At 39.1% G+C, this 139,588-nt stretch overlaps 7 protein-coding genes, 2 long non-coding RNA genes, 1 other non-coding gene and 2 pseudogenes across 18 annotated transcripts; 4 read left to right on the forward strand and 8 right to left on the reverse strand.

The window, feature by feature from the left end:
• Positions 1–1,122: 1,122 nt before the first annotated feature.
• LOC131331338 (uncharacterized) lies at positions 1,123–8,358 on the reverse strand. Of its 7 annotated transcripts, XR_009201360.1 has the most exons (6): positions 7,068–8,348; positions 6,718–6,983; positions 6,536–6,617; positions 5,143–5,229; positions 3,966–4,125; positions 1,669–2,066 (listed from the first exon to the last, which is right to left on the reverse strand). It is a non-coding gene; the product is annotated as an uncharacterized LOC131331338 (long non-coding RNA). The 7 variants fall into 7 exon arrangements; XR_009201355.1 differs by lacking the exons at positions 3,966–4,125; positions 5,143–5,229 and adding an exon at positions 1,123–1,542 and having other exon boundaries at positions 1,969–2,066; XR_009201357.1 differs by lacking the exons at positions 3,966–4,125; positions 5,143–5,229 and having other exon boundaries at positions 7,068–7,564; positions 8,250–8,358.
• Positions 8,359–33,225: 24,867 nt separating this feature from the next.
• Positions 33,226–33,878, reverse strand: LOC131331337 (protein transport protein Sec61 subunit beta-like). The gene has a single exon (XM_058365226.1). The coding sequence runs from the start codon at positions 33,782–33,784 to the stop codon at positions 33,455–33,457; it is 330 nt and encodes a 109-aa protein (XP_058221209.1). The 5' UTR covers positions 33,785–33,878; the 3' UTR covers positions 33,226–33,454.
• Positions 33,879–48,060: 14,182 nt separating this feature from the next.
• Positions 48,061–51,338, reverse strand: LOC131331334 (uncharacterized; annotated as a pseudogene).
• A 1,676-nt stretch (positions 51,339–53,014) lies between these two features.
• On the forward strand, positions 53,015–53,461 carry LOC131331336 (uncharacterized). Its single transcript, XM_058365225.1, has 2 exons — positions 53,015–53,268; positions 53,348–53,461. The coding sequence occupies exons 1-2, from the start codon at positions 53,017–53,019 to the stop codon at positions 53,444–53,446; spliced, it is 351 nt and encodes a 116-aa protein (XP_058221208.1). The 5' UTR covers positions 53,015–53,016; the 3' UTR covers positions 53,447–53,461.
• Positions 53,462–57,765: 4,304 nt separating this feature from the next.
• Positions 57,766–58,913, reverse strand: LOC131328362 (uncharacterized). The gene is made up of 2 exons (XM_058361313.1): positions 58,563–58,913; positions 57,766–58,491 (listed from the first exon to the last, which is right to left on the reverse strand). The coding sequence occupies exons 1-2, from the start codon at positions 58,911–58,913 to the stop codon at positions 57,766–57,768; spliced, it is 1,077 nt and encodes a 358-aa protein (XP_058217296.1).
• A 10,104-nt stretch (positions 58,914–69,017) lies between these two features.
• Positions 69,018–75,505, reverse strand: LOC131331335 (proteasome subunit beta type-6). Of its 2 annotated transcripts, none has more exons than XM_058365223.1 (8): positions 75,258–75,505; positions 75,083–75,159; positions 74,624–74,679; positions 72,965–73,037; positions 72,700–72,811; positions 72,038–72,111; positions 70,871–70,945; positions 69,018–69,460 (listed from the first exon to the last, which is right to left on the reverse strand). In XM_058365223.1, the coding sequence occupies exons 1-8, from the start codon at positions 75,394–75,396 to the stop codon at positions 69,329–69,331; spliced, it is 738 nt and encodes a 245-aa protein (XP_058221206.1). In that variant the 5' UTR covers positions 75,397–75,505; the 3' UTR covers positions 69,018–69,328. The 2 variants fall into 2 exon arrangements, with proteins under 2 accessions (XP_058221206.1, XP_058221207.1); XM_058365224.1 differs by lacking the exon at positions 69,018–69,460 and adding an exon at positions 69,979–70,779 and having other exon boundaries at positions 75,258–75,495.
• A 364-nt stretch (positions 75,506–75,869) lies between these two features.
• LOC131331339 (uncharacterized) lies at positions 75,870–77,439 on the forward strand. Its single transcript, XR_009201361.1, has 2 exons — positions 75,870–77,143; positions 77,182–77,439. It is a non-coding gene; the product is annotated as an uncharacterized LOC131331339 (long non-coding RNA).
• A 646-nt stretch (positions 77,440–78,085) lies between these two features.
• Positions 78,086–85,438, forward strand: LOC131328363 (DExH-box ATP-dependent RNA helicase DExH10-like; annotated as a pseudogene).
• On the reverse strand, positions 83,808–83,914 carry LOC131331647 (small nucleolar RNA snoR100). The gene has a single exon (XR_009201454.1). It is a non-coding gene; the product is annotated as a small nucleolar RNA snoR100 (small nucleolar RNA).
• Positions 85,439–94,544: 9,106 nt separating the features above from the next.
• Positions 94,545–98,063, forward strand: LOC131328364 (proteasome subunit beta type-6-like). The gene is made up of 5 exons (XM_058361314.1): positions 94,545–94,656; positions 94,743–94,819; positions 95,223–95,278; positions 96,677–96,795; positions 97,915–98,063. The coding sequence occupies exons 1-5, from the start codon at positions 94,545–94,547 to the stop codon at positions 98,061–98,063; spliced, it is 513 nt and encodes a 170-aa protein (XP_058217297.1).
• A 149-nt stretch (positions 98,064–98,212) lies between these two features.
• LOC131328365 (U-box domain-containing protein 35-like) lies at positions 98,213–99,348 on the reverse strand. The gene is made up of 4 exons (XM_058361315.1): positions 99,270–99,348; positions 98,624–99,180; positions 98,445–98,519; positions 98,213–98,224 (listed from the first exon to the last, which is right to left on the reverse strand). The coding sequence occupies exons 1-4, from the start codon at positions 99,346–99,348 to the stop codon at positions 98,213–98,215; spliced, it is 723 nt and encodes a 240-aa protein (XP_058217298.1).
• Positions 99,349–110,877: 11,529 nt separating this feature from the next.
• Positions 110,878–120,809, reverse strand: LOC131329858 (MLO-like protein 6). 2 transcript variants are annotated; one of them, XM_058363259.1, is made up of 15 exons: positions 120,436–120,809; positions 120,289–120,346; positions 119,494–119,744; positions 117,106–117,225; positions 116,972–117,032; positions 116,466–116,554; positions 114,676–114,750; positions 114,005–114,099; positions 113,835–113,884; positions 113,301–113,341; positions 113,042–113,215; positions 112,641–112,676; positions 112,442–112,509; positions 112,250–112,310; positions 110,878–111,876 (listed from the first exon to the last, which is right to left on the reverse strand). In XM_058363259.1, the coding sequence occupies exons 1-15, from the start codon at positions 120,556–120,558 to the stop codon at positions 111,376–111,378; spliced, it is 1,803 nt and encodes a 600-aa protein (XP_058219242.1). In that variant the 5' UTR covers positions 120,559–120,809; the 3' UTR covers positions 110,878–111,375. The 2 variants fall into 2 exon arrangements, with proteins under 2 accessions (XP_058219242.1, XP_058219241.1); XM_058363258.1 differs by having other exon boundaries at positions 117,106–117,222; positions 119,491–119,744.
• Positions 120,810–139,588: the final 18,779 nt, after the last annotated feature.

A 139,588-nucleotide genomic window follows, 5' to 3' on the forward strand; every position in this document is an offset into this window, starting at 1 on the left:
GCAAATGTGGACCATCACTGGAAGCACAGGACACGACACCTTTTGGTGACTTTTTGGCTCACCTTAGTGGGGCATGCATGGTTACCACTTAAAGGGTGCAACGGTTGTCTTTTGTAGGACATGAGGAGTGAGATTTAGAGCAATGGGGATTTGACAAATTCAGGGTAATTCTTGTCTCTATAGAGGATGTAAGCTTTTAGTTTCTCCAAATTGAGAACCGACCTCCAATTTGGAATGTCTCAACAAGAAGAAAACTCAAACCGACCCATTGTTGGTCCCAGTTCGTGTTTTCTCTCTAATCCAATACGTGTTTTTTCCTAATAGGTTTGCACACAAAGTCAATTCTTCAGAGCTACGACAAGAACTGGGTCATGATAAGATGATTAGCCACACCACCTTTCGGCACTGCTGTAGAGAGAGAGAGAGAGAGAGAGAGAGAGAGAGAGAGAGAGAGAGAGAGAGAGAGAGAGAGAGAACATCCTTTTGTTTATTAAGCACAGGTCGAGCCATATGATTTATACAAAACACGTGGAGGATTAGCTTAAAAAGGATCACTAATCTAAGTTTAAAACAATAACCGGATATCTTTGCTCCAAAGTGGAAGGAAAACAATTGAAAATTGGAACTCCTCTAGCTTAGTGGGTTTTGACATTTTTGTTTCTGCACTAATAGTGTGTTGACTCATCGTTTGACTATCCGGATCAGTCGGTTATCAACTTGTTTTCCTCATAATGGGAAAGTTAACAATGTGCGTGCATGAGTGGGAAAAGAGGAAGGGAAAAGGAGTCCAACAAGCTATGAATACAATTGACGAATTTTTCCAGTAAAGATACAAAACTTATCTGGTATAAAATTCTTCCTTTTTTTCTGGGTGGAGGTTTGCAAATGTCAAACTTCACGACCAATAGGGAATTTCGATCGGCAAGATGATGATGATGATGACGACCCACCAGGAATTGAGTCAAAAGACAGACAGATATTCGTAATACGCAAACAAAAATACTCGTAACGATAACGACAAATTTAATTCTGGACCATCATTGCTCCTAGAACTTTGAATACCAAGAATGATCATCTATCTTAATCAAACCCTCATTGGCGTTTAACGAAGTTTCTAAGTGACTGGTCCAAAGTTTCTATCTTAGAAGCCAAGAATATCAGTATACAAGACTAATAAGATGCAGTGCTAGAGAGAAGCAACAAATAGATCTCGACAAAATTATGGTCTCATTGTTTCCCCCTAGAAACAATTGAGACATCCCTATCGATAAGTAATCACCACAAATGAAACTGGTGACCATATACAGTCAACAAGGTTTTTCTAGAAAGATTGAATTGTGTACAACTCTTGCTAGGATTACAATGCATACAACCCAGCTCTACTAAGATGGGCTGAAAATGATAACATGCATAATGAATGGATGATGTCACGCATACAACACACATTGCATAACATAACTTGGACCCCATAACAAATATTACGGCCAGGTACGGGGTCAAGTGGATGAAAAGCCAGAACGTACTTCCTTTGGCATGACTACCCTGTAAGCAACAAGATATATTATCAAGTTTGTTGTATTCCAGTGTTTCCACAAATTCAAGGGAAAACTTCAAAGTACTGATCAATAAAACTATGGTCCAATCAAATGATTTTTTTTTTTTTGCAAATGATAGAGGTAATAGACAGTCACACAGTTCAAAGTTTGTTAATCATCTGACCAAGGCTGGCTCAAATCGAGCCTTAATGGTTACGCAGTTTCCAGTTTCTTTGCCCATTTTCCAAATGCCCGGGCCAATACAAAGGTAACTCAACTTTGCTACCAAGGTGGAAAATTTTGAATATCAGAAGGAATCATGCCTCTGCATTAATTAGTTAACATTCTTTATAAACTATGATCAGTTCCTTTCCAGCTCTGAAACACGAAGAGTTCACCCCCAAAATTAAGGAACTGAGCTGAAAAATGTTACCCCGATGCTCTGCATAATTTCCTCCTGCTCTTGCACATCATCAACTTCAGAAAGTCCTATTTTATCCACATCAATGTCATGATCAAAGGAAACAACACCTGCACCAATAACAAGTTTAAATGTTGTTTGTGGAAGGAGGAGAAGGTGGAGTTAGATAGTACAACAAACTCCAGATGAAAGTTCCAAACAAAACTTTCAAGATTGCTTGAACTACAAAATCTTCAATCATAGAGCTTGTGGGGCATTGACCGCATTGTGTTATGGCTCAAGCTAACCATGGGAACTCCATGAAGCCGGTCGTTTGGCAACCATGCCCAACCCAGTTTTTAAATAGAAACAATTTTGGTTTCATAAAGACTATCTGAAAAATGATGAGTTGTCAAATTTTTCATACAAAATGACCACGGTTTGATTGGTATTTGGGAGCCCCATTACCCAATTAACTGTTTCATATTGAACAAGTAGGCCAGCAGTGAAGTTCGACTTTGGGCCCCCAATGCGCTGACTGAACTCTCCTAAAAATTTCAACCATAAAATGCACATTACACGAATATGCAAGGTCCTTAGCAAATTGCAAGACCTTCCATCGATAGGGAACAGTTTAGAAGACACGAGGGCAGAGGGTACAAGGCTTGGTTGAGTTCATCAATAGCTGTAAAACTGTAAAAAGTTAGGAAATGTATACAAATAAAGGATGCCGGATTCAGGTTCGCTCCCTTGATTCTCTGTGTTATCAAGACGATAAGGGCTAGAAACTGCAAGAAAGCTTATGATTTTGGATTTCTACAATATCTTGCAAAATGGGATATGAGTTGGAACAAACTAAGCCACAGCATTGTTTCTTAAGATACTCTGGCGGTAAGCGGGAAAAAACAAATGTCACACTATTACCCCACTGTGTTCATGAAAACTTCACTCACAAGCCTCAAAATGGCATTTGAAGCTTATGGTGCACATAGATATTAGGGTGTGATAAAATAGCTTCTTGCATAAAGAACCATTTTCACTTGACAGATATAAAGCTTTTTTTACACTTGAAGTGGAGTGCAAGTGGCAAAGTTCAAGTTGAACTCCAAACAAAATTGAGGGGCAGCACAGTAAGCAAGTTTCAAGGCTTAAGCACAATTCTTCCATGCTCTAGGGAGTGTATAGGGCCTTTTTTGTCTTGTGGCCTTTCTTTTTGTGTAATTGGGTGGCATTCCCTTAATGCCTTCTTTCTAATATATTTATTTACTTATAAATAAAAAAAAAAGGGTTAAGCACGATTCCAGAAAGCATGCAGCACCTGAGGAAACAACTGAGAGCCAGATCAGGCACTGAAGTTCATTAGCACCAAATCGGACGCTGGTGGTGCAGTGCCCAAAGTTTATTTATAATATTTCTTTTTCGCCAATCGGCAACATACTTTTATTCATCACTGCATCGAATTAACATCAAGGGACGCTTCCCTATAAACCCAGCTTGGGAAATCCCTTTGCAAGGTTATAGAGTCACCCAGAGATAAGGCATACTTGGCTATAGCATTAGCCAACCTATTACAGTTACGAGAAATGAACTGAAAAGAACATGATGCTTCTCCATAAATTGCAAACTGAAAAGAACATGATGCTTCTCCATGAAGTGCCCAAAGTTTAGCTTTAGCACTAAAACATCATTCCCAGATTTCAAAATTTTGGGTAAATGTGATTCCCTAATGCTTCTCCATGAATTGCATCCTGGACTCGTCCCATGAAAAACGACAATAAAATCATGGCTTCTTAAGAAAAATCACTTCCTTAATGGGATCGCCAAGCCTTTTCAAAACACCCATACTTGTCCTATTTACTTTATTATCCCTGTGAAGGCCTGCACAGCTGCACCCCTTCTGTCTATCCATCAATCAGTATTGATTGAGGAACGAAACCTTTTACATTCCCTTTCCGACCAAGAGGATGTTTTACCCCTCCCTTTTTCTTCTTAACCTAGCACTAATCTATTATATCATCAATCTTCTTTACCTTACAAGTATGTCAACACTTTGTTTGACTTCCTCAGCTTTCTTGGTCCTAATGAAGGGATAGTAACAAGAACTCTCGAGCTGTGTATATCCATTGGTTCGAGCAGAAGCAAGGCACGAAGAGGACTAAGCATTTTTTTCTCTTTTGTTTTGTTCTGAAGCTGGAAATTTTTCACCAAGAAACCACTCTATCATCAATGCTTTGTCCATGGCCAAATGAAATCAGAGCCAATTTTGCAATAAATAATTTCACAAGCGAAACCAAACCAAACCTATTCTTAATCTGTAAGAACTCTGATACAGGGAAGCTAACCAGCCACAAGTTTCAATCTCAAGTTTGGCAAGCTTGTGAAGACCTTAAAATCTTTTTAACATGAATTTTATAAAAGCAATCCATGTACTAACTATGTTGAGATAAATTGAGCAAGCAGTCCTTGGAGAGTAAAGGTCAGATTTTGTAAAGGGCAAATTTAACAACGTTTTAGTATACACCAAAAGTTGGAGGGGCTAATGAGAATCTAACTATTTTGCAGCCATACACAAAGAAAGACCCATAAAGGAACAAAAACTAGTTGAATATGTAATGAAAAAATGTAGGCTTGAGCCTAAGGGCAGCCATTTTGGGCACATAACATCAAAAGGTAAGCCTCTTTCCAGTAGGGCTGTAAACGAGCCAAGCTAAGCAAGTCTTACAACGTTTAGGTTTGTTTATTAAATTTTAAGCAAACTTGAGCTCGAACTCAAGCCCTACGAAAATTTGATGAGCCGAGTTTGAATTGAGCTCGAGATTGTTCACGAGCCTTAATGAGTAAAAAATATCACATATCGATATTGCTCACATACTGGTCTACAGCTGGAAATAAAAAAAAAAGCATAACTAAGTTCATACATAGGGAAAATCACAAAAAATATAGATACATAACTGTATACTACATGTAACAGTCAATACACATACAATTTCTACAATTTGATTATGAGTAAAAGTTTATGCATAGACAAGTTATATAAGTGTATCCATATTTAAGTTTACATATGAAATTATAATATTGTATATATATTCCCGGTTCACGAGCCGAATATGTCAAGTTCGAGCTCGCTCATTTATTAACGAGCCTAAAATTAAGGCTCCGGTTCTGTTCATTTAATAGACAACAAATCAAACTTGAATGAGCATATACCGAGTTGAGCCTCGAACAATTCACAAACGGCTCGGTTCATTTGTAGCCCCAGTCACCTGTGTCACCCCTCCCAACGTCGTTGATTAACTAGGATCAATACTAGGGAATGTCATTTACCTAAAGAATATATAACTAACCAAATTAAGTACTTCCAAACTCAAACTTGTAGCTTTTAAGAACATAAAAGGTTTTCACAAAAAAATAACAGGTAAATTTCAAAAAGCTCCTAAAAAAGGGAAAACCCAGTGCATGAGGCTCCCGCCATTACGGGGTCTAGGGAAGGGTTAATGTACCTCCATGTTCGAAATATCTCTGCCCACCTTTACTCTATTTCACAATGTACAAATATCCCCTTTGTTACGATGTCGTAAAAATCATAACAGAATTATCTAATTTTAAGCAGTTCAATCATTAAAATATTAAAATGTCAAAATTGCCCTGAATTGGAGTAGATTCGGACATGAGGGTTGAATTGGAGTTAGTGTGGTTGTAGATTACAGAAGAGAGGGTTGTTGGAGTGGTGGTGGTTTAGAGAACATGGGCAAATACGAGTGGTGACACATTGTGGGATTTGAATCGGTTTCACAAGAGAGAGAGAGAGAGAGAGAGAGAGAGAGAGAGAGAGAGAGAGAGAGACCTTGCTTGGAGTGAATTGGAGTGGTGGTTGAAAAATTGGGTATATGATCCTGGCATGGCGACATTCTTGTGTCTTAAGCTGTACACCCTATAGCCAAAGGGCAGAATAATAACATAGGATTTACTGTAAACGAAATACAAATAGTGAACACGCGAAAAATATAGAACCCAAAATTTGCCCATCTAGTGGTTAGAGCAAGGACAGAGTCAAACTTCCTAGTTATTGCCATCCATTCTTCGGCATACTGGATCTCAAAAGGTCCTGGCTCGGATTCAATTTCAAAATTCAGAACCTCAGTTAAACCCACAGTCAACATTCAAATCAAGGAATATTACAATGACGGCCATATAGACAAGCAAGAATAATAGACAATACCTGCAAAAATTTGAAGCCCATGAGGCACTTATGAAGTTTTAAAAAATTTGTGACTAAGCCTTGCTCTCCAAGTTGAACTAACATGAATAACATACTAGATGCTTAGGCAAAAAAAAACTTACGGCTATTCATAAGCATAGGAACAGGAAAAAGAGGAGGTCAAGAAATCTCTACAGTAGATTGGGTCAATATGTGCTGTACCAATAAACGAAAAGCCAAGTTCTCTGCAACACACTCCATTGCTACTATAAAAGTTCTCTCTAATCTAATTATTCAAACAATGGCCAAGCCATTTCTCAACGATTCTTGTGGAATGTTACAGCTCCCATAAGAAAAAGTTAACCTGTAAAGATCTATTTCAGTGTAGTCGGTAAAACTCACCATAAAATACGTGTTCAGCTTTGACGACATAAAGTGTACGAGCAGACTATGATCCTATCACAAGTCCACCAAACCTCCAAACCTAAAGAAAGTAGAAAAATGTTGAAATGCAGGTAACAAACATTTCATTTACATACATACTTTTCACCAAATTAAACGCAGATGCTAAGACATTTCATTACCTCTTCCTTGAAAAACGGTTTACATTGAACAAGCACCTTCCAATCTCCATGGTCGGTGATACCAGTAGGCCAGTCATACCAAACGAAATATATCAATTGGTTTGTCACTTTGCATGAGCTTGTGAACATCATATCCTGTCCATAATGTATAGATCGATATCTCTATCGTTACAAGGCAAACCCTCATAAAACACCTATTTGGCTTTTTTCACTTTAATACCTAGGGGCTGGTTACACCAAGTAACAAAATCTATACCTTCAAGACCCTGAGAGAAAGCAACAACACTATGACACAGCATGAGATGTAGAACATAATGACAGGAATACGTTATCTCAGATAATTGACCAACCTAATGATAATTGTGTGCCTTAAAGATCCCTGATAGTCCTCCAATACGAATGTTATCAGGAGCTGCCCATCCTCCATAGTATCCACAGAAATAGCATATATCCATGTTTTGCATTAGACAATTCAATTACTTATTTTAAGGTCTAACCAGCACAAGTTGGTCACCAAGATAGATTATGCACCTTACAGAAACTATTCCATGGAGAACTCTTGCAAGAGACTTGTATAATGGTTGAACATCTTCAAGTTAGATGAACACAAAATACTAAATAATGGTAGATTTCTCAGTAGGGGATTCGGGTGTTGAAAAACTTACAAAGGTATTTTGAGCGCACGCTTGTTGCTTTAATATGGAAAATGCGGAGAGAAGCCATGAGCAGGTACAGGAATTTAGGTAATGTGGTACTTAGGGCCCCTTCGCCCCTATATTTTCCAGACTTTGTGGTACGGTCTTTTGGGTTGTTTTCTCTTAATTTTTAGTCCGCCTCAAAACCTTTGCTGGGTTTGTAAAATGAAATAAAAATAATACAATTTTCATAAGGAAAATTCAAAAAAAATTACGACATTTAATAGGTATCAATGAGTTCGATCGATTTATGGAATTATTTTGGAATTTTTGGTTGAAAAAATATGATGTTTCGAAGTCCTCCTTTTGCGGACCGTGTAGACAATTCGGGGTAGACAATTCGGGACAGAAGGAGTACTTAGATTTGGGTCAAATCTTTACAACATATTGTTCGTCTCGATCGATGAGAGGAATCAAAAAAGTAAAAAAAATAGAGACCCTTGTTGCCTCTCCTTACACTAACCTTCCCTCAATTTTCTAGTGAGCAACGTGTGCGAGTTCCACACATAGCGAAATTAGCTCTGTGGTGCTTAGGGCCCCTTTGGCCTTATATTTTCTTGACTTTTTGGCATGGTCTTTTAGGTTGTTTTCTCTTAATTTTTTCTAATATTTAGGTCGAATATTTATATCACATCATTCGTCTGGATGAGAGAAATCGAAAAAGTATAGAAATAAGGATTCTTTCGCCTCTCCTTACACTAACCTTCCTCAATTTCCAGTGAGCAATGCATGCGAGTTCTAGACATAGCGGAATTAGAAATGGCAATAAGCGGTAATGATGTTTGAATTTAATAAACCGATCAGAAGGAAACACAAAATCAGAGCTGTGTGGCATACCTGAAAATCGCCGCAGCAAATGCAGAGGTCGATTTTCGTCTTCTCTACCTCCGGCCGTGCTGGCGCCGCATCATCAGTCGTGCATGGGGCCAGCATCGTGGAGATATTAATGGCCTGTTTGGAACCGACGAAAAATAAAGCAAAGGAAAGAGTGATGGGAAATTACTCTTTTGTTTTTGGGGGTTATTTCCTTCTTGTTTCCTCTCGAACCACAAAGGGGAAATTTTTTTTTCCTCCGGTACTTTTTCTTCTTCAAAGGTTCCAAACAAACCCTAACTCGGAAAGAACAATAACTTGGCCTGTTTTATAATAATGTGTAGATAAAAACATCAAACATACGTGGGAGTTTATAAATGCAACTGCGAATTTACCGCATACGATCCGTTTTTAAGTAAAAAATATTTGGACAAAAATGCCCTCAATAGAATTGACAAAAATGCCCTTAAATCTACTACATATAATCACATCCATACAACCACACCATTACAACACAACCCTCCAATTCCATCCGATCTTCTTCCCTTCCTCCCTCCCACCATAGCTAAAACTTTGAAAAACCAAGAGCTCCCACTTTGACCTCCCACCATTGACCCTGTCCACCTTTCACCTTCTAAATCTCACCTCCCAACTCTCCATGAAAATCTCAATTTCTTCCTCTCCCTCCATTGCTAGAGAAGAAGTATTTTGACCCAACAAATGAAAGCAATATGCATTTCGAACTTGGTCTTTGGGGATTAGATTCATTTGCAACCAACATGGTGGTTGACAAGGAAAAGGTAGCCACGGATGTTGTAAGCTTTGGAACCAAAACCGCAGCAAGAGAAAAACTCTTCCAATTTCTGTTTCTCTGTCTCGACATTATCAGATTCTAGAGCTTGATTACATTCAAAAATTTCAAACTCTAGAATCCAAATTTGTTAGAATATATCATATTCTAGAATCCGAAATTTATAGTGAATATCAAATTGTAGAATCCGAAAAATATATCATATATCGTACATAAAAATCCAAACTAATATACGTCCTAGAGGTTTTAAATGGTTCAGATATATAAGTACGAAACTAGTAAACAGTATCAGATTCTAGTAATCGAATGTTGGTCAATGTAGTGTTTATTTTTTGTGGATATAATACATAGAGAAAATTTTAATACCTGAAATTTATGTAATGTTTCGACTTCTATAATCCAAAATTTTTGTAACATTTCGAGTTTTGGAATTCGAAAATTTTGTATCATTTTGAGTTCTTGTGTTCGAAATATTTATGAAATTTCATATTCTAGTAATTAATGGTGGGTCTACCGTGGTGCTGTTATTCCCGGTTCCTCCCACCTGGTCTTGTTCGGATTATAGAAGTCGAAACATTACATAAATTTCAGGTATTATAATATGAATTTTCTCCATGTGTTATATCCACAAAAAATAAACACTACATTGACCAACATTTGATTACTAGAATCTGAAACTGTTTACTAGTTTCGTACTTATATATCTGAACTATTTAAAACCTCTAGGACGTATATTAGTGCGGATTTTTATGTACGATATATGATATATTTTTCGGATTCTACAATTTGAAATTTTTTAGATGCCCGAGGCCTCTTAGGCATGGGCCGGCCCTGAATAACCCCCCTCCCATTTTCATCTTCTTTTTTTTCCAAGTACCATTCGGCAGAGAGAGAGAGAGAGAGAAAGAGAAAGAGAGAGAGAGTTTCAGGAATTTCAGATGTTGAGTGTCTACTAGTAGTAGGAACACTAACTCTATAAGGTAATTGTGTTGCAGAAAAGCTATTCCTAGAACTTCTGCTTCTAAGAAATCTTTCCGATTGAGAATTTCTAAAATTCAGAGAGACAGTTCCATCACTATCTTGTACTATTTGTTCAATTTGATTAACAATAGGCCTAGGTAGAACCGCATTATTTATCACCCAGTTTTCTGTAATTTCCTCCCAATTTATCAACCTATTGGTTGCAATATTTGATTTTAACATATTAGTTTCTACCAGGACAGTCTGGCCTGCCGGTTGTAATTGACGAACCCTTGGGTTTACGGTATTCATAATTTTATAATAAATTCTATAAACTACTGCTATTACTTCAGATCCAGGTAAGAAATCATAACCCCTAGTTTGGATCCTACAATTTAAAACTCCACCTATGTTTCTGTCAGTGATAGAGTCAGATTTGGATAAGCATTAAAATAAACAGGACCATGACATAAACTGGTCTCTATTGCTCCCATTATTGAGGATCTCCAATCATTACACTTGCCATCTCTAAGTGTTACCTGAAGGCAAGTATTCATTCCTAACAAAGTTAATGGTTTAAGAGCTATTTGCACTAAACCAATATGAACATATTTATAATTTCGCATGTGAGCAATTAGATCACTACGATCCATAAGATTTATAATCTTATCATTAAGCTCTAAGCTTTCAGTTCTTTCCATGGTTTTTATTGCCATGCTACTTCGAAATTCAAACATACCATGCCCATATATAGTAGAAGGGCGTACCGGAGGTATAGTCCAGTGATTTAATTGTTTTTGCACATTGGCACATTCCACTAATTCAATGTTTTTAATTCTATCATTATCAGATCTAAATAATCTTCTCATTGAGATATAATTGTGTTAGTGCTCATATAGATTATTCTTTCATGAATTTGCCTCTCTTTTTTTTTAAAATGAAAGACAACATTTTGGATAGCACGTCTATCAACGATTTACCGGAGCAAGGCCAAATTACCCTTCCCGGGTCCTCATGGCCGGAAAAATCCGAACACGACTTGGATGACGTCCCACTACCTAAAATGTTTTCTTACATTTAAATTTTATTTGAAAAGCATCTTCATGCAAGAATAATTTATACTTGCACTAACAGATTAGATTAAGCCATCACTGGCTCTGATACCAAATATTGTACACAAAATGTACAAAAGGATCGAAAGAAACTGACCTTATTATTATTAAGGCCGAAGCCAATTTACAACGGAGGAGAAGAGAAATTCAGAGTGCTAGGATTTTAGAGAGAGAGAGAGAGGGCAATCCAAAACCTGATTTTACAAACACAGACGCGTCCTTTATATAGAGGACACTACAAGAAATACAAATAAAATTAAACTCAAATTACATCCAAATTTATCAAAATGTCGGGTACACATGTGGGCCCCATCGTCACATCTAATAATTGGATGCTTTAAAAACACCCATAATTGGTGTCATGTTATTCTCCATAATTTGGTGGAGTCGGTAACCGAAAGTTGATTGGTAGTATTATTCCATTATTGATTTTTCTCTTTTCCTTTTTGAGAGGACAGTTGCTTTGCCATAATTTCCGTCATGCTGTCCCAAAAATCACCTAAAGTTGGTGTCGGTGCTGGTGTAGTACCATCATCTTCATATGGGTCTTGGGATTCCTCTGCTAAGCATGTGAAGGGATTATTGTCTTCTTCATTGCTTTTTGCTGATGTCATGGATTCATCATCAACCATATGAGTAGCTTGAACTGATTGTAAGAATTGGTCCTTCATATAATCCATGGTCTTTATTACCAATTCATCATCTGTCATAGATGGATTTTTTGCCCTAATTTGAGCTGAAATTTCCCGGAAAGGATTCTTTTTGGAGTTTTGCTCCTTTCTCTTCAATTGTAATTTCAATTCCTGGGTGGTGGTCTTTATTTCTGAAAGAGTCTTGTCAAGATCAATTCCTCTCCACCACCTATATTGGAAAGTTCTCTAAAGAACTAGAAGCCCAAAATTATTACTTCCAAATTGAACATCCCATTTCCAAATCCATGGGATACCAAAAGTTATCATTATGAAGAGGAATGATTTTCCTTCTGAAGTATCGGTCCCATGCATTTGAGGATGATAGTGAGAAAAGAATTCCAATTCCTTCTGTACTTCAGGCAAAAGATAGTCTGATCTTGGTCCAAATTTAGACCACCACATATGAAACCAGTTTGGTAATTCATGTTGTCCAACAAGATTTGGACATAATTTAAGAAACCATGAGTGTTTCCGTCGTTGATTTTGGTAGTAAAAAGCCTTTGTCCAAGCTTCAATGTAAAAGCCTTTGTCCAAGCTTCAATATAATCCCAGTAATTGTAATGAACTGGAGCTCCATTTTCTGTTTTTATTGACAAAGTTTTAGATTTTTGTGGGTGTATTCCCCACTTGTGAATTGGTATGACCATCTTAATTATGGTCTTACTATAACTTATTGGACTTTTTTGTCCAATCTTACTGTCATAAGTGTGGTGGAAGTCCACCGATCTAGATTCTGAAAGCATTGCTTCATAGATATATCTATATTTTTCTTTTGGAACTAAATAACTCATTGTATCCAAATAGTGGGACTTTATTTCCCATAGATCATTCTTGAATTGTTCATCCTGAGATTCCAGGATCATAATTGTTTCTGTGGTTTCTAGTGATTTGAAAATCTCTTCAGATTGCACCACTTCCTTAATTGAGAGTGATGCTGATGCAGCATCCTGCAGTGATGGAAATTGAAGTTTATGAGCCTTCAAGTAGGCTTCAATATCAGCTTGAGTGACCTTAGATTTTCCCCTGGCCACGAGAAGTATTACCTCTTCCTCGTCCACGATCAGGAGGTCTATTCATTCTGCAATATTAGCTAGCTAAAACTTTTAGCCTTGCCTGAAGTTGCTGAAGTTGTTGATTAAAATAGTTGTCAACAATATCATCCACTTCATCAGATTCTCAACCATATTCCTCATAAAATTGTAATAATGCTTGTTTAGCATTAGCCCATCTTTTTAAGTAAAAACGGGTTGGAGTAAGTTGTAGAAAATTCTGTTCCCCGATTGGTTTAGGATAAATGTCTCATGACAAGTTTAAATTTTCTGTCTTTAATGATAAGATATTTTAATCGTTCCTCTGAAATTGAGGGACAAGCCTTTCTAAGAAAAGTTTCTAAATTCATATTCCATATATGAGCCATTAATTATCCCTGCAGAAATTCACAAGTAAGAAAATCAGGTAGAGAATTTTTTTCTTCTTTAATATATTTTATATCAAAATCAAATGCAGATAATTCAGACTGCCAGCGAGCAAAAATTTTCTTTGAAGCAACATTTTTAATATCTTGTTTTAAAACTTGTTTTACTGCACTGCAGTCAACTCTTAACAAAAGTTGTTGATTTAGCAAGTCATCTTGAAACTTTTTTATACATTTAATAATAGAAAGAATTTCTTTCTTTCTTTATTGTGCTATAATTAGCTTGTGCATTTTTGAAGAGTCCAGAAGTGAACCTTACCAATTCTTCCTTGCACGAATTTGGATTATATTATTTTAAGATGCCTCCATACCCAATATTAGATGCATCTGTTTCTACACTTTTCTTCCATTCTGGATTAGCAACAGCTAGACATGGCAGTTGCTTAGCCTTTAATTTAATTTTTTGGATAGCCTTCGTATGATTTTCTGTCCAATGAGGAGGATTCTTTTTAAGCCTTTCATATAAGAGAGCCGAATCCTGGGCTAACTCTTTATAGTAGTCTCCTATATAATTGAGACTTCCAAGAAACCTTTGCAATTGGGTTTTGTCCTTAATTTCATTTGAAAATTTAGAAGCAAATTCTATACTTCTATCAATTGGGATAATTTTCCCCTAGTGAATATTATGTCCCAAAAACCGGACCTTGGTTTGAGATAATTTCATTGTTGGTGCAGACACCACCAAGCCATTCTTCTAATAACATCTTTAAAAATTCTAAGATGTTTTATATGCTGATCGATGTTTTGTGAGAAAATCAAAACATCATCAATATAGCAAATTGCAAATTCTGCATAAGGGTAAAATATGCCATTCATAATATTTTGAAATTCTGAGGGTGCATTCTTCAATCCAAACGGCATTACGTTCCATTCATAATGACCAAACGGAACAGTAAAAGCTTTTTTTATATCTATCAGATTCCTTGATTTGAATCTGCCAATATCCATATTTTAAATCAAATTTAGAAAAAATGACCACCTTATTCAGTCTATCTAATAAATCTTTTTTATTGGGGATTGGATATCTTATCCACATTAAGACCTCATTGAGAGGTTTATAATTAATGACTAGTCTATGAACACCTCTTTCTTTTTCAGCATTTTTATTAACATAAAAAGCTGTACAACTCCATGGAGAATAACTTTTCCTGATTAATTGTTTTTTAAGTAAACTGTCAATTTCATTTTGACACATTATTAAATATTCCTGTTTCATTTGAGAAAGTCTTGCTTTTGTGGGAATTTTTCGCTCATCAAAATTCTTCTCATAGGGAAGTGAAACTATATGTTTCTTCTTATCCCAAAAAGCATTAGGGATATCACTACATATTTCTTTATTAAAGTTATCTTCAATTTGAGAAATTTTCTCTTTTATTACAGGTTTTTGAAATGCTTCTTCGATACTCATAATTCGAATTTCTTTTTGAAGAAAACTTATTTGTTTGTCTTTATTAGAAATTTTTCTCATGATATCATTAATTTCCTTGTAAATAGGGGGAGAAACAAATTCAAAAAATATTTCATGACCATCAATATGGACAGTTATTCCAGCACTACTGGTTTGCATTGGCATTAACATCACCAAGAAAGGAGTTCCCAGTATTAACTCCTATTGGAGATTTCTTATGCAAAGAAATGTTGTCTCAAGACAAATTCCTTTATTACAAATGTATACATTATTAAGTTTATATCTGATTATCATTTTAGATCCACTTGCATTAGTAAGACTTTGAGAAGTTTTCTCCAAATATTGGGTTGGAACGATTCCTTCTTGGATACAATTCATAGCCTCTCCACTATCCACCAGTGCAATAATATTATTAATTATATATTCTTTTTGTATTGCCAAGTTTACCCTAACATGCCATTTTTGGTAGACTACATTATTAATTAAATTTAAATAATTTGAGTCATCAGTATGACTAATCTCTTTTTTTTTCTAGAGAAATTAATTTTTTATTCATGTCATAAAGCTCCTGGGTGGCCTTATTTTGAAAGGATTTTAACAGTTTTATCTCTGTTTTTAAAATATTTATTTCTTCCTTAAGATCAAGAACTGTAACAGATTTATAATTATCAATTTGCTCTAATTTGTCTAAAATATTTTTTAGACTATATGTTTCATTAGGAATTTGGGGTTTTTCTTCCTCTTCTTCTTTAGTAGAAGAGATACATGTTTCTATAATTTTCATTTTTAATTGAGGATCATCAATTTGATCAATTATATCTAAAAAAACCTTGTTATTTATCAGTAAGAACATTAATGCTAAGACCATTCATCTCAACAATTGCCTTCCAATAATTATCGGAAGTTAAACATTCAAGATTATTACATTTACAATTATTAAAAACTTCTTCTTCTTCAGAACTAGAAGAAGTATCTTCTTGATCAGATATCTCATTAACCTGATCTTCTGATTCTTCCTGTGATTCAGAATCACTAGAATTAAGCATTAGTTTAAAGAGTTGTTATTTTAACCCTTCATCTATTTGAAGCTCATTAAGCTTTTTCTTAATCTTACACTTATTAGTATAGTGTTCTATCTTCCCACACTTAAAATATTTGGCTGTGGCTTTCTTTTTATTATTATGTTTTTTATTAACTGAAGTAGACTCTTTTGAACCAGATTGTTCAACAGCCTTTCTTTTCTTGTGAGATTTCTTCTTGGAATATTGTTTTGTAGTCTTATTACTACTTTTCTTCTTAGAAGGTTTTGGATATTTGGTTATATTATAACCAAATTGGTCACAAAATTGTCATAATTATTGTTTACCAGTCAAATGTTGTTTTCTCAATTGATTGAGTAATTTGATATCGTTACACAAAGTTAATCCCTCCTGGATTATGATTGAGATTAATTGTCCATAAGTATATATCATAGTTGATAGTTAGACCATTATTTTGGTCTCTCAATTTTTTTCAAATTATCTCTGCAAATAAATAAGGTAATCCATCAACAAATTTTGATTTCCAATGCTCATTATTAGCATCAGTTCTTTGCATTACTTTAGCCAAAAACATATCTTTATACCAACGAAAGTGAGTTAACGTTGGACATTTTAGATTTTGAAGCAATTCTCTACTTCTTTCACGTTGGTTATCCTAGTGACCAACAAAATGTAATATTATTGATTGAACTAGAGTGTAAACAACATCCTATATCTGTTCACCCTTTTCATTGATTTTTACTGCATTTAAAATTTCTGATCGTTGGTTTGCAGTTAGGACATTATCCCACCAACCTTTAATCATGCCAGTAAAACCAACTGTTATCCAACCAGCAACATGCCTATCTTCGTTCTGATTACTCACACAAATAGTGCTATACATCATCATTTGATGTACTACTCCAAAAATTTGATATTCCGTCATACCATTTATGTTCCATTCATAGATAGTTCGACCACTATAAGACATCGGTTTTGAAAACCAGATTCTTCATATAGCATATCTTGAGGAGTTGGCCTTGGATAGTAATACCTATCTGCCCCTCAATAAGGAAAATCCTTATTCCTAGAATATTGGATCTTATTAATAGTATCCATTTGAGATTGAATGAAAGAATTTTCCAATTCTAAGATTTCTTGATTATTCATCTCTTCCAAATCTATTTCATCGGATATAAAATTTAGTGAAAGACCCCCTAATAGTTTTTGCAATTCTTTCGCCAATTCAACATTCTTGTTTGGATCACTCAAATTAAATCCAGTAATTGGGATTGGTGGTCGAATATTTGAAGGAGAAATTTCATCCTCTTTATCTTTTTGCCTAATATTAAGGTTCACAATCTGTTCGCCTATTTGAGCTATTTGTTCTTCTATTCGAACTAATTGATCTCCAACTGTGTTAAGATATAAGTTGGTATAATTATTCTGCTTATGGATTTTACCATTTATATCAGCATTTGTAGGTTTAACAAACGCTACAGTCTCCAAAGAAGGCTCAGATTCTGAACTTCCTTCCAAAGATAGAGGAATTGTCGGAGGATGAACTGCTGTAATCATAGTTCCAGTCATGGATCTCCAATTTCTATGATAATCCTAGATTACATTACTGGATTTATCCAATTTTGTATAATATTTCCCATAAAACCATTGGGTGAAAGGGATAATATTTTTTGTATATTCTATCCAATCATAAAATTCTTTTTTAAAATTCTGTAATTGATTCTCATTATATTTTGAGAAATACCATACCCTAAATTCTTTATATTTCGGTTGGTAAAATTCCTTATTAATCTCTTTCCTAATTTCAAGATCTATTAGGGTCATTAATAGTAAAATTCATTTCACTAGCAGTAGGTGATTTTGCTGTGTTTGAAGGATTATTGTAAACTCCATGAGGAATTTGATTCTGGGATATTTGTATTCCTGCCAAATTAATATCTTCAATTGTATAGCATTATTTTTTGAGAAAAAACATTTCAAAAGAAAAAGCTTCCAAGAAGACTCAAACTCGGACACTCCACATGGACTAAAATCAACTTACCACTGAGTTAGTAAAGACAATTATGTTGTAAAATGAATAAGTAGTATATATACTAATTTACAAATAATATTAGAGTGTCCTAAAATTTGAAATTTTTTAGATGCCCGAGGCCTCTTAGGCCTGGGCCGGCCCTGAATAACCCCCTCCCATTTTCATCTTTTTTTTTTCCAGTACCATTCGGCAGAGAGAGAGAGAGAGAGGGGGCGAGAGAGAGAGAGAGAGAGGCCGGGCAACCATTTCCGCCACCTCTCCCCGCCAGTCGGTTGCAACACCACCACCTCCGGCCACCACTATCTCCTCATCACCACCTCCCACCAAACCTAGCCTCCTTCGTCCCACCACTACCGGAGAACCACCTTCTTCTTCCATTACAACCGGATCACCACCACTCATCACCATTATCAACCGAGATCACCACCACCAGCTGAGCTCCGTCGTCGTTTCGAACCACCGCCAAAATCACTCCATAAACCGTTTCGCCAAATAAGAGGTAGTCCGAACTCAACTCCCTAGATATATATTATGTTTCGTATTGATTGTTTTGCATTTCGGTATGAAAGTAATCAAACCTGACGTCGCCGGTCGAGACCGGCCGAAATCCTGCGTTCTTTTTCGAATGAAACAGTGGCTACGGAAAATTTTGAAATCGTAGATGTATAAATTAAATTTTGGCCCTTTGAGTTTGAATCACTTTTAAAACCGCCATAGAGAATATGAAATAATAATATAAGTCCCAAAGTTAAATATTTTCGGTTCGATGTTAGTTTAATCATATGATTAATATATTCACATGATAAATTCTATGGCATGATAAATTTTATCGCATGAGTAGTTTTATTGCATGAGTGGTTATTATCGTAGAATTAATTATTGTAGTTCGTTAACATGTTTCGTAAAAGTATTAAATTGTGTGAAATGTTGTTGGACTGATAGATTGGCCAAATAGGTTCCCGGGGTTGGTGATGTATTGATTAGAGGTTGATTGGTGGTGAATTTGTAAATTTTTGATTTGCGAAAACCCTGGGTACGGCATGGTGGTGATCGACTCTTAGATATTAGCATGGTGGTGATCGACTCTTAGATATTAGGACTAGTCATAAGGGAGGTATTGTGCTTGTGTCACAATCCGGGCTAGAATGTGCTCGCGTGCGCATCCAGTGAAGTTTTATCCAAACTGATGGTCGCAGATGGGATACCCGAGTACATAACTTAGGTATCTTTCATCCGGATCTGAAAATGAGGAGTCGGACCACACTAGCGTCTTGTGCCAAAGCTTAAGGGTAGGAACGATTTGTGGATAAGATCCGAGGATACACTTAGGTTGGAGAATAGTAATAAAACATTTAATTGTTCTCTTTTATGTTATGTCAATGTATTTCAATTATTGTATCGTGCTGCTTGCAAGTTATGGGTTCGGGTGGATTTCGGCTACTGAGTGTCATCGCTCACGGTACTATATTGCCTAGTAACTCGAACGCTGAGTATTGAAGATGGAAGTGCCACTTGACCAAACAGACTTCAACCCTGCTACGGACGGAGGCGACGAACCCTGTTTGCCATACGCTTAGATGCTCTGGCAGATAATTGGTCTTTGATTTTCAAAACTTAAACGATTAAATTTGGAAAGTGTGATAACTTGACTCGTTTGAAAACGTTAAACTTAATTCAATATGGTTGTTATATTATGATGTATGCTTTTGGAAAGTCTGACACAATAAATTGGATTAATCTTTTGAGAAATTGGTCTTTTAATATTTACTTAACGTTTTCAAAATTCGGGGCATTACATCTTGGTATCAGAGCCTAGATTTAACGATAATCTCGAGGACTTGAGTAATGGGTAGAAGTAAGCTCATAGATATTTAGTATTGGTAGCTAAGCATACCATATATTCACTATCGCCACGTTTCTTTCAAATTATCAATTTCTTAGAATATCTTACTAATAAAACTTAACTTTAAAATATAGGATGTTGTTCGATTTGGAGTCACTTGACATGAGCTTTGACACGTGGGGCTTCTACACCATTCGCGGTCGCAGGGGAGATCTACAGTCCAAAGACCAGCACTACTTTGAGAGGAGGCTGACGTACTTGGCCAAAGAGTGTCTGAAGAAGGATATCAGGAAAGTAGCTAAGGACTTCAGTTGGTAATCTGAGGAGGAGCAGCAAAAGTTGGTTCGTCTCCGGCGAGTTGTGGCTTGAAGGAATGTCGCCAAGCTCTAGACTCGAGCGCGATGACGCCGTTTATGCTCGCCTGAGGGCAGAGGCCCTAGCCCCCCCACAATCGAGTTATCGTTTCCGCACACCAAAGAGCGTGGGGTCTTACATCGCTAGTCCATCTTCGCCACCAGATTCGCCTGGATAGACTTACCCACCACCCGCGCCAGCACCTTCGGTTTATATAAACATATCTTGGGACTCAGAGGAGGAGGACCCAGAGGAGCAGCCGATGGACGACTCGGACTAAAGTACTGTAATACTTGTCAGCGAACCCTAGTTATAGTATTAAGAAAGGAAGGGTTGCTGTACTTTTGGTAGCACTCTTTTGTTCATGGTAGCAGTGCTAGTAGTAGAGTTTCTTGTAGTACTCTTTTGATGATAGTAGTGCTAGATTTCCTTTATGTATTGATGTGATAGAACTATGATGTCGAGATCGGTGATTGCACCCTTTTGACTATTAGTGGAATGATATTTCAGTTCAGTATTGTGTATTTCTTATCTTAAGTAAAATTTTATGCAAACGGGCAACACAACTAGAAACCCCGTTTTTGACTTTCAAATCCAACTAATGTAGATGGTGGGGACACGAAATGGTAACGATGGTAACAACAACCATAATAACAACTCAAGTGGGAACAACAACAATGGGGATACAAATCAGAATGCCACAGCTGCCTTAAAGAACATGGCCCAGATACTCCAGAATCTTGCCGCTAATCCGCGAGGACCTCAGCCTCGTGCAGCCCCGGACCATACCCATCTATTCACCAAGTTCTGGAAATAGAGACCTCCAACCTTTCATGGAGCACCTGACCCACTTGCTGCTAACGCATGGATCCGACAAGTTAAGAAGATGTTAGACATGATGGGAGTTCTACGAGGAGCTGGTCAAGTGGCTTTGGCCTCTCTTTCCAGTTGATACGCGGCTAGAGCCACTTGATCAGCTCTACGCAGAACTCCCATCGTGTCCAACATCTTCTTGACTTGTCGAATCCATAAGTTAGTGGCAAGTGGGTCAGGTGCTCCATGAAAGGTTGAAGGTCTCTATTTCCTGAACTCGGTGAATAGATGGGAACGGTCCGGGGCTGCACGAGGCTGAGGTCCTCGCGGATTAGCGGCAAGTTTCTAGAGTATCTGGGCCACATTCTCTAAGGCGACCACGATGTTCTGATTTGTGTCCCCATTGTTGTTGTTCCCACTTGAGTTGTTATTATGGTTGTTGTTGTTACCACCGATACCATTTCGTGTCCCCACCATCTACACTAATAGGATTCGAAAGTTAAAAAAGGGGTTTCTAGTTGTGTTGCTCGTTTAGCATAAAATTTTACTTGAGATAAGAAATACACAATACTGAATTGAAATATCATTCCACTAATTGTAACACCCTTTATATTTGAGGTGCTTAAATGTTATACTCTAGTATTTTAAGGGGCAAACTGCATTTTTTTAAAAGTGTTGTGCATGTGTGCTCTGTGTGTTTTTTTTTTAAAAAAAAAAATGAAGAAACCCATCAGGGAGGTTTTGCTTCTACGTTAGAGAGAGAGAGAGAAAGAGAGATCAGCGGAGGAAGAAGAAGAACAGAAAGGGGAATTAGGACTAGGTTGAATTGAAGACCTTGTTTGGTAATTCATGTTCTTCTATACTTGAATTTATGATTTTATTGTTCAAATTCCATACTTGGCATATAGCTAGCACTAAATTGAATCCATGGGAGAGGGTTTTTGAGGTTGGAGTTGAGTTTTATTCCAGAAAATTCGTGCATCTTATGGTTATGCATAACTGTGTTTGAACCAAGTTGAATCTGTCCTATTTTGACAAATTTTTCTCATCGACATGCCGACCATTTTATTTTCTGGTAATTTTACTGGAGATGTTTCTATGCGTGTAGTTTATGGTGTAAAAATTTCAGAATTTTCTGAGAAGTATGGAAAAAGATAAAAATCAAACTAAGCTGCTGTCAGATTCACGTCTGGGCAGACATCACAGACACGTGTTGAAAAAACGGGCATAACTTCTTGGTCGGGTGTCTATTTTGTAAACCGTTTCTTGATTCAAAAACTAGACTCGTATATCTTTCTGAATATGTATGGGTTGTGCCGTGAATCTTTCTAGATTATAGCAGTTTTTTAATTAAATTTCAGACTTTGGGTAGTTCTGGGATTTTGGACAACTTTTGGCTTGTGTTCTTCATGAAATTCCTCAAGTTTAAGCACGTTGGGTGGACATGAGTTCTTATGAGTCTTAAATATTGTTAAGTTGGTGATGTTTTGACATCGAAATCATTGATAGATGTTGAGTATGCACTTTTTAGTGAATTATTAGGTACGGACTGTCCTGCTGAAATCGTAATTTCGTGTTTCTTGTTGTGTAATTTCAATTGAGCATATCTTAGTCATTCAGAGTCCAATTTGGGAAAATTTTATATCTAGATTGATGTACTAGAAGTCTTCTTGCTAGTAGTGGTGGTCTTGTAGTATTCTTTTGAACCTATAGAGAAGCATGGCCAAAATACGATAAACTATCTAGCTGAATTTGGTATTTCCAACACAGAATTGCTGAAAGTGCAGGAAACACATGCTACATGCTGAAACTATTTTTGGAACATGCTGAAACTATTTTTGGAACATGCTGGAACTATTTGGAACATTAAAAATAAGAGTTGGACACCGTATTTGACTAAATTAGATGATGTATTGTTGATCTGAGGCGGGATATTAGCTAATACATTTGCCAAGCCTTCAAGTGTTTATATACTAAAATGTTTGGCTTGTGGATAGGTGACGAGTCGGTGAATCAAGGAGCACCGAAACCATAGTAGTACTTTCTTTTGGAGTACGAGGTGAGTGTTTGATTCATCGATGTTGTTCTATATTAATTGAACTTGAATGTTGGCTTAGTGCCCGGTGATTGGCTTTATGCCAAAAGGCTTTAATTCCTTAAGTTATTGGCTGTGTGCCCAGTGATTGGCTTTATGCCAAAAGGCTTTTATGCCTTAAATTATTGGCTGTGTGCCCATTGTTGCTTTTAATTGTTTGGTTTACTGTTTGACGAGTTGAGATTATCTTTTAGTTGTACCCTTAGTATTGAATTGCATCCATGTCTCATAAACACTCCTGAATTCCATTTTGGAATCCAATTTTGCAGGCGTTGTAGATATCCACTGTTAATCGTCGTGTAGTTGTACCCTCACATAGGGTAGTGTATCGGGAAGGCTGGACGAGTTTTGGCGAAATTTTGTAGATAGGAATGTAATTGCAGCCTATGTTAATATATGTATAGTTTAACGTTTTCTTAAGACTTCCGCTGTGTTTGTAAGAATGATATGTTTTGCATTATCAATAAAGTGACTGTTGGTTAACTTAATTGCTAGAACTTGAGTTATAGGAATGGGCTGGTAGTTGATGTTGCACCCTCACGTCGGTTTGGGCTCATTTGAGTGCTAGCCTGGGGTGGGGTGTGACACTAATAGTGAAAAGGGTGCAATCACCGATCTCGACATCATAGTTCTATCACATCAATACATAGAGGAAATCATACTACTAGCACTACCATCATCAAAAGAGTACTACGAGAAACCCTACTACTAGCACTGCTACCATGAACAAAACAGTGCTACCAAAAGTATGGCGACCCTTCCCTTCTTAATACTATAACTAGGGTTCGTTGACAAGTACTACAGTACTCCAGTCCGAGTCGTCCATCGGCGGCTCCTCTGGGTCCTCCTCTTCTGAGTCCCAAGATATGTCTATATAAACCGGAGGTGCTAGAGCGGGTGGTGGGTAAGTCTGTCTAAGCGAATTTGGCGGCAAAGATGGACTAGCGACGTAAGACCCCACGCTCTCTAGTGTGCGAAAACGATAACTTGGCTGGGGGGGGGGGGGGGGGGGGGGGGGGGCTAGGGCCTCTGCCCTCAGGCGAGCATAAACGGCGTCATTGCGCTTGATGTATAGAGCCCGACGACATTCCTTCAAGCCACAACTCTGCCGGCGACAAACCAACTTTCACTACTCCTCCTCAGAGTACCAACTGAAGTCCTCAGCTACTTTCCTGATATCCTTCTTCAGACGCTCTTCTGCCAAGTACCTCAGCCTCCTCTCAAACTAGTGTTGGTCATTGGGCTGTAGATCTCCCCTGCGGCCGCGAATGGTGTAAAAGCCCCATGTGTCAAAGCTCATGTCAAGTGACTTCGAATTGGACAACATCCTACATTTTAAAGTTAAGTTTTATTAGTAAGATATTCTAAGAAATTGATAATTTGAAAAAAAAACGTGGTGATAGTGAATATATGGTATGCTTAGCTACCAATACTAAATATCTCTGAGCTTACTTCTACCTATTACTCAAGTCCTCGAGATTATCGTTAAACCTAGGCTCTGATACCAAGATATAACGCTCTGAATTTTGAAAACGTTAAGTAAATATTATAAGATCAATTTCTCAAAAGATTAATCCAATTTATTGCGTCAGACATTCCAAAAGCATATGTCATAATATTACAACAATATCGAATTAAGTTTAAAGTTTTCAAACGAGTCAAATTATCACACCTTCCAAATTTAACCGTTTATACTTTATGCTTTCAAAATCAAAGACCAATTATCTGATAGAGCATCTAAGCATGTGGCAACCAGGGTTCCTTGCCTCCATCCGTAGCAGAGTTGAAGTTTGTCTGCTTAAGTGGCACTTCCGTTCCATCTTCAGTACCCGGCGTTCGAGTTACCACAGCAACATAGTATCGTGAGCGATGACGCGCAGTAGCCAAAATCCACCCGAACCCATAACTTACAAGGAGCAAGATACAATAATTGAAATGCATTGACATGACATAAAAGAGAACAATTAATCATTTTATTACTATTCTTGAACCTAAGTGTATCCTCGGATCTTACCCACATATTCGTTCCTACCTTTAACCTCTGGCACAAGACATTGGTGTAGACCGACTCCCCTTTTCCAGATCTGGATGAAATATACCTAAGTTATGTACTCGGGTATCCCATCCGCAACCATAAGTTCGGATAAAACTTCACGAGATGTGCACGCGAGCACGTTCTAGCCCGGGTTGTGACACAAGCATAATACCTCCCTTATAACCCGTCCCAATATCCGAGAGTCTATTAACACCATGCCGTACCCAGGGTTTCGCTAACCAAAAATTCACAAATTCACCACCAATCAATCTCTAATCAATACATCACTACGGGTTCTAAGCCCGGGATAAAATCACAGTCTCTCACTGTATTCTTTTTCTATTAATCCTATTTTCACGTCTAATATGTTAAATCTGCACATCGCAACCAACTCCGAGAACCTATTTGGCCAATCTATCAGTCCAACAACATTTCACACAATTTAATACTTTTACGAAACATGTTAACAGGCTACAATAATTAACTCTACGATAATAACCAATCATGCGATAAAACTACTCATGCGATAAAATTTATCATGCCATAGAATTTATCATGCGAATATATTAATCATACGATTAAACTAACATCAAACCGAAAATATTTAACTTGGGGATTTATATTATTATTTCATATTCTCTAGGGTGGTTTTAAAAGTGATTCAAACTCAAAGGGCCAAAATATAATTTATACATTTAAGATTTCAAAATTTTCTGGGGCGCCGCTATTCGCAGCCCTCTATTTACTCCCGTAGCCCACTAAATTTCGGTAAATGATTGTTGAAAATCATAAATAACATTTTGGTAAATTGCTGTTGAAAACAAGATTATATTGCGGTAACTATATGTCGAAAATATATTCAACTTTCGGTAAACAACTGCCGAACATGCATTTTCGGTAAACATCTGTTGAAAAAAATATTATATTTCGGTAATTGGACGCTGAAAATATATCTCAATTTCGGTAACTAACTGTCGAGTATAATTGAAAATTTTTAACGGGCTATGGGAGTAAATAGAGGGCTGCGAATAGCAGCGCCCATTTTCTGTGGCCACTGCTTCATTCGAAAAAGAACGGAGGAATCCCGCAGGACTCGACCGGCAACCTCGGGTTGGATTATTTTTATACCGAAATGCGAAACAATCAATACAGAACATAATATATATTTCGGGAGGTGAGGTGAGTTCGGACTACCTCTCGTCTGGCGAAACGGTTAACGGAGTGATTTTGGCGGCGGTTCAGAACGGCGACGGAACTCGGCTGGTGCTACGGCTGGAGGTGGTGATCTCGGTTGATGATGGTGAGGAGTGGTGGTGATCCGGTTGTAAGGGAGGAAGGAGGTGGTTCTCCGGTAGCGGTGTTTGGGTGGGACGGAGGAGGCTAGGTTCGGTGGGAGGTGGTGATGAGGAGATAGCGGTGGCCGGAGGTGCAACCGACTGGCGGGGAGAGGTGGCGGCAATGGCTGCCCGGCCTCTCTCTCTCCCTCTCTCCCTCTCTATCTCTGCCTCTCCCTCTGCCGAATGGTGCTGGGAAAAACAGAGATGAAAATGGGAGGGGGTTTATTTAAAAGTGGGTTGGATTTTTGCATAGAGAGTTTTACCCAAAAGGTAATGGTGTGTTGTAGAGGGTTTTAAGGAGGAAAATGGGGATTTGGTTCCCCTCTCTGCAGCCTAAATTTTTGGAAGGTTGGAACGGTTTGGTTGGAAGAAAATGCTCTAGTGCAACGCGTACATGCACTAGGAAAATTACTTGTCGGACACACGTGCACACAATCGATTACAGAATAAAATTTAGTATGACGACATAAATAATTTTTCACATTAAATAAGCTAACGAGCAAAAAATATTTTTGCTTTGATGTTTTATTTATTTATTTATTTTTAAAACAAAAATATTGGATCTTTACATAGAATGAGAACCGGCTTAGAGGGAAAGCCGTTCGCTTCTGGCCCCCATTTTTTTGGCCCGAAGAGGGCTCCAAAATATATAATTTTAATTAATAAGGAGTTCCGATTACTTTCAAGTAACATCTTTTAGGTGGTGTGGTAGCTTAGAATCTTTGGATGCTTGAGGAATTGGGTTTGAATATCCACCTCTTAAATCTTCCTGAAGTTTTTGCAACATTTCATGCCAAGATTCGTAAGCGGAGATAGATGGCTCCATGTTAGAACTTCCGCTTCTGGCCCCCAATATCTTTGAGCCAACTCTGGCCAGAATCTCTTCATGCCGCAGATTCTGCCTTCCAAACGGTAATTAAGCATTCCCTGAATGTCAAAATATTATCCTGAGTTTTGGATCATGGTAGATTTTGACAGAACAAATACTTAATGCACTTATGCACTTCTGATTTTGATAAATTGCTTGTATTGGAACCAAAGAACCCAACTCCCCATCTGTCTTAGATATGAGTACTCCTCGGGCTCATTCCACTTCCCGTGAGTTTCTATAAACCCAAAAGCTTATTGATGTCCACAAACTCATTAACTCATGATCAATGTTGGGAAACACAAATTTTTTTTGTTTTGTAACTTTTGCATTGTTGGAATATGGGTGTTTAATTTTCTATGAATTGGATAAAAGGAACATGAATTCAGAAGGCAACAGTAGCTGGAGATGTAGCCAAAAACAATTTCATTATCGTAAAAAAAAAAAAAGAAGTGTAAATATCCCCTCATAAAAAAATTTAAAGTTATTTTAGATATAGTGAATAAGAGATAATCTCGAAAATCTAATCAAACTTTTTAGGTAGATGTGCATTAATTGCATATTTTCTCTTAAAAAAGTTACCATTCCGTTCGACCGAAAAAAAATGTTTTCTTAAAAAGTTTTGTCGTAAACAATATAGGACGGAGGGAGTATATGTATCACTGGTGATGGATTCGAACGCTGAGATCGGCTTCGAATTCGGCTTCAACGGCGGCGTAGAGGCGAGCAAAGGCATCGTCGGAGGCGGCGTTGAGTTCTCGCTGCTTGTCGACGTCGTACTTGTCAAATTTCTTGCACATGACGTGGACTCGGAACAGAATGTCGATCACGCTCATGTTTTTGTCGCTTTGGTGTTTGGTTCTGGAGAGATGAGAGAGATAATTTGGGGTGATAGAGATGATGAGAGGGAGGAGGTGAATGGGAGAGAGGATTTTCTCTCTCTGTTTCTAGCATCGTTCAGTTGCCTATTTCTGGCGAGAAGGAACCAAGCGTGGAGCGCAGAGAGCGGTTGAGAGAGAGAGAGAGAGAGAGAGAGAGAGAGAACAAAATTGGATGTTTGGGATTGGGAGGAAAAAATGGAGGGAAAGGAGCCTTTATGGCACGTTTGATTTCTTTCTTATCCATGTAAAATTATTTCTTTCTTACTATGCGTTCTTGTAAATTTACAAATTGAAAATTTATTTCGATATTTTTTACTTGTCGTAACTCTTTGTTTAGCTTTTCATTGTAATTTTTGAGATTAATGTTCGTCTCAACAAGACGAATTGAAAAAGTATAAAAATATAAACCGATGTTAAAAAAATTCAAATAAGATGACATTTAAGATAAATAATACAGCTGTTTGATATATTTTTTGGTCCATAGAAAACTTTTTTTTTGCTTTTTGTCATAATTTTGTATTTTTTAGACTCCTCTCGTCGAGATGGAAGATTAATCCAAAAAATATGACACGAATCTAACAAAAATTCGAAAAAGACGAACAAAACACACAAAACGAAGAAGAAAAATAAGTTTACAAGAATGGATATTTGTGAAACAAAATAAAACTTGACAACACGTTATTTAGGGGCAGTTTGGGTTTTTTGAACTTTTATTAGTTTCTAATTAATTTTATTTATTTTTAATCTGACAGATACAGGATACTTTAAAAAAAAGATATGATAAGAAAATTTAAAAAATAATTAACATTATACTTTTGAAGACCCCCAAATATTCACTCCAAAACTTTTTCCCAGAGTACACACGTAATTTCTCTCCTTTACAAGAATATGACCTCAAGAGAAAGTGAGGAATGAAAAATATTAACGGGTGTGTTTCACTAACTAAAATAAATACTTATTTTTTGAATTAAAGCTGATGTATCGTAAGAAAATGACATGTCACGTACAGCGAAAAATAAGTACTTAAAAAATAAAAACCTTAGCGGAACGGAGCCTAATACTTTGAACTTACAATCTAAAATGCAAAACCTGACCAACTTTAACCACCCAACTGATTTAAATTCTGTCAAATTGTTCTCTTTCATCCTTGTCACTTTCCATGCTCATGGATTATGATTAAGAATGTGCAAATGAATCGGAGAGAGGCTTTTGAAGACGTCCAGTTGCAGTCTAGTAAATCTGAGCTCAAAGATTCTTGAGAACGAAAGGGATTAGAAGGCGTGTCTTCAAAGACGCTCCCACGATTGAGTCAGTAGCAGTTGAAGGAATTACGATTCTTTCTGAAAGGAAGAAGAAGTTACCTACGCTGCAATCTTCACTAGCGACGCACGCTTGCGTCCATTAGGGGGCCGGTCACCCCATGCTCCCCGACAGCCAGGTGTATTCCCACGGTGTAGAAATCCACGCGACAGTTATTCATGGGCATACAGAGATTCCTTTCCATTTTGGGATACATGAGTCGGGTCATAGGTTCTGAGATTAAGTTCGGGTTATGGGTCCCTGAAGCGGCCCCACTCGGGTCGTGGACAAACATGAGGAGTGAAATCTGGGAGGGGGTCCAGCTCCCTGTTCCAGGTTCCCCATTCTGGGCAAATCAGTCGTCAACTTGTCGTGTTGATCAAGGTACCCGCCAAGGCACCCAAAAACTTATCTTTCCAGGAGGAATGCTGCGCAGCTGAAGTTGTAGATTATTACCATTGGTAGGATGATACCAAGCGAAAATGAGAAGTTGTGATAGAAGCTCAATTACTTCTTTTTGTGATGGCCGGCCTCCGAACATGAATAGTAGGAAACCAGATGAATCTACAGCGAACTTTTACTTTCTGTTAGTTATCGTAAATTCGTAAAGAAATTAACAGATATGTAAGCAACTGGATTTCTCAGGAGGTCCGGCCGTGCAGACATTGCCTGTGCAACTTTGTTTGTAGTACTATAAGTGTTCGTAAAGTCTGGTAGAGTTCGTGCAATTGTGAGCATAAAGTTCCTTAATTCGAATAATTGCTAAAAACCATATGTATCAATTAGATACCCTAGAAGGAATCTAAAGAAATCTATTTCATCACAGACTCACAGTCGTAAAAAAGATTCATAACTGCGTGTTGTAAATCTTAACCGCACCACTGGGATACTCTACTCATAGTTTCCATTTGTTTCAAAAGAACAGCGACATAACCTTGACAATTTTCTCAGTCCTAAAGAGAGTAGAAAAACTAACATTGAACTAAAGGGCAAAACATAAGTACACTTCAGTAAAGAACCCACAACTAACCACACTATACTGAAGAAACTAGTCTTAAAACCAACACTGAACTTCTCCTCCTTATCTCTATGCGGAGGAGGTATTTTGTGTAACACTAATCTCACGTTGCCGTGTCAAAAAAAAAAAAAAATCTCACGTTGCCAATGGACAAATCCCAAACAAATACATTGGCTTTTTTGCCTTTTTGGTCCCCAAAGTATTAGCGAGTTGTCAATTTGGTCCCCAATGTATGAATTTAGCCAATTTGGTCTCCAATGTATGAATTTAGCCAATTTGGTCCCCAACGTTTAAAATGTGTGCCAAAATGGTCCTCATCCCCAACGGCGTTTGCCTCTTCCGTAAAAAGGGGGGACATGAATGGAATTTCACCTCCTTTACACGTAACTTATGCCTAGTTTGGCATTATAAGCCAAACGGGGTTATTTTTTTGGATAAAAAATTGCATTTGTTAGTTTTTCATCTATTTTTTGAGAATATTGCTTCTTCATGACGAGAATAATCTAAAAAGCCAAAAATTAAGATCGAAATCTATTTTTTTTACTAAAGAAGAAAAAATTGGCTTATTGGCTTTTTTTTTGTTTTTATTAAAAAAAGATTGGGTTTGATTGTAATTTTTTTTTACTTTTTAAATTCCTCTTGTCATGAAGAAGCAATAATCCTCACAAAATCGACGAAAAACTAACAAATGCGATTGTTTTTTTAACAAGGACAATAAATAAATCAACAAAAAAATCCTGGATAAACAAAACCTCTCTCTCTGTGTGTGTTTTCTTTTGAGTGTTACAATCTATATAAGAGGTGGGGGATGAAATTTGGCGGGAAAAAGCTCTCCGTGAGAAGAAAACGTGTACAGGGGTGAAATACCATTCATGCCCCTTTTGACGGAAGAGGCAAACGCCGTTGGGGTGGAGGACCATTTTGGCACACATTTTAAACGTTGGGGACCAAATTGGCTAAATTCATACATTGGGGACCAAATTGACAACTCGCTAATACTTTGGGGACCAAAAAGGCAAAAAAGCCCAAATACATCCGAAAAACTGTGAAGAATTTGGAGTCAACCCCATTTGGTGGATCGTGGATTCCGAAAGGAAAAGGGAAATAAAAGGAAATATATCTGCTCACTTTTACCTGTTCATGGTCATTTTCATTTTCCCTATATGTTTTGCCTCCACAAAGCTAAGATCCAAACACACCCTTAAGAACATGAAGCACTGCTAATTTACAAGTATCCCTTGCATTTTTAAAAAGATATCCACAGATTCATCTGGATGGAAAATATCCACTCTTACTGTAGACAGATATCCCAAATTTTCGAGACCGAGACCAAGTAAACTTTAAGCCTAAGTGTCTGATGTCATTAGTGTATTATGATCCAACAGAGGCAAGTCCAAGAAAACATAGTGTCAAAGAGGAGGGATGCCAAGAAACTTTAGTGGCACTAATTGATGCATGAGAAAAACCTAGTTGAGGTTGCAATTCAAACTATTCTCCCTAAGCGTAAGTATACAAAGTTTCCTCATAAAAGGAAAAGATCCAGTAAGATGGAAATACAAAGTGTCCTTTGGTATTGAACTGTGATAACGTAAAACAACAAGCTTTTGCAGTGATTACCAAGATTTTGGGAAGGAACTTGAAAGTAATTCACTAACAAGATAACTACTAAACCAAATATCAAAGCAAGAATGCAATGTAATGTCCAATTCTCTTACCATCAAGTTGTCGCGGCCACACCTTAGTTAGGTAATGAAGTTAGCCACTGATGATAACTAGTATAAATTCCCATAAACACGACTTATTTGGACAAAAATACCAAGGCATATTGGCACAAAATCATTCCTTGAGCCAGCATTGTGGTAGGTAGTTTCTCTATATGGACAAAAACTAGTAGTAGCTTTATAACCGTCTACCAAGGCTACCAACTAAACATGGTAACTGTTCATCAGGACAACTGTGCATCGCACAGGCAAAATGGCCATTTTCAAAGACCTACCGGATCATGGTTGAACTAACATGGTAACATGAATGCGTTAAGGCAACCACCACTAGTTTACCATGGCATCAAGGGAACTATATATCTGGGACAAAAAGGTACTTCCATAATGCAAAATTATGCAGCTGACTGAAATAACCCATTAACCCCTCAAGAAACCATTATAGTTCTATATTAACACGAAACTGAATAACCAAAGACGGCAGTTCCTTAAAGCCAAGACCGATTAAAGGAAGCCGAGTCAAACTGCATATCAAGCAAGATGGAAGCTTCCATATACCAGAACACATAACAGGCGTCTAATATTTACGGAAGTACAACATTTTCTGTCGGAAATGCCTGAGTCAACTTGCGCGCACCTCGGACTAATCCCTATAGCCCCTCTTATAGCCGTTTCGCATGCTTATGCATGGGAATGAGTTGGCTGCAAGAGTTGTCGGGAAGGGGAATCAAACTTGAGACGTTAGGAGGGAGCAAAACCCTAGGTCCCAGGCCAAAACCAACAAGGTCATTAGCCTCAGGTTTACGGAAGCTGTCCAACAACCAATGCAAAACGGTTGCATGCGCAACGATTGCAACGAAACTACATAGCGAGGGACCATAGCAAATTTATGTCATACTAGCCTAAAATCAAACAGATACGCTTTCAGGTCAATATGACCACCGCAACCACCTCATATGGAATATATAGCAGACAACAAAAAACAGCTACAACTCAACTTTTTATCAAAGAGTATACCGTTCAAATTCCAAAAGATATGTCAAAAATTAGCCATGGTTTCCAAGCTCAACGGAGAAACAAGAATTATTAGACCAAGCCTATGAACAAATGTTTGCTAACCGCATATTGGTCCTATGTGATGTGTCACTAACGCATTGGTGGTGCATATTCTACCAATATATTGGTGAGACATAACATTGTACCCAAAATGTGATCACTAAACATGGTTACCAAAATATTATTGGATAAGGAAAAAGCTTCATTACAAGCGCGTTCGTCATTCAACCTCCAAAATCAAAACAAGAATCTACCTCTCAACACAACAGAACCAAATGGAGCTCAAATTCAGCAACAACATCAGAGAAATTTACAGAGCAGAAAAACCCTCCGAGACTACCAAAAAAACAGATCCCAATCCCGAACAATCGAACACGTAGAAATCAAGCTTCGGGACCGGATCGGTAGCGGTAGAGCTTACCGAACACGTGGAGGGCGGTGACGAACCCGATGAAGCAGAGGCTCATGACGAGGACCACGGTGGGGCTGATCTTCAGCCCCGGAGCGTCGTCCGTGTAGAACCTCAGCACGTTGCTCCCCGAGCCGCCGCCGCCGCCGAACGAGCCGGAGCCGGAGGAGGAGTTGCCGGCGGAGGTGGTGGTGCGACGCCGGCGCATCCCGGCAGTGGCGGCGGCGGAGCCGCGGGGAGCGATGGGGCCGGGACGGGAGGTGGAGGAGGAGGAGGCTTGGGACTGCGATGTGCCTCTGGCCATTGTTGGGATAGTGATCCGGAGAGTGCGAGAGAGAGGAGGAGGAAGGGAGTGGAAAGTGTAATTATTGCGACCTGAGGCGCTAATTATAATTATTAGTATATTTTTGGTAGTTATGTGGATATTTATCACTGATTATTGTTCAGAAGAGAGAGAAAGAGAGGATCACCGATGATGAAGGTTGCCGGTTGGAAAATAATTTCCCAAGATTACATAGACAGCTCTCTACCACACCTTCGGACACATATGCATTCGGAGTCATTCGATGCATGTGAGCTCCAAAAATGTAGGGGCACAATCATTTTTTTGATAAGTCAGTCAATTTCATTTCATTTAAAAGCACCTATCGGGCAAATACAGGAATTCACCGAAAATACAGAGATACAGGCTAAACATGAACATCAGGTAGGAACCTAAACTCTACCACTGAGAAATAAGCACATACTGCAAAACAGAGCCGACACACGAAGTTCGACCAATAGAGCCGTTCACCGTAATAAAGATTAAGCACCTACGGGAACGGAACCTAATCACTGAATAAGCAAAAAAACAAGGGATCCCTTTTCAACAAACCAATCTTTACCCGGAAACAGAGAGAATCAGCCGATCAACAGAATCGGAACAGATCTTAGCAAACCCCAACACAGCCACCACCTACCACCGGTGTTGCTGCCGCGATAAACCCCAGAACTCTCCCACGACTGCCGCCGAACCACCAAAATCCTCTACTCCGGCCAAACCACCAAAACCCGAACTAAAATTATTTACCCACCACCCAACGCCCACCGAATCTAGAGTACTAGACCAGTACAAATCGGACTAGGGAGACCAGCCGGTAGAGCCCGAGCTAAACGCCCGGAAAAAAGAAAAAAGAAAGGAAACCCTCACCCAAAACAACCGCACACCTTATTCGACGACGTCGGCCCCGAGCACCACAGATCTAGAATCACCGTGCGGGCCAACGGACTGTGGGACACCACCGATCGCCGGAACGAAGCGGTCGCAAGAGAGCCACGCCGGAACCAACAGCAACGGACGCCCAAAACCGAGAGGACGGGAAGCCAAACGCCGGGCGAGAGCGAGGCGAGGAGGGGAGAGGGAACAAAAAAAGGGGGGAGGAGGGAGGCGGAGGCGGAGGCCTCCTCCCCCACGACAGCGATGAACGGGGTTTTAACTTTTAGAGAGAGAGAGGGATTTTTTTAGAGAGAGAGAGAGAGTTCTTGCTCTCAAGGCTAGGCGCACAATCATTTGAATACAATATCAAACACAACTGTTTACATGCACGTGGATCCCAAGTGTTAAATGTGTGTGAGATTCACGTGTATGTGAGAGATTTTATTCGGATAGTTGTGCACCTAGCATCTCTGTGTAAGCCCATGAGCGTCGAACGACTCTGGACGAAATTGTGTCCTAAATTGTGATCGAGTTATGTACGTAGTATTCCTCAAAATAATTTTCACACTCTCCTTTTAACATCATGCCCATTTTTTTTCACTTTATTCTTGTAAAATTTATGACATATATATCTTTATTTCTACATTCACTTTTTTACATACTCTGTTCTAAATGGCGGCCGCCGAGGCCGCCTAGGCGCTTGGAGGTACCCTGCCGCCACGCCAATACCCCTTGGCGTTTGATTTGGAGCCCAGGGAGGTTTGGCGGTGTTTGGCGGCCGCCTAGACGGCTTTGGAGGTCTCGGCGGCCGCCTAGGCGGCCTTGGCGGCCATGGCGGTCTCGGCGATTTGGCGCCCAGGGAGGTTTGGCGGCTGCCTAGGCGGTCTTGGCGGCGGTCTTGGCAGGCCTTGGCGGCATCATCGACGTCTTTGGAGGCCTTTGGCGGCCTAAAATGTATAGTATTAAACTAATGTAGATCAAGTTTTGGAAGGGTATGGAGGAGAAGAGTTAAAGAAAGGAGATGAACTTTTAACTTGGCATTAGGGATCTCCGATCTCATTTATTTCTACTTATTGTCTTATTCAACTTATTTGCTAGTTGCTACTACTTAATTTCATTTGGGTTTGTACATTAAACTTTGCATTATGGTTATGTAGAACTTTGAACTTGTATTATGGATACATAGAATATAGTTTGATTGGATAATGGTTTGTTAAAAAAAAAAAAAAACGCCGAATTGCTTGGCGGCGCCTAGGCGGCTTGGCGCTTGGAGGTGGGTCTCCGCCCTACTAGCGCCAAGCGCCATTTAGAACATTGTTTACATATAAAGGATAATTTAGTGATGTCACATGAAATAAAGATAAAGAGGAGTTTAAAACGGATAAAAGGGTGTGTGAAAATCATTTCTCCCTGCGCGACAATTTTTATTTCCTTCTTCGCAGTACTTTAGGCAAGGGTAGTTAAAAGAAAGATGTTTCTGCCATTTCAGGGGTGCAGTTCACCTCTCTACCTCTCGGGGCATTTGGGTTTGGGTTTCAAACAGTTGGTAGATTGGGCCAGGCCCATTGGGTCCTGTTGGTGTCTTGCTAACAGGTTTTTAACAAAAATCGAGAGGTGAAAAGATAGGTTTAGATTTAGCGAGACAAAGGAGCTCAATGCATCTATACTCTTGTTGTATTGTTACAGGTTTTTTTACTCTTAATGAATTTAAAACATTTTTTGCTGATCAAAAAAAATTTCATAATCCACGTTCATGTTTTAGATCCTGTCATGATCCTTGTAGTCACATAAAATTATTTTAACCGGGCATCTTATGCACCTGCAATTTAACCCCAATGACAGGTAAGCCATGTCCTTTAAGAAATTGAAATATGAGCCAACCTCAAAGTGAAGTTTATACCGAGAGTGTTACGTTTCTATGGTGATAGATTTACGACTAGGCCAATGTAGCCAGTGCATAATCTATATGCGTTTCACGACACACAAAATGGACAAAGTAATAAGCCATGGGAGAAAGTAAAGATAATGCATGTTCAAAACTATTTGGAGTTGATTATCGCTTTCCCAAGCAGAGTGCGGTAAACAATTTGGAGAATCACTCCCCTAGAGAAAAGGTAAAAGAAACAAAAAAGGAGGAGCAAGGGAACCAGATCGAGAAATGAGTTATTAGATGCCACATCGCTTTGTGGAAGAATTCATGGACAGCCCTTCTTGGATTGTACCATTCTTGAAGTAATCATTCAGTGATCTTGGGTACCGTCATCACTGCCGGCTTTGGGCTAAGGCCTAAGAGGCGTGGGCCTTAAGCCTCCCAAAAATAACAAAAAAATAAGGCCCCCACTTATTTTTAGGACCTAGTATATACTATATATGTGTTGTTTTAGGGACCAATTTTAAACCCAATAAGACATTTTATACTTAAGCCCCAATGGCCCAGAAAAATGGAACACAGAATGCAAGAAAAAACAAACAAAAAGGAGGAGTAAAAGGTCACAGGATCGCCAAAAATCTCTAGGGCCCTTCAAAATTATTCAGTGTGGTGGATGTATGGATGCATCTTTTTGCCCCCTTAAACGCTACTACCCTGGTACTTCTCATTACAAACAAATACTATATCCGAATCAAAATTATTCAGTGTGATTGACTTTTTATTTGATTTTCGTTTACAATTATTAAGGGCCTCACTTTCGAAGATCGTCTTAGGCCTCCAAAATCTCAGAGCCGGCCCTGACCGTCATGTGGTGTTCCGACACATCTCAGCACTACACATTCTCTCGTCAGGATGGCCTCACAGGAGAATGTATGTATAGATTGAGAGGCGTCGGGGCAGCACTTGAGGAATGAGGTCTGCTGGAGTGGAAGGGACTTTGATGAGAAATTCTAGGCTAGTCTCCACACATGCGCGCGCACAGAGAAAACCAGGCAAAGCCAAGACTCATGAGAGTTGCTGCTATGCTTGTAGTCTAGAATGGGCGGACGTAGACGATAGCATGACACTTGCGGCCCGGTGTAGCCGCGTGGGATCAGCCCGCGTTTACCGTATGAAACCATAAAAAGGAAAAAAAGAAAAAACGAAATCAAACTACTAACAATCCGATCAACGTACGACTCAAGAAACAATAATAATCCTCGGGAAGTCTTTACTTTCTTTCCAACACGACAAACTTACCAAGTAGACTTCCAGATAATCCCTAGGACCCTAGCTCTGCAAACATTTCCAACACATGTTCAAGAACCGATCGACCAGAAAGATAAATCAAAGTATTGAACACGAGCAAAATACATGATTACAGCTAGCTAGCTTCGAGGATTGATTTACAACGGTGTCCAGTTATTCAAACATCATAATTTACAACAGTTAACAAGCTGCTAGGTAGCTTCGAGGTTGGGGGGGTTGAGCGCTAGCTAGCTAGCTAGTAGATTTCAGTAGACGTAGCTACCTTGGTGCGCTCACGAGGGTCGTTGGGCTCGGAAGCGATTGTGTAGCGAGCTATGGCTACTGAAACAAGAAGAATCCCCAAACACAACACTGCATAACAATGGCGTCCCACCTTCCCAACCATTCCCTGCTGCGATACTATCTCTATCTCTCTCTCTCTCTCTAACTTGTAGAATCTGTAGTGGACTGAGGTGCGTATAGATTTAATGTGTTGGTTGATGAAACAGGGGACAGGGGAGGGGAGGGGAGAGGAGAGAGAAAGGAGGGGGCGGTGGAAACCAGCTGCTGCAGATATACATGCAGAACCCGTGGCATGGCCTGATGGGGTTACTGTTTGCGTTCGTTTCCATAGTTTCGTCGTTTTGTTTGCTTAGAAGCTTGTCGTTTTATGTTGGGAGTGGGAAATGGGTATTGTTCAATGGCATACGTGTGTGGTATTGTGGTAAGCCTAAAAGGGATCAATTACCGCACTAAGCACCTGTGTTTTTGACTAGAATCGAATACTTACCTTTCATGTCGAAAAAGTAAGAAAATGTAAGAAAATGTCTGTTTGATTACAAGCTTGTTGGCTCTATCACTCTTGCTCTTGGGCCTCGTGGAAAATGCACTCCCTCCCTCTTCCCACGTCACTCAAAATATAGGTGCCGCACGTGAAATGTCAGTCGCGTCAAGTGGGCCGGACTATAATGTTCTTCTTCTAGGGGCTTCCTCCAGGTCGGTATCATGTACGTGTATTATGTTCCATGATTCCATCAGGTCATTGCGCGCAAATGCACTGGGAAATTACCGGTTGGCCCTATTTTTCAATTTGGGTTCCTTCCGAACCCCTTTTTGTAGCGGGAAATTCCGTGCAGCCCATTTTTAAAGGTGTTTTTACAGTTTTACCCCCATTACTATCGTTTTAATTGTTTGCCCCTTTTCCTTCGTTTATAACTCGATTAGGACATGACTCGATCACTTACGAAGACATCTGGCAATGAGGAGAGAGGATTGCAGCATTGCAGCAAGAGGAGTTGATCGAAGGTGATTGAAACGGTGATCGAACAGAATATTTTACAGTTGTAAGCAATGTTGAGTAAATTATAATAATCGAGATGCTGAATCAGTAAATTATAAGGAATGGTGATTGTTTTTTTGATTATTTGGCTTTCTCATTAGTATTTAAGGGAAAGAACAATGAGATTTGGTTAACAGTTGGATAACAGATGTTAATTTAAGCTAGAATGAGTTTTTGTGAGTTGTGTGTTATGTGTTTTTTGATTATTTGAAATTAAGCTAGAATGAGATGGTTTGAAATTAAGCTTGATAATAGGTGATGTGAATTGTGTTACAGGCTAGTTTGTAATATGTTTTAACATTTTTCGTTTGGTGTGAATTGTGTCATGCAGTTGGTATAAATTGTTGTGTTAATCTTTTATTGTGCGTTATGGTGGGGAGTATGTGTTGGGGGAGGGGGTGTGAATTGTTATTTTTGGTTCGTGAATGGCGTAGTTTGAACTTAAGTTCAAACAGTCTGTATGATTTGAACTTAAGATGGTTTGAAAGTTAAGTTGGATTATATGATGTTGTTGTTATAGTGTTGAACTTAAGATGATTTGAATTGTGTGTTATAGGGGATGGTAGTTGTGTATTATGTATTATAAATTTAAGCCAGAATGAGTAAATAGTTGGTGTGAGTTGTGGATAATAGGTGATGTGAATTGTTCGTTATAGTGTTGTGAATTGTGTTACAGGCTAGTTTGTAATATGTTTTAACATTTTTCGTTTGGTGTGAATTGTGTCATGCAGTTAGTATGAATTGTTGTGTTAATATTTTATTGTGTGTTATGGTGGGGAGTATGTGCAGAGGGAGGGGGTGTGAATGTTATTTTTGGTTCGTGAATTGCGTAGTTTTCGTGATTTATGAGTTTCGTGTGTTCACATGTTTTCCATTTTTTTTGTTGTGATAGGGTGTGATTTTCGAGAATTTAGTCATCTTGATGTGTAAATGCGGTTCGCGTACGGTTCCAATAAAGTGTTGCCGGTCTTTCACGTCGTATATGGATTTGGTTGACAAATTGTGCTTCAAGTTCAGTGGGTTGAGATTTGACTCAGTGATGCTTTTTTATAATCTACGGAATTATGATTTTTGTGTTTTGGATAATGATGATGATTTGGAGGTAATATTTTCTTTAGCTGGTTGTTATGTTGTGGAAGTAATTGACGTTACAGTTGTGAATTTTGGTGGCAGTAGTAGTTGTTTTGGGAGTGATGCTGTGGCTATTGGAGTTGATTATAGTGACAGTAGTTGTTTGACCACTGATGTTGGGTCTGTTGAACTTTGTGGTGGTAGTAGTGGCAGTTATTGTAGTAGTTTCACTAGTTCAAAGGGAAAGGGTCAGCTGTTAGTTGTTTGGGTGGTGTTGTGTCTAATGGAGTTAGTGGAAGTAGTGGAAGCAGTGATGGTTTGTGTACTGATGTTGGAAGTTGCAGCAGTTCAAAAGGGAAAGAGTTATGTGTGATTCATTCAGAATGGAGGTTGGATGTTCAAAAAGAGAGAGACTTACCACCCACATTTTGTCAGCATTGGGATCGTACATTATTGTTTGACGGTTGGCGTCGTCATTATATCGAAGAAGTTAACCAGAAGTTTGAGGGTGGTGCAGTTGAGTTTCGTGATAAATTGGCAAAATTTGTAATATTTTATGGTTTTGAGTATAGTTCTGCAAAGAATGAAAAGGATAGGGTGACTCATTTTGTAAGGATTCAGATTGTAAGTGGAGAGTGCATGCGAGGTTGGACAAGGTCAGTGATTATTTTTATATACGTAGTTTTGATAATGTCCACTTGTGTGGTACTTCTGTCCTTACCACAAAGCATTCGCGGGCTTCATCCAGTATGATTGGAAGATTAATGAGTGCTGATATTTGAACGACACCGCAGAAACGTCTGGTCGATGTAGTTACTTCACTGAAGGGTTTGTATGGTGTTGATGTTCCATATAAACGAGCTTGGAAGGGTGTTGAGAAGGGGAGGCCTGAAGCCTTTGGGGATTATGATGCATCATTTGATGAACTACGGTGGTATTGTGAGGCTGTTAGGAATTCTGATCCTGAAAGCGTGTTTGAAATAGAGGTAGACAATGAGACGAATCGATTTCAGAGGTTGTTTGTCGTGTTCAGTGCATGCATTTATGGTTTTAAACATTTGAGGCCCCTTTTGTTTCTTGATGGAACATTTTTTAAGGGAAACTTCAAAGGGACATTGCTTTCTGCGAGTGCGAAGTATGGTGATAAGGTACAATTTTGTAAAGTATTTTTTTATGTAGTTAATTGTCTTTGGCTTGTGAATTGTGTGAGTTGGGAATTGTAATTATATTTTGAAATTTTTTGTGTGAGAGTTGTTAATTGTGGTACCAATACACATTTTTTTCAGGGTTGTTTCCATTGTGTATTGGTGTGGCTGATTCGGAGAACAATGAGAATTGGTTGTGGTTTATGAAGAAGTTGCGTAGTATTCTGGATGGAGATACGAGAAGCATTGTCTATGTTTCTGACAGGAATGCTGGAATAAAAGCTGCAGTTCCTAGAGTTTTTCCTTCGGGATTTCATGGGTACTGTCTTTACCATTTGAAGAACAACCTTCGTGGTCGTTTGACAGGTGGAAGGAACAAGTATAAAGAGCGCGTGATTGGTCTGTTTAGTTTATGTGCATATGCACCAAATGAGATGACGTTTAATGAAGAAATGGCTAGGTTGAAGAAAGCAGGTTGGGAAGCAAGGATTAGGAATTTCCTAGCTGATTTGTCTTACTAACATTGGGCTAATGTTTTTTTTCCGGGACAACGGTATGGCGAGATGTGGTCTAATTTGGCTCAGTGCTTCAATTCTTGAATAGAGAAGGAGTGGCATTTACCAATCACATAACTGGTTGATCAAGTACGGATTAAGTTTATGCAACAGATGTGTTGTAAGAAACAAACTGCAGCAAAGTGGTGTCAGGTGCTTTGTCCCACGATGGATAAAGCTTTGCCAATTGCTTTTCAGGAGTCCAAGGCCTGGGAAGTAAAATTTTCTTCACCAGATGTGCTTGAAGTTTTATGTGATCCATCTGTCAAGGTGGATATTGGGAGGCATAGTTGCACTTGTACACAGTGACAGTTGAATGGTGTACCTTGTGTGCATGCAGTTTGTGCAATTAAAAAGAGTGAGAAGTCACTGAATGCATGTGTTGATCGTTACTTCCACGTGGAATGTTATCGGGAGGCATATTCTAGACCTATTATGCTTGTTCCTACGCTGTGGAAACCTGAAGTTGCCGGTGATGCTGTGATATTACCTCATCTTTCTAGAAAGCCACCAGGGAGAAATAAGAAGAAGAGGATACGATCTTTTGGGGAGAAGGTCAGATCCATTAAATGTACTAGGTGTGGAAAGAGAGGATCTCATAACAGGAAGAGTTATAAGGAGACTATCAATTAATACTGTCAGGATCTCCTAACAGGCTTTGATTTGAATGAATTTTGATAAATAAGTTTTTATTTGGATTTAGTTGAAAAAGAGAATCTCATAACAGAAAGAGTTATAAGGAGGCTATCAATTAATACTGTCAGGATCTCATAACAGGCTTTTATTTGAATGAATTTTGATAAATAAGGTTTCATTTGGATTTAGTTGAATTGTATTGAGTTGAATTGATTGATGATTTATTGCTTTGGTTATTTTTGGTATTAAGTTTTTGTGGATTTTGCAATTTTTTTTCAGAATGGTTGTTATTAATTATGGTGAACATGTGTTGTGAATTGTTTTATTTAGAGGTTGTGAATTTTTGTATTTTATATATTTGTACAGTGTGAATTTTTTTTTTTTTTGGTGTGTGAACAATGGGGGAATTTTTGTTATTAGGGTGTGTGAATACTGTCAAATAGAGGGAGGTTAATTCTATTTTTAGGGCTTGTGAAATCTGACCAACAAAGGGGTGAATTTTGTTTTTATGGCATGTAAATTCTATCAAGTAGAGAGGGTGAATTCTGTTTTTATGGTGTGTGAAATCTATCAAATAGAGGGAGTGAATTCTATTTTATGGTCTAGTGTGAATTGTGTGCCATAAGGGTGTGAATTCTGCATGGTTTTTCTTTATTATTTTCAACTGGGTTTGTGAATTGTTTGTGAATGGGTGTGAATCGTCTGGTTTAGGGGTGTGAATTGTCTGGTTTAGGAATGTGAATTCTCTGTTTCAGATGCCAGAAAAATGGCGTTTTCACAGGCCTCCGACAAATGCAAAAATTAACACAGAGGCACAGAAAATGCAGCAAAATAAAAAAAATAAAAAACACATACAAATATTAAACAACGGAGGTTTCCATTTTACACAATGAGTTGGGGTTACAAAAGAAATGAAAATTAGGGTTTTAAAACCCCACAACACTAAAGAAACAAAAAAAAACCTTCAAATCGTAAACCCCTCTAGTGAAACCCTAATCAACCCTTGGTCCAGGGGAATGTGGAGGGCTTGGTGGAGGAGTTTCATCTTCGTCTTCCATGTTTGTGTCATCCTCGCCGTGGAAGGTTGCAATAAAGGCTGCATAGTCCTCATCTATCTCCTCGTCCATCTCCTCCTCCTCCAGAAACAAGACATAGTTCCGGTCTTATGCCACCTGGATCTGGCGGTGAAGTTCTTCTATGCGCTGTTGTTGTTCCAGCACCATGGCCATCATGGCGTCATTCTGTTGCTGGAGTGCTTGGACTCCTCTGGCCATGGCGTTGAGGGGGACGTCAGACATTTTTTAATGATTTTGTGTGATTGGTGGAGAGAAAGGTGAGGGAAGTAGAGTGAAAAGTGTGTATTTATAGTGGTGAATAGGTGTAATGATGTTGATGGTTGGTATCCCGAGAATACATTGCGTATTTGGGGTGTGATATTACACATCGATTTTTGTACCGTTTATTATTTTATTATTTTATTTTTGTCATCTTCTCACATCAATAATATGCTATTTTATTTTTTACATCCCTATGCATTTTTTTTCCCCGGGCATGTAAATTAGTATTTATTTTCAGGGATGTGAATTCTATTTTCTAGGGGTGTGAATTATGTAATTAGGGGTTTGAAATTGTTTGTTTCACGAGTGTGATTTCAGTCAAATATGCACGTGAGTTCCTTACAACACATAAACAAACAAACAAATGCAGCAAATGGTGGTTTCATAGTTCTTTCAGAAACGTAGAAATCAACTTATAAAAGCACAGAAATCAACTTATATGCACCAAGAGTTTGCATATAAACATAAGCAAGAGCTTTCCATCTGAACATAACTAAAGGATGTTAGATTGGGGTCACAAAAGAAGAAATTAGGGTTTGTGAAATCCTAAAGTCTGTGTTGGTTACAAAAGAAAGAAAGAAAGAAAGAAAAATCCTTCAACACTAGAGAAGGAGATTAGTACTTCAAAAGATTGTAAGGTTTTAAAACACTTGAACACCAGAGTAGCAACAAAAACACACCCTTGTCGTTAACCCCTCTAGTCAAGCCTTAATCAACCCTAAGTCCAGGGGACTGTGGAGGGCTTGTGTGGGGGTTTCTTCTTCGTCTTCCATGTCGACGTCGTCCTCATCGTCCGTGTCTGTGTCTTCGTCGTTCTCGTCGTCCGTCTTCGTCATCCATTTCGTCGATCTCCTGGTCCTCTAGAAACTGGGCATAGTGGCGGTCTTGCGATTCCTGGATCTGGCGTTGGAGGGCCTCTATGCGCTGTTGCTGTTCGAGTAGCATGGCCATCATGGCATCGTTGTATTGCTGAAGTTCCTAGACTCCTCTGGCGAGGGCGTTGAGGGGAACGTTAGACATGTTTTTGGGGCTTTGTGTGAGTGGGGGAGAGGAATGGGTGTGAGCGGTGAAGTGAAAAGTGGCGTAGTGCAGGGGGTTTTTATGGCGGTGAAAAGGTGTAGTGTGGGTGGTGAAAAGTGATGTTACGTTTCACATCCCTATGCAATAATAATATAATATGTGTTTATTTTATTATGTTTTTTATTTTAATTTGTGGGATGTGAATTAATTACAGAAAGTAAGGTAGAATTTTGTAAAATTAGTTGAATTCTATTTTTTGGGATGTGAATTAATGAAAAAAAAATTATGAAACGGGTGTTTGGGAAAAAAAATTAATGAAAGAAAGTAAACAGGATTTTTGTTAAATTGAATGAATTTTATTTTTAGGAATTACGTCTAACAGTGGTGTGAAATATGTTTTTAGGGCGTGTGAATTTTGTCAAATTGGGGGTGAATTTTGTCAAATGGAGTTTTGGATTTTGCCAATTTGGGTGTGAATTCTGCCAATGGTGCGTGTGAATTAAGCCTATGGTACATGTAAATTAAAGCAATGGTGCATATGGTGTATGTGAATTCTGTTTTTAGGGATGTATGGTGGGACAAAAAATTAATAAAAGAAAGTAAACAGGAATTTTGTAAAATTGGATGAATTACGTCTAACAGGTTGTGTGAATTAATGAATTACGTCTAACAGGTGGTGTGAAATATGTTTTTAGGGCATGTGAATTCTGTGAAATTGGGGGTGAACTGTGTCAAATTGGGAGTGAGTTAAATGGGGTGTGGATTCTGCCAATTTGGGTGTAAATTCTGCCAATGGTGTACGTAAATTAAGCCAGTAGTCACTTAAGCCAATGGTGCATGTGAATTCTGCTTTCAGGGATGTATAGTGGATATAAAACACAGAATCCGTAAACTATTACTACTATATCTCTGAATTGCAAAACTATTACAGTTGTTTCTTGTCTTTTGGGTTCAACTCGGTGTCAGTTCTCTTTGCATGCTCTTTACTTTTGTGCATCTCCAGCGTCCATGACTTTCTTGTCTCTGCAGTTAAGCTTGGCATGGACTCTCCTTGCCTCTTCTTCACTTATGTGCATTTCCAGCGTCCATGACTTTGATTTCCGGCTTAGTATCTTGTGTGTGATATCTGCCCTTATCTTTCTGACCTGATGCTTTGTGAGGCTTTCTGCAATCCCATCTATATCATTATTGATATAATGTTGGATGATGTAGCACACGATTGGGCCACAATCAAGTCTGCAGTAATGGATAAATTAAATGTATCAGTTGAATGCTTATATTTTCTTTTTGTGTTTAGGTTGGTAGTGACAGAGAAGTGGTTTTAAGACATACGAATTGGGCTGCTGTTTTGGTGTCGAACGCATGCAAGTAGTAGATGAGAAGTTTTCCAGTCTGGATGCGCGTATCTCTGAACAAATTTATTTAGTGATAGCCAGCCTCTGATGAATTTAGATGATAGATTAGTAACAACTAAAAGAATTGAATTCTAATACAGAGAGAAGATGGTAATTAGTGAGAAGTTAACCAATGGAGTCACTGTGTCAAAGTACTTGCCCCTCCCTTGGATTTTCAGCGAGTTGTAGTATAACCACATTGGTCGAGTGGTATCAAGGATGAGCAGCCTTGGATTTTCAGCGAGTTGTAGTATAACCACATTGGTCGAGTGGTATCAAGGATGAGCAGTGTCTAGTGGCTTTCTCACAATATTGGGAAGATCAGATATGACGCTGAATTTATGGCATCTGGCAGTAGTTCTCCAAACATTTGTTCATTCTGCTCACTGATGTTCAATAGAAATGTGTTCTGTTTTGAAGGATACAATAGGTTATGTAAGAAAAAAATAGTGCAGTAATTTATTTCTTACCATCAGGTCACCAGAGAAGACGTATGACCTATTCGGTTGTGATTTGATCAAACTGAAATTCGGAATGTTGTCGTACTCCTCAACCAGAAGTTGAACAAATTCTACCTTTATAAGCAAAAGGAGAGAGTATAAATCCCTTTCTGATTGAAGAATTTTCAGTCATATATATTACTAGGACTAGGTTGTTTGTATGTTCACTCCATATTGGTGTTCTATCAAATCTGTTGTACCGAAATCCTTCTATAACTCTGTACCGGTGAATTCCCGGCTGTTTGATTGCATAACAATTTTGAAAATAAAAAAAATTCTCACAGTCTAAGGACCCAAAATACATGGGTACATGAAATTTTCGGTAAAGAGGATTTGAGGGATTATTGTAACAATATGTGTTCATAAGAATCATAACTGACTGCAGCAGTCAATCCCCTAGCATGGGCGGGTCCAGATGAGCATACAGATGTACGGCTTTGGCCAAGTGTTTCTACTCGATTGATTGAAGCATCTCCTGATGAACCTATGCAACACGGCCAGCCAAAAAGCCAAAAAAGGAGTTTTGTGCCATCTGAAGGTATTGTGCGGTGCAGTAAAAAAGTTAGTTTATAAAGATCAGAACATGGTCAAGGTGGAAGAGCCTTTTCAATCTAGGAATGGTACTGCACTTGATTGTACAACTAGAACCCTTTTTCTTTATCTTTTTGGGTAACCGGGGGTTCGGCGTGTAACACGACACTAATTTTATCAAAGCCTCGTGTTTTGGAAATAGGGTATCATGTGGTCGTGGTGAACTTCAAGTTTTATTGGGGCCTTTTTGGTGCTTTTTTTGTATAAAGAGATGAAGATGGTTTTGTTAGTGACAAATGATGTGTGTGAAATATCCAAGAAGAAAACAATTCTATGGATATTTTAGAGTTTGATGCTACCCATTTTCACACATCGATCACTATGTTTAAGTAGATACTAGTGAAATTGATTTTCTCCTGTCAGTGCGTTTTTCAATTTTAGGGTGCAGTACTTTTCTTTTTTTGGGGGGGTGCGAAATCCCTCAATGTCCTTGCTTAAGTTGATCATGTGATGTATTATTGTATGAGACTCATTCATTTGCAACATTCTGCCTTATCATTGATATTGAATGGGATCAAGGAAGAAGAATAGAATACTACTTCTAACATACAAAAAGTCCAAGGCAAAGAAAGGTCACGTGAATATTCCAATTCTGATACTAAATACAACAAAACTACTACTAATATGATAGGAGTAATATATACTACAGTACATCTTACCAGACGTCAAAAGCAATTTCATTTGATGTCGTTGCAAGTCTCTCCATCCATGCATATCAATTTTTTTTTCAAGCATCTCCAAAAGAATTCCCACATTACTTCCGGATCATACTCTCCATCACTATTAAGCATCCAATAAATTTCTACCCTTGCACTAATCAAGGTTGAACTCCCTTTTACATCAGAAAATTGTTGCTTCCACTGTAGGAATTGAGATACTCCACGCATTCCTATTCCTTAGTATACGAGAAAGCATTGTTGCCACAGAGAGAGAGAGAGGGGTTGAAAATGGCTTATTAGCCAGTACTACAAATGACTATGGAAGAGAGAAGAGGATCGGCAGCTCCACTAATAACAGAGCACCCTTGCATCTTCTCATCTACAGCAGATAATTCAATGCTGCTTCTGTGATGAGCTCACCAGGGATTATCAAGGAAATACCCGGAGGGTATGGACATATCAGTTCCCCACATACTTCCCCACCCTCTTGGATACTCACCTTTCTTTTCCTTGCAAATAAGGTCTCTCGGGGGCTCAACCTTATGCTCCCACTGTTATTGTCATTATTAAAGGGCACAGCGTACTCCATGTCGTCTCCTTTTTCTCCTTGATGAATTGCTGGTAAGAAATTAGTTGCTGATAGATTTCTCAATTCTGACACGAGCCTTTGGATGTGCTCTCTATAGGTTCCCAACGTAATAGCTAATGTAATAGATCGAGTTCCAGTAAGTTCAGGAACAACTCCATAATCCCTACATAAGATTTCATCGGCCTCAAAACCAGAAAGCCCAAGCAACCATACACCAATACTAAGCCTCAAGGGATCAATGGCAGGAAAATTGGAGAAGCTTGGGAAGTCTAGGACTGAAATACCTGGAATTTCATTGATCGCGTTTTTTGTTTCGACCTCTAATTCCAGTGCTTGGTTGAAAACTGTTCCTGGGATTGCACTTAGTTGAGCCCTAGCAGCATCCAGTGATGCTAAAAGTAGATAACTTGAGCTAGTGCTTTGAAGAGTTTGAAGGCATCTGCATATTCTCTCTCTGTCTACAATATTTCCTGACATGTGTAACATTGATGACTGTGTAAGAGAGCACAAGACTTTGTGAGTTGATTGCACAGCAATATCTGCCCCTTGATGGAGGGCTGGATAAGGTAATCGGTGATGAAATCCTAGATGGGCCCCGTGAGCCTCATCGACAACCAAGGGAATTCTACGCAAATGACACAGCTTCGAAATCTCGGTCAAATTACTGCATACACCATGGTAAGTTAAGGAGGTGACAAAAACTGCAGCGGGTTTTCAACCTTCCTTTTCCAATTCCTGGATTGCTTTATCAACCTGTCATAATAGCAAACATATGCTTCACAGTTCATATGATTGTTCATATGCATTGCTAGAAAAAGTAATGGCATTAATACTCGTGTTCGTTTTCTGGTTTGAGATATTACTTTACCATTAGAAGGAAAAAAATTGCCAAGTTAAACTGGGAATGAAGCTTCCGTATATACACTTGCCTGGGATGGAGTGACCCCACCAGCAATGTCCCATTCAAAATCATACTCAGGAATAATGTACTTGGGTAATGCACCCGACAATACCATAGCAGAGATGGCTGATATATGGGAATTCTGGGGGAGAATAAGGTAGTCTCCTGGGGAACATGTAGCCATAACCGCTGCTTGGATTCCGCAAGTTGTACCCCCAACAAGGATCCATGTCTCAGATGCTCCAAACAGTTTGGCTGCTTGTTTTTGCGCATCTAAAATGGGCCCTGCTGGAGAAAATAGGTTGTCAAGCTCTGGGAGCTCAGGTAAATCATGAAGAACCCTTTACCGATAAGATGACTTAAAGCTGATGGTGCAGCCCATCCTCTGTTATGCCCAGGGAAGTGGAAACTAGCAGCGTTTTGTTGTGCTGAAGATTTTAAAGCACTAACAATTGGGGGGAGTTCATCTACTAGGGTTTTATGAGAAGTGGGATTGCCATTACAATCCTCTGTGATGATCCTGGTTTTTCCTATGGCGGTTGTCTTATCTTGCTTGTTCCCCAATTCTATGATGCTTCTTTCCTGCAATATGTTATGCACATTATTTAGTAAAGAGAGTGAGCCTTAATCAATGTAAATCACATTACCTGGATTTACAGAGGTTAAAATATAAAAGATTGCTGCTACATTAAACTGGTCCATACAGAACAATTGCTACTGAGTACCTCCAAGTTCCAACCATAACAAATTTTCGAATGCCATCGCCCAAAATTCGAACCCGTCACTTTTACCATATAGCCGTAAATAATCAACTTACAGTGCATGAGTGAAGACTAAACTTGCCTATCTGCTAACAATTCTGATCTTCAACCAGCCTATAAATTAACCCTTTAGTACCACATTACCCCTTCTTGTGTGAAAAATTAATCAATGAAAAGGTAATAGTGTAAATTCACATGGATAAGGGCAAAAAAAAATAGAGTGTGGATGGTAAAAAGGGGAGCGCAAAAATCACTAGCCTTCCAAAATTTGAGATAAAACACCTACTTTATGTTCTTAGAAAAGGCAGTAATCTAAGGAGATAGTTCAAAAAGCAATCCTATCATTTCCATGGCTTTTGGTTGTGCAAAAGCACAAAACAATACAACCAACAGATGGCCACTAAATCGGCTAAAAACTGGTACGCTCAATAAACGACCCCAGAAATGGTCACATTTTATGTCAAACATAGATTCTGTGAACTACTATAGGATTACCATATCTTGTCATCTTCAAGGAAGATGATTCAACTAACCAGTAATTTAGCATGTGCTCTCATTGTGATTCCACCGTCCCCTATGAGGTCTCTGACCCATGGCTCTTTGACTGGTGTGTTAGGTCAAGCAGACTCAAGGTCAAAAGAAGAGTGAGTCAATCAAGGCCTTCAGTTTGCCATCCGTCATGACACTGACAAATGCATCCACACTAAGTTCATTTAGCAATTTCTGGAAAATTTCGCAAAAAATAAGCAAGTCAGCTTCCAAACTCAAACAGATTATCTCTGGCATAAGATGCAAATTTATCCTTTCAAACTGACGGCTCACGTGCAAATCACTACTGGTTTCTTATATGCTTGTTCAACCCCAAATGACATTTGTGAGTGATAAAAGCACTTAGAAGTTAATGAAAATGAGCCATAACCAACAATATCATCGCAATTGAGAGGGTATGAACAGATGTAATCCCATGACAGCTAAGATGCATAAGGTTATAGAAAGCATAAATCTTTTGAAAAGTCTAAAATTTCCTCACAATGTTATGAAACATGTTCTTCCTCTTTGCATCAGGGTCGTGTTAACAACCACCTATGAGGCAATAGTTAAGGAGGAGAAAGCCAAAACTGTTAAAACCCCCAAGTAGGAGTAATATTTTTACATGTTCCTTTAAACTTGTACATACTATTACTTCTTATATACACCTGTTTTTATATGGAAATTGGCTACTGATAGCTCATTGGGCTAAAATTAGCTTTCTTCATTTGTACTATGGCCATGCCCGTGCTATTTTCGTTGGCTTTAATGAGGCAATGTAAGTTCAATTGTCCTCTTTCACATACAAACACAACAATAACTATGGAATCATCCAAACGGGGGGCTTATTAAATAGATTAACACTAAGTAAGTCTCGCAGCGAAAACCTAGAATGGGTTTGGCAGATATATAAACCTGAGAAACACAAAACCTCCTCCTCAACTTTGTAATGGGCTTGAAACCCCAACAAAGACTTCCAAAGCTGAGACTAAAGCTCTGCCCAAAAATCAAAGGGAATAGATTACTAACTGCAGTAGCTTTCAAAAGTAGCACCAGGACAATGTCAACAGCAACAAGAAGAAGAAGAAGAAGAAGAAAGGAACAAGAAGATTCATGTAGTACGTATATAAACTTTAAAGACAGAGATTGCAAAGTAAATGTATAAGGAGGAGAGAAAAGGACTGAATTAGTGGAGTAATTATCAAGGAAATGTTATCTTATCTTATATATACAGCCCCTGCAGGGAAAAGAAGATTGATCAAGGAAAATCTTATCCATCTTACCATCCCTAAGCCACCAAAGCAGTAACCATCTCATCTGTTTCTGTATCTGTCTGTCTGTAAATTACTACTATAACGGCCCGTTTGGATGCGGGTAAAGAATTGGGGGTATTAGTTAATAAGGGCCTGTTTGGATGCGGGGAAAAAATTGGGGGTAAAAAATATGAAGGGGGGATAAGATAATATGGGGTATTAATTTTGATGGGTTGGCCCACATTGATTTGATGTCTATGAAGGGGGGATAAAATAATACATGGTTTGGATGGGGTATTAAAAAGGGGGATAAAATTTAACTTCGTTTGGATGGTTTATAGAATGGGGGGATAAGAAGGGGTGGATGATGGGAAAAAATGTCAAATTACTATTTTGCCCATGTGCACAGTTATATTTGATTATGTATTAAAACCAGTATATAAATTTAAATATCAATATATTTAAGCAATTTTGCACAATTGGAAGTATTAGAAAATGAATTTATTAAAAAACGTATATTCTATAAAATTTATATTAAAAAACGTTTTTAATATAAATTGTTCGTATTTATGTATGATTTTTTTTTTTGGAAATTGTTTTTGTTTGTTTTAATGAAAAGACAAATTAGGATAGATTTGAATGGAATGTATGATTTTAGATTGAATGGAAAGTGAAAGTTGGTTGAATGGTGAATGGTGGATATATTTTTGAATGGTTGATATGTAGTTGAATAGTTGTTGAATTTTTGGTTATAAATAGCAAGCAAACTTGGTTCAAACTCATTCAAAAATTTCAATTACAAAAACTTGTTTCATATTTCATTTTTGTTGTATGGCTGGTCGTCCGTCTCCTCGTCACAATTGGGTCCAGGATGAGGAGATGCTGTTGATTTCGGAACTGAAATCAATGGCGGTGTCCCGATTGTGGACCACCAGCAGTGGACACTTTCGTCCAAGTTACACGAGCTACTTGAAACGTTTCATGAACAATGATTTTCCCGATGCTAGCATTGAGGAATGGCATATTGAAGCGAAGATAAAGAAGTGGCGCCGTACTTGCTTCATCATTGTCAACCTACTTGATCGTCCCGGGTTTGAATGGGATGCAAGTCAAAACATGGTGGTGGCTGAAGACGATGTTTGGGATGCATTCATTCAAGTAAGACTTAATAAAGTGTTATAAATTTTTGTGAAATGTCAAGATATTTTTTGTTCTTAATTTTTTCATTTTGACTTAGGTTAACAAACAAGCTAGGGAGGCAAGAGATGTTCAATTTCCACTGTTTGAAGATTGGCGTGTTTGCTTCATTTCTCCTCCCGAAGAGCCCGAGGAGTAGGTCAAGATGGCGGAAAAATAAATAGCATTATTCATAGATGTTATGTCATTTGTTATCTCTGTTCATGATGTTCGAATATAATGTTAAAACGTCTTCATTTAAAATAAATTACAAATTGTCTCCGTTCATAGCATGTGAATTTTACATAATATTGGAATGTCCAACTTCATTCGGAATGGAGAACAAGTGCCAACAAAATACAACCTACGAAACCTAAAAAAAAACATAGAACAAACGATCGGCATCCATTGATTTCATGTTGAAGTCCCACCGCACTTGCAGATGCAAAAGTTTTGGCTTCCAACTTTGTGAGCTCGTATCTCTTCTCGTGAAACTTGAGCAATGCTTCTTCGGCTCCATCGAATGTCTTGTATCTTTTCGCCATGCTTCCTGAGTATCCATTAACTTGGAGTTGAGCTTCTCCCCAAGTTGTATAGATGCCCGGCTTACGGCCAACGAAAACCACCCAATAATAGTCTTTTTCTTCACCTGTCATTGAATATTCTATTCGAAAATAACATTATAAGTCACCACAAACGCATGAACCAAAATGCCTCTTAATCATTAATAAATAGTTGGGAAAAAAAAAACCGCATTTGGCTTAAATTTCATAAGTACAAAACAGAGCTCAATACTTGCAGTTTTAAATCAAATGAAACAGAGGGCAATCTAACAAAACATAACCAAATTGCTGCATAAGTACATTACGTAAACATAGACCCAAAACTTGCAGTTTTATACCACAAACAAAGGGCATCCTACTGAACCAACCTCTGCATCTAAAAACAGAACCAAACACTTGCAAATTCATCCACAAACACAACCAAATGGTAGCCAAAATCTGTACCACCACACACACATACACTCACTCACAAAATTAGAACCAAAACCTTATGCTTATCCCACAAAATTGAACCACAATGTAGTCACAAAACTGAACCAAAATACTTTAGTTTTAACACATAAATATAGGCCAGAAACATTGATACAGTTTTATCTCATGTATCCATTTGGCTCAGAAATGTTTCATCATAGCCACCAACATATGAGGGCTTATTTATAAAATATTCTAACTATCTGTTAGAAATCGAGACACATATGAGGGCTTATTCGTAAAAGATTGAGAGGATTACCTACCAATATCTCATGAATAAGCCATCACATGCCTCTCAATCGCTATTAAAGAGTTCAAAACCAAAATTAACGCATTTGGCTCAAATTTCATCATCGCCAATTGACACAGTTAGGACACACTAAACACAAGTAACAATGCAGCCATAAATAGGATCAGTTTTGTAGTCAACTAGCAATGCAACAAGTCGCAACACCTGGCTCAGATTTGTAGACAACTTTTGTAAGGCACTAGGCTGCAACATGAGTTGCTAAATAACCCTCTCATGTTGCCCCACCTAAGTCCCTAACGTGTCTTCTTAAATTTTCATCATAGCCACACATACGCATGTACACAAATAGTAGCACCAGCTATAGTTTGAACATGTTCAAACAGAGGCCAACATCTGTAGTTTCAACGTGCTAACAAAGGGCACAAGTTAATCCAGAAAACAAAACCACAACCTGCATGTACCAACATAACCAAAATGCTGCATAAGTCCATTACATAAACATAGGCCAAAAACCTGCAATTTTATACCACAAACAAATGCCATCCTACTGAACCAACCTCTGCATCTAAAAACAGAACCAAACACCTGCAAATTTATCCACAAAGGCAACCAAATGGTAGCCAAAACCTGTACCACCACACACACACACACACTCACTCAGAAAATCATAACCAAAATCTCAGGCTTATTCATAAAATATTCTAACTATCTGTTAGAAATCGAGAGACATATGAGGGTTTATTCGTAAAAGATCGGGAGGATTACCTACCAATATCACATGAATAAGCCATCACATGCCTCTCAATCGCTAATAAAGATTTCAAAACCATAATTAAGGCATTTGGCTCAGAGTAGTAGACAAATTTTTCAAGGTACTAGGCTGCAACATGAGTTGCCAAATGACCCTCTCATGTTGCCCCGCCTAAGTCCCGTACGTGTCTTGTTAAATTTTTATCACAGCCACACACACACACACACACATACAGGTTTTGGCCTCTGTTTGTGGGTTAAAACTGCAGGTTTTGGTTCAGATTGTGGCTCCATTTTGGTTCATTATATACATGCAGGTTTTGGTTCAGATGGTGGGTCAGAAAACTTTCATCATAGCCACCCAAAGATCTAAACAAAAAACCCCCAGTTATAACTCAGAAATGCAGGTAGCAAAAGATAAGCAAACCCCAACAGTTTTGACACATCCACAGAGCCCACAAACATGCAGGTTTTACCCATAAACAGAGCCAGAAAGTGTAAACCAAAACCTCTTGACCAAACCCAGAAATGCAGGCAGAAAACTGCAGGTTTTACTCAACCAAATGGCAGCCAAAAATTGCACTAGTGTTGACACACTTCCAAAAGCTGCACAGAAACTAAACCAAAAGCTGCACAGAAACTGAACCAAAACCTACACAGAAGTTTTTGAACCATAATCTGCACAGAAACTGAACAAAAATCTGCACACAAACTGAACCCAAACCAAAATCTGCACACAAACTAAATCAAAATCTGCACACAAACCAAATTGGTGCACTTTTTAACACATACACATAATTAAGGCATTGGGCTCAGAGTCGTACAGAACTTGTTGAGGGAACTAGGCTGCAACATAAGTTGGCAAATGACCCTCTCATGTTGCCCCGCCTAAGTCCCCAATGTGTCTTCTTAACTTGTCATCACAGCCACACACACACACGTATACACATTTTGGCCTCTGTTTGGTCATTAAAACTGCAGGTTTTGGTTCAGTTCGTGGCTGCATTTTGGTTGAGTATCTGTATGCAGATTTTGGTTCAGTTTCTGGCTCAGAAATCTTTCATCATAGCCACCCAAATATTTGATCGAAAATGTCCAGTGTTAAGTCAGTAATGCAGCCATAAAACATGACCAAACCCCAACAGTTGTAAGACATAAACAAAAGCCATAAACCTGCAGTTTTGAACCACAAAATGAACCACAGAAACTGAACCAAAACCTTCTCAGAAACTGAACCAAAATCTGCAGAGAAACTGAATCAAAACCTGCACAGAAGTTTCTGAACCATAATCTGCACAGAAACTGAACCAAAATCTGCACACAAACTGAACCAAAACCTAAATCTGCACACATACTAAATCAAAATCTGCATAGAATGTGAACCAAAACCTGCATTACTAACTATAGCACCAACATATAATGTCGCACCAACACAGATTTAACCCACAAAAAGAGGCCAAAACCTTAAAGTTTCAACATTCAGCTTTTTACACGAACACAGATTATAGCACCAAAAACTGAACCAAATTGCTGCACTTTTTAATGCATACACATAATTAAGGCATTGGGCTCAGAGTTGTACAGAAGTTGTTGAGGGAACTAGGCTGCAACATGAGTTGCCAAATGACCCTCTCATGTTGCCCCGCTTAAGTCCTCATTGTGTGTTATGCAATTTTCATCATAGCCACTGAATTACACATACAGCTTTTGGCCTCTGATTTTAAACATGAACAGAGGCCACAAAAGCTGCAGTGTTAAACGTTTTTAATACAGGCACAAATTAGAAGCCCAGAAATGCAGCCACAAAACACAACCAGTCCAGGTTTTGGTTCAGTTTCTCTGCAGGGTTTTTTTAATCATGACCACACACACATAAACCACTGGCCAAAACCTGCAGCTTTAACCTACGTACAGTGGCCAAAACCTCCAGCTTTAACCCACATACAGTGTCCAAAACCTGCAGCTTTAAAACAGGACCAAATAGAGGCAACAAAAACCAGCCAACACGTGCATGCACAAAACTGAACCAATATGCAGGCAGAAAACTGAACCATTTGGCTCAGAAAAATTTCATCATAGCCACCAATAACCTGCAGCAGTGAAATAGAACAATCCAATGAGTTTATACCCACAACCATAAAGTACAATGCAACATCAATTACCCAAAACTACAATTATATAGCACCAACATGAAGATCATGACTGACATTGTTAACATTACAAAAGGCTATCTAACTTTGTTTGGAGCACTTACGTACATTACATTCCAAGAGCTATCTACCATTGTTTGTAGGACAAAAGGCTCTTAAATTTATAAGCAACCACATGTATAGGAGTTATAGATTGGCCACTTCAAAAACATGGGCCATAAACGTGTAATAAGAGTTAAAGATCAGGCCACTACAAAAATTAATGTTTACTACTTGTAATTCTTCCCCCTCACACCTACACAGGACCAAAGATGAGACCATCTAGGACGGCCTGAACCCACGCTTGTTTTTGATGATCTTTGATGCCATAGAATAGGTCCAACCGATCTTCAGCCACACATATGATTGCACCTAACCTAAATCGTTGGGTATTGGTAAGGTCAAGCTTTTCAAGCTCAAGAGGCACTTGCGTGCGGCGAGCGGATAATTTGTTAGAATACCCCATTGCATCCGTCATTTTCTCCATATGGCTATCACTTTTTTCCAGCCATACCTCCATGCTTGCAGCAAGGGATCCCATATCAGCCATTCTTGTCCTCTTCTTCCCCCTTTGCGTTCCGGAGTTGGCCGGAGGAGTGGAGGTGCGGGGAGTGGATGTCGGGAGTGACGTACGACGTGCCGAGTTTGAAGTCGTGGACACTGGAGTTGTGGAGGATGGAGGTGTGGACGCCGGAGGTGTGGAGAGTGGAGGTGTCGATCCGAAAGGAATTTCATTCGACATCCCCGTGACTCCACTTATGGGGTTGCGATGAAATTCTTCACCGAAGTAAGGATAGTAGCAATCCTCATTCTCCTCAATTTGTTCATTTGGGGAATCATTTTCATTTTGTGGCGGTCGAGCCATTTCCGAAGGAACCTCCGCTCCTTCCCCGTTGGCCCTATCCTTTCCGAAGAGGAATTCCCAATCTTCAAAGTAAGGAAAACGCTTTCCACCAACCTCTTTTGCTTTCTGAGGGTACGCCTACACGAACATTACAACTTTAGTACAAGATCCAATGCCATAACATATCACTTTAAAGCATTGGAAGTTACCTCTTCGTAGATTTTCCACACCTCATCATCCACTTCAATTCTTTTGTTGACATGGTCCCACCCGAAGCCACTAAGTTTTAGAATGTCGGTCAATTTGGCATATGTTTTTCTCCAATATTTGACTTTTGAGTCAATGTGAGGGGAGGCCTTAATTTTACTCTCCGGCATGACCTTATCCATCTCTTTCTCAACTAAGGTGAAGAACCCGGGTTTGAACCCATTCTCCGCCTTCCATTTGTCACACATTTCAGTTACCATGATTTTGATAAGGGCATCCTCTTCGGATTTCCTCCAAACCCTACGCGTCTTTGAAGACTTTGTTGTAGGCACATGAACTTGTTGGTTATCCATTGCTGAATATGGATTTTAAGATGGACAATACATGATTATTTAACAAGTCTATTATGAACTACAAACCGGAATTGAATTACGATAAAGTTAGTACAATGTTGTTCAAATAAAATGGTTACATCATCAAAGTTATTGAAGGACCAAATGGAATGTTTACAGCATAACAGTTGTTCAACTACTTATTACAAATACACTAAACAAACTCTCTCATGGTGGAAAAACCTCTTGTCCCCCCCCATTCCCGAGCCAATGGTTGTACATGGCTGTAGCCAACGCATCCCTCTCCCCGGTCCATTGATTTGAAGTCTCTAAGGTAGTGATGTGATCATCTGCCTCGATATCATGTATGTGATCACGTTCCCATGCCGTGTACTCGTTCTCAATGGGATCGTTGGGCATCTCTCTCTTGATGAGGTTATGGAGAAGGCAACATGCTGTGACGATACGTGTTTGAGTCCTAATAGGGTAATACGAGTGAGATCTCAATATTGCAAACCGCATCTTCAACACACCAAAGCTTCGCTCAATCACATTCCTAGCAGCGGAGTGCTTCATGTTGAAGTACTTCTCTTTCGTAGTTGGCATGTGACCTTGCCTCCAAATGTTAATGTGATATCGTTGCCCGCGGTAAGGAGCTAGAAAACCCTCGGAATTTTGGTAGCCGGCATCGACAAGATAGTAATGTCCTGTACGAATGAAAGTTACGGCATTAAAGGAATGGTTCATACTACAACTAGAGTGAAAGGAAGGTGAACTAAGGAATTGACACATACCACGGGGGACTCTCAAACCATCGGGTCTTGAAATGGCGTTGGCCAAGATCCTAGAGTCAGTGGCCGACCCCTCCCAACCAGACAAGACGAAGACAAAGTTTAGGTCTCGACTACATACACCTAAAACGTTTGTGGCAATCTCACTTTTCCTTGACCTATAGCGTGGCCTGTCAACTGCTGGGGGATTAACTGGCACGTACGTCCCGTCCAATGCCCCGAGACAATTCTATGACAACATCAATATCACAAAATTAATACTACGTTGACATGGTCAAGTAGAGAAAACCAAATGGAAGATTTACTTAGAATTTAATTAAAGTTTACCTGAAACCAACTCCATCTACTGTCGTGGTAGTTAGGAGGTACGGGCTCTGGCCTTACTAGGAGCATGTCAAAAAGGCGCAACACACCTTGGAGTACGACATTGAAATGTCTGCTCACAGTTTCAGTCGATCTCCAAAAGTGCAATTTCGTACGCCTCTGTTTTGTATGGTGACTGAGGATAAACAAAAAAATCGCTACCCTCTCCTCAAGACAAACATTGCGCGAGTCTCCTAACCCAACACCTCGAAGTAGACAGCACAACCTAAAAAATGTATGCCTATTTACCCTCAACTGCTCGTGGCAGTCTACTTCATTACCATGGACAAGCCTATTCACGGCATCTACTTGGGTCTGGTAGTAGTTTGGATTTGGAGACAACTCGGGACGGGGATACTGTGCCGTCGACAGAATGAAGCAATACAGCCGAAACACGCCCATTGCAGCACGAATGTACATGTTTAACGCAATAAATGCCTCTTCCTCTTCTCTTCTCCTAATTTCTGTTCTGCTTAATCTTGCCATTGTAAAAACTTAAAAAATGGCTTCATGCAATTTAGAACAAACACAGAGTATAGCCATATCATGAATCTCCTAATTGGTCGTTTATGGTAAATATGTAAGTACATAGTTTCACTCTAACTCGTAATGCTCACAAACGTTCTACGACGTGTAGCTTGTTCAGTGCAGTTGAATCTAAGCTCTAAAAGGAAGCATAGGACTATAGTTGTCGACATTGTTTTACTACTCATCCAAGCAGGCCCTTAACTCAACAATTAACAAATGACCTAACATTGGTTACCTATAGCACCACCAATAACTAAAACCCCTATGTTACCATTCTAATACTATACATTGTTGTTCATCCATACATGCAGGTTCTGGCCTATATTTGTGGATTAAAACTGCATGTGTTAGCCTCTTTTTGTGTGTAAACATCCTAATATATGGCATAAAACTGCATGTGTTAGCCACCATTTAACCTGAACCAAAACCTCCAATTGGAAACCAACTTTTGCTCCTGTAGCCAACTGGTTTAAACATGCAGGTTCTGCTTCAGTTTATGAAGCAGTTTTCACACCTACTTCTGGTTAAAAACTTGGGGTTTTGGCCTCTGTTTCTGAGTTGAAAATGTTTTCATTTTCCTTATGTTTATACCTCCAGTTTTAACCCACAAATGCAGCCACAAACACAACGAAATCTTATAGTTTCTTCAAACAAACAGACCACAAAACGCAGTTCTAATAAACCCAACCAACAGGGGCCAAAACTTGCTACAAAACCCAACCATAACCTGCATGTATAAACATAAGCTACACTATGCTACCCAAAAACAGTGGCCGTAACCTGCATGTACAAGAAAACCAAACCATGCACTTTCAACCCAAAAACAAACCACAAAACCAGGTCCAAACGAAACCAATATAGGCCAAAACTTGCCACAACACACAACTATAACCTCCACGTAAAAAAGTAACCAAAACCTGCACTTTTCATACACGCACCCTACATACTCAAGTCACATTGACAAACAAGAAAAACATATCATAACAATTCAGTAATCAATTAATCAAAACCCTTGCTTAACACATTTTTAGTTATAAAAACATATCCTCCACCCTTCATTACCTTTTTTCACTTAGTCAAAGCATAAAAACATATCCTCCTAGTACGTGTGATTTTCTAAATACACTCACTAAATTCACTCAGTCAAAGCATTACAAGTTTTTTCACTAAATTTTTTTTATTTACCAGGACTCGTACCAATTCTAGAAACATTCACTTTTAAAATCCTTCTGCGGACATATGTCAAGTTATCAATCATATTAATCGAACACCAATATCACTTCAAAATATATTTATCTTCACCTTATATTTTTTTTCCAAGATAAATGAACTTTGAATGAGATCTACTAATAGTTTTTGGCGTGACTAAGGTTCTACTGTCAAGAAAATAAATATTCCGATTATCTTTGCCAGAGGAAAACCCCACAATCATATTAATCGAAAATCTGGGGCAACGCTTAGATAAATCAATCTCATTCAGCTCAGATTTATATAGGTTTTTTTGTTTTTTTTTTCCACAGAACAAAAGACATTTGGCTTTATACAATAGGAAGCCTTCTCTGTACAGAAACCCACAACATGTGCTTTCATCTCACAAACCGTACATGCAACGACTCAAGAAACCCATCATCAAACCACTAATCAAGCACAGAAACAAACACACACAGAGATGGTTTCATTTTTCAGCAATCTCAACCACAATCGCGTACAAACAAACGAAAACATGGATCTAACAAACCCTAGATCGCAGGATAAAGATGAGGGCGTGAGAAAAATCGCGATTGGAAACCATACCTGAGTTCGCACAAGCAAATATCGACCAAATCGCCCCCAAATCGCCACCAAAACCCTATCTTCCACAGACCAGAAAAGGGCGGCAACACAAATGGTAAACGACGAGGCTTGGGGGTGGGAAAAGGGGATAACGAAGGGTATATTCGTCCACAAATCAGCCCTCTTCAGCCGGATTATTTTTGGGCACCTCCAGAGGAGCCCAAAATTAACACCCGAGAAACCCTAGAAGAGGGGGAAACGATGAGGGGGTAAGAAATTATCAGGGAGAACAAATGGAATGCCAAACGGGGGATAAGGGGTGGGTCCCTCCCCATACACCCCCTCTTATTTTTCCCCTCCAGTTTTTACTCTATCCAAGCAAGCCCTAAGGGGATAAGATAGTAGGGGTATTAGTTAATAAGAGAGGGCCCACATTGATGTGATGTTTATGGAGGGGATTAAATAGTAGGTTGTTTAGATGAGGTATTAGAAAATGGGAATTAAATAGTACTTCATTTGGATGAAAGATTAATAGGAGGTATAAGGAAGGGTGAATAATGTAAAAAGCTGTCAAATGACCTTTTTGCCCTTGTGTAGTCCCTAAATTAATTATATATTACATTTTATATATAATTACAAATTTAATTATTCTTTCACAATTTAAGCCGTAATAATTTATTTTACTTATAATTTAATCAATGTAATAAGTATCAAAAATTATAATTTTTTTTTAAAGTGCTTTATTTTATAATTTCGTTTATTTTGGATCAAAGGCAAGCAATAATTTCATTTTTTTAAGCACAGTGGATGGGTGGGGTTGCATGGGCATATATGCACTTAATTACTTTTTCATAATTAAACAATAATAATTCAGTTCACTAATTAACTAATTAATTTAATACATAAAAAAAATTAAAAAACATTTTTAAAGCATTTTTTTAAATTTTTTTTTTAGTGGGGAAATTTTAATACCCTTTTTTTAGTGAGAGCACATGGCACACATGCACATGATAAATTTTCTTTTCTTTTAACCCTCGTTCTTATCACTTCCGGTTCCAGGCAGCTCTTGAGAGAGAGAGAGAGAACAGGAGAAGAAGACGAAGAGGCAGAGAAGAAGAATAAGAAGAACTACGACACTCCCTTTCTCCGATCCCGGCTGAACGTCACAGGTTCGATCTCCAATCTGCTGGTGTTCTCTTGTTCTTCCTCTTTTTCTTCCTGTTTCGCTGTCTGTTGCAGCAGACGAAAACCCAGGAGGGTTGGGGGTTGGGGGAGGGGATTAGGAGGGGCAAAATCGTCCAAGAAGGAGGGGGATTGGGGGGGATAATTTATGGACACCTCAAACCCTATCCGAAAATAATACCCCTCATTGCCCTCTTCTCCGGTCTTCCGCAAGAAAGGGAATAAACGAAGACCTCTCAATTTGGCTTCCCAAACCAGGTCTTAGAGATGGGCCCGGGTCTAAGGGAGGGGTTATAACTTATCCCCCTTCCTTCTTCGGCATCCAAACGACCCCCAAAGGTAATGATTCATCCATCTTCGGCCGACGTCTAGATAAATTTTCTTCAACGGGTCAGTATTTCTACCGAATCTCTCCCACTAGTATTTTAGACCTGCCAAATCAAACAAACAGAGCCCGGATACGGTCTGGATCTCTTTTTGTCTTTTTCTTAATTGAATATACGGTCTGGATGACTCTAATAGTACGATTCCTACTACAAATTTTGTAAACACAAAAAAGAAAGAATATGGTTGGATTTGAATTTTAAAGTCAATATACATAAGGGATAAACCTAGATATTTAATCTCCGTTTTTGGATAATTGAAATTCCAAAAGTTTCACGAGTCTGCAAATTTACTTACTCAAATTCACTTCTCTATTTTTTACTTTAGAATAAAGCATTGAAAGCCCATTCATTCTCCATTTTGGGGTAACTATTCTCCATTTTGAATCACTTGCCTTGACATGGTAGATATTATGGTGTGCACTGTTGTCTGTAATTTATTATACTCCTTTCATTCCAAAAAGATTGTCCGCTTTGCAAAGCGAGAACTTAAAAAATTACATTATATATCAAAAAGTTCAAACTTTTTTTGATAAATTAAAAGCACACATTGATATTTAATAACTTGCAGCAAATTGTAACGCCCTGATTTTTCGGAAGCAATATAAAATAAAATCTTAAGAAAATTTGCTAAATAAATATAATTTTTCAAAATAAAGTTTAGCTATTACAGTTACATGATAAATTTACTAATTCAAAATACATTAACTTCAGAGCTGACTCTAGGCTTGATACAAATCCGAAACATACTCGATCTTTGTTCCTGATATTCTTTCAGTGTCGAACTGCACCATTTTTTAATCCTCTCCATTGAATCCTGTGCCCTCTGGCAAATTGATCGCCGAAGTAAACGATTTGCCAGGATACAGACGTATCCGTGAATGATAAATCACCTAATAGAATAATCCAATCCAACCACCCCTCCTACTATACAACTAGCAGGTAACAAGATAATATTGAATCGAAGAAGTCAAACAGATATTTTTCACATAAGCCAGTTTATTATTATCCATTAACCTATCGTGTGATCTAAGATCTCATTCGCGAGATCTTTCCTTCCTAATCGCTAGCCATGCTCGGTCCCATGAGATCACTTCCCTTTACTGTCGCAGATACACCTAAGTTATATACCGAGTGTGCACCTCAATAACTACGACAAAGGAAAAACTTATCATGTCTGAATCACAACTAGAGTTTGCCTATCTTATACACCACTTCACAAATAACTTCACAATCATCACTGGACTCCCGCCAGTCTATCAATTCATCACTGGACTCTCGCCAGTTTCAATCTCATCACATCTCAAAATTCAGCCTGTAGGCAATTTCTAAAAAGAAAAACTTCTCAATTTATCCATTACCTAGCACCGTCTAAGTGAATTTTATTTCGCATACTACCCCATATCTCTAGGATCCAATCTAGCATTCAAATCAAGTAGTGGTGCAATATACAATTAATCAAATAATAAACAAAACAATTAGTAAGCAATGCAATCACGCAACTTTTTATGAATAGGTCGTTGCCCTTAATCTCGTATGGCCAAGATGATAATAAGTAAGAACTTTTTAAAAGAATTTTAAAAAAAATAATTAAATACATTAATTAGGTAAAAATATTAGAATTATTAACATGACCTTAATAAGAGTTCTAAAGGTCCATGCAACCAGTTGAGTGTCAAAAGTTGGGTTCGGAGGGTCGCGGAATTATTTTAAATAAAAATATTAACAAAAGTTGTCGAAAGTAAAATAAATGGATAATAAATTATTTAATAAATAAAATAGGTCGAGGTTAATAACGTTTCATTTTCGGAAGGTAAGGAGTTTAAATAAAATTACTCGGGCATTAATAATAAGGTTTATAAGGTCGTAAGGCAATTTTAATTGAAAGCACTGTAAAAATAATAATAAATAGTAAATTAAGTAAAGAAAAAAAATATGAAATTAACAAGATATCATCTTTGAGATGCGAGGAGTCTAGGAAAAATAGTTCGAGTGGTAAAACGTTCTTCGAAAGGTCGCAAAATTATTTCGAAACATTTAAAAATTTCTAAATAGGAGTATTATTAACTTAAAAACTTTTATTAACCAACTCAATCTACCAAATAAATTAAACTGATATAACTAATATATTTTATAGGGGAAAAAACCGAAATGATCCTTGTAGTTTAGTGTTTGTGTCAACATGGTCCCTACAGTTTGAATTGACTCGATTTACACTCTGTAGTTTCCATTTCGTTTCAACTTGGTCCAATTATTAACTGTCGTTAGCCTCCGTTAACTCCCGACACAAATGGGTCCATTTTCTAGTGAAAATTACCAAACGCTTTCTTCTCTAACCTCGCAGACTTAAAACCTTTTCCTAAAAAGCAAAATCGAGTCAATTTTTTCTAAAAATCGGGTTCTCTGGCCCGTGTTTTTTTTTTCTAAAATACTTGAATTATTCTTCCGATATTCAAAAAGTGACAAGGCACACCTAAACTCTATACCCGGTGGAGACACTAAGTTTTTTTCTAAACCCCTTTTATGGCCCAAACTATGGCCGGACTTGATTCTCTTTTACCCGGAGATATGTAGGCAGCTTAATGAAAGTTTGATTCTTTTTAAAATAAAACTCACTTCATTTTCTAAAATTCAAACATTTTTCAAAATATCCGAACCCCTTTTATAGAATATAAAACTCGTCATTTTTTCTTTTTTTTTCAAGAACCACGTCGCAATCCATAAGAATCGGATAACTTATTTTGGCCATAATCCCTCTCACTCCTTCCCCCCGAAGGCGAACGAGACACGTTTCAGTCGAAGGTAAAATCTCGGGCGCGACAAATAGAGAATGGAAGCCGTGAAAAAAATGGAGAATGGAACAATGAGACTCTGTGTTTTGGTTTAGAGGTATATTAGGGTAAGAGGAAAATGACAAATTACGATTTTAACCCTAGAAAAAGGGCTCATTCGTGTCTGAGGTTAACGAAGTCTAACGGCAGTTAGTAATTGGACCAAGTTGAAACAAAATGAGAACTACAAAGTGTAAATCGAGCCAATTCAAATTGCAGGAATCAGTTGACACAAATACTAAACTACAAGGACCATTTCGGTTTTTTTCCCTATTTTATACTAATTTTACACTGTAAGAAAATAATATCACATCAGTAGTTTTTCATAATATTAATATCAAAAGGATTGTAAAATAAATATCATAAGGGTCATCGTTTATGTAAATAATTACAAATAACATGTCCGGTTCAAAAATAATATCAAATTGGTGTGAGCTATATTTTTCATTCAGGCTCATTTCATGCCCTAATAAATAGTCAAAACAATTCAATTATACTTAGGGAAAATAGAGAAGTAGTTGGATAGGATTATAGTACCTTGAGTTTGTAGAATCGGATCAAAAACCGAAACTTTGAATTTGGAGAAGATGACTTCGGGTTTTGTCGAGGGGGGACCTTGGGGCCGAATTGGATGATATTTAGGGATGCTTGGAGTTGTAGGAAGTGATTAGAACGGGGGAATTGGGTTTCGGTTGAACGTAACTATGAAACCCACTTTTCTCACTCTAACTTTCTCTCTCTAAAACTCCATTGATTGGAGCTTGGTTTTCTTCTGTTTTTTTCTTTTTTCTTGGTCGGTGGAGTGTGTGAAATATCGTGGTATGCTCGTGGGTCAATGGGGTGGGGTATTTATAGGTGAATTTTGGTGGTGTAGGATAGGATTGATTTTAATGAAAATTCTATCTTTTGGGCTTTGAGATGGAAGAGATAAGGACGAATATATGATCAGGGAGAAAATAGAGACTGAGTAGGAGAGGGAGAGATAGAAGGAGTGTGCATGCATGCAAATTGAATAAAAATAAGATAAGATTATTATATTTGTATATATCTATTAAGGAAAAGAATTTTATTATTATGAATAATACTTTTTAAATGATATTATTAATGATAAAAATTACGGGTTGTTACACAAATAGTTTGATTTTTTTAACAAAAATGCATTTTTCGAGTTCTTGTTTTGCTACAATCATATTGAATCGAGGTAATAGTAAGGACAAACAACTCTGTCAGGATCATAACTATTGGATTAACCCTTTAGCAGTTAAAGCTGGTATATCAACTTCCAAACCAACTCACAAGTCATAGAGGAAAATGGAAAATGTCATTAAGGTATTAAGGTTTAAAAAGTGTATTGAAATATATGACAAATGTATTAAATATGAGAATGTATTGAAAAATGTAAAAAGTGCATTGAAGTATTTTTTTTTTCCTGAACTTATTGTCAACCCATGTTTCACGTACTGACCTCTCTTATACTCAGGTGCATTGTAGAGAAAGCCTGAGGCCCGAGTCCGTTTAAGTTTTTATTTTTTAAGTATTTATTTTTTGTTTTACGAGACAAGTCATTCTCTCACAGTACATCATCTTAAATTAAAAAAATAAGTACTTATTTTAGTTAGTGAAACACACCTTGAAAATTCTATTGCTCAGTCATAGATCTTCGGATTGGATTGGTAGATTACTCCTCAACCATTTTAATGGAATTGCTCACAATCATGAAAGATACCAGGCCTCGATTGTGTTGAGCGACTTCAGTCCACATACTTTTTTGTTGTTTATAGTTTTCACTGGGATTTGTGAGAGTAAATACCCCAAGGGTGTCATTTCTTGGTGAAGATTGCTCGCATCCTCGGTTATTGTGTAAGCCTCCCTACTGCAGTGGTTTTTCAAGGTAATGAAAATAGTCTGCCTTAAGGCCCTGCTTCATTGGTCTCGGCTGATGTAACTACCTCAATTATTCCGCAGCAGATCAAGAGGAAAATGTCTGTCCAGAATCCGGATTGATAGGAGCAGATAATCTCATAGTCTCTACATGTCCGTTCAAAAAATAAAAAAGCCTCAACATGGAGTAAGAATAATGAGACGGCTAAATCACATCCTCACCTATAGCATATTTTATACTCTGGATGATTCATCGTAGGCCTACCTAAATAATCCCTTAACCAACAACAATGCATCCAAATGCTGCACATGCAGTTTTAACAACACTTGTAATCCGGTCCCATCTATGTGTAATCCGGGAATCAAACCAACAGCTCCGGTATAAGAGTGATATTTTTGTCAAGAGGGTGTGCCATTGATCATAACTTTCCGGGTTAAGTGGACTACTGTAACCGACAAATGTCAGTCACATCCCCACAGGAAAAACTACAAAACAAAGCCAGAGGCCAAGTCTTGACTAACTTTGCTAGACAGAGTAATACATAAAATGAAAAACATACTGCAATGATTGACTTTTACAAACACATAAACTTGAATGCATAAATAGTCTATGGAATCAGTTATTGCAGAGCAGAACCAAATTTAAGGATAAGAAATCTTTCTGACAGGCTGCCTGAATATCCTGAGTTATCCAGAAAGAAATCCTAAGTGACCATTGGCTCGGAAGACGAGGATGACAATCTATCAAGCAGGGAATTCTGTGGCTCCAGCTCCTCATGCCACAGTGGAAGTGAATCTCCTGGGTAGAAGTTCCTCGTCACCCCCTCTGAGTTTATCTGAGAAAACAGAACCATCGTCGTAAGGAACTGAGCTTGAACAAGGCAAACCAAGGGAGACAACAGCAACAAATCCTGGCAATTTAAGCTTCTACTATCCTAAGAAAATGAGGAAGAATATTGCCCCGAGAATGTTTAATGTCAAAAACCAAAGCATATTGCCAACTAGGCAACTATGAAGCACTGACACACCTAGGAGGTTGCCGTATCCTAGTCAGACACGACAGGAACATGTATGGTGAGAGTAGGACATGCCTGAAAACAGGGTGGCTTTAAATCGTTTTGGGGGTAAATATATGTAACTTCAAAAGTATTGGGCTGTAAGTGTAATATAGAAATACATTATCACTCGATAACGCATTCGATAAGAGCTCTAGCTTAAATATTTAGCGGTTACAATGTAATGACCGAAAATTTTACTCTCTACCCCCACGGCTCACCGTGTTTGTATCCCCCTTTTCGTAGAAATTGCTTGTCTGTGATTGATGCCAACCTGTAGGAGCCCCTCAACAAAGCCGATGAAAAAGCTTTGCAGACGGCCCAACAAACTTTAAGGATATATACACCTTCGAATACAAATAGAGAAAATGTAGGCACATAGTAACAACTAATAACACCCACAAGAAGTACCAAGTTCTGGAACCAACAACACTGCTCATTCCTAGAATGTATTGTCTAAATACATTATTGTCATCTTACACATAGCGCATCACCGTGACAGCGTCATTGTTTGTTTGATACATCCAAGAACTAGGTAGAAACAGACGATGGCAGCTAGATGGAAACAGAAAAAGTCAATTTTACGTTTGTCATCCATCTGCAGATGCCGGCTAGTAAGAGTAGAGGAATAAGGCATTTTTAGTTTCCTTTTTTTTCCTAATTAATTTCTTCTCCCAATCTTTGGCTGGGTAGCGGAGGAAGTTAACTTGTCAAGTTTTAGGTAGAAGGTTTACTAGATGAGGATTTTTACTTTTATGTATTAGTGACAACAGAAAGACTGAAAATTTAAATGACAATGTGCAAACCGCTCAACCCAAATCAACAACCCCCAACCCTAGTACTTCAGGAATGGATCTGTCACCTACCTCATGTCTTTTGTCTCGTAAAGCAAGTGAACAACAAAGCAACCTCTCATTATAATAAAACATGTACGTAAATCCTTTTTTTTGGGGGAATTCTGTATGGCCCAATGAGGTCACTGAATTCAAATAAGCTCCTGTGGTATAATGGGCTACCATTAATTACACCACATGTCCACCATAAGAAAGACATGTCATCACAGGGTTGAAATTCCATAGGAAATTGCTGTTGAACCTCAACTACATCAAGAGCTCAGGGTCAGTATTGTTTTACTAGGATGTGACAAACAAAAAGATGCAAGGCTCGAAGTAAATTTCATATAGAACTCACAATGACGGTCCGAACAACACCACCGCTAGCACCATCACGCGCAATGGCAAGAGATACTGCCTTCACCACTAATTTCTGCAGTTAAAAAATGGAATTGTTAAAAAAAACTCGGGAAATAGATCAACCATCCAACGAACTACAGATCGAAAAATGTTTGTTTTATCAAGTAAAAAAATTATCTACGTCACAGGTCGGTTAATGTTTCAACATAATCTACTTGCAATGCTACCCAAATGATAATGTTATGATAAGCAAAAAATGAGAAACAACAAATTGTCTCAAGTATCAAGGTTTGCCAAAACTTGGGCAGAGATGGGGCAAGTCCTGTATCAAGTACTTTCTTTTCTTTTTATTTATTTTTTATAAGTAATTATATTAGAAACATGGCATTAAGGGAATGCTGCCCGTATACAAAAAAGGCCACCAACACAAAAAGGCCCTATACACCACCCCTATTTGACAAGAAAAGCTCAAACCAATCTAAAAATTGATCAATAGAGGGAAGTCTTGTATCAAGTACTTTCAAGGTGAAGAGAAGGTTACAACTTAAATTCCACATTATATGTTTTGGATGTAGATTTTTTATTCAATGGTTGCTATGGATTTCTTTTTGGTTCCACAATATAGACATTTTGGCTTGGCTCCCAAAGTCCTGGATGTCCGACAGGTCATGAAACTTTTTCCAAATACTGAAATGACATGATGACCAAGTTAATGCCAAAGGAAGTCATCAGTAGGTACAGTCCATAAGAACCTATTGAGCAAAAAAAGACAAGAGGCTGAGAATCATAGGACATTTAGATCACTGATATTATGTGATAGGAATGTGCAAGTGCAAAGACAGTGCCAAGTGCCAACCACCTCCCCCCACCCCGCCCCCCCCCACCCCACAAAAAAATAAAAAGAAGAAGAAAAAGAAAAAAAACTCAATAATGAAGTTAAAAAAAGAAAAGAAAAAAGAAGAAGAAGACCTAAGTAAGTACGAAAAGCAGCAAATTACATCTAAGTAAGCACATGTTGCAATCTAGAGCTAATCATGGTAATAAATCATGTTAATAGTAGTTGCTGATTCAAAATTCTACAAAATTAAGTAAGCACATGTTACAATCTATAAAGTTACATAAAACTCCTATACTCGTGTTATCAAAGAGAAATACGACAACAAACCTCAGCCTCATCTTTGGTCATCCCTTCCTTCCATGCTTGATCGAAGAAACCATACAAATAACTGGAGCCAGATCCTAGATGCAAAACCCAAAAAACAAGACCTTTGGTCAGTAACATCAGTCAAAATTATTGCACTAAATCTTGTGATGCACATCGGGAAATCCTTTTAAACTATGTTGTTTTTATCATTTTGTGTTGCTCCTTATCTTCTTCATCCAGTTTCAAAGAAGATTATGTACACGAAAACTAAGAAGATTACAGTCCAAGCATTGCAGAAATAACATCATATCCACGGATCTACCATATCCAGGGGACCTAGATCCTCTCTTTTCCAGACTGTATATTTAGATGTACAAACATCGCAACTGAACTACATAACCTATAACTCGTACTCATAAAAAAATAATTTGAACATACTCCCATTACAAATTAAATTTCCTCTGGCACCCTCACCTCAAGAAACTTAAGGAGACACTGAATATTGTTGGTATGTCTCCATGAAAATTTAACCAGGTAGTAAGCATATGCAACGCAATCCATAAATATAGGAGATTACTGGAGGAGATAGACTATTGATAATTCACGTCAGAACGAGGAAAAAGATCAATAATTAGACCACAACCATAAACACCGGAGAATTATGTGTGATCTGAAGAATTCACCTCCAATTGCAAAAGGCTGCTCTATAATAGTTCCTCCAAGAGGCACCCCATATATTTTACCTCCTTCATACTTGTCCCATCCTCCCACAATCATGCCGGTTTGTAGCATGTTCTGCAAAGTATAAACATATTATAAGTAATTAAAAGTGCAGAAACTACTCAAACACAAAAAGAAGATTCAAGAGATTTTCTGCACGTTGCTGCCCATTCCAATTTACAAAAGAGGTTCAATAAACGAAGATATAGGAAAAAATTGGGCACAAACCTTGTTATTGTATGATATTTGCCTCACAATATTAGCAGCAACCTTCACTGTAGCGGGCTGCCCAAGGCTTATCCTGTACAAAGGAGAATGGTTTGACCAAAAGACGCATAAGAGAAAGGAGTATAAACTATTTAGAAACAGCAATGAAATCTCAAAAGTTAGCACATTTGGAATCTTAAATGCAAAGACAAACAGTAAAATTCTTATATGCCTACTCAAACATTTGAGAACCAACGGCCAAAGGTATGTGAAAATTAAGGGAAGATCTCAAAGAAGTAGAAAAGGTTCGGGAAGGTTGCAGATGATTCAAAGTGAAGTGCGAGCATTAAAATACATGACATTTGATCAAGCACAGCAGAGTTATCCAACAGTGACGTGTGGAAAAAAGAAAAACGAAGAACTCAGAACAAATAGCATGCATAGCCATACAAACTAGCCATATCGTGTGATGCGGTCCAGAAAAGGTGGCCAGGGGCATTCCAATGATTTAACCATTATTCGGTCTTGGAGGGTAAGGATTGCCCATGGGTCCTACTTGGGATATTGGCTAGACACTTTTGGGTTCTATTCAAGTCAAAATATCTATTTAATGTCTAGTCAAAAACTTTAGAGTCAATTAGTTGATCAAAGAGTCATTTGGTTTTTCCATGTCATTAATGTTAAATATAGTCGAAGAGTCAATTAGTTGATCAAAGAGTCATTGAGTTTTTCCATGTCTTTAATGCAGTCAAAGAGTTTATGTTAAATGTGTCTTTGGGAATCTAAAGGTTATTTATTTTTGGGAAGTTCTAGAGTCAAGTTGAAATGGTTATAAATAAGATTGTAAGCCTTAAGGGAAATCATGAATGATTGAATGAATGAAAATTTGAGTAGCTTTCAAGCTATTTGATTGTGTGATGCAATCGTATCTTTGGTGTGATGCTAAAGAGCCCCTAGGTGTGATGTCTTGGGTTTTCTAGGTGTGATGCTTAGACCTATCCTTCTCTAACCCTTTCTCTTCTTCTTCGTACAAAATTACAAATTAGTGTTCACAGCCCCAAAACAGCCCTTTTCTCTTATGTTTGATTATACTTAGCCCTATTTCAATTTGTCCTGCATCATCGTGGCATCTCTGTACTCGTATCGATATTAAAACCTACTAACAGTTTTTTTTTTCCCCTTCTTCTTGAGAAAATGTATAACAAGCCCCCACCTTTTACAGGTAAATTTCTTATGGTTCTGCATGACATCAATAGATATTTTCTCTAAAATCACATGATGGAATCTCAAGAAAAGGATATTCCAACTTAAATGCTACTTAATCACTGAGTTGGACATTTCACTGATATAACACGACCAGGCTCTTGAAAACTCCAAATGCTGACTTCAAAAATTTTGCTTGCCATCTTTCCTTATGTGTTGGTTATTTGTGCTAAAGTTATATTTTCTGTGCGCATTGTTATTTCCTTGCTGTGGGTAATGGATATTCAACGGATTTCCTCCTTTCACGGGCTTAACTATTTACCAAATACAGAATAATTCAGTTCAGAACCGAGTAGAATTATATCAGATTTACAAGTTCCAGCAACACAACGTTATAAGGAAACAATTAATCAAATGATTATTTAGAACACGTGTAGAGTAGGGTGAATAAATCAACAACTAATGTTCACTACTTACGTATGTTGATGGAGATGGTAGCGCACATAATCTGCAACAACTTGCGAATCGGCTGCCTGAAAAGAAGGCATCATATATAAGCAACCAAAACAAACAAAGAAATGATGTTTAAGAAATTGTCCTAATTCCTCGATTTGGAGTTTCTTTGACCTCCAAGGTGTTCAAGATTCCTATTTCTGGCACTCGTTGCAAACAAGATCCAATTAAACATGAAAAAAGGTAGTAGGAGATGGCTGTGAGTTACAGCCCTCGTTGACACGTGGGATCGTAGGAGACAGTCGGAAAGAAAATCGCAATTGATAAGAGAGGCTGTAAACGAATTGAACACCCAAACTCAAAGAACAGAAGAGAGAGTTTAGCACTCATGAACTCCACTCTCGTTATAAGGCAGGCAATGAGATATATGTAAATAAACACGTGTATAGGGAAAGAGAGGAGACTTAGCGAGGTTGTATGTACCGATCCAGAGCGACAGAGGTAAACATTATCAGTCAGCTGTGTGATCTTATCCGATGCCCTATTTGCCACATACATACCTATGATAAGAGCAAATTGGAATTAAGATCAACAAATTGGAATTAAGATAGCATTGGAAGGGGTAATACTAGCAGTTAATAATACCAGTTAATAATACCAGTGCTGGTGCGAGAATCGGCGCCGAGTATGACACCGCCGTCGTAAGTGACTCCTATGATGGTGGTTCCCATCGAATGTGGCGCGTTCAGGTTTGCCATGCTTGGATCCATTCTGCTCAGATCTGGGGATTTGCACATATAAACCCTAGTGGAACTTATTAGTAAAGGGAGGAAGAGGGAGAGAGAGATAACAGGGCTGTTTCTTGGAGAGAGGGCAATGGAAGAAATTAGTAAAGGAATCCGCTGGCCGCTGGTGTGCCCGGTTCCATTTTTAGATAAAATTATACTTACGGCCCTGTACTTTAAATAATCATAAAAAGTACCCCCTTAACTTCAAAAGCGAACACATTCACTCCTACATTTTCATCTCATTAAGAGGTCAAGTCGCCCCACTTGCGTATGGATGTTCTTCCCTTAGAGGGATTTTCCTTTGGAAAAATGATGGCCCATGACGTGTTTTGATAATTAATACCCGCCAAGGACAAGCTAAGAACACGTCATTGGCGAGTATAAATTATCAAAACACGTCTTTGGCCGTTATTCCCCCTTTTCCTTTCTTTCTTTGTTTCTATCTTATAATGGGCTTATTTATTGTATTGGTTGAGTTGTTGGGCTTGGTTATCTCGTGGACTCTTGCAATTAATGGAGTGTCTCGGGTTTGTACTATGTACTCCAAAAATGATCTTTTCTATCGATTAACCAAAAAAAAGTGTGGCAGTAAGTTTTTTCTTTAACACTAACGGAGAGGTACTTTTGCTATCTTTCTAGGAGGGAGCATGGATCAGATTAGTTCAATTTTATCGTAAACCAAGGAACAAATCAATACGTACAGATTATGAGTTTGGAAAATCAAACCAACGTATAAGATTCATAAAACCAAACCAATCCGAACCATTTAAACATGGTTCGATTTCCATTTGAAGCCACGGTTCGCTTGAACCTGACTGCATGAGATATCATCTCCATAAAACTATTTAAAGTACTTAAAATTTAAAAATAAATCAAACCAAAATTTATGCTAAAACTAATTCTGTTAAATTCACCAAAGCTCACTTATATCAACACACAAAAAAATATAAACAACTATTGTTTTAAGTCTTAACTTCTTTAATTAAATCAATGTCAAGTCACTAAACTAAACTAACTAAGAATACCAGCTAATTGGGTTGATCTAAAATAGGAATAAATTTTCAAATATAGAATTGGAATAGGTTTTAACTTTTAATACAAGGAGAAGAATTAGGTTTTCCTACATAAAAACCTATATGGGATAAGGATAAGTTTTCATATATAGGAACTTAGGATAATTAACTGTGACAGTAAAGGAATACGGAGTGCACTAGATTATTAGATTAAAAAATTATTTGACTATTTTCACTTATGCTATGAGGTTTTTTTTTTTTTTGTAAATTAGCTTGAAATATAAAAGGACTAACCGAATATAGTATAATATTTGAAACTATGAAAACATTTATCAGTGTAAATTTTAAAAGAGGCCTGCCTATCTATACACGTTTGCCGTCAGGGGTGTAAACGAGCTGAATCAAGCCGAACCTAGTTATATTTGGGATCAGTTCGTTAAGGTGTAGGTTAGGCTCGAGTTCGGCTCGGCTCGTTAGACTTAGACTTAAACGAGCCGAATTCAGGCTCGAATACACTTTTTTTTAGAATACAGTTCAGGCTCGAATTCGGCTCGGGAGAAATTTTTCCCAGTCCCAAACGTCATTTGCACCCAAAAAAATTAAAAAAAAACCCTCTCTCCTCTCTCCATCCGAAATCTGAACACAAACCCAGAAACCTCAAATATAGAATCAATCCTCACAGAAGCTACAAATCAGAGCTCAAAATCAAATCCAGGCAACAAATTGAAATTGAAACCCACAGAGTCGTCCGAGATCGGAATTGGAAAGACAACCCACAAAGTCGTCCGAGATCGGAATTGGAAAGACAATAGAGAGAGATTAGTGGCTCGGTTCTTCATCAACCGTAGTCGGCCAAGTCCCTCGCCTCATTCCATCCTCGCGAGATGATGGACGACAGCGCCTTCTCCGCCGTCACCGGCGTCGAGGTGCACCCGCGAGGTGAGCCGCTGGTGTGTGTGTGTGTGTGTGTGTGTGAGAGAGAGAGAGAGAGAGAGAGAGAGAGATTACCAGGGGGAGAGGTGCGGCTATGTTTCGTTATGAACTCTAATTGTTGAACCAAAACATATATATATGCCTAAAATATATACTACTACGGAGTACTTTGTAAAAGTAATACCTAAATTATACATAAACCCCTAAAATATATAATATTTATAGATAAACCCCCAAAGTATTATTAATTATATTTTAATCTCAAGTTCGTGAGCATAACCGAGCCGAATATTATTAGGCTTAGGTTCGGCTCATTTATGAAACTAGCCTAAAATTGAGGTTTAAATTCAATTCGTTTAATAGACGAGTCGAATTAGAACGAGTTTTTATCGAGCCGAATAACGGGTCAGTTCATTTGCGGCTCTATTTGCCGCCCAGGCTTTAGCCGAGAAAGAAGCCCATTCTTCGGTCCAAGTACAGTAGTAAACAAGGCCCATATGTATAAATCAATCAGATACCGCAACTAATTTCTGGCATTAGGGTTTTTGTGTTTTCAAATTTCATGCGTTTCAGAGCGCAGAGGATTCGCCATTAGAGGTGAGCATACATATGGTTGCGTATTTTTATACGTACATACATACATACATACAGAGGTTTTTGTTTATATCGTAGTACTCTCGGTATTTAAGCTCACAAACTCTAATAGTAGCGGCAAAAGGGGATTCTCGAGTTTGTAATATTGTTGGTGTAGTTGACGGTTTTGTAGTTGGAGTATTTTCACATTTCATTGCAGTGGAAGTTCGCATTCGACACTGTCGCCCTAATCTTATTTTCTTCCTCAGTAGATTAGATTAAATAAGAGGACCTGAAAGCCAGCCCTAGTGAATGGAGGAGGACAATTTGGCAACTCTTGGGAAACGTAAGGTACCCAAAAATGATACGGAAGTAGTAGTTCCGAAGCAGCAAGAATCTGCATCCAAATGCCGTACTAGTAGTTCCTCCGCACGAACATGTGTGCATGAAGTCGCCGTTCCAAGCGGCTACACTCCCACCTTAGACGAGACCATTCACGGGACCTTGTCAAATCCTGTTTAAAACGGCAAGATGGCTAAAACCTACCCCTTTAATCTCGACCCTTTTCAGCAAGTTTCAGTGGCATGCTTAGAGCGAAACGAGTCTGTTCTTGTTTCTGCCCATACTCCAGCTGGGAAAACTGCTGTTGCTGAGTATGCAATTGCTATGGGTTTTAGAGAGAAACAAAGGGTTATATATACTTACCCATTGAAAGCTTTAAGCAACCAGAAGTACAGAGAGCTAAGCCAGGAGTTCTCTGATGTTGGGTTGATGACTGGTGATGTCACTCTCTCGCCAAATGCCAGTTGTTTGATAATGACCACTGAGATCCTCAGAGGAATGCTTTACAGAGGTTCCGAGGTTTTAAAGGAAGTTGCTTGGGTTATATTTGATGAAATTCACTACATGAGGGATCGAGAAAGAGGGGTTGTATGGGAAGAGAGTATAATATTCTTGCCCCCAGCTATTAAAATGGTATTCCTTTCGGCAACGATGTCCAATGCTACCGAGTTTGAAGAATGGATATGTAATTTGCATAAACAGCCTTGTCATGTGGTGTACGCCGATTTCCGACCGATGCCTCTGCAGCACTACGCGTTCCCTATGGGGGGATCAGGATTGTATCTTGTTGCGGATGAAAATGATCAGTTTAGGGAGGACAATTTCATGAAAGTGTAGGACTCTTTGGCGAAGCAGGGCGATGGTAACAAGGGTGCTAATTCCAAACCAAGTGGCAGAATTGCGAGAGGCGGGACTGCCTCAAGTGGTTCTGACATATACAAAATTGTCAAGGTCTGCATTTTGTTATGAAATCAATTGCTATTCATGTGAAGTCCTAGTTACTGCGGATTGGTCCTCTTTGAATTTTTTTTGGAATATTCCTAAGCTTTGTTTCGAGGGTTTGTGTCACTTGCCATATATTTATTGATAATGCTTATGACAATATTGTCCAAATTTCAGATGATTATGGAAAGGAAGTTTGAACCGGTGAAGAGAGTGCGAACACCATGCAATGTTGATGAGCAAACTTGACTTTAATACCCAAGAGGAGAAAGATGTTGTGGAGCAGGTTTTCCAAAATGCAATACTTTGTTTGAATGAAGACGATAGAAACCTACCTGCTATCGAGTTGATGTTGCCACTGCTTCAACGAGGCATTGCTGTTCATCATTCTGGGCTTCTCCCAATTATCAAGGAACTGGTGGAACTTCTCTTTCAAGAAGGCCTTGTTAAAGCACTTTTTGCAATAGAGACAGTAAGATTATTTCCGTGTTCTGACAACCAGCTTGTTTCCTTAAAACATCAAATTTGAAATTCAGCCACTTAATATCTCGGTAGAATCCTATTGGGTATTAGACTTCAATAACAATATGTTTGGTTTTAATATGTTACAGTTTGCTATGGGTCGAAACATGCCTGCAAAAACTGTTGTTTTTACCAGTTTTCAGAAATGGGACGGAGATAGTCACCGTTACATTGGATCTGGTGAGTATATTCAGGTGAGTGAACGTCACATCATACCGTGGAATGTATTTTGCATTGGTTTGTGGTTTATATTTTCTTAGTTGTTGATTGCGTTGTCTGATTTCATGCAAATGAGTGGAAGAGCAGGTCATCGCGGTAAAGATGAGCATGGTATTTGTATTATAATGATTGACGCTAAGGTAATATAAGTGTGGTTGGTAAAATTTGTATTTTATCGCTACTTAAGAATCAGTCTCTTTTATCTGAAGTTTTAACTCTCACACCGTTTACAGTTCCAAGTTCCTTATCATTGGGGAGCTGTATGCTCTAGATCTTTACAGGACCTATTATTTTCTAACGTTTCCTTGATCATTTTATAGATTGGTTGGAGTTGTTCATTTCACTTGGTGGTTTATAGGGCGTTTTGTGTTGGTGGCCTTTTTTTGTATATGGGTGGCATTCCCTTAACGCCTTCTCTAAATTGTTATTTACTTTTCAACAAAAAAAATCTGAAGAAATAACTTTTTTGGTAGATGATATTTAGCAATTCTTACTTGCTTTTCCTCATGTTGTGGAATAAAATAGTCAATGAAAAAATTTGTTCCAAAATACAATCTTCGAAACCATTCTGTTGACCAATATGTGAATATTTTTGGATCAATTCCTTTGCCCCTCATTCTTCGATGATCTTTCAACACAAGTGTTTTATGCATAATATATTTAGGGAAAAGTTTCAATAATACCATTCTAAATAATGTAGATACCTGGAATAGCCATCGTATAAAGGATCATAACAAAAATTTGTAGAGATAAGAGAGGAAAGCAGAGAAATATCACATTGCACTGTCAAAAAGGGGATGCAGAGAGAGGAGAATTGCATGGGGGAGAGAAAAGGAAAGAAGTGCCAGAAGACAGAAAGAGAATGGAGGAGAGAGAGAGAGTAGTAGTAGTAGTAGTAGTAGTAGTAGTAGCAGCAGCATTATTTCGCTTTCTTGATATGATTTTAAAATTTTCTCTAGAGGCGTATTGGAGAGTTGGGTTGGAATCCAACGGTTCAACACGTGGGCGAGACTCAGGTGCTCTCCTTGTTCGGTCATTCGCTGCCGTCCATAATGCACACATACACACTTGTTAAAGCTTGGGGGGGTGCGGTTTGCATTATATACACCCTCGAGTTACTATATACTGCTCTTCAGAATCAAGATTCCTGGGAGTTCTTCCAAAGCTGGTTGGTCTCAATAGTGTCTCAGTAATCATCTTGATGAACGCTTCGGTTGGTTATCCTGTTCTGTTGGTGCAGAGATATAGTTTCTATAAGCATTATGCCACTTGAGTGCAGACACAAGGCTTCCTTGAGAAGTCAATGCTACCGTGATGTTTCTACTCTAAAATTCCATGCTGTGGCAGTTGTAATGAATTTTTAGTTCCTTCAGTATGCACTGCTTTTCCTTTGGACCATGTCTATATATCTCTATGTTGTCTGCATGTTTATTCAATACCAGATGGAGATGGATTCGCTGAAGGAGATGGTTTTGGGTAGACCGGCTCCATTGGTCAGTACCTTTAGATTGAGCTATTACACCATTTTGAATTTGATGAGCCATGCTGAAGGTCAATTTACTGCTGAGCATGTTATCAGGAATTCATTTCACCAATTTCAATATGAGAAGGTTTCCTCTGAACTCATGTTTTTTATCTGCTCTTCTCCTCTATAATGACTAACAATATTCATCTGTGCTCTCTTCAGGCTTTACCAGATATGGGGAATAAGATTTCGAAGCTTGAAGATGAAGCCGCCAGTTTGGATGCCTCTGGAGAGGTAATTTATCCACATTGTTTTTCATTTAATTTTGGGGTTGAATAGCATTCTGCAACTTCTTATTTTACAATTGTAGGCTGTGGTAGTTGAATATCATAAGCTGAAGCTTGATATAGTTGAGCTCGAGAATAAGATGATGGCTGAGATAACAAGGCCTGAAAGAGTTCTTTATTTTCTTCTTCCTGGTAGGCTGGTATGTAATGAGAATGACCATCTAACAAAGTTTAAATTACACTCTAAGTGAACCCTGCTTATTTTAGATTTCTTTTATTTGAATCACCAAAAATGTTCTGTTCCGTGTTTCTTACTTCTTAAGGCCTTGAAATTTTGATTAATTCCTGTTTATGTAGACCTTTTTATTACGAGAGGTAGGCAATGCTCTTATGTGGCTATAGCTTCTCCGCTTTACGAGAGGTAGGCAATACCCCTAAATCCTACTGCATCATAATGCCAATTTCTTAAACAACAACAACAATAACAGAACCCATATAGTCCCCAATCATTGGGGGAGGATTGGAGACAGACCTAACCTTTGGCAATATATGCACAAAGTGGCTGCTCTTAGAATACCTTTGCTATAGTGGCTCCCCTATACCAATGCCCATTTCTTAAACAAATTGCCTTTTCCTTGAAAGATTAAGGAGAACACACGCTGACCTTAAAAGAAGATGTCATTGACAAGAAAGTGTGTTCAAACTAGATGAACTATTGGCATTGTGTATGTGTTTCATATATTTGCATGTTCCATGATGCCTGGGTTGTAAATCCACCTGCTCGAGGAAGTTGTTTAGTTTGGAATGTGTTTCAACTGAATAGTTTCGTATCTAAAGCTTAACACATAATAGAGACTCCACAATGTACAGATCTTTCCTAGTGTTTGTCTTAAGGTGTATTGGAGAAATAGAGATTGTCCCACATCGGTTAGCTATCACTTTCGAAACTAAGAACTAGTTTTTGACCTTTGCTAGCCTCTCCACTTATTGCTAGTTGGTTTTGAGTTGGATATTATCGTCGTATCAGAGTGAGTTTTCCAGAGGCTTTTGGGCGAGACTCTTTGGATTAAGATTTTGAAGGCTTAACATGGTATTAATGTCATGATGTGTTAAGATATTTATTCTGTTGTTGCACTTTGAGAATAGTACATTGGCTGTGTTTGGTCCCGTTAAACGAATCTGATGGAAGGGTAAGTGTAAACAAACCTAATTTTAGCCAATCTTTTGTGCAAAAAGTTGCTGCTCTCAGACTCAAACCTACCTTCTCGAGCTTGTCAGCCAAGTCTTTTACCTTTTCTGTAAGCAATGCCCATTGTTGTTGGATTGTGCTGATTGGAAATAGGTTCAAAAGGAAATAGATGAAAATGTTTAGTTGGATAAGTTGATGCCCTTGCAAAATGGTAGAGAATGATTTGCACTGTGCTGCTACTTGTTTTGTGCTGTACTTACATATGTCTTAAATTTGCAGCTTCAAAACTTTCGTGATGAACTTAAGAACCGTTCTCGTGTTCTGAAGAAACTTGGCCATAATGATGCTGATGGTGTTGTCCAGTTGAAGGGACGGGCAGCCTGCTTGATAGACACAGGAGATGAACTCCTTGTCACGGAGTTGATGTTCAATGGTGAATAACTTTATCCTTCTTTGCAGAGTATAATGTCGATTAGGGTTCACTGCTGCGTCACAAATAGAAAATAGGATTATGAGGTAATTTGATTAACCCTGACTGAGCCAGCCCCAACATGCAATGGTAGAGCTACCAAGAGGCCTTTTAAAATTGCACTTTTACTGAGCTTTAAGGGTTTTCCAAAGTTACCCAAGAAGATTTTTGAAACATAATTACCTATAGGTTCAACTTCTTTTTTCCAATTTGTACCTCCCCATTGATTTTTGTTTTCCCGTAAATCGCCTGGTAGATGTTTAACCGCTCATCCTCTTTCTCTCTTACGCTATCCTTTCTTCTACGCTGTCTTTTCTTCCTACCAACAACAACAATAACAGAACCCATGTAGTCCCCAATCACTGGAGATATGGGCGGGGGAGGATTGGAGACAGTCCTAACCTTTGGCAATATGCACAAAGTGGCTACTTTAAGAATCCCATTGAAACAGTGGCCCTCCTATACCTGTTTTGCAGGAGAACCATGCCCCCAAATCAAAGCCAAATGGTATCAGAGAGGGCATGCTAGAGACCCAATTCAATTTATGTGCACATTATCATACTTCCTTCGTTAATAGTCCAGAGCATCTGTATACACAATGAGGAAGACATTTTTTTCCTACCAATGCACTATATTGAGGAAGACATTTTTTAAATACGATTGGGACTATCATGCGTAGTTTTCAAAGTATGAAAATTCATGTAAATCAAATTTCCATCTTGTCGACAAGGCTCAAGAAAGGGAGGCAGATGCTGCTTTTAACTACCAAAACATTAAACTAGATTGTATCTTACAAAGTAAGATTTTTACCATACAAAACATAAGTCTTTGCAATGCCTCCGCCGTCAAGAGCTTGCTATGGCCATGGCCATTGGATGCGTGTGAAAGTTTGCAGAGATTTACATTGGCATACTAATGAAATTTGTACTTGTATGAATTTTAGGAATATGTTTGTTCAATTCAAAAACTTTATGGAATCAGCCAGCCTTTACTATTTGTAGTTAGTTAAATCATTGCATGCTTGAGATAAATCTTGGCGCTGGACTGCAAACTGAGTTGTTTGAGGTCCATTCCGGCCTCATAGTCCTATTGTTTACAAGTATAATTTTGGGTAGCCTTTAATTAGAACAAATCAAGAAATTAGGCCTCTCTTCCTAAACGGACGGGTTCTGAATGATTTTGTGATTCAGGTAACTTCAACGATCTTGATCATCATCAAATTGCAGCTCTTTCTAGTTGCTTCATTCCAGTAGACAAATCAAGTGAACAAATACAGTTATGGGCAGAACTTGCTAAGCCATTGCAACAACTGCAAAACAGTGCGAGAAGAACAACAGAGGTATGCTAAGTTCTTGCACTTTGGGTTCATTTTTGGAGATAGTCCTTCGTTCATTTTAATGAGTTGGTTTTTATTTTGTTGCAGATTCAACATGAATGCAAATTGGAAGTAAATGTAGATGAGTATGTGGAGGCAGCCGTTAGACCATACTTGATGGATGTCATATACTGCTGGTCAAAGGTCATTTTATTTTATTTTTTTACAATGTTAACTTGCTGTATCTTGTTCTTTTCCTTTATTCAGTTAAAGAGTTGCTACAGTGTTGTTTACTTTAGCCAATGTAACCAATTGACTGACCAGTGAACTATATTCACCATGGAAATTACTAACCACTACACGTAAACCGAACACTAGGCTCCACCATCTCCACTCCTTGTGGCTCTGACCATTCAGCTACTGATCTAATAGCGTCCATGAAATTCCTAGCCTCAATCTCTGTACTCAATGGCTCTGGTCCCAAGGACAAGGTCGGTGGCAAAGAAAAAGTTTTTTTTGCGATTTTTGAAATCTCAAGAAAAGAAAAACCTACCTTCTGAGATAAGTGGTTCTGAAAGTACCTCTCCGTTAGTGTTAAAGAAAAAACTCACTGCCACACTTTTTTTTTGTTAATCGATAGAAGAGATCATTTTTGAAGTACATAGTACAAACCCGAGACACTACATTAATTGCAAGAGTCCACGAGATAACGAAGACCAACAACTCAAGCAATACAAGAAATAAGCCCATTATAAGATAGAAACAAAGCAAGAAAGGAAAAAGGGGAATAACGGCCAATGACGTGTTTTGATAATTTATACTCGCCAAGGACATTTTCAGCATTAACAAATGTTCTTAGCTTGTCCTTGGCGGGTATTAATTATCAAAACACGTCCTGGGCCGTTATTTTTCCAAAGGAAAATCCCTCTAAGGGAAGAACATCCATACGCAAGTGGGGAGACTCGAACTCTTGACCTCTTAATGAGATGAAAATGTATGAGTGAATGTGTTCGCTTTTGAAGTTAAGGGGGTACTTTTTATGATTATTTAAAGTACAGGGCCATAAGTATAATTTTATATAAAAATGGAACCAGGCACACTAGTGGATTCCTTTACTAATTTCTTCCATTGCCCTCTCTCCAAGAAACAGCCCTGTTATCTCTCTCTCCCTCTTCTTCCCTTTACTAATAAGTTCCATTAGGGTTTACCTGCGCAAATCCCCAGATCTGAGCAGAATGGATCCAAGCATGGCAGACCTGAACGTGCCACATTCGATGGGAACCACCATCATAGGAGTCACTTACGATGGTGGTGTCGTACTTGGCGCTGATTCTCGCACCAGCACTGGTATTATTAACTGCTAGTATTTGATCTTAATTCCAATTTGCTCTTATCATAGGTATGTATGTGGCAAATAGGGCATCGGATAAGATCACATAGCTGACTGATAATGTTTACCTTTGTCGCTCTGGATCGGTACATACAACCTCGCTCAGATTCCTCTCTTTCCCTATACATGTGTTTATTTACATATATCTCATTGCTTGCCTTATAACGAGAGTGGAATTCATGAGTGCTAAACTCTCTCTTCTGTTCTTTGAGTTTGGGTGTTCAATTCGTTTACAGTCTCTCTTATCAATTGCGATTTTCTTTCCAACTGTCTCCAACGATCCCACGTGTCAATGAGGGCTGTAACTCACAGCCATCTCGTACCACCTTTTTTCATGTTTAATTGGATCTTGTTTGCAACGAGTGCCAGAAACAGGAATCTTGAACACCTTGGAGGTCAAAGAAACTCCAAATCGAGGAATTAGGACAATTTCTTAAACATCATTTCTTTGTTGGTTTTGGTTGCTTATATATGATGCCTTTTTTTCAGGCAGCCGATTCGCAAGTTGTTGCAAATTATGTGCGCTACCATCTCCATCAACATGCGTAAGTAGTGAACATTAGTTGTTGATTTATTCACCCTACTCTGCACGTGTTCTAAATAATCATTTGATTAATTGTTTCCGTATAACGTTGTGTTGCTGGAACTTGTAAATCTGATATAATTCTACACGGTTCTGTACTGAATTGTTATGTATTTGGTAAATAGTTAAGCCCGTGAAGGGAGGAAATCCGTTGAATATCCATTACCCACAGCAATGAAATAACAATGCGCACAGAAAATATAACTTTAGCACAAATAACCAACACATAAGGAAAGATGGCAAGCAAAATTTTTGAAGTCAGCATTTGGAGTTTTCAAGGGCTTGATCCTGTTGTAACAGTGAAATGTCCAAGTTAGTGATTAAGTAGCATTTAAGTTGGAATATCCTTTTCCTGAGATTCCATTAGGTGATTTTAGAGAGAAAATATCTATTGATGTCATGCAGAACCATAAAAAATTTACCTGTAAAAGGTGGGGGCTTGGTATACATTTTCTCGAGAAGGGGAAAAAAAAAAAAACTGTTGTAGGTTTTAACATCGATACCAGTGCAGAGATGCCACGATGATGCAGGGCAGATTGAAATAGGGCTAAGTATAATCAAACGTCTTTTGTTAATTTATACTCGCCAAGGACATTTTTAGTATTAACAAATGTTCTAAGCTTGTCCTTGGCGGATATTAATTATCAAAACACGTCCTGGGCCTTCTTCCAAAGGAAAATTCCTCTCAGGGAAGAACATTCATACGCAATTGGGGAGACTAAAACTCTTGACCTCTTAATGAGATGAAAATGTATGAGTGAATGAGTTTCTATTGAAGTTAAGGGGGTACTTTTTATGATTATTTAAAGTACAAGGCCGTAAGTATAATTTTATCTAAAAATGGTACCGGGCACACCAGCAGATTCCTTTACTAATATTTCTTCCATTGCCCTCTCTCCAAGAAACAGCCTTGTTATCTCTTTCTCCCTTTTCTTCCCTTTACTAATAAGTTCTACTAGGGTTTATCTGCGCAAATCCCCAGATCTGAGCAGAATGGATCCAAGCATGGCAGACCTGAACCCGCCACATTCGATGGGAACCACCATCATAGAGTCACTTACGACGGCGGTGTCGTACTCGGCGCCGATTCTCGCACCAGCACTGGTATTATTAACTGCTAGTATTACCCCTTCCGATGCTATCTTAATATCAATTTGTTTGATCTTAATTCCAATTTGCTCTTATCATAGGTATGTATGTGGCAAATAGGGCATCGGATAAGATCACACAGTTGACTGATAATGTTTACCTCTGTCGCTCTGGATCGTTACATATTACCTCGCTCAGACTCCTCTCTTTCCCTAAACATGTGTTTATTTACATATATCTCATTGTGTGCCTTATAATGAGAGTGGAGTTCATGAGTGCTAAACTCTCTCTTCTGTTCTTTGAGTTTGGGTGTTCAATTCGTTTACAGTCTCTCTTATCAATTGCGATTTTCTTTACGACTGTCTCCTACGATCCCACGTGTCAACAAGGGTTGTAACTCACAGCCATTTCCTACCACCTTTTTTCATGTTTAATTGGATCTTGTTTGCAACGAGTGCCAGAAACAGGAATCTTGAACACCTTGGAGGTCAAGAAACTCCAAATCGAGGAATTAGGACAATTTCTTAAACATCATTTCTTTGTTGGTTTTGGTTGCTTATATATTGTTAGATGATGGATCTATTTGTATCTAGTGTAATTATGTGTCTTATCATGTAATTAGTTTAAGTATCTAGGACCGTAGTGTAATTATTATACAGCTTGTACATATATATTTTACGTTGAATGAAATTAACTCTAATGGGTTTTCTCTCTATTACGATTACCCTAAAACTGAACATGGTATCAAAGCGATAGAACCTGGGCGACCTACGACGTTCTTCTTGTTGCTGCGTGAACAGTTCTTCGCGTGAACAGTAATCGCGTGAACAGTACTCGCGTGAACAGTGCTCCGATCTGATCTGCTACTGTCGCCGTTTTTTTTTTCTTGTCGATCGGATCTATTTTTTCTTCTTTCACGAAGTTTCAACATTGTTTCAGTCAGATTCGAAGGTATTCAGTTGATTTTTTTGAGGTTCTAGGGCTTTTGGAACTTTTATTTATTATTTTTAGAGTTCTAAAGTTGTTGGGAACATTGTTTATTGTTTATTTGGCATTATTGTTCTACTTTCAAGATGTCAGAAGAGAAAAAACAGGCTTCCGCTAGTGGCAAGGATGAGTTGAGTCGTGTAGGGACTCTGGATAACTCTTCACTGGATATTTGTCCCATCAAACTGGATGGCACAAATTATTTACTTTGGTCTCGTACTTTTACATTAGCTATTGAAGCTAAAGGGATGTCTGAGTTCATTGAAGGCCCTGTTACTGAGCCTACTACTGATGTTGAACTCAAGACGTTTAAGTCTCGTCGATCTTTAGCCATGACCTGGTTGTTTAATTCTATGAAGGCTGATATTCGTAGTCCTTTCTTGCTTCTTAACACTCCATATCAGATTTGGACTATTGCCAAACAGACTTATTCTCAGCAGGGCAATGATGCTCAGTGTTTTGAGTTGCGAAAGCGACTTCGTACTATGGATCAACACAATCGATCTGTTGCTGTTTACTTTGCTGATCTCAGTGGGGCTTGGAAAGAATTTGATTATTATCAGGGGTTTCAGGCAGTCTGTTCCGTTGATGCTGGTGCTTGGTTAAAAAGAATAGAGAAAGAACGTGTGTATGACTTTCTTGCTGGTCTTGATGTGGAGTATGATCCAATTAGAGTGCATGTGTTAGGTCGTGTTCCGTTTTCATCTTTAGGAGAGGCCTATGCCATTGTTCAACAGGAGGAGAGCAGAAGGGGTGCTATGTTACAAACTCCCACTTCTGATCGTTCTGCATTGGTTGCTATTCCGCAGGGACAGTTTGGGTCTGGCAGTGGAAAGTCTCAGTATGGTACTACTAGTGGGACCATAGACCGTATGTCACTCCAGTGTGATTATTGCCACAACACTGGACATACCAAGGATTTCTGTTGGAAGTTACATGGTCGTCCTTCTCGTGGGCGAGGCAGTGGACATGGAGGTCGAGGTCATGGTTCCGGACGTTCTCAGGCTCAGGCACATGTTTCAGAGTTTACTACCTTGTCTGATTCTGGGTTCAGTACAGGAGTTCAGTCACCTTCTGAATCTGTTGGCGGTTTCTCTCAGGGGGAGATGCAAGCTCTCAGGCGTCTTATGGCTCGGGCTGATTCTTCCTCTACTATAGCTCCTACTTCCACAGTAGCTCCTACTGCATCCTATTTTGCTCATTCAGGTATTCCAGCTAGTGCATTTACTGCCTCCTCCGGTATTTCTTGGATTATCGATTCTGGTGCTTCAGATCATATGACAGGTGTTCCTTTGTTTTTGATTCCTATTCTACTTGTTCTGGTAAGGATAAGGTTTGAATTGCCGATGGGTCGTTCTCTGCTATTTCAGGGAAAGGTTCCGTTCGCTATTCTCCTTCTATCTCTCTCTCTCTTCAGTCCTCCATATTCCAAACTTTGCCACTAACCTTCTTTCAGTTAGTAGTTTTACCCATTCTGCCAACTGTTCCGTGACATTTTTTCCTACTTACTGTATCTTTCAGGAACTGGAAACGGGGAAGGTGATTGGCAGTGGTAAAGCACATGGTGGTATCTATTATCTGGAGCATGGACCTCATCCATCTCAGCCATCTTTATCATGTGGACAAGCTCTACGGGCAGATATGAGTTCCACTCTTTCTTTGTTACATCGGTGGCACCGTAGATTGGGTCATCCCTCATTTGGGATATTAGAGAAACTCTTTCCTATTTTAGTTAAACATTGTCCTAGGGATCAGTTTTTTTGTGAAGCCTGTGAGTTTGGGAAACATAAACGCTCTTTTTATGCACCTATTAATAAACGAAGTGATTCTCCATTTATGGTTATCCACTCTGATGTTTGGGGTCCTTCTCTTGTTACTTCTTTAAAGGGCTATCGATGGTTTGTTACTTTTATTCTCGTGCCACATGGGTGTACTTACTCCATTCAAAAAATGAAGTATTTTCCTGTTTCAAATCTTTTCATAAGATGGTGTGCACTCAGTTTGATACAAATATTAAAATTCTTCGGAGTGATAATGGGACTGAGTATATTGATAAGATTTTTCGGACATATCTAGATGATAATGGTATTATTTTTCAAACGACTTGCGTTGACACTCCACAACAAAATGGAGTCGTTGAGCGTAAAAATCGTCATCTTGCTGAGGTGGCTCGATCCCTTTTGTTCACTATGAATGTTCCCAAATACTTATGGGGAGAAGCTATTTTAACTGCCACATATCTTATCAACCGTATGCCATCCAGTGTCCTTAATTTTAAAACACCCATTGAGTGCCTGCCAAGCAGTTGTCGAGTAACGACTCTTCCACCTAGGGTGTTTGGTTGTGTGTGTTTTGTTCATGCCCCAAAACCTTCTGGGGGCAAGCTAGGACATAAAGCCCATAAGTGTATTTTTGTTGGGTACTCTCCTACCCAAAAAGGCTATAAGTGTTACGATCCTTATTCGAGAAAGATGTTTGTCTCTATGGATGTTACCTTTTGGGAAACCGAGGTTTTTTATTCTCCCTTCAAACCATCTCTTTAGGGGGAGCATCAGCAGGAGGAAGAGATGTTTACCTTTTATAATCATAGTGAGGGGGAGAAATTTTTCTATGATCATAGTGAGGGGGAAAAGGAAAACACTGGAGAGGAACCAGTATCTGTTGAAAGGGAAACACATGATATTGGTGGTGACATTGAGGAACAATTACCTGCACGACGACGACTACAGGGAGTTGGCTTACAGAGGTATGCTAAACGGAAAAATGGAAAGTCTTCATGTACGTTACCACCTTGTCAATCACAATCACCCACTCCAGTTCCAGATTCCTCAGCTGACTCTTCTGGTAATGATTCTTCTTTTATTGAACCTCCTCCTATGGATCCTGACAATGTTCCTATTGCTATTCGAAAAGGTGTTAGATCTTGTACTCAACATCCTATCTCACAGTTTGTTTCTTATGACCGTTTGTCTCCTTCGTACCATGCCTTTGTCTCTTCTCTTTCCTCTATATCTATTCCACAGAATTGGCAAGATGCATTCAAGATACCTAAGTGGAAAGGAGCTATGGTAGAAGAGATGACAACTTTGAAAAAGAATGGCACATGGGATCTAGTGTCACTTCCAGGAGGGAAGAAACCAGTGGGCTGCAAGTGGGTGTTCACTATTAAACAAAAGGCTGATGGTACAGTTGAGAGATACAAGGCAAGGCTGGTTGCCAGAGGTTTTTCTCAAACTTATGGTATTGACTATGAGGAGACGTTTGCTCCGGTAGCGAAGATGAATTCTGTGCGAGCTCTCCTCTCGTGTGCTGCCCACTTGAATTGGCCTCTTCAACAGTTTGATGTGAAAAATGCATTCTTCCATGGTGATTTAGAGGAGGAAGTTTAGATGGATATTCCACCAGGTTTCTCTTCTCCTGCAAGTGAAGGAAAGGTGTGTAGATTGAAGAAGGCACTTTATGGGCTGAAACAGTCACCTAGAGCTTGGTTTGGCAGGTTATCTAAGGCTATGTTAAGTTTTGGTTACAAGCAAAGCCATGCAGATCATACAATGTTCATCCGGCGAAGTAATGGTAAGATTGCTGTCCTTATTGTTTATGTTGATGACATAATAATGATAGGCAATGATGTGAGTGAGATTCATAACCTTAAGTCTCGTCTAGCTCAGGAGTTCGAGATTAAGGACTTGGGATCATTGAGATACTTTCTTGGAATGGAAGTAGCAAGGTCTGATAAAGGTATTTTTATTTCCCAACGCAAGTATATACTTGATTTTTTGGAAGAAACAGGTATGTTGGGCTGTAGACCTGCAGATTCTCCTATTGAGGCGAATCATCATCTTAGTGGAGATGTGGGGGAGCGTACTGATAAGGAAAGGTATCAGCGACTTGTGGGTCGACTAATATACTTGGCCCACACTCGACCCGATATTACTTATGCAGTAGGTGTTGTTAGTCAGTTTATGCATGATCCTCGTACATCACATCTAGATGCAGTTTATCGTATTTTGAGGTATCTGAAATCAGCTTCAGGAAAAGGAATTCTATTCTCTAATCATGGCCATTTGCGATTGGAGGCATTCACTGATGCTGACTAGGCTAGTTCTGTGGATGATAGGCGCTCTACTTTTGGCTATTGCACTTTCCTTGGGGGTAATCTGATTACCTGGCGAAGTAAGAAGCAATCGGTAGTCGCTAGGTCTAGCGCAGAAGCTGAATATAGAGCTATGGCTCATGGTGTTTGCGAGCTCTTGTGGCTCCAAACTTTGTTACTTGATTTGGGGTTTGCTGATAGTGTTCCGATGAAACTCTACTGCGACAATAAAGCTGCCATTAACATTGCTCATAATCCCGTTCAGCATGACAGAACGAAGCACATAGAGATTGATCGACACTTCATCAAGGAAAAGTTGAATGAGGGTTTGATATGTATGCCGTTTGTGAGATCTGGAGATCAGTTAGCTGATATATTCACAAAAGGGCTGGGTAGCAAGAGTTTTCATCCTATTGTGTTCAAGTTGGGCTTGATTGATATCTTCGCACCAACTTGAGGGGGAGTGTTAGATGATGGATCTATTTGTATCTAGTGTAATTATATGTCTTATCATGTAATTAGTGTAAGTATCTAGGACCGTAGTGTAATTATTATACAGCTTGTACATATATATTTTATGTTGAATGAAATTAACTCTAATGGGTTTTCTCTCTATTACGATTACCCTAAAACTGAACATATATGATGCCTTCTTTTCAGGCAGCCGATTCACAAGTTGCAAATTATGTGCGCTACCATCTCCATCAACATATGTAAGTAGTGAACATTAGTTGTTGATTTATTCACCCTACTCTGCACGTGTTCTAAATAATCATTTGATTAATTGTTTCCTTATAACGTTGTGTTGCTGGAACTTGTAAATCTGATATAATTCTACTCGGTTCTGTATTGAATTATTATGTGTTTGGTAAATAGTTAAGCCCGTGAATGGAGGAAATCCGTTGAATATCCATTACCCACAACAAGGAAATAACAATGCGCACAAAAAATATAACTTTAGCACAAATAACCAACACATAAGGAAAGATGGCAAGCAAAATTTTTGAAGTCAGCATTTCGAGTTTTCAAGAGCCTGATTCTGTTATAACAATGAAATGTCCAAGTCAGTGATTAATTAGCATTGAAGTTGGAATATCCCTTTCCTGAGATTCCTTCAGGTGATTTTAGAGAGAAAATATATATTGATGTTTTGCAGAACCATAAAAAATTTACTTGTAAAAGGTGGGGGCTTGTTATACAGTTTCTCGAGAAGAAGGGGAAAACAAAAAAAACTTGTAGGTTTTAACATCGATACCAGTACAGAGATGCCACGATGATGCAGGACAGATTGAAATAGGGCTAAGTATAATCAGACGTGTTTTGTTAATTTATACTCGCCAAGGATATTTTCAGCATTAACAAATATTCTTAGCTTGTTCTTGTCGGGTATTAATTATCAAAACAAATCCTGGGCCTTCATTTTTTCAAAGGAAAATTCTTCTAAGGGAAGAACATTCATACGCAAGTGGGGAGACTCAAACTCTTGACCTCTTAATGAGATGAAAATGTAGGAGTGAATGTGTTCACTTTTGAAGTTAAGGGGGTACTTTTTATGATTATTTAAAGTACAGGGCCGTAAGTATAATTTTATCTAAAAATGGAACCGGGCACACCAGCAAATTCCTTTACTAATTTCTTCCATTGCCCTCTCTCCAAGAAACAGCCCTGTTATCTCTCTCCCTCCTCTTCCCTTTATTAATAAGTTCCACAAGGGTTTATCTGCGCAAATCCGTAGATCTGAGCAAAATGGATCCAAGCATGGCAGACTTGAACGCTCCACATTCGATGGGAACCACCATCATAGGAGTCACTTACAACGGCGGTGTCGTACTCGGTGCCGATTCTCACACTTGCACTGGTATTATTAACTACTAGCATTACCCCTTCTGATGTTATGTTAATACCAATTTGTTTGATCTTAATTCCAATTTGCTCTTATCATAGGTATGTATGTGGCAAATAGGGCATCGGATAAGATCACACAGCTGACTGATAATGTTTACCTCTATCGCTCTGGATCGGTACATACAACCTCGCTCAGATTCCACTCTTTCCCTATACGCGTGTTTATTTACATATATCTCATTGCCTGCCTTATAACGAGAGTGGAGTTCATGAGTGCTAAACTCTCTCTTCTGTTCTTTGAGTTTGGGTGTTCAATTCGTTTACAGTCTCTCTTATCAATTGCGATTTTCTTTGCGACTGTCTCCTACGATCCCACGTGTCAACAAGGGCTGTAACTCACAGCCATCTCGTACCACCTTTTTTCATGTTTAATTGGATCTTGTTTGCAACGAGTGCCAGAAACAGGAATCTTGAACACCTTGGAGGTCAAAGAAACTCCAAATCGAGGAATTAGGACAATTTCTTAAACATCATTTCTTTGTTGGTTATGGTTGCTTATATATGATGCCTTCTTTTCAGGCAGCCGATTCGCAAGTTGTTGGAGATTATGTGCGCTACCATCTCCATCATCATACGTAAGTAGTGAACATTAGTTGTTGATTTATTCACCCTACTCTGCACGTGTTCTAAATAATCATTTGATTAATTGTTTCCTTATAACGTTGTGTTGCCAGAACTTGTAAATTTGATATAATTCTACTCGGTTTTGTACTGAATTATTATGTATTTGGTAAATAGTTAAGCCCGTGAATGGAGGAAATCCGTTGAATATCCATTACCCACAGCAATGAAATAACAATGTGCACAGAAAATATAACTTTAGCACGAATAACCAACACATAAGGAAAGATGGCAAGCAAAATTTTTGAAGTCAGCATTTTGCGTTTTCAAGAGCCTGATCCTATTATATCAGTAAAATGTCCAAGTCAGTGATTAAGTAGCATTGAAGTTGGAATATCCTTTTCCTGAGATTCCATCAGGTGATTTTAGAGAGAAAATATCTATTGATGTCATGCAGAACTATAAGAAATTTACCTGTAAAAAGTGGGGGCTTGTTATACATTTTCTCGAGAAGGGGAAAAAAAAAAAACTGTTTGTAGGTTTTAACATCGATACCAGTACAGAGATGCCACGATGTTGCAGGACAGATTGAAATAGGGCTGAGTATAATCAAACACAAGAGAAAGAGGCTGTTTTGGGGCTGGGAACAGTAATTTGTAAGAAGAAGAAGAGAAAGGGTTAGAGAAGGATAGGTCTAGGCATCACACCTAGAAAACCCAAGACATCACACCTAGGGGCTCTTTAGCATCATACCAAAATATGATTGCATCACACAATCAAATAGCTTGAAAGCTACTCAAATTTTCTTTCATTCAATCATTCATGATTTCCCTTAAGGCTTACAATCTTATTTATACCCATTTCAAAGCCAAAGCCGTTCAAAGCCAAAGCCGTTCAATTTGTGTAGCCTTTACGTAGTTCGATTGGTTAAGATGTGTCTGTTTTTGTGTGTGGCTAGACATGCGTGCCTGTGAGATTGCTATATTAAAAAACTGTGACCAATAAAAGTAATTTCGCTTCCCCTTTACCTTTTCCTTTTCCTTTAGGTTGATAAATACATTAAAATTTACAAAATGCTAAATAAAAGAATCAAACCCAGAGAAACAAAGGGAGAAAAAAAAAAAAAAAGATTGCACCCTCCAGAGAAGCCAATGGTGCAAGTTCAACTGCCTGCCCCCCACAACTCCCCCCCCCCCCCCCCCCCCCCCATTTATCTTCTTCAACCCCCGGCAGTCTCCGTCCCAAAAGTACACCAATATTCTTTGGTTTGGTAGCACACTGGTGTCTTCTCCATCTCAGAATCGGCTGATATCCACCTCCCAGCACCCAAAGGGTCATGTTTACTTTGCCAAAAATGGTGTGCTCCTCTGCGTTAAGGATCACCTCAACATGTTTGGACCTTAGTCACACAGTTCGCTGGTGGAGGGTACTGCACGCGCACTCAGATCGCAGTCTGTCGAATTTGATGAAAATTCGCGAACTCAAACTGTCAAAGTCGCAAACTGGTTCCAATTTAGCCACGGATTCAGAGGTTCAGCTTATAAAAATATAGCACACGGCACATATATCAGAGGGAGTTGTTTAATTTCTCTCATTCATCAAGTCTGTCTTGTGACTTACTGATGCATGCACACATACCTATCAAGTTGAGTTATGACTAGTGCTGCTTGAGAATTGAATTGAAGAGCTTACTAAAAGTAGGAGTAGTAATTTATGCCTTTTGTCCGTCCAAGTACTATTGTATTTCGAATATCAATTCTCTTGGGTCATCTGGGCTTTTCATTTGGTTTATCATATCTCAAATGTGTTAGAACAAAAAAAGAAAAAAAGCCAAGGTATGGCCTCGGGGCTTGGGCCATTAGACAAAGAGAAAATCGTAGCTAAAGGAAGGGAGAATTGATACAGCTAGTTACAGGTCAAACGAAGAAAGATACTAAGCAGAACAGTCATTCTCTTCTTGCTTGTAGTCATTTGCAGAGCAACTAGATAATGGTCAAGGAAAATTCGGCCAAGAAAAAAATGGCTGCCATGGTCAAGTCATTATAAAAAGCGCAAGGGGGTTTGGCAATGATACGAAAGAGACAAAGGAGGAGAAATATTGATGGAGAGGGCTTGGGGTTGGGTATTTCCCCCCCTCTCCTTTTAATCCTTCAAAATATGCCCATAATATTTTGTAGGAATAGGAATTTGATTACCAGGAATTAAATTTCTAGTAATTCGATACTCAGAGTAATTCTATTCTGACATTTGGATTAATCAAGTAATCTTCTTTAGGAATCATTTATTTTAGAAATATACTAAAATCAAACGTTTCCTTTTTACACTAATCAAGCTAGGAATCCAAGATTCCCATGGGGGTGGGAGGGATCATATTCCTCATGTATTTAGGAATGTGATTTTCTCATAGATTGGGAGATCAGTAATCTCATTCGCATTCTCATTCTTCACAAACATAGGAATGATAAAGTTCCGGAATCACATTCATATTCCCCCTAAGATACCTGCCATCCAAATAGAGCCTTTAGGAAATCAAATTGGGCTTAATCTGTTTTTGATCAAAAGGTTCTCTGTTAGAGTACAGACCTGTAAGTCCTAGCTCCATCCCGGAAAGAATCTTTGTTTTATTTATTTAAGTCACCCATCTGTTCAGAGCTTCCTGTTAAAATTGCTCCAAGCATTTTAGAAAAATGCCCACAAACCAAACTAACCCTTATGCCCCAAGCAATTTGGGGAAATACTGTAAACATGGGCAACTTCAAAGTTCAAGTTGTCAAAATATTCAAAGAGGAAGTTGCATAAACCTTGTTGCTAGAACAAGCATCTTATTTTGTACCCAAACTAATTGAGACAGCTAACAGCTCTGCTTTTTTATGCACTTGCTGAAGAACTGAATTCAAATCACTCGTTTATGTTTTGTACTCATTCAACAATTGTGGTTAGAGATATCTTCAAACTTCAGCCTGCAAAAATAAGAAAGTAAAATAAGCTTCCAGGAACCTCATAACTTTTATGAATGGATGATTAATGTTAAAGTCGGTAATGCTTCCCAATCCGTACTGGATCTTCTCTCTGAATGAGATGAGGAGCTCAAATGGCTCTGTGAACTTTCAGATCCAAATGGTCGCAATATTGGGTCACTTACATCCTGCAAAAAATTCAGCATTATAAATTTGCATATACTCTCTCAGGTGGTCCAGGGCATCTGTGAAACTGGGGAATCGTTTTACTAGGAACAATTCCAACATGATCATTTGACTGCAAAATTAACTCACTGTGAATCACTTAAAAAGAGCTACTTTGAACACATAGCAAAATAAAAGCGAAAAAATAACAGTCTATTCCAGGCATTAGTGACTCACTTGGGATGTTGCGGAGGCTTGGCTCTGACTTGGTGACGTTCCTGGTGTACTGCCGCCACCCAGCATCATGAAACAGTTAGGCATCTTTTCTTCACCGAGGGCTTTCAACCTGTTAAGCTCAGGTAACACAATGGTCTTAAGGTCTGGTCTGTCTTTTCGCCTCAGCTCTGCACATTTAAGAGCTAGCTGTGCAAAGCTCAATGCCTCTTCCACTGGCCAGTTGGAGATAGATGGATCGAGAAATTCAGCAAAAATTCCCTTGTCAATAGCCCGTTCAACATGGTGAGTCAAACCCATTGGGGGCTTGGCTGTAACAATTTGAAGCAGCATGATACCTAGTGAATAGATATCAAACTTTGTTCCTAGCATGCCGGTTTGCTGGTACTTTGGGTCTATGTAATAGAAAGTTCCTGTGGCTGAGGTCATGTGGTATTCAGTTACACTGTCTGCCACGTTTGGATGGACCAGTCTGGCTAAGCCAACATCACTAATCTTGCTGACAAAGTTAGAGTCGAGGAGAATGTTTGCAGGTTTTAGGTCACGGTGAACTATGGGTTCTGGAAAAGAAGGCCAGTTGCAATTTCTGCAGCTATTCGAAACCTGAGTTGCCAAGGAAGAGGTGGTGTGTTCCCTCGCCTAAACAGACGATCTTCTAAGCTCCCATTTGCCATGTAATCGTAGACTAGGCAACTGTACTCTGGACAGGCTCCCAAGAGGAGAACCATGTTGGGATGGCGTATGCAACTTAGGACTTCAACTTGCACTATAAGACCAGACAAAATAAGCATAACACAAACCAAACCAAACCAAACAAATCTAAGCCTCATGACCGAGCGGCGACCTCCCAATTGTGGTCAGCAAACAAGCATGACGAAAACTTGTCCTATAAGATGACTTAATAAGAAAGTAAAGAAGATGGTATCATCGTATCAGCGTGGTCAGAGGCTGATACAGTTTTTGGTTCCGTACCCTATGGTTTATTCTTCTTTTTATGTTGTATTAGCATATGAGGTTACCTGGTTATGGTATTTTCGAGATGTATTATTGTGAAAAACTTCCGCACCTCTTGCTGAAACTGTGATCTTCCTTGAGCTGCATCGGGACGAAGAACTTTAACTGCAACTGGTGTACGATCCAAAAAACACTTGAACACTGGCCCATAACCACCTTCCCCGATTTTGAGAGAGATTGAGAAGTGATCGGTTGCTGCTTCAATCTCCTCTATGGTGTATTTGCGGTACCTGACATTGCTTTGTACCAGCACATCTAATACTTTCCTCTTCTCCTTAGCTTCTTTGAGTGCTTTCATTTCAGCATTCTTTCTTTTCTGTGCTTCCAGTTCTGCAATCCTCTGAGCTGCTTCTGCTTTCTCAATAGCGGCATTAGTCTTTGCTTTCTCTCTTTCTATAATTACCGATGTTGCTTCCCCAGCTAGTCAACCCTCTCCTAATCTTTGTAGTTCCTTGTTTTTCCAATTATGAAGTTCCATTGCCTGCACCAATTATGTTGTACAACTCATGCTGGGATGTATTCAGGACACTTAAACCCAAGGAATTAATTTGACTTTTGAAATTTATTGACATGTATTAATTGAACCCTGTTTTGATAGACTATTGAAGTATTCAGAATTTTAATTTTTAAGTAATGACTTCAAAACTTGCGACCACAACTTAGTACCTTGTGTTTTGCTGTGACTGCTTCTTTGCGTGCTGTGCTGTACATGTTTAGTGTCTGCTTGAGCTCTTGCTTCAGCCTCCTCATCTCAGCTTCCATCTCATCCTAGAAATTTGTACGGTATTTAGTACAAGGGTTTGAATTACAGGGAAATTCAAACACTTGAGGAGCTTTTCCATTTTATTAACATAGTTCTTCGTTATTGTTATTTGTCTCTCCTGAAACTTGTGAAAGACTAGTTAGAAAAAGATATGTGTTTGCCGGTAAATCTGAGGTTATGTAACATAACCTTAACAAGCCCTTCTTCTTGTTCTGTTGAGAAAATACACATATGTTTCAAAATGGGTTAAAACTCCGATTTGGATGCTATCTCGTGCATAATCATAAGTCCACTACTATGATTCAGGTTTAAGGAGCTCTAAAATTTGTCTGAGATATAAACCAATGTATAGGACTTGAGGTCAATAACTAACACATAGCCCCACTTGATCTGCAACCTATGTTGCATGGACTTGTTCTGGTTGGGGTGTGGGTAGTGCATCTGCATCGTATGCATCTAGTATCCTTGCCCAACTACGCATGCCCCATTAACCCTACCCCATTTTGAACAAAAATTGATGTTTGTTAATTTTTTCCCACTCAACATTTTTTCTTGGATGCTTTTCAGCAACTATTGCTCGACTTTGCAGGCAGTCTATTCATTATAGTTTGACGATTACATAACAGCAGTTGTAATCAGTTGGTGAAATAGCTTTGGATTTGTATACACATGCCTGGTTTGATGATGACCAAGACATGTTGGCACTCTCTGAGCTGGATGAGAAGGCTGAGAAGGCATGCGTATAGCCTAGATCAGATGACTTGGATGGTGAGAATTGGGACTCAAAGCTGCTTCTGTTGTCCCTGTCTGATGAGCTATATGAAAGCAGAGATGCCACACCCGATTCTTGACTTGCCAAGGGAGATGCACACTTACTCTCGGTGGTTGGTCTGCCACAGCTCACAAATGTTATGTTGGAATCAGTCGGTGAGAGGTCCCCATATGATCTGCCTGAAGCTTTACCTCTGTTAAATGGTGACCTGGATAAATGCTTTTCAGGTCAGTGCTGTTATTTTAGTTGTTGAGATTCCATTTCCTCACACGTTACGCCTATGTTTTTATCATGGATATTTGAGGAATTTCTCAAGGGAAAGGAAAATGATGGGGAAACCAAATAAATAAATATAGTTTTTTTTCCTGTTCCTTTTGCTTTATATAAATCTCTTCGACTCCATGACCAAATCACAGCCCCAGGGTTTTATTGAAATAGTTTATTCTTCTGCATATTCTCTTTGCATTTGCAGATGGTGGCTCATAGGAATCCGGTGGCTTGTAGGAATCCACCACCAGCAGCAAGTAGTATCCAACTAAAGATCTACTAGTCAACTATACGACTTGGTGTGATCATTTGGACCAACTAAGATTCTGCAACGCCTGTGTTAAAGTGGTCTCGATAGGACCCAACTAGATTCTGCAGCAGGGCATAGAAGTTCAAGGTAATACATTTATTTATGGTTTTGACAATATTATTGGTTTCCTTATTGTTGCTTCTACTTTTGGTTGGATTTGGTAATACTTACTTGATGTCTTCTGTGTCTTCAGTCAAGTTTGGAGGTACAAATGCTGTCCTTTCAGCTGCAGAAATGGATCCTGGTAGTTTCTCTTAGCAACAAAAAGACTAGGATCGGTAGGAGAGAAATGACGATATAATAACAGAATTATACCTCTTGCAGCGTTGTCTTGCATGGGGCGTGCATCAGCTGGTCTTGGAACTGGATTTGCTTTGGATCTGTAATGGACGTGGAGGTGGGTTCGGGACTGGAATAGTGGCAGACTGTACTGATGAAATTCTGCCTTTGGAGATGACATATACATTGCAAAACTCTGGTGCCATTTTGGAAACATTGCTCGGAACATCTGAGGCCATGAATTTTCTGTCACAAAGTATTAATCATTGGCAATTTTCACTGTAAGTGCTTCGTGTCTTAAGCTGGGTGAATATATATACTAGTTGACAAATTAGGATCCAAAATCACTTTTCTTTCCTGTTAAGCGGTAGATTGAGGCTGTGTAAAACCCATATCATTGAGTATAGTAGTTTTTGCGAAACGGAATTCTAATCACCTTCAATGAATTATTCCTATGGCTAATGACAGGGGATCTTCTCTCCCCAAAAACAGAACACATCCATTTTGGCTAACCTAAATCACTCCTAGCTGCATGAGGTTGTGGCAATCTCTCCCAACCCATGAATCATGAGGTACAATTGCGCGGCTATCAGTGCATTGGAAAAGAGGGCTTGTGTCAGTTAGATCTATTAACACCATGGAGGAGGAGTTGAACTCCTGACCTCCTTTCTCCTAGCACTTAATTAAATGCACCACCTGATGCCGTTGGGCCCAAGGACTCTTGGCGGCGTGTGTTTTTGTTGAAGGCCAGCTGTAGTGCGTGCTGGAGAATCATGGGTTTGGTTGTTTATAACCTTGTTGATAGGGAATGGGGAGGAGAATGTAGTCGTCCTATATCACTTATCCATATTTTATTTGTGTAATTATGTGTTGAATCCTTTTAGAGCACCGGACTGGATAGATAAAATCCTGGGTAACACACGGATACTTGCATTGAAATAAAGGCATATCTACTCGTAACTCAGTCATGGACTGTTGTTCGCAGAGGTTGGTTTTAAGCACCTTAGTTTTGGCATCCATTTGATAAAGAGAGGATTTGGGGGAATTGATTTCGGATTGATGAATTTGGGTTTTGGGAGAGAGAGATGATTTGGGGGAGTTGAATTTGGGTTGAAGGATTTGGATTTTGGGAGAGAGAGAGAGAGTCGAGGGTAACAAGGGAAATGCATCTTGGAGTAGGGTGTGGGTCCTTATTGTTTTTAACACATTAGCAGTATGTGTAAGATCTGTGTTATTTATTTGTGTGGTTAGACTTATTGTTAAATTTTAAAGTAAGCATTGGGTATAGATTGTGATGATCAATCGGGCCGAGCACGAATAATAAACGAGCCAGATTAGACACCATATAAGATCTGATCAAAAAAATAAAAAGACGTCATATAAGATAAAGTTAATTCTGGGCCGGTCCTATTTTTCAATTTCATAGCTCACTAGATCTTTTTTCTATAAAGTGCATTTCCTAATAGATCATGTGGAGTGTATTTTACATTTTTACCCCCATTTAAAAATAAATGAACCCATACAACCTCCTACACCACCACTACCACCACCACCACTCCACCACCATCACCGCCACCACAATGACCACCACCACCACTCCACCATCATAACCACCACCACCACCACCGCCCACCACAATGACCACCACCATGCCGCCGTCACCGCCACCACTACCACAATTAACAGTGTTAATTTCTGTCTAAATTATTAATGTTAATTTTCATCAAAATTCATATAATAATTAACAGTGTTAATTTATGTTATAATTAACACTGTTAATTGTGATATGAATTTAAATGAAAATTAACACTGTTAATTGTGATGGTGGCGGTGGCGGCGTGGTGGTGGTCATTGTGATGGCGGTGGTGACGTGGTGGTGGTGTTGGTGATGGTGGTGTGGTGGTGGTGGCTTCATGGTGGTGATCATTTGTGACACCCCGACTTTTACAAGCAAATAAGACGATAAAAAGAATAAAAGGGAATAAGGAGTTAATATTTGGCGGCCCACTTACGTTAGGATTAACGTATTTTCTAAGATTTTCGATGTAGCCTCAATCCTTTAAAACTTCATCGCAGCACAGGAGTGTGAGGCAAGAGTCACTGCGAGGCGGACAACCGTGAGGTTCAAAGAATTATCTGGAAGGAATCGGATTAGATCTTGTGGGATTAATCTAGACTAGAAATCTAATAGATACACTTGGATCTTATTAGATTCATTAAGATCTGATATAGATACACTTGGATTTTATTGGATTCACTAAGATTTGATATAGATATACTTGGATTTTATTAGATTTCCTACGACTTGATATAGATTTGATTAGATATTATATAGATTTTGCTACATATTGTTAGATTATATAAGATATGATGTGATTAGAATTTTCAAGATATGATCTAGATTCTTTTTCCATTAGTATAAATAGCACCCCCAACCCCCCCACCCCCAACACACACACACACACCACACCACACCACACACGGCACTTAGCTAAAGGAAATGAAGGAAAGAAAAAAAAAGGGAGAGAGTAAGAAGGAAAGAGAGGAAATTAGGGGAGGAGGAGAAAGGGAAAAGAAAAAAAAAAGATAGAGAGAAAGAAGGAAAGAGAGGAAATCAGGGGAGGATGAGGAAAAAACAAAACAAAATTAAAACATGAAGTTCCGAAATTAATAAGTAGGCATTCGCGCGGTAAATTGTGTTTCTCGGACGAGGTGAGTTACGAATATACTCTGGCTACATATTGTTTTTTTTCTTTCTAAAACTTGTTTTATGATTGTTTTATTAAATCTTATGTTGAATAAAAATAAATTATATAAGTATAATTGTGAAAAGAAAATGATTTTTATAGAAAGACATGAGATTGATTTTCTTAAAAGGAAGTTTAATGGATATTGGTGTAATATCTGGGCGAAGAGCTTTGACGAGCTATGTTTGAATTGGCGCCTATGAATTGTGAAAAGGATACGGCAGGGTATATATCAATTCCATTGTTTTGCTGGGGTTGCTCCCCAGGCTACCGGATTACCGCCCAAGATGATGGTCAAGATGATAATATGATGATTGATATATATCTCTTTGTCTCACTTGTGGTGATTGCAACTCGAATATGATTGTTCTCTCTTACGATTTTGCAAGCTAATGGATTATTATGCTATATTTTTATCCTACTTAATCCCATGTTTATTATGTCGCCTTAGTATATCACTATATTGTAACTTATTGAATTGGTTTTGTATTTCATAAAACATTTTCAGGAAATCAGGGTTAAAAAAGGCTTATTTGTTGCGTGGGAAAGATATCAATTGTCATGGCTAAATAAGGAAATAATGTGTTAATGAGTGGCGTTTGTGTGTGCGAGCCACAATTATGTAATTTTAAAGTTGTAATCGGTGAGAACGCTAGACAGCTCTGAATATAATATTTCATTTTTAATTTACGGCCTTGAGAGTTTTGAATAAAAAAAAAATAGTGTTAATATTTTTGTACTGTGATATCCAGGCCTGTGGTGATTTCTAAATCACTGGCCATGTCACGAATTTCTACCCATCGGATTTGGGTCATGACATCATTGTGATGGCAGTGGCGGCGTTGTGGTGGCGATGGTGTTGGTGATGGTGGAGTGGCGGCGGCGGCGACGTCGTGGTGGTGGTGGTGGTGATATTTTTGTCTCTCCCCAATCGCCTTTTTTTTTTTTGCGAGGGGTATTTTGTCAACAAAATAATGAAGAGGACCTATTGGGCTATGAGCTCTTTAGACAGGACCTAGTGGGCTATTCTTCACCCAGACAGGACCGGCCAGAAAGTTCCTAATAAGACCCATTTGGTGTCTCCAAATAAGATGCTCCGTATACTTTTGCAATATTTGTGTATAGCTAAAATGATTAAATTTAGTCATATATAAAAATTAATTCACTCTTTAAACCACTCGTTGTATACCTTTGATAGTATTAGTTAGACCATCAATTCTTTATTAATACATTTTATATCATTCAAAATGAATAATTCATAAAGTAGTATACAACTCAAAAGTGTTACCTCTAATGTATCACAATTAATCGAAAGAAGATTTATAGTTCTTTTGCGTTATTCTAGTCTCTTTTTCTCGGCGAAAATCTGTATTGTTTGTTATACTACTAGTTAGTTAGGGTTTTAATACTTGTCAAATGCATGAGAATGCATTGTGTCTATCACTGGGCCACGACGCCAATTGCTTGTGTTATTCTACATGTCAACATACATGAACGTTTTTCCTTTTAACACAGGAAGAATAATAATTAGGGATTTGATTTCTACACTCCATTTTTTAATAGGACGGTGATTTTGGTACTTCAGTTTTAGCCAATGGCACTCCACTTTTTATTTTGTAATCTCACATGATTAATACACAAAGTGGAGTATTAGTAGTTAAAACTGGAGTGCTAAAATCAATTTCCTTTTTAATATCCACACTCCCTTTTTGTCTTTTAGCAAAAAAAATACTTACACTTTCAATACTAAAATTCAAAAAAATGAGTGTGGTTTAAAAAAAATGAAGTATAGAAATCAATTCTCTAACAATTAATGAAAGTTTATAAATCGCAGCGCATTCCAATTCAAAAAGGAAAATTTCTATATTGTCGGAAGTACGATCAAGATTGGCTGGCTAATCCACACAAAAATCTAGAAACAAATTTGGCATACGAATTCTCTTCTCAGAAGAAATTGATCACTAGCTCATGGCCTCAAATTCAAAAGCTATAGCCATCCTCTGCGTGCAACACCTGTATGATGAGTCGATCTCCTTTGCATCCCGAATCGATTTGGACTTATAGGTAATTAGTGTAAAGAGAAATAGAGTAATATTTGAAAATATGGACAATGATTATCGAGAAAAAATGAGAGTAATGATTGAAGATAAATAGGATAATAATTAGAATCCTAAATCCTTAAATGAACGGGTCTGGTGTCTTCGATTTTCTTTCCATAGTGGAGTAATAAAAGACTTCATCTATATCGCTTAATAAACCCAAGTCAAACATCAAAATCCACCATCAATTTCCAAGTCCAATATTGTAGAAAAACTTGCCCCCAACCTCAAAGGATATCTCTACAATATTGGCCAAGTTGCCTAGTAATAGTACGTACAACTCTATCGTTGTCTTCATTATTTTTCTTTATAACATAATATCTGAGTTAGCTATAGTTTGTGCACACCTCGAATTAATTTGAGAGTCTTGAAGGCTAAAATTAACGAGCGAATAAATGTTCTAGTGACCCAAAAATTAGGAATATTCAGCCTCCGTGTGATTAGAACGTACGACCAGACGAAGGATGATGAATTATATTTGTTCTTTCATGCCTATTTGACCAAACCCGTTGAGTTATTGTTGTCCTTGCTATGCCGTGGTCTCATTCAAATGAAATACGAGCTTGCTAGAAGTACCCCACTCCTTACTTAAAAATTCAATGAAAATTAAGCACAAATTCTGTACGTGTTTACGACTGTGTAATTCAGATTTCAGACGTAACTGCAGGGCATTGTCGACGCGCATAGTAGGTTGGGAGACGGTTTGACTTTCAAAGTTAAGTATAAAGTATAAACCATCGTTCAACATTCGTGAAAAAAACGCAAAACGTATTCTGGTGTTCCACTAACACTTTTAGAAAAAAGTGCAGTTTCGTCATTATTTGAATTTTTTTTCACATTTGCTCGTTTTGTGTCAATTTTTTGACTTTTTGATTCGTCTCTCGGAGAAGTAAAAAAAAAAATTTATTTTTACCCAAATATTTTGAACAATGACCACTTTTGACTTTTTTTTTTTACTTAAAAGTGATCATTATTCAAAATATTTGGGTAAAAGTAAAAAAAAAAATTACTTTTCCAATTCGTCTCGTTGAGATGAATCAAAAAGTCAAAAAAATTTGGCGCAAAATGAACAAACGCGAAAAAAATTCAAATAAGGACAAAACCAAAAAAGTGAAAAAAAGTTGTTAGTGGAACAGGCTGAGATGATTGAGAAAAATTGGTCCTTAGTGATATATATGTGCAAAGGGTTTAATTCTCTCTCTCTCTCTTTAACCCAAAGCATCTCGCTAAAAAAAATCTAGCCGCCTCTTTTCGTTCTCCTTCTTTCACCTAGGGTTTTCATCACCCTTATGCAGCGCGGGAGGGGAGGGCTTTTCTCTTGATGGGTGTTTTTCTTCCTCCTCAGTTTTCTATTGCTTTAAATACAATATCTCCTTCTTTTCAATGAGGATTTTCTCTCTCGATGTCAAATTTGAGAGTTTCTTCGTGATTTTTTCTTTTCCTTTATCTCGGCTTCCCCATCATCATTGAGGCGCCGATTCAGATTCCGATGGTGGTGGAGTTTATGGTTCTATGACGAAGGAAATCAACGGTAGTGGCGGATGTAGACACCCCGATCTTGATCACCTAATTGATTTACTTTGTTTTTCGGTTTCTTGTTTCCTCGATGACGAATCAGATCAAAAATAGTCTTGAGAATTAAATGGTTTGAGCTTGGAATGTGTGGAACCTATCCTAAATCCCAAAAACCCTAAGTCAAAGCCCTGACCTCAGGTTTGACCATCGCGCGTTGAAGTGTATCTCACGCGCGATGATCCATCTGCCAGGTGTTGGTCAAAGTAAAAGCCTTGACTGTTGACCATCGCGAGGGTTAGTTTAATTGTCGCGTGATGAAGCCACTATGTCGCGCGATGGTCAACACATATCACTTTCACCTTTTTCCAGTTGGATTTTGTGATGATCATGGGGCTACTGACCTGTGGAACCCCGATTTCGTCGACTGAACAGCGTTTTGCAAGTGCATGGGTTGCACCACTCTCACAACCACTCCCATCACCTTGTTGGCCTATTTCTCCACCAAGGAAGGCTGGCCAGCCTTGTTGGCTGGTTGCTAGGCCAAGTTCTCCACCCACCTAGCATTCTCCCTCCTCCTATATATACCCCATTAGTCTTCCAAGACTAGGGTTACAAGAAATCAAGTAAAAAAGGCTATACAATCCTCATAACTCTTGCAATCTCATTACTAAAACCACTTTCATACTCTCATTTCACAAGCTCTACCACCTTATTCAATCTGTTTTCAAACAATTAAGCAAATGTATAATTCCTTTATTGTTTACTGTTTTGATCCCTGAGGGGGGCTGGCAGGGCCAAGACTGGTAATTACCAGTCCTGGCTCTAAAGTCAGCAGGGTTACAAGAAACCGTGCACTAGCACTCTTACGGGCGATGGAACTAGTCACGCACGCGACGGTCCTCGTGGGGATAAGATGCTAGTTATTTTCTGTTTTCTGTAGCATTATAAATCACTGTGAAGCATGATTAAAATTAATTTACTGTTTTGCACGTTGAAAATCCATAGCTTGCTTTAAGCTGCCTTTAAGTTACTTTGGAATGCCCCTGGGTTGCTTCTGAATATGTCTTAGAGCCCATGCATGCAAAGCAATTCCTTGCATGGGCAGTCATGACCCGCGCATGACGATCTGACTCCATCGCGTGATGGTCGGCTTATTTCCAGGGGTCGCCCTTGCATGGGCAGTTTGGGCCTTTGGCCCTTGTTTTAATACCCCCACTGTTTAGGAGTTGTATCTCAATTCCATTTATTCTGTTTGTAATTATTATTTACTTTCAGTACATACAAACTGGTTGGTTTGTTCCTGGGTGTGCATTGATCCTTCCAGAGCCCAGAGGGAGGCAAAACTTTACCTGCTGGGAGGATATTGACTCTCGCGCGATGGAATGGGTCTGATGCGCGATGGTGGACTTGCATGCTGGCAGATCCATGCATGCAAGTTGGCCACTGTTTATGTCAAATTCATATCCAACGCACTGTTTTGATATCCAGTCACAGTGTTAGGTTTATCTCATTTACTTTCTAGTACATCTTTCATCCATGCTATTTTAATCTCACCTTGAAAATTGTTATAGTTTTAATCCCCGATTAACTGTTTCTCCACCCTAATTGGCTAAAAATTGGTTAAATAAAAGAAGAATCGCAAATATTTTCACAAAATGCCTAAGTAGAGACCGATCTCCGGATTGGACGAAAGGGGTGCCTTAAAACCCCTCCCCTCTCGTAACCTGGCTCCCGAACCCAGATATGGTTATGACGGACTGGTTCCTTCACTTTTTCAAATCACAAAGCACGGCAAGTGCTTCAAAATACGGTTCCTTAGGTGTCGGACCTTCAAAACCTGAGTGGCGACTTTGTATTTTTGAGCGCTTGCCACGAGCTTGCACTCCCTCGATTCCGGGCCCTTGTATTTGGAATCCGAAAATTCCAAGGGCATGCTGCCCACAGCGGACCAAATAATGAATCAGATTTAATTAGCTTGGTGGCCTCGCTGCTTCAGGTGTTATATATATTTTTTATCAATACTGTGAGTCTTCTATTGTGCATAAACAACGGTTGGGGTAATCCATTGTTTGGATTTGAGAGGTAGTAGTGGTCTGAGTATTTGTACAGGAAGGCTACCCTGCTTTGTAGTAGCTTTTTAGTACTTTGATTAAAGATGAATGCTACATTTCGATGATTATCTTATGTATCTATGTTTTCTATCAATGATACTATTACTATGCTTCAGGTGTTATATATATTTTTTATCAATACTGTGAGTCTTCTATTGTGCATAAACTGCAGTTGGGGTAATCCATTGTTTGGATTTGAGAGGTAGCAGTGGTTTGAGTATTTGTACAGGAAGGCTACCCTGCTTTGTAGTAGCTTTTTAGTACTTTGATTAAAGATGAATGCTACATTTCGATGATTATCTTATGTATCTATGTTTTCTATCAATGATACTATTACCATTTTGAAAATAATAATAATAATATGCAAAGGGACAGAATTGTTGCTTTGAATTCAAAATTTGGTAATATTCATAATGATGACCATTTCTGTAACAATTTGGACTACAATAACAATAGATGCTCAACATATACCCATTTGGAAGTCCCTGTCCCGTCTCTATATTCTCAATTTTGGCATCTAACTTATCGAAAAGAAAGGAAAAAAATAGTAGTAAGGAACAATTGTGTTCTTTACAAAGTTCAACCAAATCGAAGGCCTCAATTTCCCACAATCCCCGTGCCACTATCTCCACAATTATTTTTCGAGTAATGCTATGGACACAGATAAATATGCATAGATACAAATACAAATGTGTTTAGAATCATCCAACGCATGCACCCGAGTCTCATAGACCCTACGTACATTCGATGGTTTCAAACACATCTATATTCAAATCTGTGCGCATCCATCTGTGTCGGTAACATTTTTCTTAGTCTCACCTCATCCCAATAATGGCCCCCACCATCCAAAGTAATCCAAACTCCTCATATACCCATATTCATGTACTCGTTCTCTTATCAAACGAGAAATCCTTCGGCACTCCTATATCAATCTCGTGTTGCAGCAGCGGCGCAACCCGGGTCGAGCTCGGCTCGAGCTGTGGCACCTCTTTGCTCTTGATGTCTTCCATACGCCCCATCTCGACCTGCTGGTGGCGGTGGGACGAAGATTCGTCTCCGTGTCCTCTGCTGCCGCCATAGTGGTGGTGGCGGTGGGATGGGGGCGGGGAGCCGTCGGTGTCGGCCCCCCAGTGGTCGACGTCAAAGTTGGAATGGCGGGGGGTGTTTTGGACGCTGTTGTCGATCTCGCTCCTATAGTGGCGAAGGAGGTGGACGGGGGAGAGGTGGTGGGAAGGGGTGGCGGGCCGGCTGGACATGGGTGTGGTTGTGAAGCCGGACTGGCGGTTTTGCTTGATGTGTTTCTTGGCCGTGTGGTGCCAGTTCTGGAGTGCCATGGCTACTCTTTCATTGAATATGGTTGGCTTCATTGTTGAACCCATCTGTTGAAAATGAGAAAGCAAAATTAAATAAAAGAATCCTATTTTTATTGAGAGGAAATAGGACGTCTTATTTTTGAACTTCTTATACCTAGGGCTGCAAACCAAGCTACTCGTGGCTCGGCTCGACTTGTTCAGTAATTAATCGAGTCGAGCTCAAGTTGAGTTTAGGCTCATAACACTCGAAAGCTCGGTTGATCGTTTTAAAGAGTCTCATAATTAAATTCGATAGGCTTCGCTCGTCAAGAGTTCGGCTTGTTTAAAAAGGAGTCGAGCTCGAGCTCAAGTACTCTTAGGCTCATTTAGTAAATAAGCCTAGTTCGGGCACTATAAAGCTCGGCTCGTTTGCAGGCCCATGAGTTGTATGGTAAATTACCTGTGTCACGAGGGCATAAAGAGGGAGAGTGACATAGCTGCAGAGAATCTGGATGATGATCCTGATAAAAAAAAATCGCCATAATTGACATTTGCTAGAAAAATTTAAGCAACTTGACCTGTATAATTAGTAATTAATTTGAATCTACTATATATGGCAGGGAAATCGATTAATGGAATTAATGAGACTCACCCCATGGAAACTCTGATGATTATGTCTTCCAAACGCTCGTGGAAACAAGACGTCAATCCAAATTCAAACTGAAAATACAAATGATCAAGACGATAGATATATAAATAGATACGTAAGAATAATCTCTAGTCATGAGTGAAATTAACTAATTGTGGCAGGGTTATAATGTGAACGTGACATAAGAGTTGGGGTGGCTTACCCAAGTCCACGCAAAGAAAGCAAGCTGGAAGGCATTCTGCATATATATATATATATAGATTGACAAGTGAATGTAAGTACAACAACACATAGTTGAATCTTAATGAAAACTGCATCAGGATACATAAAGACACACACATATACGCACACATCTAAAATCGTGCTCGTTCCGTGCTAAAACCGTGCTTGTTCAAATTCCGAAAAGTGTAAAATTTTGATCAACACAAAAAGTGTAAAATAATTATGTTTTTCAAACGTGCCGTGCTAAAACTGTGCTCGTTTCGTATCGTGCCATATTTAATGCTTACAGAATTCAAATAACAAAACCTAAAATCATTTTCCTAAGGCATATCTACATATTTAGAGATGCACATACTTACATAAGGAATTTGGAAAAAGTACCTGAAAGAGTACAAAATTGATGAGGTAGAGAATGAGGCGGGGACGATTGAACCAGAATAGGTCATCCCCCGGCTGAACGACGGGAACTCCTTTCACAACCTCACCTTTCTGTTGAATCCTTATGGCCATCTTGGATATGATCACCTGTAGCTTGGTCCCCACCAATAGGATGATCTGCACGTGCATTCACCGTGAGCCGTTAGATTCGACTTTTGGGCAATCAAGAACGAAAAACATGTGGGATGGAGTGTTTGCTTACAATTAAGGGGATAAATGGTAGCCAATAATAGGAATACCATCCTGTCCAAACAAAAGCAGATAAGAAAGAAAAACCTTAGTCAAACAAATTACCCAAAAGCCAAAAATAGAGTACTGAAATAGCTATTGACCGAGAATGACATGATGGAAAACATACATTTACGGTAGAAACAATAATACTATTGACTTTGAAATCCGTATGCAAATCCATACACACATGTTTTCGGAGCCATTCTGATGCTCGTGGATTCCACACTATATTCGCGATACCTACGTGCATCGGAGGCTGTATGTGGCCAGAATCCGGATGTATGTGTGCGCTACATTTTATAAAGACCGTATCTATATTCAATTTTATTTTCTAAGTTATAATCATAAATATTTTTATTTTCCAGCCAGGTCTAGATTTTTCAAAATATTTTCACTAGAATTGCCATTGCTTTTTTTTTTTTCTTTTCATCTACTTGATTTCCTTTAATATATAGTATTAAAGTTACATAATTGATCTACGTAGCAGTATATTCTTTGTACTCACCATGTGTATTGAACAGTAGGAATATCACAGCAAATAGCCAAATTGGGGGACTGTGAAAATTAGTTTGAAAAAGAAGCTGTCAGTGCAACAAATTACGAGGGTACGTATAACAAAAATTGAGATGTTAAATAAGTAATCAATTAGTTAAAAAAAATTAATTAAGCATTTACCTGATACCGACGACCACCTTGAAATCCTCTTCAAGTGATCTATTGATATATTTCTGGAAATCAAACCTTGTATGGCTTTGAGGTGCCAAATGTGCCTGAATTATTAGACCAGAACTTCATAAGCCTAATTTCACACTTTTAAATTTAAAAAAAAAACATGATTGGCCATTCAGTTTTGTCCTATTGGTATATAAGAATGGAATTCTGCTCCCTTCATCGAGTTCTAATAAATTAAAATATTTGCCGCCGATAAAAAAAAGAAAGAATAGAATTCTGCAATACAAAATGTGTCGTATGCGGCGGTTAATAGGATGCTATCTATATTATGAAATAATCACACATTCTTGTGCTTGGACTTTGAATTTGTGGAAATTTTTTTTGCAGATAAAGAGTAGGAAAAATATAAAGGAATCGAATGAAGAAAATAGTTAAAAAGGAATAACAATTTTTGGTCAATCCTATTTCTGAAGGCATTAAAAGAACAGTTAGATCTCATAAAAAATATTATAGATTGTGAGATATAGATAATTTTTTGTGAGGTCTTGAAAAGAAAACAGACGCAACAATTTGGGACACGGAGGTAATACGAGTATAAAACATTTAAGAATAGTATTCATGCTTTTATATTGAAAAGTGGGGAAACATAAAGTTATAGAGAGGAATTCAATTACAGTGATAAATCCATGCCTCAAGGTCAAGTAATCAACTTTTGGAACCGATCTTACGAATTGCCTGAAGAAGCAAATCTGAAATGGAATAACAAACATGTTTCAAAAGTCTGATAAAAAAAAAAACAAAAAAACTAAGAGCAGGGACAATTCGCAGGGACAAACGCGTTTGGCCCCATTTGGATCCCGAAAAAATCTAAAAAAATATTCATAAATTTTTGAATATTATTTTATGGGGCCCTGTAAAAAATCAGCTCCAGTGGATATCGGTAAGTATTACTTTTGGATAAGTAGGGGCGAATTGACAGTTTCGCCCCTACTTATCCAAAAGTAATACTTACCGATATCTACTGGAGCTAATTTTTTACAGGATCCCATAAAATAATATTCAAAAATTTATAGATATTTTTTTAAATTTTTTCTAGATCCAAATGGGGTCAAACGTGACCTTGCGGATTGTCCCTGCTCGTAGCAGGACTGAAAAAAAAACATGTTTCAAAAGTGTGGACAAAATGGGTCGGATTCAGCCCACGTCAATTATTAGAGAGGGAATAGGAAGCCAATTTCTACTAGTTCATGAACCACGTATACGACACGTGAAAGAACGGCTGTTTTTAAGTTTTTGGACTTTTTACAAGAAAGTTGAGATTATTCGCCATGTCTTTTTTACGAGAAATTTTTCAGTGCCGAGCAATATCCCACATGATGCTCGCTCAGCATTCTCAAGCCGTCCGATACATTTTTGAACGGCTCAGATTAAAATATTCTCTCTCTTCTCACCCCTCCTCTTTCTCTCTCCCTTTTCTCTCTACAAATCTAAGCCGTCCAAAATCTCATCGGATGACTCAAATGTGCCGAGCGGACACCACGTTGTATCCACCTGACATTGAAAAATTTCTCCTTTTAGACCTTTTCATATTTTGAACATTTTGAATTTTTTTTTTTTTTATCTTTCAAAAATATAATAAGTTGAATTCATAAGCCCAAAAATAAAAAAAAACTCATTATCGAGATATTCGAACGAAATTAAAGTCGTGGATGTGAAATTAAGATGTCAAAGTGAGGAAAAGTCAAACCAAATACGAAAGTCGTTAACGGTCGTTATCTAATAACTAAGCCTAGTTGCCATCGTACGACCGTCATTTCCAATTTAGTAAGCTTCTTTGTTCGTTACATAACGTTGCCGCGTTATTTCTTCCTATGACTCTTGTGTTTTTTTTTTTCCTTTGTCATTTTCTCCGTCTCATCATCTTTCTTTCTCTTCAGCTTCCTTTTCTTTTCTTCCTTTTTTTAATGTAGGGTGTCTCCAGTCAGTTTGAATGTAGGGTGTCTCCAGTCAGTTTGCGCGCACCTCAGACTAATTCCTAGATGCCCTCCCACAATCGTTTCACACGTTTGCGTATGAGGTGAAGTGACCCCAAGAGTTGTTAATAAGGAGATCAAATCGAACCTGAGATGACCTTAGAATGGAGCCAATACATAAGCCCCAGCAAAACCATTTGGCATGGGACTTAGCCACTTAGGTGTTGGCTCCATTTAGCTTCCTTTCATTTGCTACATTATTTCTACTACTAGAGAGTCCACTTGGCTAACACGTTGGAGTTTGGAGGTACTTATAGTTATAGATAGGTGAGTTGGAAACTTTCAAATGAAATAATATATGTGTACCAATGTAGAGATAAGTGGCAGCACAACCAAGTGTATATAAAAGTCACATCTACATTTGTATGTAAAATATAGAATTGCAGACAGAAAAGTTGCTAAACAAGGAAATTAAGAGGTTGTCTACTTACAAACCAAATGAGGCCGGGAGTCTTAGTCCAGAAGCTCAAGTGCCTTCTCCCAAATGAAGTCTCTCTTGCAAATCTAAACCTCTCTGGATCTGCATCATACACGTGCAGAATTTGTAGACAATTTTGTATTGCGCAGTTTCAACTTACTCATAATGTAAGATTTTATTAACAAACAAAAGAACAGTACAAGAGAGGGGAGCGGAGTTACTTCCTCCTTTTCATAATTTTATTTCTCTATTTTGGAAAGCTGTATATAGTGCTTTTTTTGGATCACCAAATAAAATTGTTTCGGGCATGGTTTTATTTTGTGTTTTGGACAATTTTTTGAAATTATGCACGAAAACATTGTAAGCTTTGATCCGAAAAACGCCAATTTTTTTTTTTGGTAATATGGGAAAATTATAGAACAGAAGGAGTATAGGAATATTGGTTCACATGCATGTTGGTTTCATGCCTATGTAACCTGAAAATATTAACGTATAAAAATACATGGAATAGGTAATTACCGTGTGAGAACTGGTACTCGGCTGTTCTCGTTTCCCTTTCCCATGCCTTCCAACTTCTCATCTACAAACCACCAACCCAGTCAATATATTTGTACCAGAGAGAGAGAGATCTATGTATACATGCACCTACGTACCTTCAATCGGCCCAAAGCCATGGTGAGAATACAGTAAAGGACGTGAAAGACAGCCAACACAAAAATGAAGATGTGAAGTTGATGAATGCCGTCAGAAGAAACGAATGGCACTTTACCCTGAAAAAAAAGAAACAGAAAAAGAAAAAGAAAAAGAAAAACATCACCTGAGAATAATGGTAGGGCCTTGGTTAATCTTGAATGGGGTGGCAAATTGAACCCAGACTCATTAACAAATCCAGACACATCAACTAAAAAATAGACCCAAACCAACCCATTTATTAGTTGGATAAGAATGGGTCCAAACCCAACTAACCCATTATTAATTGGGTCTTAATTGGACATCAATTGGATCAACTTAGATAACCCAATGGGTCATGAAAGTAACCCACCAATTGTAACCAAATTTCCCGTTTGGAAAGAAAGGCACTACTATATTCCCCCTGTTCTTACGTACGGAGGAAGAAAGTCTTTTACAATTGTGACCAAATTTCTCTCTTTCCCGTTTCTTTATCAGATTACACGTGTCCAAAAATATTTTAAACGGTCCGGATTAAAAACCAATTGTGATTGGTAATAATTATTTTGAACAGTCAAAATTGAAAACACATCTCATCCATCGATTGCGCGAATGGACTGGTGAAATTGCACTCCGCCGTGAATAAGTTTCTCTCATAGTAGTCCTGTACAGGGTTTAGGTTAAAAAATTAAGTGACTTGGTTTTTTGCTGTTATTCAATTTTTTTTTGCATTTTTTTTTGTTTGGGTCAAACTTTTTTTATTTATTGATTCGTTTCGACGAGAGGAATCGGAAAAGTAAAAAAGTTTGTTCGAAACTTATAATTTTTTGAATAAAGACAAAAATAAGTCAATAAGACAAAAAAATTTACTTATTCGTCTTTTTGAAAAAAATTATGAGTTTCGATAATAATTTTTTATTTTTTGAATGACGACAAAAATAAGCCAATTTTTTCATCTTTATTAAAAAAATGAATTTCGATCGTTTTTTTTTACTTTTTAGATTCTTCTCATCATGACAAAGCAATAATCCTCAAAACTTTGACAAAAAACTAGCAAATGCGAAAAATATTTGAATAAAGACAAAAATAAGCCACTGGGATCCGGTGTGATTCGGTAATTAAGAGCGACCAATATGGTAATTAAGTGTACAGGGGTAATCTGGTCATTTTTGTAGCGGAGGGATAGTATGGTAATTATAGTGTACATAGTATTTTACTCCTTTAAATTTACAGGGGTAATATGGTCATTTTAGCGTACATATGTATTTTAGACATTTTAGTATATGCTATGTAATTGGGCTAATGGGTGGATCGGATTTGTTTTTAAATAAATGGGTTGGGTTGGGTATAGATAATTAGACTCATAATTAATGGATCTAAATGGGTCAATGACCCATTAAAGACCCAACCTACTTGCAACTTACTCATTTTGACCCAAACCCGTCCATTTGACACCCCTAATCTTGATGTACATATGTTTTAAAAACTGAATAAAAATTAAACTGGTAAAGATGCAAAAATAATAATAATAAATAACTCTCTGATAAAACATGAAATGTGCATTAAGATTGTCACTAATTATTTTGGGTTCATCCTGATATTAATGTATGAGGATAAATTTTATCAAAATGAGAGCATGATAATAGGCGAAAGTTCGCAGTTTCGAGTTCAGTCGTCAGCAAGAAACAAAACTCTCTGAGGCCATGGTGATCAAGTTTTGAGGCGGAGGTAAGCTGGTTCAAAGATTCGATTAAAAAAAAAACGCATTGCATGATTGAGTTCGTAGTGGGAATAGAAAAGTTGGAAATGCATGTGGGTCCTAGATAAGGACTTGTCTCCTTCCAGATTCCCTTCATACCACACATTCCTTTTTTCTTGGGTTGCAAACGTTGGATGGTAAAAAAATCTGAAAGGATATCGACACAGATTTGAAGTCTGGGTACCGATCTATTTTGACTCGGGTAAAAAAAAAAAAATGATCGGAGCCGTTCATCTTGTTTAAAATATTTTATTGGAGTTCTTTTAAAAAATAGGTTCAATTGAATATCTGTGAGAGGGTTTACGATATGTCCAACCTCTGCTAAAGAATTCAAGTCTAAATTCTGCGACGAAGTTAGATGTATCATAAACGGTCTTATCGATATCCTATTGAATTTATCTCTTGCAGGTACTCTAAACAAAGTATTGCAAGAAAAATGAGCAGCTCCGATCATTTTTTTAAGATCGAAAACGGATCTCCCGAAACATCTGCATGCGATCGAGGCCTGTGTTGCTACGTACATGTAGCATCTCTGATGAAAAATTCCAAACAAACATTCAAAAGAAGTAAAAGTCTACAAAAACGAAAGACGAGTAGTAGTCATGCATACCCTTTCCGCGCACTTGTCGGTCGAACCCGCCGCCAGGACGCGGCGGAAGCTTCCCTCCACTGCGGCAGACAGAAGCTTTCGGCGACCTTCCCCTTCTTTGTCATCGGTTTCCGTATATGTTTTTGTTAGCTTCGCCTCGTGTTCCTTACTGCAAGGATGCCACGTGGACCCCACGCTCTTGGATATGCATATGGTTGAAATTGGACCTTGTCCTACTGTTAGGAGCAAGGATATGAACCCCAGCAACATCAATTCTTCGCCCCACCAAAAAAAAGGGAAGAAAATAAATATCAGCAAAAATTTGAAAATAAAACATAATATAAGCATAAGGGAGAGCTAATCCGAAAAGAATGATGTGGTAGTGCTATTTTTGTTTTAAATAATTAATCGTAATCAAAAGTGTTTAAATTGAAATGAAAAAAATAATAATGTAGAACATACGTCAATTTTCTTGTAATTTTATGTATTGTTTGTTCGTATCATGATGAAAGTTGATAATTACCGAAAAAATAATAAAAATTGATAGAGATGGTATTTAAGTTTGGAATTAAATTATAAGTTTTTTACCTTTTTACATGGTGAGTGTTTGAGTTTGAAATGAAGGAAATATATGCAGAACACATCATTCTGTATAAAGCTTCTTTTTTTTTTTTCTCGACAAACAAAACTTTTTATAAAAACTCGAACGGGTATATCGAGGGGAGAGCAAATCAGGATTATGTGTAAAGTTAGGTTTTGTTTCTATAGGTGTACCATAATCAAAATAGATAGAGATGATAATTTAGCAACTTGGTGTACCTGATTTGACCTTCTCAAGTGCTTCATATAGGGCTCTCTTGTGTTTCCTCCTTAACCACTGCAAAAAATGGTGCGAGAATTAATTCAATCCAGATCAAGTATATTCTGAAACTCCATAGATATATAGACATATGAGTGTATGCATACCTTGCCGATGAGATGGATTATATATTCAATGACGATGGAAACGGCAACCAAAGCAAAGCAAACCACGGCAACAGCCCACGTTGGGGTCTGCTCCAACGACCTCCCTCCGCTACCCCCCGCCATATTCCCCGCCTCTACTCCGCCACAAAACCTCCGAAAAAACTCGCCGGAAACTCCTCTCTCTCAGTTTCAGAAAGCCCCTAGAGTTGAAAAAAAAAAACGAGGCTCACCAGTTTTCACTGAAAACCCAAAACATGTAGTTATCAGTCCAATGGATACCTCTATATGATTACGAAATATATATGTACCCCAGAGAGAGAGAGAGAGAGAGAGAAATTAAGGGGGTTATAAGGTGTGGAGTGGTATATATATAGAATGTTATACAGTATGAAGGAAAGAGGGTGTGGAAGGGGGAAGGAGTGGATGACTTTGACTTTGCAGACGCGTATGGTCTCATAGATGTATAGAAGAGACTGACTGACCTGACCGAGTGATGCCATGAAAATTGAGTACGTCTTTTTTACTTTAATTAATCAATTTGATTCAAATAGTACTGTTACGATCGAATTTTGTAATGGTATATATGGGTATGGATTTCTTATGACTGTTGTTTTTGTATTTTGTTAGCCACTTGAACTATTGGGAAATTTTTATAATAAAGATAATATAAGACTAATGTCGTAGTCATTGAAATCCCAATAGGTCGGCTTAGTGATCAAGTCTTGGGGGTATGAGTTTGCCTTCCTCTAAGTTTTCTGGTTTCGAACATCTTACTTAATTGGAAACATCTTTTTAGGGGCCAATTCTTATGGAGTTTTGCTCCGACCTCAGTTGAAATATTTGCAAATGGAGGGTGGGGCTCGTCCCGCAAGTTTAGTCTGGTGCACGTAAATTGATTCGGGCACCTGAATGTGTGTAACCCTTCTTCAAATTTTTTGAACCCTTTAAATGGATGAACAAAGGGGGTATTTATAGGGAGGAATGGTGAATCTGGTTGGTGCCAGGAGAGGAGTTCAGCCAGTCCACAAGGTTGGTTGAAGTTGCATTAGTAGCCAACTGTCATCCTTCAGAAAGATTGGTGGTAGGTTGGACCGTCGCGCGACGGAGTCAGTCTGTCGCGCAATGGTCCGCCCTGACGCTCTGTCGCGCGATGGAGTGAGTCGGGCGCGCGATGGTGCGCCCCGGCACGAGATGGTTGCGCCCTGGTGCGCATCAGTAGAGTTTTTGGTTTTTTGAAGTGGCTTAGGCTAGGTTAGGTTCAAGGGTTTTGCAAACACTCAAAACTCAAACACGCTATCATTCCCAGGGTGTTCTTGATCCATTTCATCATCGGGGAATCAAAAACCGTAAGTAAACTAATCTGGAAGCCCAGATTGGGGTGTCTACAGTAGCCCCTCTTTGACGGCACTTGAAGCACCATCGACTTGGTACAAGTAACGTCAAAAAATTTGAGACACCCCTCAAGGCAATCCAGAGCAAAGCATACTAGCAAAGTAGACAAGTAAACTTAAGGAACCTGATCGGTGGAATGGATTGGCTGTCCATTGTCGGGGATGAAAGTAGAAGTGAACGAGTGAATTGCCGCTTATTAATCGAATTTGGACAGAACAGGCTGTCGTTGCAGATGTGGATGGGACAGGCCGTCGTTGCTGGGGATCAAGTTATTCTCGGCACGAAGCATTCCAACAAACACGGGTAGGTCGTGTCAGGCTGGTTGAATTCCATCTGTTGGGAATCAGAGCCAATCTCCTTATCAAAGACCATCCAAGACAGAGCAATAAGGCTGTTGGAAGATGCGCGTAAAGCTAGACTGAAGTAGAGGTATTCGTTTGGGGCAGGCCGAGGTGGACTCTCCTGGGGAACAACTAGTTGCGAATGGGCGAACCATCGAACGATATTCTGATCGTTGTTGGGGCCTGAAAGGTCGATATGGCTGATTGTCATCGCTGAATGGACTGAGACAAGCGATGGGTGATTGTCGTCGCTGAATGGACGGAGACAGGCGATGGCTGATTGTCGTCGCTGAATGGACAGAGACAGGCGACGTGGCTGGTTGTCATCGCTGAATGGACAGAGACAGGCGATGAGGCTGATTGTCGTCGCTGAATGGACAGAGACAGGCGACGTGGCTGATTGTCATCGCTGAATGGACAGAGACATGCGATGGCTGATTATCGTCGCTGAATGGGCAGAGACATGTGACGTGGCTGGATGTCATCACTGAATGGACAGAGACAAGCGACAAGGCTGATTGTCGTCGCTGAATGGACAGAGACAGGCAACGTGGCTGGTTGTCTTCGCTAAATGGACAGAGACAGGCGATAGCTGATTGTCGTCGCTGAATGGGCAGAGACAGGCGATGGCTGATTGTCGTCGCTGAATGGATAAAGACAGGTGACGTGGCTGGTTGTCATCGCTGAATGGGCAGAGACAGACGATGGCTGATTGTCGTCGCTTAATGGGCAGAGATAGGTGATGGCTGATTGTCGTTGCTGAATGGACTGAGACAGGCAACGTGACCGTCATTGATGATATGGCTGCCCATCAGGAATGACTGAGTCGGACGATATGGCTGACCGTCGCTGATGATATGGCTGACCATTGTTGAATGATTGAGATAGACGATATGGCTGATCGTCGCTGATTTGGATGGGTGGGAAGATCACTGTGCAAAATGATCAAGCCGTTGGAAATTGGACAAGACCGGCTGTCGTTGATTTGAAAGGGGAAGATCAGTGTGCAGAATGATCAAGCCATTGAGATTTGGACAGGACCGACTGTCGTTGAATTGAAACAGGCAAATCAATGTGCAGAATGATCGAGCCGTTGAGAAATGGACAGGACCGGCTGTCGTTGATTTGGATCGGGCAGATCAGTGTGCAGAATGATCGAGCCGTTGAGTTTTGGACAGGACCGGCTGCCGTTGATTTGAAAGGGGAAGATCAGTGTGCAAAATGATCGAGCCGTTGAGAAATGGACAGGATCGGCTGTCGTTGATTTGGATCGGGCGGATCAGTGTGTAGAATGATCGAGCTATTGAGAAATGGACAGGACCGGCTGTTGTTGATTTGAGACGGGCAGATCAGTGTGCAGAATGATCGAGCCGTTGAGAAATGGACAGGATCGGCTGTCGTTGATTTGAAAGGGGAAGATCAGTGTGCAGAATGATAGAGCCATTGAGAAATGGATAGGACCGGCTGTCGTTGATTTGGATCGGGCGGATCAGTGTACAGAATGATCGAGCTATTGAGTTTTGGACAGGACCGACTGTCGTTGATTTGAAAGGGCAGATTAGTGTGCAGAATGATCAAGCCGTTGAGATTTGGACAGGACCGGCTATCGTTTATTGAGATGGGCAGATCAGTGTGCAGAATGATCGAGCCATTGAGAAATGGACAGGACCGGCTGTCGTTGATTTGGATCGGGCGGATCATGCTTCAGGATGATCGTGCCGTTAAGTTGGATTGAATTCTGATTCCCTAAAGTGCATTCCAAGTGCCAGCAGAGTAGGATGGCAAGGCTGTGTGCTTGATGGTTACCATGGCAAGCGAGATAAGGCAAGTGGCACGTGGCACTCCCCCATATTTGCACTATCCCAAAGAAGCAATTCTGGCTCCAGTCCCAACAGGAACTAGGCCACAGGCATGATTTCCAAAATCCTGTTTACTTGCTGCCCGCGATACCGTACAGGCATGCTTTGACACTTGATAGAATTTTCCTGCTTTCAACATTTGATACACAATATGCAATGTTGTATACAATATGAATGCACAAATTGAAAATGCAGACACAAGCTAAGGGCGGCGGCTCCTAAGAGGACAACGATGCTTAAGGGCTATCACGGAGCCCTAGTACTTTACTGTCTTTTGCTTCTGAGATGCGCATCCAGATAGAGAGACGCTTGAGCGAGCCGGCATGCCCAGTTGACATATAGCGGTGTGGCATTGGGCCTGCATGCCCTTTCTTCGATGCTTGGGCGGATAAGCCCCAGAGATATGCTTTGTTTGGCCTTGGGCTGACGTGCCCTTGCCGTCCATAAAATTCCACAGCTTGTGGATTACAGAAGCAAGGGTAGCAATGTAAAAATTGCATTTTTCCAGTTTATTGACATATAAACCATGCGCTAATATCTAATTTGCATTGACAAGTGAATTGAGTCAACACACAGACACACATACATGTACAAACGTGCCTAGCTCGAACAAAAAGGGAGAAAGACCCCAGGATACGATGAGGATCCTTAGACATATGGAAAATAATGAAATTTTGGGTATTACTGTGCCAAAATTCACAATATCTCTTTAGACAGGTGAAACTGACACTTGTAAGGTCAAACATATGTACGGTGACGTAGATGAACAAATAGAACTGAGAAAAGCATATCGACATGACAATGGATTGAAATCTAGAAAAATGCCACAAAAACGGACATAAGACGCAGATAAAGACACATATAGGCCCGGACTGAAACCGACACCCCCGTGCAGTCACATTAGGTCTGCACAGCATGACAAAACTTGGTAAAAGCCCATTGAACAGGATTCGAAGGTAGTAGCTGACTGCTATTGATCGCTGCGTGAATTGAAAAAGTGCACGCAGGGTTGAGACCAACGCACATAACTACGAATAGGTGCACGTGAACCTCAAACTAGCGCACATGACTGCAAAGCTACTGCAACTGCTCACACCAGACTTCGCTGAACTTAGAATAAACTGTGAGCCGTTAGGCCTCGCCAACATTTCATTCTGTTTTTGATGCTTAAAATCTTTTAAGGCTTTATGCTCAGCTTTGAAATTGAATTAGTAGTTTACAATAAAACTGAAAGACAAAAGGTTTTCCCCCTTTCAGACACCTCCCATGCAGCTTGATCTTCGATCCTCTTCGACCTTTGATGTGTACCAAACGTCAACCATGGATCCAATTGATAGATTGTGACTGAGTCTCAAAGAGAGACTGCCTACGTATCCCAAGCTAGGGAATCAGGTCAAAACGTAGTTCAGGCTAAGGTTCACTCGAGTATTTTACCTCACCTTTTACGCTCTAACTTTTGCCTAGAACCGCCCATTCGGATTTTCCGTCTAGCGAGCTTTCAAATGTTGCCTTTACTTTTGCCTAGACCTCCTTCATAGGTTCTTGGTCTGGCAGGCTGCTCTAACTTTTGCTTGGAACCGCCCACCCTTGGGGTTTTCAGCCCAACGAGCTTCTTTCAGGGAAAAGGCTTTTGAATTGATCCATGATGACCAAGGTATTGAATTTATTGTTGTTGAGGTCGATAATATGGCTGCAGCCCCAGATACAATGGCTTTGATGACGCAGGGTCAATAGTGCTTCAGCTGACATGCCCTGCTCCAGACCACTTTTGAATTTTTCCAACTTACATTTGGCGGAACGCTGTTCCTGCAAACTTGAACATGGTATGAGGCGCTGGACCTTCTAAGCTTTGCTTTACATGGTTTGGCACCTGATAGCAACAAGATTTGATGTTCCTTTATCTCAGGGTCTACGTTAGGCATGTCATTTGAGAGACCATGCCAAAATATTGATGAACTCTTCGAGCCTGCCTGACCGAGCGCAATGCTCCTCTGGGGACAGTGTTGAACCAGTTTGAACCATTCGGAGGTCTACCTCATCTTTCAAAGTTTATTTAAAAACTGCTATTTCAATTAATAGGCTGAGCAAGCCTTTCGTCTTCCCTTTCAGCGAGGGAACACATTTCCTTGGGGATGATCCCATCGAAATCTATCCCTTCGTCGTCAGGGTCCACACAATTTATTCAAAAATCAGCGAAGTACTTAGAAGTAAAATAAAGCATATCATAAAGAAAGCCCCTCGGGGTTGCCAAGTATAGCAGACTCAAAAAACTTGAAACAAAAGCTACGACGTGGAGGGCCAAGAGGCACAACCTCTGACTCAGAGCTAGACTTAGACGACTCAAAAGACTTTGTGTCAGACTCAGACAAAACACCAATGCAAACTAGACGCGGTTTGAAAATGCAATATTTAAAAAGCTACCCATAGCTTCCACAAAAAAAGGTAGGATCTAGCGGGTGTCAGGCCCAAGCAACAGCACTTCGGCTTCCTCAGCTTCTTTGACCAAACCTACTCGGTGCTCCCATGAAAAATGGACCTCAGTCGGTCAGTCTACTCCTTTGTAAGCTCCTCATTACTGTCAATCCAGGTGTCGGCAGTGAAGACCTCAATTGCCCAACCTACAGTTATCATGTTAATCTCTGGTTCGAACGGGATGGATACAATTGGTTTGGGTTGGCTTTTCGGGACAATATAGTGGCTAGGGTTGAATATGGTGGAGCTCGGGTTGATTTGAGTGGAGGTGATAGATATCTGACCAACCAGAGGGTCAGAGTGGTGTTGAGGCAAAGAGTTGGAAATGACGTTAGGCTTTGGTGGAACTTGAACCGTGCCATTGTCAATGAGATCTTAAATCTCATATCGAAGACGGAAGCATGCATCAGTGGGATGGCCAGGCATTTGGTGGAAGGCACAGAAGAGATGAGGCTTGTAACCGGAAGATATGACTTTTGGCGTAGAAGTTGGGGTCAAAGGTTTGAGATGCCCAGACTTGACGAGTTTTTCCATCACTGCAGACAGAGATGCCTCGAAGACAGAGAAATTCCGAGGCTGGGTTCGGGCCCGATAGCTTTGGGCATTTTGAACTTGGTTGACATCGGCAGCGCGATTGGAGTTGAAAGTCGGAGCATCGCTCCCACTTGTAGCTGTATTGGAGTAGTTGCTGTTACCAAACAACGTGCTACCATTTCCAAAATAGGGCCGCGGCTTCGCTTTCTGTGAGGAGGACTCTCCCCTAGGCAGAATTCCACTCTGCAGTGCATCCTCAATGGCTAGGCCTGACTCGAAGAAAGTCTCAAAGTTTGCAGATGCTTGAACCAGCACGAGGTGCTTGGCGAAGTCAGGCTGAAGATTGCGGGAGATGATACGAAATTGATCCCTCTTGCTCGGGTGCTCAGTCATTAGAGCGGCTTTGGCTCTCCACCTCTTAACAAAATCCGCAAAGGACTCCTTTGCTTCCATTTTGGTGGACTCCAACTCACGAGTAGTCATTTTGAGCTGAGAGTTATAATTGTACTGCAAGACAAAGGCAACCCCTATGTCTTCCCAAGTTCTTCTTTTGGAGATGTCAAGCGACAGAAATCAATGGAAGGCAGGCCCAGAGAGAGTCTGTGGGAAAAGCTGAGACATGGCCTCACTTTCCACACCCAGCAGTTTCATGGCAACATGGTAGCCGAAGAGATGAGTCTTGGGATCGCCGCTCCCATCGAATTTAACCAAGTCAGGCATCTTGAATCTGTCAGGAAGCCTAGCATTAGGGTACAAACAGAGGCGATCCAGGTCGATTCCCCCTGCACTGATCTTCTCGGATTTTGAAACAGCTTCTTCTAGCTTAGCCATCTTGGCCATGAGAGCAGCTATGTCAGGGTTTTGAACAGGCCTAACAATAGCGGGGTTTGGATTTGGAGCAGGCACACGAACCTCTCTAGGGGCGGGCTGAACAATGAGCGGGCCTTCACGGTTTGGATCCTCAACAAAGACGGGGGTGGCATGAACATCCTCATCGTCCTCACCTTCCTTTTCAGCCACCGATGGAAGACGAGTGTTGATAAGGTCATTCAAGTGAGTGATGGAGGCATCAGTCTGAGTGGCCCTCTGTTGCATAGCAGTGATAGTGTTCTAGAGGTTCATGAGCATGGTTTCCAGAGTGAGTGGTTGCGGTTGATCTGCCATGACTGATTTTTCAATGGAGCTTGATGAAGAAGCTGAAGATGGGGAAGCCGGCGGCGTGGCTTTTTGCAATATCGATGGCGAACCCAACTGTAGGGCAGCCAACAGTGAACCTGGGGAAGCCTCCGTTGTAACTGACTGGGGTCCTAGCCTGACAAGCCTTTTGAACCGGATGCTGAAGACGTTCCCAAGTAGGTTTGGCTCTTCCTTTCGGAACTCTCTTGTTTGGTGCAATGGTTCCAAACTAGACAGTAAAGTAATTGAAAGCTTAGTGACGTTCCTGCAGCTGCAGTTAATTGCAAAAAGAAATGCAATATACAAGTCATCGTCGTCGGTGTCCTCCTAGACTCTACAACTACAGACAAGTCTGTCTCATGATGTTTGGACGCTGCCAAAATCCTCGAATATCTTTTCGAGGGTGTATCCTTTGAATAGATCGACTAACACTAAGAGATATCAAAACAGACTAAGCCTTTGTCTATTTCGTTCTTGAAGTTTCAACTTGGAATTCGGAACAACTCGGTATTGATGACATGGCACCTTAACTTTGAACGCCGAGGTGTATAGTGACTTCGCACTTCAACATGGGTAGTGCCAGTGACACGGCATCCATACTTTGTGGTTCCTTATTTTCAGTTGAAACTTCAATCGGGCATGAGCCAAGGACTTAAAAAGGTTTGACTTTCCAAAGTCTTGTCGATCCAAGGATTTTGAAAATTGACAACATGCACCATCAAGATGCATGACTCTTCATCGGGTCTAGTAGCATCCTAATAGGCATGAGACAGACTCGAAAGAGAGACAACCTAAAAGCCGCCCTAAACATGCTCCTACGCAAAATGGTATGTTTGTACAGTGCATGCGATAGGGAAAGCAGTAACACGTAGACAGTATATGGGGGTTAGATGCAAGTAGATCTTACCCTGCAGGTACCTGTCCTAGTTTGGAAAGTGCTAGTGCTTTGTATATGCAAAGGCTGGTTTTGGCTTGTAATAGGTTCCTCAGACTAGAGCCAAGATATACCTCCCGCCGCCCGCGTAATCGCAGAGCAATAGTCAAACGGTAGAATGACTCATCATCGTCGAAGGTTGTTGGTCATTCGAGGTCCCCGGGCTCCGATAAACCGTGCCGGATTGCCAAAACGATCTAACGCGGCTTTATCCCACATCGATGCATATGAAAAATGCTAAAGAATTTGATTCATGGAGTAGAATTGCAAATTCGCAAATGCCTTTTCAAATTTGGCTCTCTTTATTTAGTCAATACTTAGAAGAAACTAAATAAGAGAACAATCGAAAAAGTCCCAGGCAGAATGGCCGGACACGAAGTCCTATTAAATCACCAATCCTTTCTTTAGCAGCGCGAATCTCACTATTTTGACTGGCTTTTGTGGGTTTGTTCTCAAGTGTTTTAAACTCTAAGTATAGACCAATATTGGTTTGATCTCCAGCAAAGTCGCCACTGTGAGCATGCGTGCCCTTTTCTTCTTTTTGGGAAAAGGATTCCGTTCCCTTCCCAAGGAGAGAAAAATGCCGGTTCGCGGGAGCGCTTTTTAGCTGGATGTCAAGCGCTCGCGAAAATACAGAGTCGCCACTCGGGTTTGAAGGTCCGACGCCTAAGGAACCGTATTTCGAAGCACTTGCCGTGCTGATTTGAAAAAGGTGAAGGAACCAGTCTGTCATAACCATATCTAGGTTCGAGAGCTAGGTTACGAGAGGGGAAGGGTTTTATGGCACCCCTCTCGCCCAATCCAGAGATCGGTCTCTACTTAGGCATTTGCGAAAGATGTTTGTTTGCGATTCTTTAATGGGGATTAAAGTTATAACATGTTTGCAAAATGAGAAAGATAGTATGGATGAGCAATTAGTATAGGATGAAAACAGACTGCTGTGGGAGTTTAAACAAACTGGGAGGCCCCTGTTTTGGAGTGATGTACGCAGGAAGAAACCAGTATGCACTGAACAAGTTACTGCATGTTGTTCACTCTTGCGCGCACAACTCCAAGACATGCGCGCGCCGATGAGCTCAAACCCACAGCTCTTATTCTTAAACCCTCTGGGCTCTAGAAGGACCAGTGTACATCCAGGACAAACCACGCAGTTTATAGGCAGCATAATATACAGTTTAAAGCCTTACAAATTAATAAAATACCCCATAAACAGTGTGGGGACAAAATAATGGCCTAAAACTAAGCTACCCGTGCAAGGCCACTCACTGGTCAGAGGCAGACTATCGCGCGACGGAGCCATTCTGGCGCTCGAGGGTGCGCCCTGGCGCTCTGTCGTGCGATGGAGCTAGTCTGGCGCGCGATGGTGCGCCCTGGCGCAACCTGACCAGTGCTTGGTTTACACATTTCTGGGTTCTGGGACAGGTCCAGAATGATTCCAAGGGTACCCCAAAACAGCAGAAATACAAATTAACTACATACTAGCAATTTCTAACAAAGGAAAACAGTAAACTGGTTTTTAACATGCTTAACAGTGATCTATAACATAATAAAGCACAAAACAGTAGGAACCAATCCCCACGCGGACCAGCGAGCACAGACTAAGACACTCGCGCGCGTGAGTGGGTCCGTCGCGCGCTGATTCATACTACAACGATTTTGAAACTTTGCCAGCTTTAGGACCAAGACTGGTATTGATTACTAGCCTTGGCCCTGCCAGCCCCCCTCAGGGATCAGAACAGAAAACAGAACAAAGGTAAGCTATACCTTTGATTTTGAGTTTGAAAGAGTATTTGAGCTTTTGATGCTTTAAGTTGATTGGGGTGTTAGAGGATTGTTGAGTGTGAGAAAATGAGGAAGAACAAGCTATGTTCTTGGATGAGGTGTAAGAATGAAGGATGGTGTGTGTAACCATTCTTCAAATTTTTTGAACCCTTTAAATGGATGAACAAAGGGGGTATTTATAGGGAGGAATGGTGAATCTGGTTGGTGCCAGGAGAGGAGTTCAGCCGGTCCACGAGGCTGGCTAAAGTTGCATTGGTGGCCAACTGTCCTCCTTCAGAAAGGTTGGTGGTAGGTTGGACCGTCGCGCGACGGAGTCAGTCTGTCGCGCGATGGTGCGCCCCGGCGCGGGATGGTTGCGCCCTGGCGCGCATCAGTAGAGTTTTTGGTTTTTTGAAGTGGCTTAGGCTAGGTTAGGTTCAAGGGTTTTGCAAACACTCAAAGCTCAAACACGCTATCATTCCCAGGGTGTTCTTGATCCATTTCATCATCGGGAAATCAAAAACCGTAAGTAAACTAATCTGAAAGCCCAGATTGGGGTGTCTAAAATGTTCATGTAGTATGAGGATCGAATTGTGCTAAGTGCATTTGAGTCGGTTAAACACATAGAGTGGAGGTTCAATTTTTCTTGTATCCCGTGCTTTTTGAACATCGTACCCATAGTTTAGTTAAATAACTTCTCTTGTACATACTGGAGTATCTTTGATTTCGGTTATGAATTTTAATGGAGTCCTAGGCGTGCTTGGAATATGATACAAGGCATTATTTTTTTGATTAAACCACATATTGTCACCGTTGCACCATTTTTGAACCAAGTGATCCGAGTCCTTTCTTTTTGTTAAACCTAAGAAACCGGATGCTTGTATGAAGTGAGAGTGGAGTTTACTTTCAGTTATGGGTATATTTTAAGGAGTTTGGAACATGCTCAGGGAGAATATTTAACTGGAATGGCTGTTAGAACAAGGAAAAGCAGATTCTGAAGCCAGTGGACCATGAGGGATTGATACCTCAAATTTGGGTATCAATACCCTGTGAAGTAGAAATCCAGAGAAACAGCCGGTATCAATACCGAGATTCGGGGTATCAATACCCCGCTACAGTGCACGAAAATTCTGCAAATTTTTGGCCCCCCTATTTAAACCTCTCATCCACTCTCTCTGTCTCTCATCCACGTAAAAAACCCTTATATCCATAACTCCTTTTCTCACTCTTTCACCCATATCTCACCCAAATCTCCACCAAAACCCAAATTTCTTTCACCAAACTTCAAGAAAATCTTTTGAATGGCTGTTTGGTTGGTGAAAGAAAACAGGAAAATGAAAAGGGATAGGAAAGTGGATCGGAAAATGCTGGCTCGATAAGCACACCAAGTGGAGTGGTTGACTTAACGGTCCCCAACGGCGGAAAAGTATGTCACCCCACCGGAGGTGGAATCTGAGGACTGTGACGAGGTTGAGGAGGACGAAGAATTGGAACCGGGCATGTTCTAAGGAGAGGATAATGAGAAGGTTTTTGGTCTAGGTGCAAGTGGTGGAAAGGGTAGTGAGTAGTAGTTAGTATTAGAAGGTGGTACTAGTAGTAGTATGTTCACTTTTGTTTATCGAGTTGGTGGTAGAGTCAGTAGTGTCTTTGTTTTTCAAATTTTATGTTATTCTTTTGGTAGTTCTGTTTATGTTGGCTGATAGCATGATGAGCAGGGTAGTCGTAGGTTATGGTTCCCGGTCATGGAATAGTTATTCCCAAGCTAGCATAGACCGGCAACCATTTTGTCTAACCTATTCTTTTTAACCCGTCACTCATTAAAAGCTAATTAAAGTCCTTAGTTGATTTTGAGTACGCCTATGTTTTCCATGCTATGCATTCCCGAAAGCTTGTGGTACCTAGCTATGTTTTATTGTGATTTTCTTTTCAATATTCTGTGCATATTGAACTCTCAATTCTTTGCAAGCAAATTCATTTAGTGATATGCATAACTTTTCGTTTTGGTTATTGCATAAACCCTTTGTGCTTGATTATGGGATACATTCTAGTTCGTTCTAGTGATTTCTTTGTTGAGCGTTACCCTCGTGAGCATTGGAACCGAGGCTCGTTGTGTTTAACTTACTCACATGCTGTCTTTAATAAAGTTTGTGAATCATGGTGCATGGCATGTTTGCGGAGTGAGTTGTGACCCCTCTTCATGGGAGAAATTTTTTAGACTTTTGCCGTTTTGGATAATGTCAAGCATATATTTTGTATCTTGTCTTAGTTGGGAAGATTGTATAATTTATTAGATAGTTTCTTTTGTCGTTTACTCGGGTCGAGTAAAGTCCAAGTGGGGGGGGGGGGGGGGGGGGGTGTGATAAGCCCTAAATAGTGTAAATAATGGGGCTTATGTATCCCGTTTTTCTGCTTTTGGAAGTGTTTTATACTTGTTTCTAGTTGATTTTGCGTGCAAGTTGTGCTTTTGTTAGAAAGTAGGTAATCGAAGCAAAAAGGACGTTTCCAAGGCTCCCAATAATCCTCCGAGGAATCCAGAAGCATTTGAATACGTGTGGTACATTAGAAATCCCTCCCCGAGCGAAGAAATCAAAGCATGGAAGGAAGGTTCGGGGCTCTCAAAGACCGAAAGAATGAAGAAAACAGCCAAAACCAGCCAAAGAAACATGGGGTATCAATACCCCAAACACTTGGTATCAATACCAGAAAGCATGTTGTCCAGGAAGAGAAGAGGTATGGATACCTCTTTTAGGGGTATCAATATCTGGTGTCTGCGCATGAACTTTTTAATGGCATTTTTGTAATTATTTTGTAAAAGGGGTATATATACCAACTTAAGCCTGATTCCAGGGCATTGAATTTCTACACTTTCTCTCTCTACCTCCATTAAAGCTTAAGCTCCCACCTCTCTCCTCATTCAAGTTTTGATGAGTGTTTTTAGGTACGATCCGTTCAATTTCGAAGCATTTCGCCTTCATTAAAGTTGTAAGGAATCTTCTCCTCTTCGAGGATCTTGTATTTATTTCGCATTTAATCCATGTTTAGTATTTTCCTCATGTTTACCCTTGATCTTTTCCTATCTCCTTACAATATGTGTGAGTAGTGTAGTAAGGCTAGGTTGTGGGATGGTTAGCATTCTGTAGCCATGGGTATTTCTTGTTCTTCTCTTGTAAATCTTCATTTTCTAGTTTAAGCATGTAGCAGGGTTCATTTTATGTATTAAAACTTAGAGGTGTTAATCTCTTTGATCAAATGTAGGCAAGGGTTACACTTGTCACATTTGATGCTTGGAGCTATGTCCCTCCATTTGTTTGTTTAAATGTCTCAAAAGAACCTTAGACATGTTTAGCTCCTCCGTTAAAAAAAGAAAAAGAATAAGGTTACCTTTGTGTTATGGGTGTTGATTATCCCTAAACCTAGCCTTTAGTTTAAATCTCTAGTTAAAAAGCCGTATTTAGGTTAAATAGCCATTCACCTAGAATTCTCAGTTGGCCGTCTCAGCGCCAAAGTTTGGTTGGCGGTCCTAACGCCAAAATTCTCTACGCAGGCTAATCTCTGAACCAAGTTATGGATGCGCTCCCTGTGGATTCACCCCCGGACTTTCGGGTATTATTATGCTTTCAACCGACCTAGCCCTATGCTTGGGGCATTCTTATTGGAACACAGTTTAAAGTCGTAAGCAACAACTCTCGATCGTTGGTTGCCGAGACGAGGATATGCACCTCTTAAATCATCTTGCTTTCATAACATCTGCACAGAACATTTGTATGCAAAGTTGTAACGTGTGTGTGTGTATGTGTGTGTGTGTATATATATATATATATATATATATATATATATATATATATATATATATACAGTCAGGATCAGGTCAGGAGGTGTGGACCGGAGCTCCGGTCCGCACCTCCCCATTTCTCACCTGTCCCGATTGAATTTCAATGATCCGAGCCGCTCAATGTGATCAGAACGTGATTTTAAGGGTACTTGTGTGAAATCAGCAAAAAAAATGACCGGGAAAGGCTTGATCTGAGTAGTTTTTTTCTGAACGGTTCAGAAAGAAACTGCTCAGATCAAGCCCTTCCTGGTCCATTTTTTTGCTGATTTCTCGCGGTTACCCTTAAAATCATGTTCTGAACACATTGAGCGGCTCGCATCATCGAAATTCAATCGGGAAAGGGGAGGTGCAGATGGGTGCGGACCGTAAGGCTGTGTATATATACACACACACACACACACACACACACACACTTAAAAAATCTTAACATCACAACACAATTTGACATATAAATGCTATGAATTCAAGATTGTTGTTATGAATTTATGTGCAAATATTGTGAACTTTTATGTGTTTATAAAAAGAATTCATGATTAATGTTATGAATGTTTTCATATAAAATGTTGCAAGTTCAAGGTAATTCAAGAGGGTACATATCTATCGTTCACAACCAAATAAAATTTTTTATTGTAGCATTTCTCATGAGTAATTATTTAGTGTCCCAGAGGCACCACGTGGAAGTGCCCCAAACTCTTTCCTATCATCCGTTTGTGAAGGCTCCACACACTTGTAGTGATAACCCACCCGCATTGAATAATTTTTTCTTTCTCATTTAGTAATATAGATCATCCATTAATTAATTTATTCCTCTTTCTTTATTTTCGTTGATTTTCATTTCTCTCATTTTTGGTAGATATCTCACACTCGAAATATTCTACTCTATTTGATTAAATGCTCTTACCCATCACGATTGAGCTCGAATCTTAATTAGCACTGTCACGTATAGTTTCTCCTTGAAAAATGATTTTCACACTCCCTTTTTGATTATGACACTCCATTTTTGTCTTTTAGTGAATTTTTTCTCCTTTCCTTATTTATAATGTAAGAAGAAACTCCTTCAATTTGAATGAGGTATAACATCGATCGTTGCCAAATTACATGTGTCAAAAGTTGCAATTGCAAGGCCCAAGGGTTAGTCTGGTTGGTTGGTGGATTTGCTCCATGCATAATTAATCTAAATTCGATTTTGGGATCAGGCTACAAGAAAGTAATTTTTTGTAAATTTCCTAGTCACGGCATGGATTAGTTAAGATATGCGTAAATTGACCTAAACACCTCTGACCATCAAATAATAAAAAAAAAGCTGCAATTGCACCCTTTTAAACTCTTTTTTTTCCTCCCCAGGAACCACACTCTTCTAAGTTTTTTGCATGCCTAACTTCGATGATTTATTTGGCCCTGCAATTATTATTATTATTTTCTGAGGATCCCAACTTGAAGGGAGTATAATTTTGCTTTGAAAAATTGAAGAACAAAACCTCGAAATATTGTTGAAACGATATATCAATACCACATAATTTCATGACCCCACAAAACTTGGTATATTGACTGTAAAATTTGATCACTATATTTTATTTCTGCGTAAAGCTCTATACACTTTCTGAGTCATGTTACAAAATTTTTATTTTTTTAAAATTGCGCTCTCTCATTATTAATAACTCTACCCGTGTAACAACTCATCCCAGCTGACCTGTTAACCATTCGCCTAATCATGTGATTCAAAAGGTTAACCTCAAGTTGTACAATAGCTCGTCAAAAGTCCTCATATACCATTTCATGTTTCTGCAACTCTCGATGTGGGACTTGATTTTCCAAGTTGGGTTCTCACAATCTTCCCACCTTATGATGCAAGGTCATCATTGCATCTCGTTGCATTGGCCCAGCAACCTTCCTCTAGTGGTCATAGGACTGTTACACTTAGTTTAGTACAACACAATCAATGTGCTTGTACCAAATTCTAGAGGTGGCCTCCACCATGTGAATCAAGGTTGTGCTCTGATACCAACTGTAACAACCTGCCCCTGCTAACCATTCGCCTAACCAAGTTACTCAAAAAAATTAATCTCAAATTATACAATAGCCGGTCGAAAATCCTTATATACCATTTCATATTTTCTGCGACTCTCGATGTAGGACTTGATTTCCCAAGTTGGGTTCTCACAACCCGTGGCTCTAAAAAGCCCAACCTTAATGGGTTCTTCAGCAAATACACACACACACAGACACACACACACACACATAGAGTCATTTTCAAATGAGGAGGTCCTTATTTTAGTTAAAATAAGGACCTCTCCATTTCTCTCATTTTCTGTTCGAATTTCGATGATCCGAGCCGTTCAATGTGTTCAGAACGTGATTTTAAGGGTATCCGCAAGAAATCGACAAAAAAAATAACCGGGAAGGACTTTATCTGAGCAGTTTTTGTTTGTCGAATGAAGCCCTTTCCGATCTTTTTTTTTGCTGATTTCTCGCGCGTACTCTTAAAATCACGCCCTGAACACATTGAGCGACTCGGATCATAAAAATTCTATCAGGAAAGGGAAGTCTTTATTTTATTAAGTTAAGGTGGTCCTTACGAAAAGTGGACTCTGTGTGTGTGTGTGTGTGTGTGTGTGTATATATATATATATATATATATATATATATATATATATATACAGGGATGAAAGCAACCTTTTTTTTTTTATCGAAAGCCCATTTCATTAACAGCCAAAATAGGTTAAATACAGCGAATTCATCCTATTACAGAGAAAGGGAACCTACATCAAAACCATCACCGAAGGAAAAACACTAAGCACAGGTGACCCAGGAGCAGCGGTAAAAACCGCAAAGCTAGTAACTAGACTTGTGCACGACTCACCGCCACAAAGGGTCAGGACACGAGGGGTCAGTCATCTAACCACTAGCCGCCCCAGCCTGATAAAGGAACCCTATCAGAGATAAACTATACAAGCCAATTGCTTAACTCCGTAACCTTGCCTTCAAATATAAGGTTGGAAACCCCAAGCGAAGGGCTAGGTCGTCGATAGCATAATAACCAGAAAGTCCTGGATCGTACCCACAGAGAATCGAAAATAGTTTAATCGGATTTTAGAGGTAAGGATTTCGGCGTTTAAGACGGTCAACTTGGTTTTACTATGAAAGTGAAAATAATAAGGAAAAAGACTAGAAATGAGCTTTATAAACTAAAAGAGGCAAGTCTAGGGATCGTCTTTCCCTTGACAAAGGCCGTTACCGGTTCTCAATTATAACTCAAGTGAGAGTCACGACCGCGCGCTCTCACTCAAAAGATTTAGCTTTAAATACTACGTGTATCGAAAGATGTGATTAAACGGAACTAAACCAACCTATTTTTGCTAATGTATCTAACATATAGGAGGCCACGAGCCCTCAGTATGTAGCGCGCCAAAACTGCTTGACTAAACGACATATCAAGGAGTTAACACACCTCGCTTAGACCAAAATGGCTAAGTTAGTTAGATTCCGAAAACCATGATTTTAAGCCCGAGGGTTCGAGAACCATAACCACCTAAGTCATTAGGAAAGATTAGCCCGAGACTTAACCAAACAACTACTCAATCATAGCTAAAGAACAAAACATAATAGAAAAACGAGACATGATATTTAACCGACGGAAACGAGAATAAACTTGAGATTAAGAAAGATCTAGTCCGTAGCTACAACATTAATACACGACAAAACAGTAAACAAGAAAGACTTACTTGAGTTCTCAAGGAAATTAACTAAAAAAGCTTAAAAAAACATTAATGGAGTAAGTCCTAAGAAAATAATGTGCTAGATCCTAAAAGAGGGAGAGAGGTGGTGCTATTTATACAAAAGACTCTCTCTCTCTCCTCCAAAATATCCAGAAACACACTAAAAGTAGAAAGTTGCCACTTATGGAAAGTTGAAAAACTGTCAAAACGTAAGTCAGTAAGTCACCCGTATCGATACTCCATGAACTGTATCGATACGGAGCTGCCTTGCTTTGATTTCCAAGTTTCCCCGTAGAAAATCTATATTGATACACAAGGACCCGTATCGATACGCTGAAGGATGGATTTCTCTCTGTTTTGAAGCCGTATCGATACACAATAAACCGTATCGATACGATTCTGCTATCCCTGCATCTTGGCCACAGCTTCAACAGACAGCTCCCAGCAGCTTCACAGCTCTTCAGCATCTTATTTTCATTCTTTTAACTTAATTAAGTAAAGACTAATGAAAATAAGAAAGTACCCCCCATTTGGAAACAATGGTATTACCAGAATTTCAAGATTCCAATTAAATTAAAATGTCAACCCCTCACTTTTAGTACAAAACTGAAAACTGCACATTTTTCACAAGAGGAAATGGCTCAAAACATAACCTTACTTTTCAAATAAAACCTTGCAACTTTGTAATTACTCTGAGAAAAATTCAATGATCAATTACCGCCATTTTTTATCTCGAAAATTGATACTTTTTCAGAAAGTCATTTTTCCATACTTAGACAGATTTTAAGGGAGCCGACAGGGTCTTCGGGTACTTGGAAGCACTTGGGTCATCCATGGAGTTGAAATGCGCCTTATTTGCATGTTTTATCTGAAAATAATAAAAACACACCTTACGTGCAATATCTCTATAAAGACTAAATATAAAACGGGACTAGTCGCACCAAATATCTACAATATTGGGTGCTCATCACCAATGGAAACAGGAGTAATAAACAGACAAGAAAGATAAACACGACCACCATGGATGGAATCCACAAGCACGCCGGCCGCCTCCAGCCGAGAGGAACCACCCGGTGCCGACGATGGAGGTACTGACTGATCTCGAACCGAAGGAATGAAGAAAACATCTCCGGCAA

This window comes from Rhododendron vialii, chromosome 6a (assembly GCF_030253575.1).
Source record: "Rhododendron vialii isolate Sample 1 chromosome 6a, ASM3025357v1".
Classification (NCBI taxonomy): Eukaryota; Viridiplantae; Streptophyta; class Magnoliopsida; order Ericales; family Ericaceae; genus Rhododendron; species Rhododendron vialii.

Excerpts from the sequence above, each read along its gene's own strand:
- LOC131328362 (XM_058361313.1), bottom strand. The coding sequence starts at position 58,913 with ATGGATAACCAACAAGTTCATGTGCCTACAACAAAGTCTTCAAAGACG. Across the intron at positions 58,492-58,562 it reads TGTGGAAAATCTACGAAGAG|GCGTACCCTCAGAAAGCAAA; the intron begins GTAACTTCCAAT and ends ATGTTCGTGTAG.
- LOC131331335 (XM_058365223.1), bottom strand. The coding sequence starts at position 75,396 with ATGTGCAAATCCCCAGATCTGAGCAGAATGGATCCAAGCATGGCAAAC. Across the intron at positions 73,038-74,623 it reads TACCATCTCCATCAACATAC|GATAAGCCTTGGGCAGCCCG; the intron begins GTAAGTAGTGAA and ends TCCTTTGTACAG. Across the intron at positions 70,946-72,037 it reads TGACCAAAGATGAGGCTGAG|AAATTAGTGGTGAAGGCAGT; the intron begins GTTTGTTGTCGT and ends TTTTAACTGCAG.
- LOC131328365 (XM_058361315.1), bottom strand. The coding sequence starts at position 99,348 with ATGGTTCTCCTCTTGGGAGCCTGTCCAGAGTACAGTTGCCTAGTCTAC. Across the intron at positions 99,181-99,269 it reads AAATGGGAGCTTAGAAGATC|AACCCATAGTTCACCGTGAC; the intron begins GTCTGTTTAGGC and ends CTTCTTTTCCAG. Across the intron at positions 98,520-98,623 it reads AAGCCTCCGCAACATCCCAA|TCAAATGATCATGTTGGAAT; the intron begins GTGAGTCACTAA and ends TTAATTTTGCAG.
- LOC131329858 (XM_058363259.1), bottom strand. The coding sequence starts at position 120,558 with ATGGCGGGGGGTAGCGGAGGGAGGTCGTTGGAGCAGACCCCAACGTGG. Across the intron at positions 113,885-114,004 it reads AAGGTGGTCGTCGGTATCAG|TCCCCCAATTTGGCTATTTG; the intron begins GTAAATGCTTAA and ends TAATTTTCACAG. Across the intron at positions 112,510-112,640 it reads CTTTCTTTGCGTGGACTTGG|TTTGAATTTGGATTGACGTC; the intron begins GTAAGCCACCCC and ends TTGTATTTTCAG.
- LOC131328364 (XM_058361314.1), top strand. The coding sequence starts at position 94,545 with ATGGATCCAAGCATGGCAGACTTGAACGCTCCACATTCGATGGGAACC. Across the intron at positions 94,657-94,742 it reads CGATTCTCACACTTGCACTG|GTATGTATGTGGCAAATAGG; the intron begins GTATTATTAACT and ends CTCTTATCATAG. Across the intron at positions 95,279-96,676 it reads TACCATCTCCATCATCATAC|TTCGCTGGTGGAGGGTACTG; the intron begins GTAAGTAGTGAA and ends TTAGTCACACAG.
- LOC131331336 (XM_058365225.1), top strand. The coding sequence starts at position 53,017 with ATGGCGGTGTCCCGATTGTGGACCACCAGCAGTGGACACTTTCGTCCA. Across the intron at positions 53,269-53,347 it reads TTTGGGATGCATTCATTCAA|GTTAACAAACAAGCTAGGGA; the intron begins GTAAGACTTAAT and ends ATTTTGACTTAG.
- LOC131331337 (XM_058365226.1), bottom strand. The coding sequence starts at position 33,784 with ATGGCCAGAGGCACATCGCAGTCCCAAGCCTCCTCCTCCTCCACCTCC.